The following is a 144,179-nucleotide window of genomic DNA, read 5'->3' as shown; positions in this document are numbered from 1 at the left end:
GATATATATATATATATATTGCGGTGGATCAAGTTTGTGTGTCGAATGTGGGGGTATTAGGTGATTTTGCGAGGAATAAATTAGTGAGAAAAGCAATCATCGAAGCGAGGTTTCGGCACATCTATCTGTTTTTAAATTCCCAGTTGGCTCACGTTAGCTACCAGCAGCAAACCTCTGCTTGTGTTTGTGCTACATTTTTCTTTTTTTTTTGACATTCAACTTTTATTTTCGGATGCTATTCACTTGAGCTGGGTTTTCATAGAAAACAATCTCAGGAGAGATCTATAACAGCCCATAATAAAACAGCACATGACTTGGAAAACTGTAAAGATTTGATTATGTGGTGCAAAAACTAACAAACAAACAAAAACTCAAGACAGGAAAGACAAAAGGAAGGCAGGCTTTGATAAGCACGGTCTTCAGGATTTTCCACTCTGCTTATCAGTAGTTTCAGCGTCTGGAAAAAGTATTGATAGCCCTTAAACTTCACATCTTCTAGCAATGACAAACCTCCTTACATGTCTATTTGTTAAACCAATGCAATGTTATTCATAACTTGGGAACGGGACAAAGATTTTTCTTTTTTTGAATAAATAAACGTCCCAAAGGAGTGTCATGCATTTGTATACAGAACCTCTGAGTCAAGTTTTTGCAAACCACCTTTTGCTGAAATCAAAAATCAAAGAAATAGAAAGAAAATCTATTAGGACTAATAAAATTGTAGAAAAAAAACAAAACATATATATATATATATATATATATATAAATTTAAAAAGTAACTCCACATTTCATTGATCTTATAAGGACTTAAACTCTAACCAGACACCTAAACAAAATTAATGTACAATTTGCAGTATTTATTGGGTTTATTCTCTTTGGATATTTATTCCATTGTACATTCGCTCTGTTTGGGAAGCTGCTCTTATTTAAAGGCTTTAAAAAGCTTAAGGGAATAAAAACAAATCTATTAAGTTCTTTACTGGAGTTCAGGTGAGTGTGACTCACAAATGAAAAATATTTAATCAAATATTTCAGTACTTATTTGTGACTGTTTGAAAAAGAAAAAGAGCAGCATTTTGAGACACCTACGATGAAAATGAGCATTTGCATAAAATTTGACATTGAAGACTGAACTCTCTGTGACTTCACCCTGAGGATGGCGTGGTTTGGGTGCTGTACACTGATTGTTCGCTGCTGCTCACTAAGAAAGGCCTTGAAAGCAGAGCTGCATTTATTCTAAGATTAAAATCAAATCAGCTGCTCTATATTTACTAATTAGGTGAGTTCTAATGGTAATAGCTGCACTCTTTTCTCCTGGATCCTTTAATAAGGGGCAGTTAATGCAGATGCAGGCCACACTGTGAAAAACAATGAGTCATTTTCCTTCTGCTTAACAGTTATGGTAAATAATTAGTTAGCAATTCATCATTTGTGTTTAAAAAAACAAACAAAAAACATATTTATTACTCATTTTACTCAGCATCTTCATGGCTGCACCATGAGCTATGCTGCTCAGTGGACTACCACGGATAAAGTCCTCGCTCCCAGTTAGGAATTATGAAAGCGGCTTTAACTAATCATTTCTGGTAACCCCACGTAAATGTCACCAGAGAACGGCTGTCTTTTAGTGGCAGCTGGATCCATATTGGGGTTAAATGTCAAGAAACATGCAACCGCGCCTGTGCACACGCGCCAAGAGTGGGTGTGCTTTGTAAGACAGTGACCTCCTGCATCCCGGAGCTGAAAGTGCCCCTTCAGCAGAACCCCAAGAATGCCACGAGAAGCCGAGTCTGCAGAAAGCTCATGGCTTCCACACACGTTCTGGCTCAAGATTTAGAGCACTAAATTATACCCCCCCCCCGCCCCCCACACACACACACACACACACCCGCGCGCAAACAAGTCTGCCTCCACGGAGACTCATGAGACACACACACACACACACTGGAGTAGGGGGGGCCGGGTTATGTGTTTTCTCAGCAACATTTATCTCTGCTTATTTCAGGTGATAAAGCCCCGCCCCGATATAACTCAAGAGGGGCAGGCTGGATGAGAGCATGTAAATGTAACCATGAAAAGGAAAAGTGGGCTCCTGCAGAATTTCAACTGCCCCCAGAAGAATCGAAGCACTCGTCTGCAAGGAGATATATAGCAAGAGCTTCCCTACGTCTGCCTCTGCCAGCTTGGTTATGCAAATGAAATGCAAATGGGAAATAGTTACAGGAGGCCCTTTAAAAGAGGGAGCGCTAAATGAGCATCAAACTGCTGCTGACTCGTTGTTTTGACTTTGATCATACTTAAACGGAGACCCGTTTGTCGTTAATGCCGACTAATCAGGATTTTTTTTTTGATTGTTTGTTTTTTTCCGTTAGCATAACAGCGAGCGGGGAACAGCCAGGGTTCCGGTGCAAACTGTGCTGTTCGTCAAGTTTGCCGGAAGGTTTTTCAGGACGGTGTGCTTGTATCCAGCAGCATATGTCACCTTGTCAGCCGGAAAATGTAAAATCATGCAGCCAATGAGCTCATAAAAATCCAGCTCCCACAGGTGTTCCGTAAAGTTGTTGTTGCAAAGGCTGAGTGTTTTATATTAGTTGGTAACCCTCCATCAAGATGCTAACAGCCCTACTGAGGTACTGCAAGGACAAGGAGGTCGCACGTTGAGCCAATAAACATCGTCTTTTTCTTCTTCTTTTTTTTGTTTTCATTCTTTTTGCAGGTGAATGCGCAAATAAAATCTGCTCGGCCGCAAAGATTTTGTGATTTCATGAGGTCGTGACCTGTGTGTTTATGCCTTTAATGCCATCCCTGACTGGTTATAGGCTTTTTATTTTTAAGCCACCCAATTATGTGGGCAGATTATGAGACGATTTGTTAATGCATATGCCTTTCTGTGACCTCCGGCTGTAAGATTTACTGAATCAACTACTTAGTCACATGATGACACAGCCCAATAAAGCTGATCAGGCGCGTTTAATGCGCGCAACATCAATAGGTTTCAATTGCAAATTCTCACCGTTTTAAAATCAAGTATTCTGTCTGTCAACATTACGTTGGAAATATTGGGGGGGGGGTAACAATTTAACAACCAGGAACCAGCTCAGTCATGTTTTTAGTGATTAAATTACATCATTAGCTTTATCACAATTATCTGTCAAAGTTGCTTAAAGTGTAGGTTTGGAAACAGTCACGTTGTTTATCTGCTGTGCTTCACATCTGTGAAAACGGAGCAATGTTGTGCTTTGAGAAGGACGGGTCAGAAGGTTCTGTCAAAAGGTTGGAAGCAGTTATTATCTTACCCACAGAAGATAACCTTCTTTGAGACGTTGTTTTGTATACACGCAGATTAGCTTGTCCTCGAGGCTCCATCGAACTGCAGGGCGAGAAGGACCATACACCAAACTATTTAACCGTGTCTGTCTTGTCTGTTGACTTCAGGAAGCATTCCTGATTATTTTTGCATACACTGAATTTGAAGAAGTTTGCTTCAAACCAATAGTTGGTAAATGTTTCTTTCCCTCTGCTTTTTGTGACAAACCTCTGTACTGTTAACAGTGAGAAAGGCGCTTAGAGCAGTTAAAAGATTGTGCTCAAGCAGGAGTAGCATTATTTCATTGTATTTTACTCAAGCAGAAGAAAAAGAGCGGCAGCATAAAACTGCTCCTAGAAGTATCTTTCTTTTTTTTTTTTAAGTCGCACAAGTGAACCAAACTCAGTAAATGTTAACTAATTACTGCCCACATCTGGAACAGCACAGTGGTTTTGGCTTGAAGAAGTTTGAGAAGCATTGAGCTACAACAAATAAAATACTACTAACTATGACTCCATTTGTCTTTGTAAAAACTGTGGTACACAAGTTGATCACCAGGTAAACCATACTGCCACAAATAGTTTTTTTTCATTATTATTTTTGAAATGTCAAAAAATTAGCATGTACAAATGTCGCAGCCTTCTGATGCCATGCATAAACCATGCATCTGTACCTCAGCTACAGATTCGACCCAAATGCAAGTTAAACACCAACGACCAATGGATAACAGGACTTTATCTCACAGAATGAGGTTTAGAGGCTGTAATTAATTAGATGTGAAATCAATCCCTTGCTGGATGTTGGATAAGAATGACTTGACCAGTTGAGGGCTGTCTTGGAGCATTAACGCTCTCTCATAACCCAACAGGACACTTTACCCCAGCTTCTGACCCATACCCTCTTCCCAAATTATAGCTTTGAGGACACATTCCCCACACCTAGCAGAGACCTAAAAATATCTGTATCCTTACTTTGGGATATGTAACATTAGGGCATTCAATTGCCTAACCGTCATGTTTTGTTTGTCTTTATTTTGACACAAAAGTGATACCCTACTCGCCTGTGAATGAAAATTTGCTGACACGGGGGAGGATCAGTCACCTGTAGAAAATTGCCTCATACTGTTTCATTCATTTGTCAGGCTAATTGACAGCCAAAATCGTAATGGATTAAAGATTTGTGTCCTGGTGCTATAACTATAACTATAAGTAGCGGTGTAGCCTAAAATCGCTGTCAAAATCTTAAAGCTTCTTTGCAAAGTAGTGTTTTATGTGCTTTCCATTTTTGTTGTTGTGTTTTTTTTTTTACATTTGAGATCAAAAAGGGGGGGAAATATTTGCTGCTTGAGAGGAACAGTTATTAAGCTTAATAACATTTAATGCAGTCTGAAGACAAATGGGCCTGACACCTTTCTATTCAGAAAATAAGAACTTTCTTTTGATTTCAAAAATGCCCATTGTACTGTAAAAACTTGTGGCAATTTGAATCTCTCAAAAAAACATCTAAGTGCCAAAATGACATGTTTTGTTTCCCTCGGCTGATGAGCCCTCCATCCAAGAGCTGCCATCTGCATTGTCTGACAATACGCAGCATGCAGACATATGCATGTGTACAAACACTCGCGCACACAAATTGCATTCTGAAAATTACATCACTTCCCCGCCGTTGTCTGAAAATTACATCTGTCCCCCACTGTTGCACCAATCACTCCATGGGTCTCCTTTATTTCCTTGCTTTTACCCCTACCCCTCTCTCTCTCTCTTTCTCGCTCTCTCTCTTTCTGGTCCTGCCTCACTATTTTAAGCTTTACCTTCCACTTTCACGTGGCCTTAAATTGCCGGGGCCTGGATTGTCCCTATGAGCAGCGTGGGGTTGGACGGGGCCAGCAGGAGATGTGTGTGAATGCACCAGTTACTGCGTTATCACCAACTCTTTTCATTTTCCTCTCCGAGTGATGCTGTCAGGAGCCAAACAAGATATCACTCTGAGCCACCGCTCCCTCCCTCCTGTCAGGAAGTTTGCTAAGAAAATGGAATAAAAGGATGAAAACAAAAGTAAACAAAATGCTTGTTTTCCAGACTCCGGGACCACTAGCGCAAACAGCCAATCCCGTGATTCTCTTTGTTCCCTAATCCCATCAGCCACCGGAGCCTGGCATGGCTCTCTGGGTGAAGATAATGGCACCACGCTGTGTGTCTTGATGAAGTTCAGGACCTTATTAAACACAATTTCCCTGCCTGATCCAGCAATTATATTCAATTTTGCAAGTGTAGACGGACAACACCAACAATACCCCTTTGCAAACTTTCGGAAAATTTAATAATCTGCCTTTTTGTTTCAAGATAACTTTTGAATAAAGCAATAAACTACTTTCAATAAGGCGTAGCACTTATTTATTGCTTTAATAAATTGCAAAGCAAAGATCATTGATCAGTGACCTTTACAGTGAAGAAGTGTTTAATCCCCTGTGTCATGTTGTAATAGGGGCCCCCTCAAAACAAAAAAGGGAACTTACATAAAAGGCACCACGGTCTTGCCCTTTAATAAGTCTAACAACAGTAAATCTAAAACCAAGCACAGTGCTACGAGGTGACTCTTTTTCAGTTACTGAGCCTGCAATCTTTCTTTGGTCTCATCTGTTGTGGGGGGAAACGGGATAATAAAAATACATGATTTAAGCCGAGTGTCACAACAATCAAGGTCGCGAAGACTCTGGGCTCGTAACAGCTGCTGTTCGGCATTAGGGTGCCTAAATGAGGTCATAATGATTTACTAGCAAGTTCACAAAGGAACTTTGGGCTTTCGAGGCGATGGGGGCAGAATAACATTTTGAGGCAGGACAAGGAATTTAGATGACCCGAAGATAATCCCTGAGTTTTTTCGTTTGGTCTCATAAACCTTCAAGGTTGTGCGATTATTTTTTCAGCATCTTTCCATAGAAAGACCCAGCAAGGAGCAGCTCTTAGCTGGTCAAACAGGACTTTTGTTTTTTACACGTTTGACAGCCACTAAGAGGTTACAAAAACATACAATTTGTAGTGATACGAATGGTCCTTAAGTGGAGAACTTCGATGTGCCAAATCAGAATTACTATCATTTGTTTGGCATGTCCGGGGTACTTGTGATAACCGCACATTCGCAAACATAACTTCATAAAGCATTCACCATCTGGAATTTTTCCAATTTGAAACTTTCATTTCCTGCCCCATTCATGGTCGCAAACTGGTTCCTGTCAGATGAAGGCCCTAGCTAAAATTCATAGCCTGTGACAGACCACTACTCCCACAACAATTGCATGGCTGTGCTTCATTGCCATAAAAAAAACATAGTTTATGATCCTTAAACCTTAGAACGTTAGATTGTTTGCCCCTATATCGACAAAAGCTGCAGAACACTCAACAATAATCAAGACCATTTCTGCAAGTAGGAAGCTTGTCAAACTAGGGCAGAATTTTCTGAGAAGGCTTATATAACTATAAAAAATGTCCAAAAACAAATACTTGTGGAATCATGCTATGTCATACCTAGCAAGGCTTCTAAAAAATTTTTGAGCGGTGAGGCCTATGGCGCATTTTTAACACTATAGATAAACTGAAATGTCATCGAAGCTGCATTTCTCCGAAGGCAAAGACGTTAAGTGATCTTTATGAAAGGCTTGACACAGTTGATACATTGCATCAGATACAGATATATTACCACAATACTTTGATCCTGCTGTCCAGCACTGGACACCACATCACAAAGAGAAAAGGTTTTAGGCTTCATACCAACTCCAACCAGATTTATTCCAGATTCACTAAATGAAGTGGTTGTCTTAAAACCGCATGGCCTTGAAGTCATTTTTCTAAAACGTCAAACAGGCACTACAGATACCTGCAGGAGAGGAGTTTGACATTCTGTCAAAGCAAAGAGGGAAACCTCTGAACATGAAAGAAAATGGTGCTGCACAGGGAACGCTGCTGTGGTTCCTCCCCGAATAGTAATTAAAAGATCCCTTCTTGCAAGACTTGTCACAGTTCAAAATTAATTGTGTATTTCGTTTTAATGGATTAAACGTGTAATCATGTTTGTACAATTATCTTGATTAACCTGCATGAAGACAACTTAATGTGACTAACAAGTATCATCTTTTCCATTGTTGACTTGCTAGGTTGTTAACTGATGCTACACATTTTCTTCGTAAGGTCCCTACAATTTAAAACCAGATTCTTACTTTTTTCACTTTTTGTGTAATGTGAATTTAAAAACAATTAGTCGGTGAAAGTGCTATTTTATCAGAGTCATACCGTATTTCCTGCATAATAAGGAAAAGATCCTGGAAATGTGAATTGTGAGCTTTGCATTCTCCTACTGGAACTACTGGGCAGACATACACGTAGCTTTCAACTTACAGAAAAAGGTGGGTGACTCATGATGCGCATCGCAGATCTGCACGTCACGTTTTCTCCGTTCTCGTTCTCATCTGCTGAGAAGCTTGAAGATCCAAGTTTTGTTTTGTTTTTTTCAATCAGGGAACAAAATTGTTTAATAATAGTTGAAATTATTAAAAGTGAAGCGAAGGAAGAGGGAAAAGATCATCTGTTTGTACCTATGAGACACAGCTGTTTCAAGAATCCGAAACTCAAGGGACCACTTCAAATAGTACTTTTTCAATGTCGGGGAAAACATATTCAGTCAGTGGAGCCCCACTTAATTGTCATTGTGAGGGGTTTGGAATAACATTATTGCAAGAGTTTAAACATTTTGTAGAGAAAAATCTAAATGTGAAACAAATAGATCACTTTGCTAAGAACCACAGGATCAGCAATAAATAAAAAAAATATGCATGTTTTTTGTTTGTTTTTAGCAGAATATGAGGTGCTCTTGTGTGGGAAATGAGAGATTGCGCCATAAAGCCAGTGATTTAAAAAAATGAGTGGCGTCATATAAAATACTGTAGTTCTCAACTTTTAAAATGTACTTTTCCCCTCCATTGCTCTCTCAATTAGTTTACCTTGACCGATGCTCCTACTAGGACTTGAGCGAGAGAACTTGATTTAAACAGTTTTCAGAATTCAACCTACATGTATTCATAGCCACAAATGATACATGTTGACTGCATATACGTATAAACACATGCATATATTCATACATTTAACTAGTATTTTGAGACACTGAAGTCGGTCTTGGTGAATTATTTTCAAAACCCTGATGTTGCAATGTGCATGTTTCTGTCGGAACGGTTTGATTTGAGAAGATTGACCACGCTCTTGCTCTGGCGTTTGGCAAAAATCGGACCAGTTCTAATTTTGACCATGGAGGTGCTGTGGAGACGCAGCTGTGCGCCACTGTGTGAACACTTTGTAAATAATCTCACTGACTATAATTGGTAATTGGCGGAGTCCATTCCATGGCGATGTGGAGATGCAAGAAGTGTAAATCAGGGTGGTCAGGAACACATGCGATCCACCGGCAAAGTGCGCAGCGCAGCAGAGACGCATGCAGTGTAATTTACACTACAGTATTTTGACATCACTCATCAAGCATTATTGCTGGCTTAAAAATAAAATGGCACAATCTCTATGAGCATTAAAAGTGTTCATAGAGATAAAACTGGCCATGTCTGAGCAAAGGAGGACCTGGCTCACGATCTGTCTTAATAAATAACAAAATAGTGAAACCTCTCAGTTATTTTCCTTAAAAAAAAATCACATTTAAACCCACAAACTAGGATACACCTGATTAATAGGAAGAGTTTTATAACTTCACTCATTAGTGCGCATAATGAGTGTCTAACAACCATCTTTATGTTTTTGTTCTTTTACTTAATTATCCAGTTTTTCTTAACTGCTTTGGGACTAGATCCTAATCTGTAATTGTAGTCATAACTATTTTGAATCTATTCCAACAAGGTGGCATATAAACTGCTCTCACAACCTGCAGCTAAAAGATGTCGATCATTGGTAACAACTGACTCAGGGTTAAGAAGCTCAGCTTGATAGCAAGTTTAACTTTAGCATCAGTGCATTCCCTAAATCTGGACACAAACTTAAATATATTATTTATGCTAAAACCTAATAAAAAAAATAAATAAAAAAAAAATATATATATATATATATATTATTTATGCTCTGTTCTCCAGGTGTTTATTAGAGATTGGGGAAAGTGTCTGGGTTTCTATTGATTCTCTGGGAACCAATAGTCATACTTAAATTGACATCCTCCCTGAGCAGATGACTAGTGATTGGTTTGGACGCAATGGAGAAGATAAGTGTAATATCAGCTGCAGTTCTGCTTATGAAGTGAAAAAATAACCAAAACCAGCTAATTCTGCTGTTGATACTGATATATTCTGCATTCCTAATAATTATCCCCGTCAGTCTCTTTCAGGACTGAGCCAAGTGCCCTCTTTTTGGAAATCAAAATATGGTCACGCTATCTAACTCAATGCATTCCCAGCTGCCTCTCAACATAGCTTGTCCAGTCCACCCAGTGGGACAAGATAATGTGTGTACATACATTGAGGCTGTCTGTTAGATGATGGGGCAATGGGTATCCTTACCAGTACCCAATGAAAGAGACAGAGAAAAGGATGGGAATAAAAAAAACACGAGAGAAAGTGAGACAGAGCTTTTTAAGGTAAACAGACTCCAGGCACCATTCAACTTCAGCATTTAAACTCATGCTCAAGGCTGTAATCCAATTATTCACCACCAAATGCTGCTTTCAACAAGCCATAACCCCATTTAAGGAGGTCCATTCACCCAAAGGACTCTGTTTAGGAAACAGCAGCAGACAAGTGTTGAACAAAAGGCAGCAAACCACTGCTTTGTGATTTCACTTTTAGCTGCTTAATTAATCAACTACTTTGGCTTTAATGACCTGAAGTTCTTCAAAGAAACTACTAGGAAAGTTAACGTAACAAAGCGAGGAGTAGTCTGGGAGGAGCTCTGCTATGTTGTGATACTTCAAAAAATAATCCCGAATCCAGTTCTTCCTACAGCTATGAAGAGAAAGTATGAACTGTATGAGGTGCAGGTACAAAACATAGATGGGGTAAACTTTTCCTGTTGAAAGTCATGCAGAAAAAACAAAATAGGCATAAAAGGTCAAACGACAGTTTAATAAACTGGATTAAAATGCCTCAACGTTAGTTATCTCTTCTTGAGAGTACCAAGAAGTAGTAAATATGAATAGTTCTTAGAAAGCCTTTCTTTAACTTTTGTGTCTCTTGCTTCAAAATCGCTTCCCCTGTTCTTTTTAGGCTTGGACCAGAGGCCAGTCATTATCTTGACATTGTCTGATGCAAGAACCGATAGGATTTTCACTACTGACATTGTAGGGGTCAATGAGTTAACCCTTTTTAAAGAAATGCAAAGGTAACTGCCGAGCTGAGTTCGGATATATTGACGACATTGACATATGTAGCAGACTGTGATTTGAATTTGCAAGTCCTCATTATAACTCGAATCCGTCTGAGGACACCATTATTAACACAGAGGGAGGCTCAGAGGCCCCCATGAATACTAAAGCCCTGTTTGCCGTTATCGGAGGATTTGCACCCCAAATCGATTATAAAAATATGTACTCTCCATCAGGATGAGAAATCAACATTACCATAGTCCAAGCTTTTTTCTTTTCTTTTTTTCCCCCAGCTACTCAGCACATTAAGAAAAATGCTAAACTCTGGGTTTGGGTTACTTAAACTGTCTCCCCCTTTCAGTTCATCTTCAGTTTTCTTCATCTGATCGGTCTACTTTAATCTCGGCATTCCCAGAGATCTCAATGTTTTACGGCAAATGATAATCTGGCAATAATGTGCAAAGTTTGAGTCAGCAAAGCTCTACTTATCATTGTTTAATTTAGAGGCATTCCATTATGCATGCACACGTACTGGTTCACAGAGATACACAACCCTGTGATTCCCTGCTATGGATTGCCCTTGCCTCTTTCACTGTTTGCAAACATAGCTGCGCTAGAAGCCTCTGGCTCGCCTCTTCACTGCTAATCAGGAGCTCCCACACACTAATGCTGCTGCTGCCACAAACACAAGGGCAACATTAAAACAGTCAACAAGTTCTTCAAAGTAAATTTCAAAATGCCTCTGGTCGATTGTCCCGTCAAGTCGTCAGCCAATCACATGGGAGGAACTCAATGTCCTCCTTCATTGGAGTTTGGTGAAAATGACTTGAGCATCAGAAATGCATCTCAAATGAGCATCAGAATGAGAAGGAAATGGGGTTTAAGTTACTTTATTGGTTATTTATGGTTATTGGTGCTGGGCAACTATTTTGAGTATTTCAGAAACAGGTTGTGTACTAGCATTTTTACACACAACCATCTTGGGAATGCAAAGAATGTTCTGAAAAAGATGTATGATTGGTGCTGGAAGCAAAGGAAAACACAGTAGACAGTTTGGAAATGATACACCCAGGACACACCCGGCTGGTAACGGGTGTATCCTGCACGCCCGTTACAAGCCGGGTGTGCAGGATACTGTGTCTGAACATGTAACATGTCTAGCCTTGAGGAAGACGGGCTACAATAGCAAAATTGGACAATAACATATTGGAAAACCTTGGATACGATGACTCCTCAGTATAGCTGCAAGATTCGAACATTAATGTCAGAACAAAGTAAAAGAAGGAATCATGTGTTTAATCGACAGATCAATCTGTTGGTGGTGTGGATGTGTGGGACAGCCTTTCTCAAAGTATGGGCCGCTGTTTGGAAATTTGACATGTAAAATTGGGGAATGTATAATTTGGTAGTTTGTGCATTTGGTATGGTAAACATCTAAAGATTCAAGTTCCATAACTTTTGTATGAAACGTGCAACTATTTTCTGACAACACTTAAAGATAAGTGGGATTTTTGCAGTTTTACAAATACATCAAATTTCAAATAAACGTGAAGTTATTTTTCTATTGAACTGCTGAAACTGATTACATGAACAATATGATTAGATAGTTTTTAAGATTAAAGACTGTGTTTTCTTTGCAATATATCTAATTAGGGGGGAAAAAATACACAAATCTTATGCATGTGCATTTCTCTTATGCTTCTGCATGTCATTAAAGGCAGACCTCAGTTGTTCCGATTTTGCCTGCTTCACTTTAATTTTTAGTTTATCTAAATGTCAGAAATTAGTGCCTCATATGTTTTGTTTATAAGATTTAATTGAATTATCAGCTGACTTAAATTTGATTAATTTATATTTTTACATCCCACAGTGTTCTTGACACTATCTCCAATGCAGCACCTTGTGGGATGTAGTGAAATGGGAGATATGAACTTCATGAATGTGCATTAAACAAAACCTGAACTAAAAAGGCATACCTATTAAAGGCATACCATACTGTTATGTGAAAAATGTAATAGCATATCAATAATGGCACAATAGAAAAGGTTTCATTTTGTGTGAATTTTTAAGTAATGCCTCAAAAGAGTTTGTGAAAGACTTTCAAACTTTTACTCAGGAACACTGGCTACTTTCGAACTCACTTTTAGTTTATTTCACCTTTTCTGAAGAATAGCACTTTGTTTATTGAGCCACTCAGCATTGACATTCAGGCAAGGCAGCAAAACTAAATAAATAAATTCTAGTTGTATTTATAAGCTTTGTTAGTTGCAGCTTGTCACAAAGGCAGACATTTGTTCAGATTTCTTTCATTACATCTCAAAGAAATCCAAGGATTTTACAGTTTGACAGTTGGATAAAGTAATTATTCATCTTCTAAGTCTTCGCAAAGGATCAGTTTGTCCAAAGTGACCTTTGAATTACAACCCAACATTTGGTCCGTTGTCTTCCAGTTGTCCAGACATCAGGTCAGGGAGTGACAGATCCAGGGTGGAAACCTCGACGCTTCACCGCATCGCTTTTCAGCTAATTGTGGGATCTACTGTCATTGAGGAAAAAAGAAGTCATAAGCAAATCCTCCTGTGAGTTAGGATATATTCGAAGAAAAACTTTGAAAAGGGACGCACTCATGAAGCATCCCGATCAGATGCCCCAAACACCTCAAGAGACTAACAAAATGTATGCAGTCATATTTTAAGAGCATAGCTGAGTGTCAGAACGCAGCACAGCAAATCATGAAGATTTTTGGCTCGGCCATTTCTTCAGTTCAGTGTAGTTGTGAACAAGACATCAATATGTTTGAATTACTCCACTTGAGAACTGACTCCCGATCTGGAGAGAGTAATGCTACTTTCATCAAAAGAGGTCCATGGCCTCAGACCTGGAGGAGTTGACTCTCATTTAGGCCATTTGACACTCAACTGGGAACTGCTCCAAGTCATACTGAAAAGGATGGCTGTAGGATTTAGAATAAAGCATATCATCCTCAAAGAGCAAGGAGGATCCCATGATGTTCTCACCCGAGGCGCTCGTTTTTTTCTTTAACACCTTGAGTTCTTCCATGATCTCCATAAATTTGCTTTTAATTGGTTTGGGCTCAATTTAACAACATTATCAAGATGCAGTTGGCAAATTTATTTGCACATTTTTGTTTTAAAAATTGAGGTTTTACTCCTGCTGGGGTTTTTTGTAGGTGCTGGCCATTTTGTACTTTCATTGCTTCTGAACCTTTGGTCATTTCGTACTCGACTTTTTTAATACTAAAAAAGGAGCCACATCTAGTGAGACATTCATACCAACTGGTTCAAAATGATTAAAACGAACTTTATTGCATGCCTTTAGGACATTTGGACAATCCTTAATTTTTAAAACAGAATGTAGAAGCTGTCACACTTTAGCTTCATACGTGGGTACAAAAGGGTATCTTTAGCCATTCTGTTGTGTTTTTGTTGCATAGACATCAAATATATCATTGCAACAAACACTGACTGGATAAACTACAAACTCACAAAAATGACCTCAAACATTCCACTTAGTATTTCATAAATTATATTTAAGTTGTCTTTAAGAAAAAGGGGTTGCTATTCTAAAAAATAAATATCTCTGAGATTAGTGAAAACGTTCTAATTTAGGCTGAGGATGACACGACACACGACATTATTCTAGTCACACATTTCCTACAGGAACTCATTTGGTGCCCACAGCATCCTAAAAACTGTGAGGGTCTTTTTTTTTTTTGTTCTAGTTGGACTCTGCAGGGTCAATGTTGATCTTAAAATGTTTTGACTGACTGATTTAAATATTTATGCTTTCCAGCAGAAAGAGTTTGGCATAACTCACACCATCAATTCATCATACATTCAGGGTTATGAAAGGCTGCGTTTATCTTTTTTTCCCCCCCCACCCCAACTGAGCCTTTGTAATTCCTAAAGTTAATCAAAGTAAGAACAAAAAAGCTTCCAAGGTAAAAACAAGTGAGGGGAAAAAAAAAAAGCTTTTTAGCTCTGATCCCAGCAGGAGGCCCAATGACTTGCTCCACCATTACCCCTCAAAAGTAAGTCTGTGTGTAGGCTGATAAGGCACGCTTTTGTGCAGGTTGCTGAAATGTTTACCGAGGAGCACTGAAATTATCTGTGATTTCAAGAAAGAAGGAACGAAAAAAATTGAAAGAACAAGGGAAGAGAGGAAATGAAAGGAAGACGTCATCAGCATAAATAGTTCTATCTAAACTTCATTTCATTGTGCACGTACGGTGTTAGCTTTACAGCTATGAAAAACATTGAAAAACGCATACACACTTTAAATTCACCGAGCCAAGTTATTGTAAAGTATGCCGTCAATCAAGCATAGTCTCAAATCCAAGTGGTTTTTTTTTTGGGGGGGGGGGTTGTCTGTTTTGCCCCGGAGTGTCTTACATTATCCCTATAAGATTTCTGCATCGTGAAACAAGTTTTCATGTCTGTTACTCAAAATGTATCAGCAGATTACTTTGTGAGTCTCTATTTTACCTAGAGAAAATCACAGTGAGAGAAACTGACAACAGTGTCTGAATTGATTTCTGTAAAATGGGAACTGTGACTCTTTGAGTCTACCTGAGGCGACGAGCTGAAGGAAAGTGGCAGTGAAGTATATGCTAAATTAAGTACTCGCGACTGATAGGTGCACACCAATCCGAGGACGTCATTTTCCTTTTCATGTCAGTATTTGCAAGTGCACTCTGCTGTGGGTCCTTCTATGATCTCTTACCCTCTGGGCTCTAATTAATTAAAACTGCAACAAGACCAAGATCGGGATTTTTCAGTGATTCTGCAGCCTGGCCGTTTTTTCATCCAGCTCTCAGCACTGATCCAAACCCGACGCGATTGCGCCTTATTTAATTCTTTATTTATTTATTTATTTTGTGCATCAAATGTGCATGCGAAGCTCATTAAGCCGCTTGTCAGACATGCATTCCACAACGTATGGGTTGCAGTACCCATGAACCAATCACAGAGGGCACAGAATTACTGCTGTTTAGAAGTGCAGGACGTAATTGAAAAAAGGGCATGACTCATTTCTAATGTGACTATTGCTATGTTTTAATTGGTACATGGTTTATTAATGGGACTTAAAGAAAAAAGAAAAAGAAACAGTCAGTTCTTTGCTTTCTGCTGTGTAGTTACCACCGGGAATGTCCTGACCACTGCAGCCTCTTGTCCTTGGCCACAGAGGATTATTTCTACTTGCCAGCTATTGAAATAGTTTCTTTTGATCCTACGTTTCCAAATTAGGATTCTAATTCACACCATGAAAATTTAATTACCATTTTTAAGGGTTTCAAAGAGAATGGTTATGATTGTATTCGTACATGGCCGGCATTAGATATGTTAAACGGCGGCTTTCTTTTCTGTCTTGGGGACATGTTGAAGTTTTTTGTTGCCCGATCAGAGCACCGGGTGTTGAATTAGTGATGGCCTTTCGTAAATGCGCCTCTTTAAAGAGGCTGTCTAAAATTCAGCGTGTTGGGTTACGAGGGCACCCTGTGCTGCAATTGCAAATTGCGCTTCGACAATTATTCAGCAATCAAACTCAAGGACTGGGTTCTTAAAAGATTTGTAGACAAGGCAAGTGTTGCTGTTCCACTTGACGAGGGGTTTATACATAAGAATGCACAGCGTGTTGTCAGCAACAAAAACACAGTCTCAGTGTCTGTCATAATATATTTTTTTCTTTGTGGAATAGGAGGGATAAACTCAGCGGTCCATGATACTTGCCAAATCTTGACATCTTTATATCATAACACCCTGACAAGGAGGGAAAGGAACAAATGTATAAAACCAGAGAAACTTAAAGTTTCTGACATGATGTGAAACTGGAAAAACACCAAATATTATTTTAATAAAACCACATGAACGTTGCTTACAGTGTCTTAAAACGTTTTTATATCACTCAAACTTTTACACCTTTTATCCCACTACAGACATAAAATATAGTATATTTTTGGCACATCTGAGGCTTTTATGTTGTAGACCATCACATAAAAAGGGCATAGTTATAATGTGGGAGGAAGATTATGCATGATTTTTATAAATACAAATATGGAAAGACTGTGTTATGTCAACCTTTTGTTGAACAACACTTTTGCCCATTCATCTTTGCACAATAGCTCAAGCTCAGCCAGACTGGATGGAGAGCTTCAGTGAACACTAATTTTAGCTCTCAAATGGATTTAGGTCTGGACTTCGGGATACTCTAACACATAAATTTACCTTGTACCTTGACCAAACAATTGTGTTGTCGCTTTGGTTTGTGTTTGTGGTTGTGAATCTCCACAAAATCTCAGTTCTTTTGCTGGTTTTCTTCTGGGATTGTCCTGTTCTCAACCCCAACCATCTTTCATATTTTTCTTTGACTAGTTTTCCCCCACTCCAGCTCGAGGCATGATTTTGCCAGGGCCACATCAACATGGAGACAATGTGTTAAGGGTGATCTGCATTGTCAGTTTGTTTTCCACACCAGGTTTTAATAAAACATAGTATTATGCTTCTGGGCCAAAAAGTTTTTAAGTCTTTTGTTGTTTTTTTATCCAGTCTGACAACAGGACCTTTTTCCACATTATCCCAGTATCCCATACATTACTTGATGCAAAAGCAGATGTTCATACGTTTATTGTAGCAATAGTTTCTTCTTCACACTCCCCCGCAAAAGCCATATTAGTGGAGCACTGATTAATTGTTGTCCAGGAAAACAGATCCCGTGGTCTCGGGCTGTGGATCTGTGCTCTGGATAGAACCACCAAAGTCCCAACTTCTCAGTTTTGGTGAACAGGCATGTCTTGGTGGATTGGCACTTGTACAATACTCTATTTTCAGATGACAGATCAATCACAGTGCTCTGTGATGTTCAGGTCTTAGTACATGGTTTAACCCCACTCTTCTTCACAACCCTTTTCCTAATGCGTCCTGATCCTTGGTCTTCGTGGGACTGTTTGTTCACTGAGGTTCTCTAACAAACATTTAATGTACAAATTAGGCCATTTCTGAAGGTTTGTTGTTTTGGGGTTATCAGGATAAGGGTGGCGACGTGTGAACATAGACACATCTTACTTTTCATATTGTAAACTATCACTTTCTAGGTTATGCTGTGGTACAATTAGCAGCTATATTGTCTTGCAACAAGAAGGTCCTGGCTTTGATTCTCAGGCCGAGGTCTGCTTGGAGTTTACACGCTCTCCCCATACAGGCATGGGTTCTCCCTGGGTACTCCATCTTCCCCCCACTGTCCAAAAACCTGCCTGTTCGGTTAAGTGGTTGCCTTTACTATGGTGTTTGCTCTGTTTGTCTCTGTAATGGGCAGGCAGCCTCTTACCTAATGACCACTGGAAATAGACACCATCTCCCCCTGATTCTACAAGGATAAGTGGGCATAAATGATGATGACTGGTGAGATATAAAATGTCCAATCCTCTTCATAAATTATGCTCTGCTTTGTGTTGGTCTATCACAGAGAATCCCATGGAAATTGGTGGTTGTAGCTTGAAAATGAATGTGAAAAAGCTTAAGCGGTAGGAATAATTTTGCAAGGGACTATAACCAACTGCTTAGTTGTCTTCCAAACAACCGCACGAAGAGGTTCTATAGTTTATGGCCATTGTCGTGTGCAGTGCTCATTTGAATGTTTTCATCTGATCTCAAAAGACCAAAGTTTTTCTCTGCTCTCGGGCTTTTGATCACTAGCTTGTGCCTTCACCCTTTGCTGCATCCTTCAAACAGCCACTCTTATTGTTCTCCCTAATTAATGATGTTTCATTCGCTATTTCATTTATATGACAAATGAAGTGTCTTTCTGTCTCAGCTGATTGCCAAGTGTTTAGCTTCTTTGTCTGTTTCAATAGGCGATATTTAGGTATGTAATTAATTTCTTTTGCTGGAAACACAATTGATTCATTAAAAAAAAGAGAGAGAGAGGATTCTCCTTATCATTTTCCCAGGAGGCTTGCACCCACAATTTCCTGTTCTATTTCGAGCACACAAACTGCTCATTCGAGACCAATCCCAATCAAGACACATTTAATGATAATGGTGGACTCTCACTTTAGCTATTCAGAGTTAGCTGACCTTACAAAATTAAAATGAAAGGAAATTAATTTTCACTGAAATTAACAGTGTGCTTAGCAACTACTGGCAATTTGAAAAAGCTTGAAAGTTTGTTCTTTTTTCCTTCCTTCTTCTATCACTTGATGTATGAATTATTAAATACTTATTCACTATGAAACATGCGTTGTTTTTGGGTGTGATTGTGGCGTGCTTTAGCTCACAACAAGAGAACGTCGCATATCCTCGTGTTTGAACATGTGAAGAACGAGAGATTCTTGTCTCTTACTTGATGCCACAACAGATATGGATTCCAGCTGCACCGTTGGAGTCCTACATGGTGATCCAGTTATCTGTTAATCAGTCTGCAGCCAGAGTTGGAGAGCAAAAACAGACAAGAGGCAATGCACCAAAGTCTGCACGGCATTTTTTAAGATAATTAATCAATGCTGGACCTGGGCAAAGGCCAAGAAAGCCTGCAGGAAAACTGCAGAAGTGCAACACTGCCACCTACTGTGCCTCCTATCCGGTTCATGAGGGGAAGCTTTGGCACCCAGAGTGGCATTAAGAGAAGACAGCAGGCTTTGCCAAACACTGTCATATTGCATTATCTGGTCAAAGTAGGCAACCACCACCGATTCAACTGAGGGAGATGAGCATATGGCCGTAGCGGCTGAAACAGGACTCGTCGAGGATGTTAATTATAATTTACAGATTTAATGGAGATAAAATGTCTGGCTCAGGCAGTCTTCAAGGTTAGTGTGTGATTTATGCAGGGTACATGGATTAAACCCTGCATGTAGTTCGGCAATCATTTGCCAGTAATCGTTGCAGCAATCTGTTAGTGGAATTAAAGAAAACACAAGGAAGGATTTTTTAGTTGGTTTTTTTTATTGTTTTTTTTTAAAACAGGAATTACATAAAAGGCAGTCTCAAAAAGCAATATGCAACTGATTTAGTATAAACCAAATTAAATTTTAACTCACAATTAAAATTAGAGAGCTTCTTGCTTGTGATGTTCCATCCCTTTGTAAGTTTTGAAACATTATTTGAAGCCACATATCTTTGCCGTATTGAGTGTTAATACTTTATTTTTTTCAGCCTCAAACATAAAAGATTGGGAGGGCAGGGAAAAAAAATTGTTCTGATGAAATGCTAAAGTGTATGTTCTACTTGGGTTCTTATTAATCTTCCCCGTTAAATATCAAATTAAAACCGATTCAAGAGTAATCAAACAAAGGCTCACTTTTAACTTCAGGGCACCTACTCAGTATTCCTCTGCATAATCGAGGAGGCTATACAGCTGGAAATCCCAATGAAGGAATCAGTCAAAGACTTCCACTTTCAAAGGTAAATATGTCAGACATTAAAAAGGCCTTTTGAAGTGAAATGAAACTGAATATTAATGCGGCACCAGCCTCCACCTACGTCTGCAGCTCATTGCACGATAAATTGATTAAAGATCAGTGGGAACTTTGTGCGCACCCCGTGTGCCTCATCAAGCTGGAGGGGGAAGAAACTTCAGCGTATGTCACACACTTTTATCAACAATGATGATGTGATTGCTTTCAAATCCTCAAAGTGTTTGTTGGTGTTTACAGCCCTGTGTCATCATAAAACCAGCAAACCACAAAATGTACATATATCTATATAAATAGTTATATATGTTTAGTTTATCCTGAGCCCTGGCATGAATTCATGCATCAGTGTCACAGAACAGAGGCAGCTGGAAGGGGTTTGTGTCCTACAGCACCCGGCAATGACAAACAGAAAGTCACTCTATTAATCAAAGAAATTTCATTTTCCCCTTGTGCCGATTAGATGCGTAGTTATCTCGAAACTCCAGTTTTCACTATATTGACATAGGGCTTTGCAGAGGCATTAATAGTTGTGCATTTTCACATCGTGGAATTGTAAACATTTTTCAGAAAACAAAAATGTGCCAAAACTACTGCTAACTGCCTTTTTTTTTTTTTTTTTTTGCTTAGTAACTAACTGCTTTTGATTCTCATAGTGGAGGAAAAAACGACAACAAACAAGTCACTTGTTTTAAACTAGCTAGAAGTTACAAGCTGGAGTACAGCAGCTACTTGTCCTCTTTGCTCTGACAGCAACGTCAGAACTTTTCCTGGAAGATTTCTCTTGTAGCGCAGTGACGGCTCCGTTATAAAAGTAATATCTGTCCCTCTTCCCTGTGGGTGAGACAGAATCCACCAAGACCGATCCCAGACAGATCTCCAGTGGCCCGTCCACCCCCTTCATTTCCTCTGACTCCAGGCACCAATGTGTACTGTAACTATGTCCTATCTAATAACTTTGCCCGACAGTGAGGTGAGGCTCCTCGGAGCAGAATACTGAGAGCGCTGCTGCCTGCTCCTTCATCGGCAGCTGAGCCGCATGCACAGAAAGTGGCTTTGCAAATCACGGCATGCTGTCGCACAGTACTTAGCAAGGAAGCACACCATCAGTTCCCAGTGGTAGCGCACCATTGTGTTTCAACAAGGGGTTAATTGACAAAATAGCATCCTTTTCAACTCTGCACAAAAATGATGAGTGATTTTTTTCTGTCTTGTTTTCATTCACAAACTATCATTTGTTGGGAGTGAAACTAAATTTAGAAATGGCACTAGACACTACTTGGAAGTGTCTTGTATGTTAGTGTTTTATTCATTAAATAGGGAGTATTATGCATTTTCTAGTTATATAGTGACATTTTATAGCACAGTCAAGTCAGTCATGTTACCTTAAGTTTTTATGAAAATACTGTATATATCAAAGATTACTTGAAGAAAATTTAACTTTGGGTAACACTTTAAAAATGATGTAGCTTTATGATATTAAAGCTAAAGTTTAATAGGTAATACTTTTATAACAAATTTATGTCAGATCATGATTTCTTGGTTAATGTCAAGTTATGTCAAGTCAAGTAACGAAGATATTTTGAATAATGTCAACTATGTACTAAAAGTGTCATGATTTACCAAATGACACTTTATGACAACAGTCATAAATATTCATGAAGATTTATTCATATTCATGACAGGTGTTATGTCATGTTTATGACGTTGTCATGACAGTCTTATTCACAACCCGTCAAATAAAGTGTTACCAAACTTTGCAAATAACGCCTTAAAATTAGGCCTGTGTCTCTTTAAGAAGCTCCTACTCTTTCCGACACTCCGTCTTCAGCACGTCAACACAACAATGTTTGTCCATTGAGCTTTTATCAACATTTTTACCAGCATTGCAATGAGAAGTAGTTCATATGATGAGCTCAACAGATGCATGGTTCCACTAGGTATTTGGAGCTCAGTGGGAAAGGAGCGGGGAGACTGCAGCTCTGAGGAGGAGCTGTGTGAGAAAGGCGGAGCTTGGTTACAGCAAACATTTAGGCACCCCCGAATGGTTGCCATGGGAGATTAAATGATTTCTCAAACATGCATGAAAGAATCAAGGCAACCCTCCAGGTACGTTTTTGATGAGGGACTAACATTATAACACAATGTAAAGCTCAAAACAGTCGATTTTGCATAATACTGGCCCCTTTAAAATGTACAAGAGGTAAAAAGATGGCAAGCAGCAACAAAGGGGTCAGTCCAGCATTATTTATGTTGAAGCATCTGTAAAATGGTGTGGCAGCTGTTCAGTTCAGGCTTTGAAAATATTCAGTCATCCTAAATTCAAACTGATTGGCTTTTTTCTGTGAACAAGGCCGGAAAGTGTTCTGGATTTCGTTTTCATTGTGGCTCATTTCAAAGAATGGTCCGGGACTCAGAGCAGAAGGCCTTCTCTGTGTTGTAGAGATCGAAAGGTCCATTATAATTTGGGTCAATAGACTGTTGACCTTCTGTCATCTCGAGTTTGAAAGACCTCAGACATGCCTATCTGCAGAAAGGACATAAAGTACAACGGCAGACGGGCGAACAGACGGACAGATGGATGGATGTCTAAAATAAATCTACGCCTATATGCTTTGTTTTAGAAATTGCATGTATTCATTAACTCTCCCCAAAACACACACAAAATAATATAAGCAAACCATGAACATTCAATGTAGTCTGTGTTTGCTTATTTCTTGTTGCATGTCAACTTGCATGTTACAAGCCTGTTAACTACAAACCAAGCTAGTTGAGTCATAAATTAAGCTCAGGATTTGCCCAGTTTCCACAACCTGCTGTTGTTTGTGCGTCTGAGTTCCGTGTGAGTTTGTTTATATGTTATTATCAGGGCCACAAGCTGACAGGAAACTAACTTTTGAGGACCTCCTGTGTTTGTGTTGCCGTTATAGAAAAATGTGTATGTGCTTCTCTGTTTTCCTCTTGTGCACTGAGGTGTAATGAATTGGATTCTGTTTTGAGACGGTCTGTTTATGAGTTTCTGGGTTGACACTGGGGAAATGTGGGAACTTATTTATTTATTTAAAGTCTGTGTATTTCAAACATTATTAAATAACACAAAAGGACTATGGCCGTACAAAAACATAATGAAATTAAAATGATAATGCAGAAAGCGTCAGAAAGTAATTCACGGCGAGCAGGATCTACTCAAAACAGACCAGGATGATTTATTTTTCTTTTCTCTTTCCCTACATCAAGTGATTAAAGTCTTACAGCACAATAATTGTAATAACATCAGAGCACAGGAAGAGCACCTGCACAATTTTATTTATGCAATTTTTTACATCATTTTGCTTCATTCCTTTGTCAGTTCTGTTCCATGCATTGAAATGAACGTATGTGTGGCTCAAGCATGATGATGTTTCAGTTTTATCTCCTCTCTCCCTCTCATCTCTACATTATCCCTCTTTCTTCCTGTGAAAAGTCATTTACTATTTACAGGCACATTTGCTTTATTTGCTCTATGCATAATTAGTTCTGTCCTAAATCTGATTCAGTATATTCTGTTTCAATTTCAATGTTTGTAGTTTTAAGAACAGGCTATTTGGTTTTGTACTGCAGCACAGTAAGTTGGACATGGTTAGAGAAACGATTTTTGTAGAAATGGCTTTGGAACATAATATAAATAACAAATGACAAGATGTAGGCCAAAAACTGGGATGTGATGTTGAAGGTACAACAAACTCACATGTGAATACATTGGCACTCTAAGCACAAGGAGATTCCTCAGTATGTTAGTTTGATTCAGTGCGGTGTTTTCTATATATACTGTGTGTATTCGCACACATTCAACTTTTTTATATTTTGTACTACGTTCAAACATTAGTGTTTTCTATTAGGAAGCCATGCAATATATTGAAGAAAAGTAATGAGAGAAACGATCACCTCAACCGATGCTTTTGCTATGGTAGTTTGTGCTTTAAGTGATGGGAAATTCTGCATGGGTTTTGAATTTGTTTACATTTTTACAAAGTTCTGAATTTTAGCTGAGCGATCCCACCAACTGAGGCAGCATCTAGAAAAAACGGTAACACTCCTTTTGAAGGGATGTGCATAACACTTGTTATGAACATGAAGGAGTCTTCATGAATGTTTATGTTGTCATGAAATAGCATCTGTTAAATAATGAGACTTTTAATGCAAAGTTGACATTTTTAGTAAACTTTTAACGGAAGTCTTAGTACAACCTTGCTTTAGAAGTATTATTTACTGAATGACACTTCATGACAACAGTCATAAACATTCATGAATGATCCTTCATGTTCATAAGTGGTGTCATGTCATGTTTATGACAGTATTATGCCAGTCCTATGCTCACCCCCTTCAAATAAAATGTTACCAAAAAAACATACTAATCTAAACAAACCTCAAAAAGAAAAGTTGGCTTGAATAACACCAAATTTTAGTCACTTATAGATTTCCTTGAATCTTGTGAAAGTATTCAAAATGGGATTTTTCAAAGAAAATGTCAGTAAATATTTTCATACTTATCCTCATTTGCATCTGCTTTTGGTGCTTTCCTTGCTATTCCTTTTTTCTTCTTCTTCTTTTCTTTTCCCAGCCGCCACGCTTAAAATTCCAACCAGGTATTTTTCTTATATAAATCATGCCTGCTGGATGTGAAAAGCCAAAAACAGCAAACAGAGATCAAGTTCCCCTCTGATTTATCATTGACACACACCTTTATTTTACAAACGCAAGGAGACAATCAGATTTTACACCTTTTGCACCCCCTTAACCGACTCTGCATGATGATATATAAACGCAAGACCCTGATCCTCAGCTTGACGCAACCTTAGCCGGCTCTTGGCGTGTGTCTTTACCCCTTCGACACATTCTCGAGGCCTATAAATCAAATTGGTTCTCACTCAGGCGGGGGCAAAAACAATGTCATCTGAAACAGCAAGTGCCTCTTCATTGAATCATGGCTTTTAGACAGATAAACTCACCCGGGTTTCTGCCCCCAGCTGAGCAAGGTCAACGCTCTCGCAGTCTCTTTGGTGGCACACGTCTTTAATCAAAATAAATATTTCAAAGCTCTTGTCTGTGAATATTTTATTTCGTGGTAAATTCAGAGGGAAAGGCTCTTCATTAAGTATATATGTTTTGTCAAAACTGTCAGTCATTCTTTTAATTGCTTTTCATACGTCACGCTCAAACAGTTGTACGCCCACATGCCGCGCCACCCACAGCGAAACGTTCATGCTGACAAAATGTCCCGAAACATCTGCTTCATGTCATGTTTGTCAGATCGCTGCGTTGATGAAGAAAACAATATTCTTACACAAAAACCGTTCACCTTACGTTTGCGATGTGTTACACGCACAGAGGATGTCACAGTTAATACAATAGGTGTTCTTGCTGGGTTTAATCTGAAGTTGGCTCCATTTGTCTTCCCGTCAACTGACAAGCTTCCTTATTCCTGCTGAAGAAAAACAGCATATACACAGTCTGATGCTGCCACCGCCATATTTAAATGTGGAATGATCATCGGAGATCATCATGTAGAGGGAAAATTGCTTCAAAAGCTAAAGTCTTGTGAAAAGCATTTTTTTCATATTTTCTTGATTAAAACTTCTGCACATGCTTTCTGTCAAATAAATGAAATAAACTAGATTTTATGGTAGTTTGCTGAAACTAGTTTTCTGCCACATATTGTGTTTTGCGTGTGATTTTTTTTTTTTTTTTATCAAGCTTTGATTGTAAGATCCTTTTTGCAACCTTCCGAAGAAGTTAGATCAACTTCTTCCTGGCAAGACGCAAAAGTTTTCGACCTTGAACGCCATGGGAAATTAAAAAAAAAAAAATTTCAACTACAATCATCCGTGTCTGACTCTTGTCGCTTTGCGCTCCTGAACTCACGCTCGCTCCTCTTGATATGTTCATCATGAAAACCTGATGTATATTCATATGTTACATAAACATTTTATTAGCAGCCTCAAGCTGTGCGGAAAGATGTTAGGAGGCAGAAAAGACGACATATAGCGTGAGTGTTAATATCGTAAAAAGAAATTGTAAAAAAAATTTAAAAAGCGGTGTGAACTCTTCAGCATGTGGGTCAAAAGAAATGGAAAGACGAGGAGAGGAGCGAAATTCACCGGGATGACAGTGACAGATGAGAGCCAAAGCTGACAGAGCGCTCAGTGATGGTGCTTTCTAAGCATCTGGTCTGCAGGGTCGCTTCAGCTTCTGGTTTCCTTTTCTTTAACTGTCTCCATCTTACTGCCTCCCATATCTCCTGACCCCACTTCCTCTCTATTCCTCCCACTGTCAGAAAGTGACAGCTCTGACAGAGAACCAGAATGTGCTGAAAATGCCCTTCCCGTTCTCTTTCTTTTCATTCTCCCACACATAGCATTTGTTTTGACAAATCCACACTGCGGCCCGTAGTGTGAATTCGAGTTCAAAACAACGAAAAGTTTTTCTCCTTTGAGTGACGTTACATCAGCATCAAAAACTTTGTGTAGATGTCATCAGAAAATGGGTTCAAGTCTGACGCAACCACATAAAGTCAAGTGCAGTAATTATGTCGTAGTTTTTACACAACATCCTTTGTTATGTTAGCCTATGTTCTACATTTTGCTTCATGCAGAGGGAGATGAGAATTGAGCAGAATTGCATAGGAAGGCAATGCTCAGGCTATCATTCAAAAGTTTATTTTTGATGCAAAAATTAATTTTATATCTTTGATGATTTTCTCTACAATTTGACTCACTTGGTCATTACCCTGTGCTTTTGGGAGGGGATTTTGCCCTTTTCAAGACGTCTTACAGCTGAATTAGTCTTTCTTTTACATCAATTAAATCTCTGGACAAATATGAACTTGGTCACATACTTTTGGAGTATGTTTTCAGTCCAAGTTTTTCTTTGCGGCGATCTTGATCTAAAGTCGGACAGAAGCTAAATCCCAATTCCAGTTATCTGAGAGAGGAATTTCTCAAGAGCCTCCCGAGTCTTCAGACCCCTCTTGTGCTCTTTTCTCTTTAGCTCACTCCACGCGTTTTCCACAGGACTCAGATCTGAGAACCGTAACGACCGAAGAAGAAGGTTGATGTTTTTTCCTGGTCAACCAATTTAGCTTGGCAAAATGCTTTAGCTCAGTATCCTGCCAAAAGATTAATCAGCAACTGTTTCTGTTCTGATGTTGTAAAGAGCTTATGATGCTATGCTTTCCAAACACATTCAAATATTCATCCTTTTTGTTTTGTGCCAAACCCATCTGACATCTTACATCTGTTAGACCAGAACACAGACTCAGGTTAAAGTCAAAGTAGTTAGCAAACTCCACATGTGTAACTAAGGGACAGAAAATGCTCTTTCCTGACATGATAGCATATAATAGTTGTTTTTGGAAACTTGGTTCTACTATGGCTCACTGCAGTTCAGTGAGCCATACTGACAAGATAAATACGGCTACTCTTCTGGCCTAATAGCCAGTAGATAAATACAAATGGGTGAATGTTACACTTGTGAACTCGTGTGCTCTATTATGTGCAACACTTTATAAAATTCTACATTGTCCATATAGTCATTCATATAGCATCACTTCATGCTTTATAGAGTTACTCATCTTTAAGATCCAGAGGATTTCACTCAATCCAGAGCAGGAATTACAACAAACTTGGAATCCAGAGAAACTTGTATTAGTTTATCTATTACCTAGACCTAGACTAGAGGTCAATAGCCAACTAGCCAATAGCCAAGAGGTCAACTACTCAATACCTTAGATCAACATTATCAGAACAGGAATCAAGAGAAACCCCTACTAGTTTAGAAATCACAGACTACTTATTCTTAAACACGGGGTTATACTTTTGTGTTTTCTTTTTTCTTCTTTCCCTCTTTCCTTCGGTTTGTTGTTTTGTTTGTATTTCCTTCTAATTCATGTAAAGCACTTTGAATTGCCTTGTTGCTGAAAAGGTGCTATATAGATAAAATGACCTTACCTTCTGTTAATACTGCTGATTCTTAAATATGTTTCTAATCAGTTTAAGCAACTACATTTGTACCTTAATGTATATTCATTTATAATTGGTGAACTATTAAAATAGTTTTTTAAGGGGATGTTTGGGTATTTCATCTGTATCCTCTATTAAACTTTAGATGTTTGGGAGTTCCTGCTGCTGCACCTTCCCCACAGTACAGCTCTGATCCTGCAGCCAGGCTTACAAATGGTTTGTCGGCAGGAAAGTTTTAGTCGTCGCAGGCATGACTACAGCCTTAATTTGTTTGCATAGTTTTTAACTCTACTCTTAACACCGCCTGCCTGAGCATCACCCTTACCAGCCACTCTAATGTAACTCTGTGCTGTGTGAGCTCTGCTGTGCAGAAACTGACACTGAAACGCAGTTACTGCAGAACCTTTGCCATTTGAACACTGGGTGTGTCACACGGTGCTTGCAATATTGATGGGAGCCTACTTAATTTGGCACTTTAATGTAGGATCCATTATATATTTAATCCCTCCCCCCCCTGCGTATCGTGTAGCCAGCTTGGTCTGGACTTCGCTCACAGCCCTCGCAGTGCCTTCGAGGACACAGCTAGTCACCGATTAAGGCACAGAAATGCCCCCAACGGTCAGACAGCCATCAATAACCTCAACAATAGATCAACCAAAGACTTCATTGCTTTTGCCACTAACATATTTAACACACCAGTCTCGATGTGCAAGGTTAGGGGGCTGGGGAGGGATTTGTGGAAATAACTTCTAGCTGATTAAATGTGATCTATTAAGGTAAGTTACAACTTTGCTGCAAAAGGAGAGGAAAAAGTCAGGGTTCACACCGCATGTGTTCGACATCTTAATTGAGCCAATGATTATTCCTCCACATTGCGCTTTTCCATGCTCATATTTATCGTTGTGTCCGATTTTCATTACGGCCTTCATTAAGTAGCATAAATAACCTGTGTAAATGTGACGGCACACCACAACACATCCCGCAACGCTGCCAAGAGATATCCATCTTGTCCCCCAGGGGATTCGAAGCTACCTGGCTGAGTTATGTCTATTAGCTTCAGGTTGGCCCCTCCTCCTCCATCAGGACAGCAGTCTGAAGATGACAGCATTAACTTTTAAGCCTTTATGGCATCTTCTTTAACCAACACATACCATTAATCCACTTAATGGCCACCATGACCCCTTTCATCGTGTTTCATAAAATAAAAATATGAATAAAGCCCATTAAAATCACTATTGTAGAGAGTCTCGGTGATAAATTAGAGTGGCTCTATTAGAAGAATTGCCTCTGTCACAAATCAGGTAAGCCATGGTAAATCATCAGTGCTATTTGCTACATAAAAGCTCCTTTTTTATGTTTGATGTGCGATATTGGAAAAGTTTCACTTTCCACATGTTGTGAGTCACTAGTTTGGTCATTTCAGTGTTTGTGTGCAGACATCTAACTAATCGATAACCTGGTCTCCAGGTTTTACCTGATTTATTCCGAGGAACTTTTTAAATCAAACACTGTAACAGCACAAGGATTTTTCCAGTGTTCATGAAAATTAACTTTCTTAGTGCTCTCTTTTCCAAGGTATGCTCACAAAAACACAGATATGTAGTGTCACATGCAGCAAGGGGATGAAAATCCTGAACAACTATGAAAGGAAAGAAACTAATACCCGGACCTGATCTAGTTTGATCTACATCACCTTTCAAAAGCATTACATCTCTACCTTCCTATAAGAAAAAGAATAGATGATTTTTCAAAAACATATCATGCAAATAGAAGTATGGAAATCATGAAACATGATGGTATTATTATCATGTGTGGTAATTTTCTTCAGCAGAGACAGGGAAGCTGATCAGAGTTGACAGTAAGATAAAATGACCTGAAATCAGGATAATCGTTAAAAGAAGTTAAAAGCTGCAAAACACAACAACAAAAAACTTAAGACTAATGCAGAACAAGAACCTAACATGTACTAAACCCAAAGCCTGCCATGTTCACCTAGTCTGAAGCCATGTGGTCGAATTTGGTAAATTCAGTCAGTCCTTCAGCAGTACAGGATTACCTTTCAGCATTATTTTGTTTTTCCCTTTGTATATGAAATACCGTACCTACCGCACCGCATCATGCACCAATGCAATCGCAGCCAAAGTGTATTTAAGTCAAAAAATATTTCGTTGAATTATTTCACCTCTTTTCCTTGCTTCAGTATTTTTGTTTGGGCAAGAAAACAGGCTAGTTTTCGCCTTAGTTTTTCATGGAGGGAGTTTTTCTGTCGTCTGTCAATCAGAGCAACAGTGTGAAACCACTGAGTGTGTCTTTATCACTCCACCCATATGTGAGGTAATAATATCCTGTATGCGTGTATGAGACAAATTAAACATGAACTCATTCCAAAAGTACATGTCTCTGTTTACATGGGAGCAAGGTTTGGTTATTGTTTGCTCAAAAGGAAAGTAAATGACATGACAATCTTTTTCTTTGAAAGCCAGGCTGAACAGTTTTATCTCTACAAAACCGTGAACTGTTGCCTTGTTACTCAGAGACCCATCAACTGCGAAATAAAGGAGTAAAGGAAGCCCTTTTAACCTCATCTAGAGGCGAAAGTGCCAAACTGTATTAGCCGTCTCCACACTTTGTTACGTTTTCATGTTAAATAAAGATCAAGATGCACAATCGGCATTCAAGACGCTTCACATCTCAAGGCAGCTATCTTCCAAGCAGGGGCAAAGGCCAAGAACAGAGTATCCAAGGTGATTGAGCATGTGTGCTTGTGTGTATAGTAGAGAAGTCGTGCGGAAGAGAAGCTCGGGTCCAGATACTGCTGAATTATGGAGCAACCCTTGCCGGGAAAGAAAAATTAAGCATTCCAGCACTGCTTCAACAAAAACCTCTGAGTCTTTCTGTTTTCACCTTTATCCTTTATCCCAAACTTCTGTTCCCCGAATTTCGCCGTTGTGGCTACTCGGAGGGAAATCTCTTCAAAGAATTGTGTCTCTCTGAGTTTCCTCTGACACCCGGTAACACTCTACCGCTCATGAATCGGTAACACGTCTGATCGAGCATCACGTACGATTTGTTGTGAACGGAAGGTAAACCGGTTTGTGAGAGAAAAAAATAATGACATTTGGAGTTATGCACAATAAGAACAGTATTAAGCAGCTCCACTGCCAAAGCCTTTCAATAAAGTCCCAACTACAAACACACCACTGCTTTTGAATATTAAGAAGAAAGGAATTAATTTCTCTTACCAATTACCGTGACTTGCATAAATACTCATAACCCGTCAACTTTTTTTACTTTCTATCACAACGCTACCACTCATTTTAACGGATTTTATTGTGTTTTTTGTTACATACTATCATAAAGTAGTGACGTATTCAGAAGTGGAAGAAAAAAACTAAACGGTTGAAAAAAAAAATCTGAAAAAAGTGGTACTGACCAGACCTACGATCTTGCCTTAAAGCTGTGTCCCAAATTGAGACAAGTTTCCACATTCCAGTTTATTGAATGAAAAGTGAAACTGCATCACAGTAAATCTGAATACAATTAACCATTTAATGACAAACCAAAACAACAATCCCTAATCTCAAGAGCAGAAAATATGACGCTCTATGCCATACGCTGCCATGTCATACGTTAAATCAAGACTGTTCAACTACTTAAAAGTAGTTTGAAAAGGCGTAAAGAAAGTTTGCTTATTTGGTGTGAGACCACGGGTGCTATACTGCTTTTGGAGGGCAATATTTCACAACCTGAAAAGACAACCTTCTGGTCATTTTTACTTTTCTTTTTTATTGTTTTGCCCAAGAAAAAGGCTGTAAACCCACCTGAAAATGGCTCTGGGACCCAATTTTGGGTTCTGATCCACCTGTCGCGAAGAACTTGTTTAAATCAAATTAGCAAACGGTGACATTTGCTCTCAAACCAGTCAGTTACCGAGATTTAGCGTTTCTGTAATGAACAGCAGGAAATTGGTCTGGATGTGTAAAGATGGTAGACATATTAGCTAAAATACTGTAATAGCATCTTCTGGTGGTTCCACAGAAGTTTACCTGAAGTATGATGTTCATTCCAGTATGTACTATATTGTGTTAATCTAAAATACTAATAAAAACTGTGGTTGTGATATGACAAAATTCAACAAATCTGAATGGCACTCATGTAAACTTCAAAACTTTGCAATGCTGCTGTTGAGGAAAAGGCACGTATTTTTGTGAGGCACATAGAGAACACCTGAAAGGTTCTCATCAACACATCAAAGCTAATACTTCCCGTTCAACAGTCACAGGTGTCAGACTCCAGGCTTAAGAGCCGCTGTCCTGCAGTTTTTAGATGTGCCACAGGTACAAAACACTGGAATGAAATGGCTTAATTACCTCCTCCTTGTGTAGATCAGTTCTCCAGAGTCTTAATGACCTAATTATTCTTTTCAGGTGTGGTGCAGCAGAGGCACATCTAAAAGTTGCAGGACGCCGGCCCTTGAGGACTGGAGTTTGACACCCCTGCTTAAGTGAACCGGGCGGCTTCCAGTTTAGGCGACATGCAGCCCGTTTCTGCAGCCACACACTGAAGAAACACACCGGCACTCTGACAGCTCCCGCAGGAAGTGGACATTTAACGATCAAGATAACTTTCAGGTGTCACATATACAAGCACACCCGCGCACACACACACACACCAATATACAAACCAGAGCACATTTGGCATTCTGCTCCATGAGCACAAGCACTTCTCTCTCTCTTTATCTCTCTCTCTCTCGCCTCACATAAACACCCACACTATGGAGGAAGAAATAGAGCAGAGAGGAGAGAAATGAACAACTCTGGCTCAGTAACATCAACTCAGAGCTCTCTGAAAGCATAGATACTGTAGCAAAATAGCTCCTCTCCAGCCTTAGACCCTTGTCAACATGCATCTAATCCACCAGTTTGGAGACTGTTACATGGAGTCAATATGCAATTTGAGGAAGGCAGATAGATAGCACCGGATTGATTGATTTTGACCTTTTCCTCGACAGTACCTGCTGTACACCTACTCCACAAAATAATGAAAAGTGTTGGGATCCTTATATCTTTAGCTTCTGCCTCTTTTCTTCTCCCAAATAAGTGCTGGTTGTTAATCCCACTCATACGTCTGGCTGTAGGTCTGCTCCCTGTGCTTTATCTCCCGGAGCAGGGGGAGGCAGACTCAGTGAGGTGATACCGGTCATATCGATTTGTGCAAACATACTCACACAACACATTTAGTTGCGGCGGTCCAACTGAAGCTGCAGCCCTCAAGTCTGAAGCCCAGTCATCCCACACCAAAGCTACTTGTTGATTTGTTGTAAATGAGGTTTGTTATAAATGCATAGATGTTTTTTGTGTGTGTTATTTTCTGATTGATGCTCTCCCTTCCTCCACCCTTTCCAGTTTAGGTGGCTGGATTTAGGAGGTCGACTTTTAGGTTGCTGCTTAGGCAATTTGCAGTTACATTAAACAAATGCTACAACGAAGGAATTTAAAAGAAAAAAAGAAGCAATTTTACAAAAAGAGAAGAAAATAGAGGCATTCAAAGAAATATTTAAGACAGAAAAAAAAATAATTATGGAACGGTTTCTATTGTTAAGCTCCAACAAAAACACAAAAGGGAAAAAAAAAGTAGCAGAACTCTGTCAGTTCAAAGCAGCTAATTATCCTCAGGTGAAGAATATTAAATCTTCCAGTGCACAACAGCTCCGCATAAAGGCTAGACAAACCTGTAGCTTTAGCACTAAATGCATTTTATTAATACATAAGTTTCATAAGACTTCATACAACATTATGTAATGACGATCATGAGAGAGTCTGATGTACATGACGCATGGTGACTGCCTCACATCACCTTGTTCAAGAAAAACACATGAAAACTTTCAAAAGTAACATTAGCAAGGTCATGCAGATATAGAAGAGCAGCCACATGAGATGTAGATGACTTAAATGATCTTTTTAAAAAAGGACCATTTGTGTTTTTATAGATATTTGACGTTGTAACAACAAGTCTAAATATGACTTATTGTGCTTTTTATGACATAAACCAACACAAAGAAAGGTCAAATTGGGTAGTGGAGGGAAAGGGAGAAAATGTTCTCCGAATTTTTGGATGTAAAATTCAGAAAAATAAAAAAGGAAGCTGCACTTGCTGTTAACTCCTAAATAAAAGGCTGTGCAACAAATTACCGTTATATCTAATGAGTTTAACCTCAGACATTTGTTAGAGGAAAATAATGAACAAACAGAATGATGAAAACCAAGGAACACATTGAAGAGTTCAGCGAGAAAGTTGGCAAAGCATATTAAAGCAAGGCTGGGTTATAAAATAATATCCAATCCTAGAGAGCTCTGTTCGATCCATCATCCAGAAATGGAAATAACTCAAAATAGAAAGCCCACTGAGACATGGTTGTCCACTTAGGCTGACAGGGCAGTTAAGGAGGATTTTATTAGAGAAGCAGCCAACAGCATGGAGATGGAATATTCCAACAGGACAAACTAAACATTACAATCCTCAACATATTGGCATTAATTGGCATCATTAATTACTTTAATTTTTTTTTTTTTATTGAAACGCTTCTGCCTGAGTTGTCAACTGTATGACGAAGAAAAGCTGTCATTTGTGCACTTTTTGAGTTTATCATGATGAAAAGAAAAATAAGGAATTAAGATTTTATTATTTTCGTGAAACGTGGACAGTCCAACAGAAGCAAACATCTGTTGGTTAGTTAGTAGTTGCAAATCAAATATATAAATTGTGCAACAACAGTAAATGACTTGAGTATCTCAACATAAGAAATCCAAACTATATAGCTCCTTAGTGAAATAATTTAGGAGCTACACTGACCTGCAAACATCTTTTGGCATGAAGCAGGTTTTGCTTTCAAAACTGCGGCAAATGGTTTCCTCAGTTGCCAAACCCGTACATGGAGTCGTAACGTAAAATAAGTGTAGGAACGAAGTGGGGGAGCATTCAAGATTCAGGAATCAATTTAATTATCAATATGCAGCCCGAGATTCAGTCAGTAATTATAGATGTGGTTCCTTTATTCTCGTCAGATGGAAGTTATATATGAATTAGTAAAAGAACAAGTGTGAAAAATAGATATGTTGTCAAGGAAAAGGCCGGAAGATGGTGTCATTCTCACTGCCTGAGGGAAAAAAGTTGCTCTGAAGTGTGGTGGCCAAAAATATGGGGGAACAAACTCTGGACTGGGCGTGCAGCATCAAAGATATTATTTTTTTGTTCTTTTTTTTTTTTTTTGTAAAATAAACTGCTTTTCATTTACTTGAATCTCATCTTTGTCATTAATTCACCTCCATTCGGTTTGGCAATTCATCTGTAGTCACAAAAACCTGAAAGTGGAACACCAGTGCTAGTCACTGTGCCTATATTTTAATGAAACACTACAATGAATTAAAACAGCATTATAGTTGTAATAATAATAGTAAAATTCTGCTGTTTTAATACGGTGACATAATTTACACATATACATTCCAATTCATGTCCTGTTTTGGTGTTTCAGAAAGAAGATGTAAAACTGAATAGCAAACAAAAAATCAATAAATTGAACTCTTGTTTTTTTTGACCCGGGTATTGATTTGAGTATGTATCTCTCCCAGTTCTTCAAAAATACTTAATAATAACAGAAATAACTTGATGTGTGGCCACTAAGTGGAGGTGTTACTTGGCAGCGGTGAATTTGGCAGTGGTGAGCCTGCGCCACATGTTGTTTTGTATTGATGTACACTTATTTCAGACCTCCACTGATTCTGTTCATCCAGCTTCACACAGATCCAGACACTTTGTCTTTGGACCGATAAAGCTTAAAAAAAACCCCAACAGATTTTAAACGCTGTCGCCGTCAACAAGATAAAGATTTCATCCCATCAGTCCCAAAGCCGGGGGTGAACGCCCAGTTTTGGTGAGGAATGGGAGAGCTCAACCGCATTTTAAGCTCACGCTACGTCTTATTGGTACGTTCAAGGTTAACAATTGAATTTAGTTTCCCTTTTTTTTTCTGTCTCTTCAGATGGGGCGTTGAGGGGAAAAAAACAACAAAACAAATCCCTTTAGCGAGAAAGCAAGATGCTCTTGGATCAATCAATCACGCTAAAAACTAGAGAAATGGCACTTTTAAATGAAATTCTCTTGTCTTGGCCAGAGCTCAGCTTGAAAAGGCTGGTCGCATGAGGGTTTAAATGGAAATCTATTTTCTGGGCTGAAAATCAAACTGGCTATCATTCTGTCCTTCCTCACCTCTCTCTTGGGAACGTGTCAGATATATAACACTCAGTCATTTTCTCAGCTGTCAAATAATGCTCTCACCAAGCTCTGTCCCCGTACCCATGCAGTCAGCTTCAAATCCCAATCTGCTAAGATGGCCCTGTGTGTACAGTTTCAAAAAAAAAAGAAAAAAAGACGTGTTTGGGATTCTAAAGAGATTCGTTTCGTTTTATTTATTATTAATAAGTATGTGCGCTCCATAAGGGTCGGGATTGAGGCACCATAGCAAAGTAGGTCATGACAGAGGTTAGTACTGCATTAGCGACTGTCACTGCGGGGACAGAGGAGAGCAGACAACAGGGCAGTCCACTCCTCCTCACTCACAGTCACACACGCCCACACACCCCCACACCCCCCGCCACACACAACACATGCAGACCAACAAATTCTGAAAGTCCAAGGCGTTCTGTCACGGATATGAGCCAGCAGGCCGTGACATACATGGAGGGCAGCGTCTGGAACAGGAGGACACGTCCAGTCTGTCTTTTGTGCTTATGCGCACAGATGCATGGCATAGTGTTTATATATGACAGGGGCGTTTGACCTGCCAGATTTCATATTGTTTGCCCTTGCCAAAGATTAGCATAAAGAAATAAATCTCCGACTTGGTTTGTTTTGGGTTTTTTTGATACTCTTTTATGATGATTTCTCTTCTTCTTTTAGGCCAGCAATCATTCCGCATGCATAGATTTTCCCAGTCTAAGGAACAGATGAATCCTCTCTGAGTCTTTGTATCAGCATCTGCTTCTCGGAGTTGGCTTATGGAAATCAGTCTCATTACTTCTGCCTTCCTACAGTTCAAACTCTCACATGAAAACATAATGACCCGGGCTGTTTCTGTTGCATGCACTGTCAGTCAATGATTTCTTTTTTTTTCTTTTTTGATGTTCTAAGTCTCTTCAGTTTCTAGCCTCGGAAAGTCTTGGATAATTACAAGGGTAAAAAGGCCCTCTATCAGTGCAGATTAACACCACCTCTGCAGACTGAACTCCGCACTCTCTTTTATCTCCTCGACTGCAGTTGGAAGAGGAGTTACGTAACTCTCACCTTAGGGACCCATCCGACTTTCCACCCAACGCCTGTCTGTCTCGGCGTGACTAGGGTGGCTGCCTGTTCTGTGCTATTTGATGTGCATGTTTGAAGCAGCCACGTGACCCAGCCTGAAAGGATGTGCCTGTTGTTCGCATCTCTCGCCGCTTTGCCCCAATTCCCTAAGAAATGTGTTTAAAAGCACAGCAAAGTTGGGCTTTTTCTCTTTTTTCTTTTCTGGTTCTACATTTAACACCTTCTGAAATCAGAGTGTCAAGATGGTGGTGGTGGTGGTGGTTAGCCTCCTCTTTCCCACCTACTTCTTTCATTTTTTCCTCTGAGGATGCTATGTCATTAGCTGGTTCTGATAGACCTCTCTGCCTCCCGCTGTCGTTTACCTGCTGCAGGATAGACAAACCGCTTCACCTGCCTTCTGCGGTGAGCTAAAGCTTCTTTATGGAGTCCAAACTTTAATGTTCTGATTTGCATTCTCACTTTCAGATTAATGTTTCACTTTGCCACGAACTTAAGCAATTCTTGCAGACCAATCACAGTCCCTAACTGAGCTGTACCCACAGGACAGCAATGGCCAACATAAAAGGTTTTAGAGATTATGGCTTAAGGAATGCTAGAGAGTCTTAAATGTTCAAAATGACTTTTTCACCCTAATTATAAATTCAGCCTACAGAGGAAGCTCTATTTTAACCACATTTATTCTTTTTCCAAAAATCACCTGAGAACTATAGCCTAGCAGCAAGAAGGTCCTGGGTTCAAATACTGGCTTGGGCCTTTTACATTTTGTCTTGATGCATGCTGAGGTTTCTTCAGGCACTCCAGCCTCCTCTCACAGTACAAAACCTAATCATTAAGTCAACTGGCGAATCAAAATTATGCATATGACTGTATCATGCATGAACAGCCGCCATGTGTCTCCCTGTTGTCCTGTGATAAACTGGTGATTGTAATGTAATTCTTTGTTGCGTCCAGAACTTTCATTCTTCAGTTTTCAACAGTCACTTTGTGCATGTAGGATTGAGTCAGTTGCAAAGTGTACCCCCGGACAGCTAACTATGGTTTGCTGTTAGTTTCTTTGTGGTAATTGGAATTGTAGTGTTTAAAAGGGGTTTTCTGCAATGGATGTTTGGTCTAACTTTTAAGAAAGTACAATTTAGTTAGCCAAAAGCACTTGAAGACCATAGCGGCCATAGCTCTGGGAGTCAGCTGAGGTACTTCGAGTGTTTGAATAGGATGCCTTCCAGGCAACCTAAATGCCAAACCCTGAGGATGCCCCTTGTGAAGACCAGGATTTTTTTTTTTTCCTTGTAGAATGACCCTGAGAACAGCTGGAGTATAAGTGTCTGGGGAAAGAGCGAGCACTGTTTTTCCACCGACCTCCCCCCAATATTCCATGGAAAAAAATAAAAAATGTCAAAAATGACAGAAAGAATGTAAGAGAGGCTATTTTATCGAGAGCAAATGAGATTCAAATGTCTCAACAGGGGAAAATTTGCTTGGAGCATACTTATCCAGCTGAATAGTAGAACAAACAAAATTCAAGAAAATCATGCAAGTCACATTATTCTAAAAAAAGAACCCAACAACACAGGCAGGCGGGAGCAGTTAGATTTCAGTACTGAGAATACAAGACGGGGCCTGACATAATTTTCCTATCGAGTCTTGACAACATTTGTATGGACTGAAGGGAATTGTTGTCACTCACTCCAGCCACCGTCATTGTTTAATTCACCAGATGGTCCAGCAGAGACTACAGGGTCACTGTTAGCAAAGTAAGCAGAATTTTCTATGAAGGAAATTGAACTCGGCCTTTAGCATAGCCTATTGGACTGCTTGAAAAAGCTAAAGGAGGTGTATCGTTTTTAGCCAGTCTATATAACAACAGGAGTGTAACAAGATCTCGTGGCTCAAGATTTTGCAATATTAAGCACAATTTGTTTTGGAAAAGTACAGTCTGTCTCACGAAACAACATCTCTAGTTACTGCCAGCCTTTCACTTTGTCTGATGGAGTGTGAGCTATCATGATTTCCTGACATAAAAGTGTTTGAAGACCCTATATTTGTCTTCTATACTCATATTTTTCAGTAGTTCTTAAGTGTTCCTATTGTGTTGACAGACTAGACCAATAAAGACTTCCTGTTTGGCAGTCGGGCAACATTTAATTTTAGCCTCTACCACTCTTACTTTTTCTGTACTACCCATTAGCTGCTAATGAGCTAAAGTTAGCGACTCACAAAAATCGATAGTGTTGTTTCACAGGTTTTTAATGTACCTGGATTGTCTTTATTCACCTCTTGCTCCAGATCTGAAATACGTTGAGTCTTTAAAATGCTGTTTGAGATGTATTTATTGTTTTGTTTATGAATTGATAAAATGAGAGGGCTCCTTTATGTTTTTGTCTTGTGTTTTTTTTTTCTTCATTACAACCAACTTAGAATTAGACAAGCATAAAACCTAAAATATATAGACTTGTCAAACCTGGGCTGGAATATTCCACACTGATTAAATAAAAAAAAAAAACATTGTCCAGATCAATATTAAGAATCTTTATTTAATCAATTATCCTTCGGTATAATATAATAACAGGAAAATGAGTATCAAAAGACAACATGGCTAAACTAATGGGCATAGATAAAAGAAAATAAAGCTAAGAACAATAAAAAAAACTAAGTGCAAATAAACAGTTGTTTTGCAATGTTACAGATTTAGTTGTTTCGGATGAGTTGTAGTGTTCACTCTCACTGCCTTAGGCCATAAAGCGCATCCCTGAGACAACTTGTCCATTTGTCTCATTGATTAAGAAAGTAGTTTCCTGCTGACTTGTGATTTTTTTTTTTTAAATGCAAACTTTTCAATATTAACTCTGCTTTTTTAATTATACAAATAAACACAATTCTGTTTCCGGAGTGCCCTCCAGGTTCTGTTCTCAAAAAAGTTCCACTAAAAGTCAAAGGCAAAGAAATATTGGTACAATGCAGTGCTGCAGCGCCTTACCTCAGGGATTGACTCATCATTTGCAAGAAATTATACAGTATGTCAACTTTCATCTAAATCTGGCTCACCCACCAGGAGATGCCCTGAAATTATCAAGAGCAGCTGCTGCCTGGAAGCTGAGTTAAAAAGATACGCAATTAAGAACTCCATTTTTTTTCTTCTGTAGTGTTCCTGTTGCATGTTAAATCCAGGCTCTCTATGGTCAGTGCTCGCAGCTCTGAGGGATGCATCAGACATTATCTGAAGGGAAAATGTGCTATATAATGATTATCATATAGCACATCATTACAGCCCACACTGACAATTATGTAATGCCTTCCTCAAAGCAGCCCGTTGCATTGAAGAAACCATTTAGTCCCCCAGGTCACTTGATAATGTTGTCGGGTTCTAGCTTAAAAACACAAAAAAATAATGTCCTCCTCTGGGGCCACCCTAGAATTTCTAAAACATTTTTTTTTTTCATGAGGGGTAGTATTGTGCTAAAATTAAAGTTTATTTTCTTAATGCCCAAAATGACTTATATGAATGGTCATACGTTGGTAATGTAGAAATCCTGAAAGTATTGAAAATAACTGACCATCTAAATTTTAAATATGGATTAATTAAAAAGGAAAAAAAAATATTATGGGCTAGTTTTTTTTATTCGACAGAATGGTTGCATGTTTAAAACTTTGAATGTAAAAACATATCCCTAGGGATGAGATAGTAGACTGGCTACCATAATAGTGTAATATAATTAATTTTCCTAATTTGACATGTCTCTCACGTTACTCCAAGTCCACCTTAGTTTTTTTGACCAGCCACTCGTCATGACTCCTCGCGTTGTGCGCTATATCCATAAAAACTTCCTTTAAAGCTTGTGAAAGATTTTTTTTTTCTATACAGCTTGGGATTTGTGTGTGTCACTTTGTGACTTTCTATTTTCACAACAAGACTTGCATTGGAATGTTGTTCCAATGCAAGTCTTGTTGTCTCAAAGTTTACACTTGACGTGGAAAAACTGGATGGTTTATGGTTAAAATTTAGTAGAGCTCAGAGATGGTACTGTGAGAAACGAGCACATGAAATGATCCAGTTAGTTCAGTGAGCGGGAAAACTGATCTTGTGAGCCAGGCTTTGTTTCCCCCTCCGTTCTATGAAGTGGTTCTAGTGTCAAAAGTTAAAGGACCAAAGGTGGAAGAAACTTTGAATTTTTCTCCTTTCTTTGTTAAACTTATCAAATTAATGTTTGAATGTTAATCTGGCAGTAGAACTCAGACTTACTGTGTTAAACCCTGTAATCTGCAGGGAGGCTATTAAACTTTTAATAAATGTTAGATTTTTAATTAGTGTTTTAAGAGTTCAAATCACTAGTCATTAATTTTCTCCTTTTAGCCTGTGGTTATAGTTCTAGGTGGCATCGCCATCTCTGTTTCTATCTTGCTTTATTCAAAATGTGTTTTTCTATGTACAAGTAACTAAACTATAGTCATTTCAGCAGTGGTCATTGTAAAATGTTAATCATGATAACTTAAAAAAAAAAGAAAAAAAAAAACTTCAACGTATGATAAAGATCACTGTGACTGATTTTGACAGATTATAATACCGGTGAGTTAACAATGTTGAAATTGTTCACCACAGCTTGATCCCCCCTACGAAACATAAGGAAAACAAAATAAATTGACTGATTAAACACAACACCGCTGATCAATGATAAGCTTCAAAGTCTTCTAATCTACTCTGTGTGATCACAGTGTGACATATGGTGTTTGTGAGCTTTTGAACAGTGCCAGTGAGGCCACTACGCAGCAGGGGATGTGAGATGGGTATCATTCTGTGTGGCTGGGTTCTCGAAGTGATCCAGTTGGTCCGCAAGTCAATTAAATGACGTGGTGCCAGAGCAGAGCAGAGCAGATCAAGAGTGCTTACAGGTCAAGGTGTTAATGAGACGACCTTTGACTTTTTGCTGTGGTTAGCAAAGGCCAGGTGGAGGTGGAGCGTTAAAAAGGGGGAAGGTGGCCAAGTAGAGATGTTCTCTGCACCTTGCAATCCAGGCCCTTTTCATCCGTGACCACCAGCTGCTCTACCGCCTCCTACAACACAGGTAAGAGAGCTTTCCCTCTGTTCCCTCAAGATTTTAGCTGTCAAGATTTATACTTATAATAACCAGGATGAACATAAAAGCGGAGCATGGACGGGATCTATAATTCAACCAATCTGCTGTGCCAAGGAGAATGGCGCGCAGCCAAAAGGAATAGAGGAGTGGCGGACCTGATAAAGTGCTCCGCCAATTTTCTAATGCCTGGCACAAGTACATTGTTAAAGACACTAAAATTGATTCATTTTACATCCAATAATCTGCAGCATACTACAAGATGTCCACAAAAGGTCTATATAGTTTCTAAATGACTGCTGGATACGGTTTTCACCTTGAAAAAGGAGCCGAACTTTAAACCTGTGAGACAAATCAATCACACGTGGCATTTAACTAAGAACTTCAATTGCATTTTTGTGGATTTTTTGACAAACCATTTCAACTAATGACCACTAAAACAGCCAGACGGCACTGAGGGTACCAACCTTAAGAAACAAATGAGACATGGAGAATTTTGATGATGTTATGTTTTTTTTTATTTTTTTTTTTAGATGTTAATAAAAGTGATCTAAGTGGCATGAAAAAGAAAGAAAAACCAAGCAAGTAAAAGAAAGAAAGGTAGAGAAAAAAAGATGATTTTTTTATGTGACTTTAATAGTCTTTTTTGGCAATTTAATAAATTCTTTTCTTGACGCAAAAAATTCCCTATTCAAAGACATTACATGGTTCTTAGGTGTTTCCAGACTCAAATTTCTTAATCTTTTTTAATTATATATATTTCTTTGTATCAATATGACATCTCCTAGCACATTTTTTGGACATCTGACTTCAAAACTATCAAAAATCCACACCGTCAATATGACTATGGACATTCACAAAATTGAGATTTCTTTCTCGCACATTTTCAAAAATCTTTAGATGAAGTTTCAACATTCCACGTGTGGAAAATATTTGTCTTGACCACAGACCTCCAAATCTCAAAATGACTTCTCTAATTCATAGTCCTCTTTAGATAACTGCCCACACTTTTCTGTTACCCAAACATGAAGTCACTCTTTAGCTAAGACGTGTGCTCAGATTCACTGCGATGCTGGAAAAATAAAATCATTCTAAATTTAAAAGTCTGGAGTCATTCAGAATACTTTATTTTCTCCTTTTTTATATATCGAAAGTGAAAATTCCATTTTTCCCCCAGGTGATTTATATTTAGTACCGTTTCCATTTATGACAATACTCATAAAAAGCAGGTGTGCCTAAAATGCTGCTTTTGTCTGAACTTTTGAAGATCTTCCATTAGCATGCACCATAAGATTTTTGACTAATGCGATGCAATAGCTGGTCTCTAAGATCTCATTAAAGCATTCCTTTGATATCAGCTAACAAAAACTATGCTTACATTGTTGTCTGCACGCTTTGAAGTGTGGTATTTGCATTGGCATGCCATTCTGTTTTCAGTGTGCTATTATGCTCTGCTAGAAGCCTGGTTAACCTGAAAGAATGTGACAGACTCCTGGCAAAATATTTTTCAGTTTCGCGAGGAATAAAGTGAGTGAAAAAAATTATAATTAGGTTTAATCAACACTTTATTTTCTCTTCAGTCCATGAATTATAAGTGGATATGTGGATTCACTATTGCACTGTTGAAACCTAATTTCTATTGTTTTATTTCCTTTTGGTTCTCTGTCCAAGTGGTCCCCCCTCCTCTATGGCCAGGATACCATGGATATTCTCTATGCTGTTTCTGCTTGTGCTCCACTCTCCAGGGGCCTCGTTGGCCCCAAACCAGCACCTGTGTGGCTCTCACCTGGTCGACGCCCTCTACTTCATTTGTGGGGAGCGAGGATTTTACTACAGTCCAAACCGAGCCCACAAGCGGGACCTGGAAAATCTGCTTGGTACGGACGCATCTAAGAGGTGGTTTGGTTATAGTGAGGTTCGGTTATGTAATAGTTAGTTCCAATGTAAAGTTCCCTTATGTGCAGCAGAAAGATGTCATGTTGCTGTAAGTTTCTTCATTTAAACATTTAAAATTTAAATGATAATTTTTACTCCAAGAGCAGCTTTTGTACGTATTTAACTTTATAATAAACTTTGTATTTTGAGAAAACACAAAATAAAACATAAACAAAGATCGGCATTTTAAAAGGATGCAATTTTTAAAATGCTATACAAGTATAAATCTGAAAGGTGTGGCATGTAAGGTCAATACCTTCACCAGGGAAGTTACCTGTTCACAGAATCTCACTTGAAAATTACCCCTCAACTCTGGGAAGTTTTCTTTGTTTTTTTTTTTCTTTTTTAAAGTATTACTTCTGATTTGCAGAAAGTAAGTTTGTGTGCTTCCTTTCGTGGCGGGAGTTCGGAAATTAACAGCACGACTTTGCCTTACGACCCCCCAGTCTGGCTTTGTTCACCCACACTGTATTGAAAAGCTGAAGCTTAATAGTAAGAAAGGGCCACATTTGATGGCTGGAGGAAAGATGTTTCTTTATTTTTATTTTATTTTTTTGAAGGCGACAACATGCAGAAAACTTCACTGAACTGAATGTAACCAATGGCCCAGGCCATCATTAAGTCATTCTGCAGCTTCTTTTATAAAGACATGCAATTGGTTTAGGATCGCTTTAAACTTCTGTTATGTGACAAATCCATTCATCACAAATCCTGTGAAATCCCAACATTCCTCATTAAGCTATTCCCTAAACACATTATTTAGATCTTCCACCTCAAACGTTCTGCTGATGCTTTGAAGCTAACATCAGGGTGCATCAGTTATGCTATGCTTCTGCTGGTGCGTCATCGTTTTTTCTCATACGCCCTCCCTCCCCCCTCACTGTTGAGGCAGAAACTAACAAGGCTAAATGGATTGCTGCAATCAATATTTTTCTACATGTCGACTTTCCATGAGAGTCTTAACAGTAATAGTGTTTTCAGCTTCTTTCTTTCTTTCTTTTTTTGGCTCGAGCGCAGCGGGATTTTAATGCGGATGTATGGGAACTTTCTCTACTTCAAAGGGTTCCTGGCGAAAAGGGCCAAAGTGGAGGAGCGGCTGTGGAGGGTTCTGTCTGCCCGTGACGAGCCCAAGGTGAAGAGAGGCATCGTGGAGCAGTGCTGTCACAAGCCGTGCAGCATTCACCACCTGGAGGACTACTGCAACTGACCACTCCGCAACTAGCACTACTCATAGCTTGTAAAGAGGTCCGGAAGTCAATTTCTGTCCCCGACTCTCGCTGGCTATGTCTTATCAAGTGAAGGAAATAAAGCGTCATGACCCATAACCCGAGGCTCCTCTCTGCAATGATGGAATTTGTGTTCTTTGTCAGCTGGTGTCGGTGAAAAGTGGGCTGCAGCCGGGCGGCTGCGGTCCTGGAGTGCCCTCTACTGGCTGAGGAGCGACATGGCGAAGATGAGGCAAGCAAAAACCCTGAAGTGAATGAATCACAAATACATTGGTGCGAAGGATTAAAAAAAAAAAAAATCTTTATTTACAAAGTAAACATTTACAGCCACCATATTTAAAGAGAACCCTGCTGCAATAAAAACTACAAATGTACATAAAAAGATGCATTTTATGTTTGGAGCTCTGTTATCCAATTCAGACGCATCTTGCATCCACTTGAACAAAAAACCTGTTGGAACTATGATTACATTTTAAGAACATCGCAGAGAAACAAAAACTAGTAACATGTCTTTCCTTTTCGCTTTCCATTCTTCAACTCCACTATTCTTTGTGGTTTCCTAAGTCGAAACAAAAAATAAATAATTAGGATCAGAAACCAGCAGTCACGGCAAAACAAAAACCGAGCGAGTAGAGAGCAGCTTGGAGCTCACCTTCTCCAAGAGGATCATTTGCTTCAGTCTGAATGTTTTCCTTGTTGTTCTGGAAGGCCTTGCTGGGATCAAACCTGCGACGACGAGCGCCGGGCAGCTTTGCTCTCAGCTGGTCCAAATCGCTCTTCTGGCGGCTCACAAGGGAACGAAGCTTGGAAACTTCCTACAAAACAGGAGAGGCATGTAGATGCGGCTCGATGTGTCAAAATACCATTGAAAAGTTGATTCCCATCATTTCAAATCAAAAGAGAACTCTCTTAAAGCAACTCATTAAATAAGAGTAATACATTTTAAGCATACACTACTTTAGATTTTTATGATTTATGGATTCTAGCTAATAAACGGAGTTTCTCAGAAATTTATACACCAGTGACGTGCGGTGAGGCACTGACTTAATCATAATTAGATATACAAATGTGGACCACCTGCATGTAAACATGTTATCGTTTACATAAGGAAAGTTCGCGCCTGCGGACAACAGCTGGAGGGCAAAAAGCTTACGTCATGGATAGCCGCGCGGCCGCCGTACAATAATTCTGTTAACTCAATGAAACTTGGAAATGTAGGTATTATTAATTTTGCGCTGTACAACTCAAAGTTAAAGTACAACTCAAAACCACGTCTTTCTAATCCTTTGCATTGGCCAGGCTACACGCAGACTCGTTGCCATAGCAACAACGCTCCTAAAAAAATAAACGCTGAAATATCTTCCATACAAAGAGCAGAACATTCAGTCTGTTGCAGTAACGTGGTTTTAGGCTTAATGTTTATTTTTGCGATTATTAATAAGTGTCTGCTGTGGTATGAGAAGAAAACTATAAATATATCGCTGCACTTGACTTTACTGTACGGCTAGCTCGCCGTTACTGCCTCTTACTCTGCAGTTGTGGAGTCACGATGTCGGTGATCATGAGCGCCCCCTGCCATGAGGCAAGAGAACTGCCTGCCTCACCTCGAATCTGTTCTCTGCCGTTTCTGATCGCTCCTCAGCACACGATACACGGTATACACACAGTTAGTGACAAAAAACACTGTACATTATATACATAAGCTAAATTATGGAAAATCAGTTCATATATTAAATGTTTTTAACCACTTTATTGGCGACGTACAGACAGGAGGAACATGCTTTCATATAATGGCAGTTGCTCAATCCCAGGTGAGGCTCAGCTCGCTGCTGCGCTTCCGAGCATTTGAATGGAAAATTAAGAAAATTCAACAATTTTGAAGAAAGAATAATCAAAATTGGTTAATCTAAATAAAAAGAATACTTTACAGCACAAACTACAGGGTGAAAATAACAACATAAATTATCATTTTTCCATTATGACAAGTGAGGCTCTGCCTCACTTGCCACCCTTGACCTCACCAATTGGTGACAGGATGTTATCACCAATAGGAGGGTAAGCCAGATATGGCAAGATTACAATGTGCTGTATCCAAGAACATTAATTGAAAGTTGAGTGGAAGAAAAATCTGATACACCAGCACATCTGCAGGGACAGATGCATTCATTCTATGGGTCACAGCTGTTGATTTCACTGAATTAACCATTCCCGAATAAAAATTAGTGATGCCATCCAAACCAAAACTTGAGTATATCGCAGATATACAAAGTTTCCTCTATGAAACAAATGTATAAATCAGGAGAAATAAACACTTACCCCCAGATATAGCCTTTGAATCGATCAATGTAACAAGAGTTTAAGCTCTTAAGTTGAACGATAAGCTTTTCAGCAATATTCTGAATTTTTAAATGCCCCTTTATGATCAAAAAACAGACCAAAGGGAATAAAAAATGCCCTTTTTGGGAGAGGCAGCGCTGCTCTACCATTTTACCTGTTTCAGAGAGATATTTTCATCTTTGAGCTTCATCACATGTTTGATCTTCTGCTTCTGGTTCTGGTGCCCCAGGAGGGAAGCGTAAGCGTCGGCTAATTTGTTTAATTCTTCCTGGTTCGCTCCGTTCTCATTAAGCAGCGCATCTCGCTCCGCTGCAAATGCGTTAAGCTGCTCCTGTGGGAACGCGCCAACACAAGTATTATTTAGTTTGACAAATTAACATCTGCAGATACAAAAACTGACGAGGAGTAACCCCCGTGCCACGAAAACGGCAAGTTTTTCTTGTCTGTTTTTGCGTTCGTCCAGAACGGTTCTTCTGCTAAATGAAAAAATTATATATTAAAAAAAAAAATCAGCTGACCTGGAAGGGCTTGACTTTGACGAACAGTTCCTCATATTGTTTCCTCCAGCGCTCCATCTCGGAGCGCGGGGAGCTTCAAAGATAGGCGTGATTAGCTACAAAACTGCAGATTTAAAAAAAAAAAAAAAAGAAAAAAAAACAGGAAAAAAAAGCTCCACATCAGAGAGAAATATTCATTACCGCTCACCTCTTCTCCTGCGCTTCGGCTAATTGTCTTTGGAGTTCCTGTCGCTGCTCCTCCATTTCCCACTGCAGAGTGACCTTCTCCTGAGTCAGTACCTCCAGCTGCTCCCTCAGAGCGCCGCCGTCCTGCTGCTGCTGCTGCTGCTGCTTGTCCAACTCGTGCTCCAGAGCCGCCGCTTTCTCCCGCGAGCGGTCTAATTGGGCCCGCAGGCCGGCGTTTTCTCGTTCGACGTCGTCCAGGCGAGACTGAAACTGATCTCTGTCCCGCTCAGCGGCGCTCAGCCGATTCTCGAGCGCATGGCTGAAGTCCTTTTTAAGTTCCACTTCCGACAGCAGAGTCCTCCTTTCCTGGTCTAGCATCTCCAAGTCAGCTTGTAGTTTAAGCACCTCTGACCTGACCTGCTCGTGGTTGTTCCGCTCAGCCTCAAACGCTAGTTTTTCCTCCTGAAGGGCCACGTGGATTTTTAATTTCTCTTCTCTTTCCTTTTGGAGTTGCTGAGACATTGCTTCTTTTTGCCAAATAACGTCTTCCAACAGTTTCTGGGACTTCTCCCTCTCAGAAAAACTCAGTCTCTGTTCCTCTAAAAGTCTCAGCGCGTCTTCCTTTGCGCTTATCTGCGCCTGTAGCTCCTTCTGAAGCAGGTCGAGTTGAGCTGCATGGCTTGCCTGCGCGGCCTTCACCTCCTCTTCTTTTTGAGCAAGGCAAGTTTGAAGCTCATGCAACACCCTAAAAGATGAAACAAATCAAGTAAAAAAGAAAAAAGAAAAAAAGAGAGTTGTAGGGCTGGGCGATAAATTGATTTTGTCAATCAAATTTTTGAAGGCAATTTTTTTTTCTCCCAATGACATCACTCTGAACTATGGAAATTCTTAGGTTTCCATAGTTCAGAGTGATGTCAGACGCCATCTTGTTTGACAGCTTCTATTATTATTATTTTTATTAGAATAGTCGTAATATTAGGAGGATGAAGTAGTAATTTTAGGAGAACTCCAACATAAAGAAATCAAAATGAAGTCACAGTTTGGTAATAGTTTACAGACAAGGAAATATGTCATCTTTTAACGAGTCAAATTATTATCAGTAGTAGTATGTTGAAATGATTGTACAAACGACTGAGTCTATTTTGAAGAAAAACAGCTCAGTTCATGTGAATCTGTGTCACATTTTAATAATTCCAGAAGCTTTTTCCCCCCCCACTAATCAAAACAAGATTTTTCTTGCAATTTTAAGACGTTCTTCTGGCGAAACTGCATCTTTATTCTGTTCATATATATTCTCATAATTACAAATTCTTGTAGTCTGGCCCCCAAGACTGAGTCGTACAACTCACAGAAGGGATGACTGAAATAAAAGCCACTTTTTGAAAGCATTTGTCTCTTCGAACTTTTAGAAAGGAAAGCAAAAATATATATATCTGGTAGGAAAAGAAAATCGGAGATTTTATTTTTACGCAATGTTGCCAAGCCGTAGTTTTGAGTATACCTTAAACTCTCTTCCTTTGATTTTGCTTCAGCCTGCAGTCTCTCCTGTTGCTCGTCCGTCCACCCCCTCACTCTATTGATCTCTTCCTCTTTCTGTTCAACCATTTTGTCCATCGCCTCCTTCAGCTGGCAGGTCACTCTCCCCACCTCCGCTTCCAGTTCTCTCTGTCTTCCTTTAGCTTCCTTTAGAGCCTCTCTGGTGCTGAAAAGGAAGACAAGCACTCTGTGAAGCCGGGATGCCGACAGAACTTAAAGTTTAAAGGCAACATAAATCAAAGTGACTTTAAAGCAAAGGAACACCAGGAAATGCCGACACTCGGGAGGAGCTCACCTTTCCAGCTCCGTGACAAAATCCTCGATCTTTCTCTGTGAGTTGTTACATGCCTCTTGGAGTTCACTCACTGCTGCAAGATGCATCGCTTTCATCGCTGCCACATCACTGCTCCTAGCAAAGGCAGAGGGGAATAGATTGTTAAGGAGTAAATCTTAATCAAGCCAGAGTGCAGGAAAAACCCAAGAAAGTATGAAACTAAATCGCAATCAAAAATTTCCAACAGTTTCAAAGCGGCAGAGCAGATAAAAACGCACTTTTATGATAAGACTTTTTAAGCCTCGACTCTCTAAAACAGAAATGAACGCCCATATGTGGACGACATGCTGCGTCGAACCGCGAAACAGATTTATTTCTTGGCACAAAAAAACAAAACGCCCTTTTACAGAGGATAAATAGAATGGATATGTGGATGATTATTGGCAAAACAGAAAGGGAAGTTACCACATTTTCTGATTGATAAGTTGCACTTTTTTCATATTTTGTTTGATCCTGCGACTTATTTTTGTTCTCTCCATGCGACTAATGCTCTGGAAACTATGAAAATGATCGGCTTAAAAATTGCTGCAGTTAGTGGAAATAGCCTCAGGTACCCTTTGCTCAACCCTACTTTTGATTTTCAAACTTTTTATGTCTAACCTGTGCTACAGATCTTTGGCTTGTATCATAGCATCGTCTCTGGCTGTTGTTCACTCACCCTTCCAGAAGGGCTTCTACATCCCTCAGCTGATTCGCCAGCTCCTCTTTGTCCCGCTGCAGGCTCTGAAGGGCCTCCTGACTCTTCTGGGCCCCCTCCAGCCGTATCTGCTCCTGCTCCTCCATCACAGCCAGCTCCCCCAGCACCTCCTCCATTTCCTCTTTTAGCTGTCTCATTTGCTCTTCGGTCTCTTCCCTTTCCTTCTCCACGAGCACAGTCAGAGAGTCCACCAGAGCCTGCAGATGTCAACAGAACAGACGTTTACTACAGAGCTAGCAGTCATTCGGTGTATGATCTATATAAGAGGTTAATGTTTATATAACCTTTTCTTTGGCCAGCTCCTCTGTGAGTGCTGTGTGTTCTTGCTCAAGCTGGATCTGTCTCTTCCTTTCATCTCGTTTAGCTTGCTGTAAGACGATCAGCTCGTTCTTCAGCTGCTCTACTTTCCTGAACCCTTCCTCCTGAGCCTTACCTGAAACCAAATAAGATATTCCTCTCACACAAACTGCGAAGCTTTGTATAACCCTACGAGACATTGGGCATTAGGAGGAGATGAACGTACTTCTCTCTTCATCAGAGAGCAGACACTTCTGTTCAAGATGCGCTACCCTCTCGTCGAGTTCCCTCTCCGTCCTCCTGAGCACCTCCCTCAGCCGGGTAAGCTCGGCCTCTTGCTGACGGACGGTCGTCTGAGAGTCCTCAACTTCTTGGCGGGCCAACTTCATTTGCTTCTCCATGTCAATGACCGACTTTTGTGCAGATTGGAGCTCCAGATTTTGGTACTCCAACATCTTTTCCACATCCCACAAAGCATCCTTGGATGCCTGCAGCTCCTGCTGGAATTTGTTAGCCTCCTCCTCCTTTTGCTTCAGCAAATCTTGCGTGGTTTGAAGCGCTCCTGTTCTCTGCTCCAGTTCCGTCTCTAGATGCCTGTGGGGGACAAGTGCCACGAAGAGGCTTGTCAAGAGCAATTTTGCTGGACGATAAATTGTCCCAGGAATTATTGAGGCAATGATAATACTATCATTTTAAGACTATTTTCATTTAACACTGGAACTGCAAACCATTTTACATAAGCAACAGAAATAAAACGACAACAATTAAAATAGATTATGAAGTCTTCTTAACTAAAATGGCATTTCAGAAAATAATCATTTGTCTCGGGGAAAACAAGCAAAATTGACAGGCAGTGGAAGCCAACTACTTTGTGTTGGGTGTCAATTGTTTGCAGCGTTTCTCAAAAAGCTGGCTTTTCAATGACATTAAAGGGGAGCATCTCCTTAACAACTGTTGTCCAACTGGAAATTATCGCGCTTTTAGTTTATCATGCGATTAAATGATTTATTGTGGTTAAAAAATATATACATATTGTTTGTTTTTTTTAACCACAGGCCTAGTAAGGAATGTGCTGTTGAAGTCTTACAATATAGATTTTTTTAAAAAAGAGAAAATGAAAGGAATTTTTAATTACTTAAGTTTCTCTCCTTTGGAACCAACGACATCATCTTCTTGTGTCTTCTCTTGTATCTGCAAACGGAGGTCCTGCAAACACATGAACATTGTCTTCATGCCTTTTACAACACAGATGTGATGAAGTCAGACTTCCTCATGTAGCTATAGATCAAACCTGAATCTGGTCATTAGCTGCATCCAAGTACTCCTGGAGTACCCTGACCTCCTCTCTCAGCTCCTGAATCTCACCTGAAAAACAAAGTTAGTGCTTACAGAGTTTGCACAGAAAACTCTGAACAAAATAGTGCATGCAGCTTATGTTATCTTTGCAACTAAAGTGTTAATATGCATCTTAAACCGCCCTGCATTGTTGACAAAATGATTTTTTTTTTTTCCCCAGATGGAGGGACACTTACCATTTAACCTCTCCTTTTCATTCTCAAGCTCCACGTTCCGGCTTTTTGTCACTTCATGCAGATCCTCTATTTAAAAAAAAAGAAAAGAAAACATTTAACCAAAAAATGTTGGAAATTCCAGCAACACTTAGGGATGTAGAAAGAACCTGAATGCTAGCCTTGCTAACCAAACAGATTGCTAGACGCTAAAGCTAAGTAAAGTCGTCAACTCCACAATCATATTGTTCACATCATATGTCTCTCAGACATGTGGTGTGATTCCTAATATGAGTAATTAATAGCAGGAAAAAAGAAAATTTACGCATTTTTAGGCATTCTCATAATATTGTACTTAAAAGGAAAATGAAAGAGGCAAAAATGTTCATCAACAGGTCAAAGCTTTGCAAAAACCAGCTATCAGAAAGTGGCTTCTGATTGATGCATCTGTCTCCATGGTAATAGATCTTACCCAGATCTTTATTCCTATCCTGCAAAGTAGAGACTGTAGTCCTAGCAGCTTGGAGGTCAGTTTCCATCACCTTCAGCTGGCCTTCAGTGTTAACTTGTAGAAGACTTAACTCCTGGATGAAACCAAAATAAAAAAAAATGTATCAGTGCACCTACATGCAGTCAAAAAAAAAAAAAAAAACATCCAGCAGCTTTTACTGCCATTAAAACCAGTATAGAACGTGGCAATACTTGATTTTTAACATCCAGGTTGTTCCTAGCTTCCATCAGCTCCATTGTGAGGGAATTTATTCTCTTTTTAGTGGCATCAGCGGAAACCTAAATAAAGATGAGATGACATCTTTCATGCAGCAGTGTTTAAAAATTCCTCACAACTTGAGGAGTTACAAGTGCCGAGGCAAAAACCGCACCTTGTTTTTCAGGAACTCGTTGACTTTCTTGAGCTCGGCTCGTTGTCTTGCCAGCGTGACGACGCTGGCAGAGAGCCCCGTCTTCTCTCTAACCGCAGCAAGCAGCTTGGCCTCAGACTTCTTCAGGTCATCTTCCAGGGCCAACAAACGGCGGTCCTGCTCTCCTCGCTGCTGAACCAGCGAGCGGATCTGTAAACAGATTTGTCTAAAGTTTTGATTTGGACAGTACTGATGGTTTGCTAGAGGCCAAAAAAAAAAAAAAAAAAACAAAAAAGAAAAACCACTGAAACACTTTTACATTCATTTAGAAATGCTTAGTTCATAAAGCGTACCTCTTTTTCCAACAGTTTCAGCTGCTTCTTCTCGAATGTCAGGCTATTCCCCTCTCTTTTGTCACTTGATCCTGTAGTCTGTGTAACAAATTAGAAAAGAGCACGAAATTATATTCTAAAGACAGTAAAGATCCCTCTCAGTTTCAGTAGAAGAAGTTCAAGTAACTAAACGTACAAGTCCATCGACTGACAAAGTCCTGCGGACAGGAGAGATGAAGACGCCTCTGGAAGGCGATGGAGGCAGTAGATCAGCTCCAGCAGCTGGACACAAATGAAGAAAATAAGTGTCACAAAATAACCTTTCAGCTTTAGATACACCATTTATGGTCAAAGTGTGTGCACGAGATCAACATACCTGCCCTGGTGGCTCTGAATCTGTCAGATCTGTTAAAGGAAGCAGCTCCTCTCACATCCTCCGACTTAATATCATAGGACCCCGGTGGAGGGGCGCACCCTACAAACAACATTACAGTTTAGCTGCTGTAAGCCTTGAATCGGAGTTTCGTTTTAATTCAACAATTAACGTAACAAGACAGCACGCATACCCGGATCATTTTAATATTTGATTAGCCCTACTACCCTAACGCTAACCCTTAGCTACGTGTTTCAGCTAAGCTACTTAGCATTAAACAACCTAAGTGGATAATTCCACCACCAGCCGCTGCTAGCACTGTGAGGTTTTCTTTTAAGTCACTTACCTATGTGCTCGTTGAATCTCTTCAAAGGGGCTCTTGAAAATGACATGTTTTTATTCCACTTTGTGTTAGAGCTTAGAAAATTCAAACAGCTCTCGGAAAAGCAACGCAGAGCAGCTCCGACAGCGGCAAAAATAAACAACAGACGCCACAGCTCCGCCGCTGAATTTTCAAACCGACGTCGGACGTAAGCCTCCGCCTGCGTGTCCAATAGGAATTAAACTACTGGATGACGCACGTTGCCAACAGCCAATCGGTCTCAAATCCTCGGAAGGAAAAACTGGCTCAACGAACAGAACAACTCGAAACAAAACAGAACCAACTGGCATTTTAAATATACCGTAATAAATTAAATATAGTAGAAAACATTATAGATTCACTGAGTGTTTTTAGTATCTCTGTCGTTTTAGAACTTTGAAATCAGCTACACTGTGACATAAAGTATGTCATAGTAACATAACACAGCAGTTGACTGATCCCAGGTGATTTTTTATTGATTGATTTTTCTATTAGAAAGTGGTGCAAGCATTTTCAGCTGAAACCAAACTTGCACAATTAAACCGGTCCTAATGTATTCCTTTTTACTTTATCTACGCAGTGTTAAAAAGCCAGAATGTTCAGCTGTTAAATAAAATAGTTGATATATGTCCTTTGTTTTTTTTTAAACCACAAATTAAATTTGTCTGAACACTTTTCCAACGCAAAGACAAATGTCAGTGTCATATTTTCTGACATGTAAAGCCGTACAGAACAATAAAGCACACTTAAAGATTTTTTTAAGTTAAACATTTTTATTTCATGGAAATACAACATAAGTTCAAATCCTTTTGCAGGACCATTGTTGTACACTTTATATTCCTTTATCCATTTTTTTGTTGTTGTTTTACTTCAAAACATTTTCACTTGTACAACCATATCATAAACAAAGCCTCATGTCACAAATGGAGCCACCGATGACAATAAATTACATCTGCCATGCTGAAGTTTAGACATGATACATTGGTACCTTAATTTTTAACTAGATTAACCTTTAAATGAACAATAAGTTGAATAAATAGAATAAAAAGACACTGGGTTTTACAAAAGAAACTTTCTTCTGTCAAAACGGAGCAGAAACAGATCACATGGCTGTTTGAGAAGTGGTCATTCTGAATCATTTGTCTTTTTCCTTTGTATGAAACAAAAGTGGGAGTTTGCATATTTTAATAACACTGCTAAGGTAAACCAAAAGTTCAACAATAGTAAATACTGACTCTATATAGAAGACTGCCCTTTAATTCAGTTTTAGTTAAGATTTTATTTTTCCTTTATTGTAACAGTGTTTTTAATGCGTCTGCTCATCCACTCACACTTAAAACAGGTTGATCTTCATACAGCCTAGAGGTATTTGTCTGGTCTTGTTTCTTCAGTATTTTTTCATTAAAAAACGCAAACCTTTTTTTTTTTTTTTTCCAGATGAATGTCTCTTTTCAAAATTGTAAATAATATCACCAAGTTCATTTACAGAATATAAAAAATCTTTCCAACTAACAAAGGAAGGGGTTAAAATAACAATTGAGGTTTCCAGTCAATAGCAGATAGGCAAGTATTATACCAAGAATGTGTCAACTAAAAGTATTAATAACAGTTTAAAACAAGGACAATTACAACACTCAACACTTCACTTGTCTTTTTCTTCTTTTTTTTTTCTCCAAACAGTGAAATTTTACAGTGGAACTTGCAGCAAACAAAGCTGGATTGTTAGGAGGCAAAGGTGAATACTGCAAATCAAAGAAGGCAGGCAAAGTGTGAAAGGAGTAATGATTGGGTCGATCAGAAGAATCCCGGTAGACCCCGTGAGATGGACGCAGACAGATCAGTGAATGGATTCAGACCGGTTTAGTTTAGCAATCTAGTTTGAATAAGCACTGCGTTTAAATTTCATTGCAGATTTTTTCGTTTCAGATTCAGGTTTTTTTTGTTTTGTTTTTTTACTTTAATCCATCCAATACGTCGGTGGTCCAATGCAAAACTCAGCAGCTAAAATAATAGAAGGCATGCATGAATCCGAGAGTGAGAGCCACACGAAAAATAATCTAAAATAAAATAAAAAAAAAAAAAAGATGTGAATGTACAGTTCAACCTCTGCTCTGGTCCACTTCACCTCAGCATGTAAAGAGAGTCGCATTTTAAATGAATTTGTCAGTGGATTCTGAAAGCTGCTGTGGTGAGGCAGAGTTTAGCATCACAGCTGAAGGAGGGAATGTATGCATGTACGTATGTGCGTATGGGAGAGAGTATGTTTTTAGAGTATGTCTATCTTTTCAAGGCTCTTCCTTTTCAACAGGTGGTAGCTAGGGACTGGTGTATAGGGGGCTGGAAACAGCGAACGTGCTCCACAGTGGAACTGTCTGTCTCCACCGCCTTCATGTACTTATTGAGGATGGCGAATATCTCATTGTTGAGGATCTGGTACTTTCTGATGCGGTCTGCCATCTTCTTCAGTGGCTGCGGAGGAAAACAATAAAGCACAGGTGGTGGTCTTGAGTATTAAAGCATTTATATCCTTTGGAACTTTTTTGCTTTTTGTCACTAATAATGGGAGAAAATTGTATTATTTATTTTACAATCCAAGAAGTCTCAAAGTTAAATGTTTTTGAGAATTAGCAAGGTGTTTAAATATGAAGTCAGAGGAAACACAGAGATGAAATACGTTTTTTAAAAGTAAACTATATTTTCTAAGACATGTCAAGCTATAAGTCAGGCTTCGAGAGGGTGAGAGAGAGCAACACTTTGATCAAATAACAGGAAGGCTGTAAAGTTGCTCTTTTTTATGTTCTGAGCAGGTCAGGCTGGATTTGGAAATTCTGGCAGCCTTGGAAACAAAATTAAGATAAGTATCTATAGACACGTGGAGACTGACGGTGATGTAATGCTAGCAGTGCTAATCGCTAATGTAAGATACTAAAGCTAATGTGAAAGAAGAAGTTAAGAACATTTGCCTAAGTATTAATAAGATGCTGTTTTCCAGCTACTGCTCTCTTGCACATCGTCTCTGCTGTTATTATAAAAAAGCTGAAGGTTCCCAACATAAAGACAAGAAAAAAAAAACACATTCTCACTGTTTTTCTTTTTTAATACAGCATAATACATAATACAGTTATTAAGTAGGAATTCCAAGCAGCTAAAATCACTGTTTGGTAGTTTAATAATTTGCAAACCCTAAAGATAGATAGATACAAGGTGGGCAATTTTATTTTATGTTTGAAATTTTATGTGATACATCACAACTATGTGGAGAATAATAGTGAAGAGGATGGTAAAGGATACATGATTTAAAAAAATATCTAACAAATAAAATCTGAAGAATACAGTGTGCATTTACAGTTGTGTTCGAAATAATAGCAGTGCCTTTAGAAAAATGAGTAAATGTCAAAATTCTTCAAAGAAATTGTACTTTAATGAACACAGATACATTGGGGACACAGTACATTCTATTCCAAAGCAAAACAATTGCGCAAAGTCATCAAAACTTAAATGATAATAATAATATTTCAAATAAAGTAAGAAATGGCATGTTCAAAAGAATAGCAGTGTTGCCATCTTTCCTTGGAAACTCAAAAATGTACTGTACAAACAAAGAAATTCTTGATAAGTGAACCTAGCTGAGTATCCTAAACTAATATTCTGTTGCAAAACCACGGTTTCCGATGACTGCTACACATCTGTGGTGCATGGAGTCAACCAACTTCTGGCATCGTTCCACAGGTATTGCAGCCCAGGATAATTGCACTGTATTCCACAATTCCTCAGCGTTTCTTGGTTTTGCCTCATGCACTGCACTTTTTATGTCAGCCCACAAGTTTTCGATGGGATTAAGGTCCGGGGATTGTGCTGGCCACTCCATCAGTTGAATCTTGTTCATCTGGAACCATGCTTTTGCTCGCTTGCTGGTGTGTTTGGGGTCATTACCCTGTTGAAAGGTCCACCTCAAAGGCATTTCCTCCTCAGCATATGGCAGCATGACCTCTTCCAGGATCCTGATGTACTGGAACTGATCCATGATCCCTTGTATGCGGTGAATCGGACCAACACCATAGTATGAAAAACATCCCCATATCATGATGCTTGCACCACCATGCTTAATGGTCTTCAGTGAGTACTGTGGCTTGAATTCTGTGTTTGCAGGGCGTCTGACATACTGCCTGTGACCCTTAGACCCAAAAAGAACAATCTTGCTTTCATCTGTCCACAAGATATTATGCCATTTCTTTTCAGGCCAGTCAATGTGCTCTTTGGCAAATTGTAAACGCTTCTGCACATGTCTTTTTCTCAGCAGTGGGACTTTGCGGGGGCTTCTTGCTGGAAGGTTAACCTCAGTAAGACGTCTTCTGATTGTCACAGTACTCACTGTCAACTGAAGGTCTTGCTTGATCCTCTTGGATCCCATCATTGGCTGAGTCTTCGCCAGTTTGGCTATTCTTCTGTCCATTCGAGGGGTTGTCTTTCTTTTTCTTCCTCGTTTTTCAGTTTTTTGCTCCCATTTCAGGGCATTTGAGATCATTTTAGCTGAACAGCCAATGATTTTCTGCACCTCTTTGTATGTTTTCCCTTCTTTAATCAATTTTTTTATTAGGAAACGCTCATCTTCAGAACAGTGTCTGGAACGACCCATTTTCATTGTTTTTTCAGGAGAAATGCACAGCCAGCATGCCCGTTGTCTTGATCCTTAAATACGGATCACCTGTTAACACCCTTTTTTCCCAGAATACCCTCCCTAATTGATGCCCTCTCTAATTGGACTCACCACTGCTATTTTTTTTGAACACACCCTTTTCAGTTAATCATTCAATTTCACAGAATCCACAGTATGCATGGCTGTCCTGTTGGGTTTGTTGGTTTTCTATACCTTTATTTTACCCCCCAGAAACTTATCTGGGGTATAGAGTTTGAAATGTTAATAAAACCAGTGATTTTCTTGCTGCTGTTGAGGCACTGCTATTATTTCGAACACAACTGTACAAGCCCCCTCTAAAGCCGTGGATGGCGTGCACTCACCACATTCTTGATGATCTCGTCTTTGCCGTCCTGCCTTTGGACTTTGAGCAGGTGGTAGCAAAAGTCGAAGAGGTCGAAGCGGCGCTGTTGTCCGAGCAGCACGATGATGGCGCAGCCCGCCCAGTTCAGCCCATCCCCGAAGCATTGCCTGGAAGAAAAGGTGCACACAAAACACAAGATGAGTTTCTGCAAACTAATGCGACCCCGAGTGCGTACAAACTGTGTTCACAACGTCTCGCCTCTGAGCCTGACAGTTGCCTATGAATAAAAATATTTTGCCAGCCTTTCTGCATTGACCGGTTTGAATGGATTTTTGAAGGCCTGTTTGAACACATCCGCTCGCCTCGGGCTGATCCGCTCTCTGATGCACATCAGTCAGTACTTTACTTTCTCTGTTTCATGAAATAGACCAAAGAAAGCACATAACTGAAGGAAGGAAGGAGGGAAAATGCATCAAAAACAAAAGTGGCTCTAAAAACATTCATTCTCAGCACAGCCTGAGACCCGTCTTCCTAACCTGGCACACCAGATGGTTTGTTACAGTTCACCCTCTGGGGAGTTAGAGCTCTTTGTACAAGGACAGACATTTTAAACGCAGTAGTTAAGGACGTCTGGTATCATTTAGATTACAGAGCAACATAACAGTGCTTAGACTATTAGGCAAGTCCTCTGAGTTAACCAGTGCCATGCAGAAAGCTTCTTTGGACTACCTCAGTTTTATAAAGCTAAGCAAAAAGTGTTACATTCTTAGTCATATAGCAGATGCATGTTCTCTCAACATACAGCAACACACTGCTTCACAGCTAACAGAGTTGGATTTAAAAGTTCCAGGTTAACTTATTATAAATTATTATTATTATTTTTTACATCTTTAAAAAAATACAGCTACAAGCGTGCTTTTTTTTTTAAGAGACAAGATGTTCTTGTAACTGTCACAGGATTTGGCAGAGCAAGAAGACAGCTTGTTAAAAGAAATCCCACTTCTGGAGCAATAAAGATATCCAGCTAAATCTAACTCTGAACAATTATACAAAGACATATCATGGGGAAAAAAATAAAATCTTTACATGGACATTGTAACTTTTAAAAAAAGCTATGCAGATTTTAAACAATTTATGTAAATACTATTATCAGAGCATTTTCTTCCAAACAGAAGGTACTATGGAGCTAGTTAAATCAATCTATTTTCTCAGCTTTTAGCTGTGCTCTCTTGTTTAGTAATGTAATCTAATGATGCGAGATTGCACTATATTAAAATGCCATGATTTTGAAGCTTAAGTGAGTGTTTGCGAAAACAGAATAAAGAGACTTTAGAATTTATTTATTTTTTTGCATTCGCAACATGTTTACTGCAGCATTCACGCTGGAAGCCACCCTTACAAAATAATCTTTCATCTAAATCTAATTTCTAGCTGTTAATGCAGATAATTTGATTGCTCAGAATAAACTTTGCCTTAGATTTTCCCCCTAATACAATCTGACAACAATCTGTCATTTTTGACTGACTCTTCCAATTGTCTGGACCTCTGCTCCTACTTTGCGCGCACACAGCAGGCCGACTGCTATGTCAGCGTGAAAAACCGCGCCCTTGATCTTTATGCAACAACTTCTACCGTTAAAGTTCCTTCACATTATCACAATTAGCAGCTCATGTTCCTGACAGCTCCCACCTGGAAGCAAAACTCTTCAAAGTGCTGCGCAGATGTCGGCCAGATGCTACTCACTCCGCTGTGAACTCGTGTGTGCCGACGGGGATGCAGTAGACAAACTGCATGGCGCTCCACAGGCGATGGAACTCCATGCACTCGTCCACGTGCATCACGCCGTTGGTGGGCGGGGGTCCGCGCCATACGGCGTCCTGCAGGAAGCTGCGAATGCGCGTCAGAATGACCTCGAACATGGAGAGGCCGCAGCAGAGGCGCTCTTTGGTCAGCAGGTCCCCCTCCCTCGCGATGGCTATTTGCTAGAGTTTAAAGAGAAGAAAAAGAACTTTCTTTTTTAAAAAATGGATGGAAATACACACATTTGTAGAAAAAAAAAATTAGTTTCAGCCCAGCCAAAAAGGGATTACACTGACCTGAGGAGTCCCCAGCCTCTCGATGAGAGGCACAAGGTGGAGAGGGGCGTACTTTGCTTCCAGCCTCTTCATCCTCACCTCCAGTCGCTCCCCCTCTGCGTGTCACAGAGCACCGAAAGTTACAGAAGAAGTAGAGCTCTGAGTGGCCATCCACACACTGCAGGAGTAATCTCCCCAAATTTGGAAAACCGTGAGTCATCTGAAATTTCAGTCTACCTTTGATGTAGACTCTAGGAAGAATGTTCTGGAAGGGGGCAGCATGAAGCAGGTCACACACTTCCTCCTGGGACTAAGGGTCAAGCAAAATGTAATAGGAAATTTTAAGCCACAAATTAAACTCACTTTGCTTCTCTGACAGCCTTACCCTGGATCCAGACAGCCAACGTTTTTAAAATGTATTTTAGTTTAACTAAATTATTAACATATACTACATGTGGACGTTTTTTTTCCCCCCAATAACTCATGTACAACTGCAGTCAGGTTATTTGATAATGTGTATGCTTTCTTTTTAGAGAATTATGAGTTTGTATCTCTATGTAGTGATAGATGTAATGCCAAAATGACTGATTATTTTCTTAAAATACTTTTTATTGTCACTTATTGAAAACATGCAGATAGTATTGCAAATCCAAATTGCTTTTCTCTACTTTTATCCTTGTGAAAGGCCATAAGAGACTACGGGTGTTTTCATACCCGGTAATCGGGCAGACTCGCTTTGATTGGGGTCCAACATTGAAACACATATTATACTTACATTTGGTGCAATTCGCTTTCTACCTTTTCTCCATCTCGCCTGTGGTAGCGCTACAAGAACTACTGAAAAACGACACGTAAACCTCTAAAGAAGACATGACACTTCCCTCTTCACAAGATGGTAACAAAAATGTAGTGGCGTCATATTTTAGAGTTTTTAGGATTTCTTTGTAGTCTTTAGGAAAAGATCACAACCTATGATTTCTGCTAGCGCCAGACTCTTGCGTTTATTTTGGTTATATTTGCCCATAATACCCTGTGCTATTGTCCACTTTCTGCTTATGTTAGTTTCCAGTTCCAGAGGTCACTTCAACCAAGCCGAGACCAAGGTTTGTAGGCAGACCAGAGTTTGCTTTTCTGGTCTGCATCAGAGTTTGATTACTCAGTCACAAATCCCCAAACCAGCCGGGCTTTCCAGGCAAACAAACTGGAGTTTGATTCAACTGGACTTAACATCCTAAGTACTGCCTTGTTGGCAAAAGTAGATTTGTACACATTCGATAGCAGGGGTGCCAATATTTGTGACACAGGTCATTTTGTAAAAATAATTATTTTTGGTGTTGTGCTCAGTGTCTTGCACAGAGGTTTTTATGTTGCTGTTTTTCTTCCAGTGGTTCTTGGGGCAGCGCCACTACAGGCGAGAGGGTGAACAGGTTTTTCAATTGGTTCAGCTCGTTTGACATGGTGCAGTGTGAAACCGAACCGCACCAGCTGAAAAAAATGTAACAGCTGTTTGCAATTTTGTTCCTCAGTCAAACAGAGTCTACCGAAAACACCCTAAAAAGCTGTAATTTTTAACCACTAAATGAATATACAATGATTTATCGGAATACTCAATGTGAGGTTACAACAATACGCAAGACAACACTAAAGTGAAGGTGACTGTTAGTGACGGCAATTAAACTAAATGCGACAAAGTGACATCTTGTAGTGGATGAGAAGAGAGTCATGCAACGATGAAAATCAGACACCCACACAAACAAACCAACTCACTCAGATACCATCCAAAGCAAGACACACACACACACACACACCGAGTCAGTGCGGTCACACAGAAGGGGTGAAATCATACTGAGAAAAACATGAGTAACAAGGCATGAAAGGACTCAAAAACCAAAGAATTAAAACACAAGAAGAAACAACCAACCAGAAGAATGGAGTCACCTCCTCCATGGAAGACAAAGACATTGAGATTTTAAGCCTTGTGATTATAAGCCCGTTTACAAGGACAAACAAGGTCATGATGCATGCCCTAAACATTTTCACTTTGTTGTAGATTATGAAAATCTCAGTCCTTTTTTTTCCATGGCTGATTGGAAATGAAGTTATATGTGCAATAAAATGAATCAAATTAATTAATATGTTAAAAAAAATAATAAGTGATTAATAAATTAAACAAAAATGGTCTCTGTGTTATTTTAATATCAACAAAATCTAAATCCTTACCACCTGTGGTAGTTGCCAGCGTGTAATGAAAAATAGAGTTGTTTCAGACAAAAACCCCCATCAAAGATCAAACAGCAAACACACCCAGAAGCCTGACAGTTTTCGATCGCATCATTTGATTTACACGGAGACAGTCGACGTTATAAACAGAGCAGAAACCTCCAGGCACCCGGCACAGGTAATCACAAGAAGAGTTGGGGAGAGCACACGAGGAAGTCATTACAGCAGATTAGCTAGAGGGAGGTGGAGGCAAGCAACGGAAATGCCTTACCAGAGCTTGCTCGATGAGCAGGCAGAAGAGGATGGCGTTTCCGACCTCCCTTAAGCTCTGGAAGACATCCGTCTTCAGCTCGGCGTATTCAATGATGTCCTTGAGCTGGTGGTGGAAGAACTCCAGGATGCCTGAAATGGCAGGAAGGAGAAAGTACATTCACGAAACTTCTGTTAACTTCTGCATTAACAGAAGTTTTTCCCCTCTTACATTTTTTTTCTGTCTTTGCCTTATTGTCATGCCGACATTTTTTTTAGATAAGTTTATCAAATATGTTAATATCAGACAGAAAACTGCAAAATCAAAAAATAATCGCTATATTTATTACAAACGAAAGAAATTACCTAAAAAAACCTCATACCTGGTCATGCCACACTTGGCGGTAACAACTGACGTAAAGGATTTGCAACACCTAGCAAAGAGTCTTTCACATCGTTGTGAAGGATTTCTAGCCAGCTATTTAAATTGTCTCACCAACTCTGATTCCATCCCACAGATGGCCATTTTGTTCAGTTCTTTTTCCTAATGCCAAATCATGAACACTGACCTTAACAGAGACGTTGTTCCGGGTTCTTTCGGGACATCCTTGATGAGTTACCAATGTGCTCGTGGGACAATTTTGGAAGTACTGAGACAGCTTTTTTGTCCAACTTGTGGATTATGTGCACTTTGGTGTGTTGAACACCCAGAACCTGGTTTGCCAGTCACCAGAACCTCATTATTCACGCGAAGAGTTCATATGTCCTTTACAAACCTGTTTAAACATTGATTGTATCTGTCTATGGATTTCAGGTTGCAAAGCTCCTCCATGGTGTACAGTACACACTCTTTGTGTTGACTTGGTAGTTAACTATATTGAAGAAGAGATCGGAGGAAGCTTGTCTGACATATTGTCCTTCTCGGTCTAATCATACGGGTCGATCCCGACAGCAGCTATTTTGTTTATGTATTCTTCCACATTGGTCAAGAGTGTCCACATATTTTCCTTTTATTGGTCAAGGAACCATGGGCCCACTATTCTTTGCACATACGCTTGCCTGCTAAAATGGTGCCAATCACTTCCTGTTCAGAAGGAACTATGTATTGACCCTTAGCACGTGACGTCTGGCTCTTCAGAAATCTGCCCGCTCCGCCATGATGAACATCAAAACAACCAATGCACTCCTTTAAAGCCCGTCAAAAAACAACCTGTCTAAAATCGCTTCTATTTAGTTGATTTCAATTTAAAAATGGTCATGGGATGCTGCGTGGTTGGCTGCATAAACAAACAAGGATAGAAACCAAACTTGTCATTTTATTGCTAATTTTTAATGAGGAAAGATACAGGCGATGGATATCAGCCGTCAACCACAATGACTGTCAAACCTTGAAGGATCTTAGCTTCCTCCAGTCTGCTCTGTCCATTCTTATAGACGCTTCACTGTTGCGTCTCGGTCCAGTCTGTTGTCCAGATGAACACTGAGGTGTTTATATTCTTCAACCACCTCCACTTCTCCCATGATGGAAATTGGGTTTGATTTAATCCTGTTCCTCCTAAAATCAACAATCATCTCCTTTGTTCTCTGGTGCTCCGGCTTCCTGGCCACTGTCTGAATTCATATGACTGTTAGGTCAAATGGTCTCTAAATTATCCTAAGTGTCAATTTTTTATTGACACTTAGGATTTCATGAATAAAATATCAAAAATAAAACATCAGGGCTGGTGCCTTGCAGCAACAAAGTCTTGGGTTCAAAATTTTGAACCCAAAATTGCTTCAAAACTTCTTCCAAAATAATATATACTTCAATTACTTTGTTATTCACCTGTTGCTGATTTTGTTTTTGTATCAAGTTGTAGAAAATTGATTTTCTTTTTAGGTCTTTTTGCCTACTTCATGTTGTAGGCTGGCTCTTCTTAACAGATGTACTGATTCTGCAGATCTCGGAATAATTAGTGAAACCGAATCAAAAAGTAAGACTAATTAAAGATAATTCCAGGTTTTGTTTGAAGACTTTTTTCTCTTAACTGAGATGATCACTGAAACACTGCGTTTTGTATTTGGTCCATTTATCTCTGTCTCCATTATTTATTTTCATCTGAAATATTGTAGTAGGACTAAAAGAGAAAAGGAGTAGAAATATCTAAGAGGCCAAATATGTTTTGTTGCAGCACCGTATATTACTCAACACTATAAGGTATTTCTAATCATGATGTGTCTAGTGTAACCTCACGAGCTGCCTGTTAATCAGGTATTTCCGGGTTAAATCGGGATGATGTCAACCGGTTCGTACGGCTGTTCTGACCCACATTTAGAGAGAGCATCAGAGGCAAAAGGATCATTAACAAATGGCAATAACATCATAAGCTGTGAGGTAAGTTCAGGAGCTCGAGGTGAGGAACATCAGTAATCTACAGATTACTAAATCCTTATACGGATAATCCATCTGACTGACATCTGCACTAGAAGTCTAGATAAAGACATGGAAGCAGGTCAGGAATAATACTAAGATGTAACACCAGGAGATGTTGAATAACACATTCTGAGTAAGCATATGCATATGGTTTTGTGCTGAACAAAAAAGACTAAATTATTTTTTACTTCAATGGATATTATGTTTGTCAAAGTAACGACCTAATCTCATAAGAGTATCGCCTAAGTAGCAAATTCTGTCATACTTTGGGGCCAAATCCTTAGATTTAGATTTGATCACAATCAACCTTTTCTGCTTGTAAAAGCAGGTTTCAAAGTGAACTCATCTGACAGAAAAGAACTTCAGAGGCAGGCCTCGGGTCTTTACAAAAGTAGCACAATCATATGTGTAGTGATGATGGATCAAAAATATAAATACAGTCACTGGGAGGGCAGCTAGCTCTCGAGAAGTCAGCAGTCAAACCATCAAGGTAGATGTGGATGTTGGTTATGCAAAAGTAGGTAGCCGAGACAATGAGATAACATGAGTGAAAAAGAGAGTTTGACGGCAGCAGGAGTATTTGACCTATTACCTATTTACCTACCTATCATCCGCTACATGTTTGCACATGTAGCGGATGATAATAAGTTGGAGTGAGACGACAATACAGCCTTATAGAGTTCAAGTAGCATGTGTCTTTGGAATAAACATTTGACAACTACAATATTACAATTATGCAATTAAACTCTCAACAGTAAACCACCTGAATTTATTATATATATATATATATATAAAATAGAGACTTTCAGCTGCTTCCATTCACTGTCCGCACGTTTCACAAAAAACCGGGCACTTGCTTCATAAAGCTTCAAAACGTCTTGTTTTCATTGCTTATTTTAAGTTTGTTTACCTCTTTGACACTTGGGAATACTTGCAGGTTTGCAAAGTAAACCCGCAAGTACTTTGCAGGTTTAAAGTACGGTGTAAGCAGGTTTAAAAAAGCAGTAACAACTGCTTTTTTATGTAGTTGTTACATAACTACATAAAAAACTTAGTTATGTAACAAATTATCCAATTATGCTCCAGAAAGAAACTCTAAGGATAAAGCTTTTTTTTTTCAATTTTTATAAAAACAGTCTGTTTAAGAAAGTTTTCATAAAACTGAAGTTGTGTCTGACCATATTTTTTGTGACAACACAGAGTCCCACTCCCTGTTGACTGAACACTCAAGTACACACGCCTCCCCCGGATGGGGTGGCGCCCTGGACGGCGAGCCATATTGCCCTCATCAAAAACCACCACTGGCTACAGCTAATTCAGCTCACCTGGGGAGCCATACTCATGGCGTGGCAGACGGCAGATCTTGGGCATGACTTCTATCAAAGTTTTTACATACTGCAGAATGGTGCCCTGTAACTGCAAAGTGACAAGAGGAGATTTATAGACGACAGCAGGAAAAAGAATACAGAGAGTGCACAGAAAGAAGAAAAAGTAATAAGTTTTAGAATCCAGAACATTGAGGGGGAAGAGATGCGTTTGTAGGCGTGGAGAAAAAACAAAGAAGATAAAATACCAGGCTTTTGACAATCTTGAGTAGCTCCTCCATCACTACAGCGATGCCTTGGTAACCGAGGAGGCGGCAGATGGTCTTAAAATGAGGCGGGCCGACAAAGTTTCTGTAGGAGCTGTATATGTGGGAGTAGGCAATGTTCAGAGGCTGAGAAGAAAAGCAAAGAGAGAGAGACAAAAGACAATGTAAGTCTGAGCTACTTTCTTCGGAACACAGCCAAAACAAAACGGAACGTCAACCTACCTTGGACCCATACAGGTAATAAGGCTGCACATTGGCTGGTTTGTCTCTTTGAGGCTCCTGGGTGAAGGGAATAGCTGTGCGTACAAAGCTGAGAAGAGAGGGGGGGGAAAAAAAAAGTTAAACACAGAGAGGTGGAAGCCAATGAGAAATCTGAAGAGATGTGCGAGTAAACCGACCGATTCGTGGATCCGTTGTAGCAGTAGTTCGGGAGGAAATCAAAGTTGAGCTCCCAGAAGACGTGGAGCGTGATTCGTCCATAGGGGGCCGAAACGTTGTGGTTGGCCTCGCGGAACATGGCGTCGAAGCTGTCCAGGGTCATGTGCTTGGACAGCAGCCGGTGGGTCAGCCTGTTGATCTCCAGCAGCCATTCCAACTCCTGGCCAGATGTTAAGGGAGTGGCGTGAGAAGGCATGATGCAAGAGCAACGAGCAAACTTCTCTCAGCTTTCTTACCACTATGGACGTGAGGTCCTCACTCTCAAAGCGGCTGATGGCATGGTCTAACGACTTGTACATGGCGGCTGAGATCCTCTGGGTGATCAGGCGGTTCAGATCAATTGATCGGCCCAAAAGCTGAAAGATGCACAGTCAAACTGGTAAATCAGGCTCAAAATGAACAATTGCCGTTCGATGTAAGAGCAACACATCTTCGATTTTCAAGTACCTGTACGTGTCTCTGCTTGAGCAGTGTCTCGTAGCGGTTCGACGGCGGGTACGGAATGATGACGCCGTAGTTTTTACACTCCGCTCTGAAGCGCTTGTCTAGGAGGACACTGTAGAGAAGACCTAAATGTAATTAGGGGAAGCTTACATAGATTGTCGGATCTTTATGAAGTGCTGTTAATAATACCTTCCGGCCATTGCTTTGTAGTAGGCAAATATCTGGTCTGCCAACTTGTACACAAACTGATCAAAGCAGAGGTTTACCTAAGAAGAGGCAAAAGTCAATGAAGGTTTGGAGTCTTTACCGACTTGTCTGGATTTAGATCTGTTGCCGTTGCCCCTTACCTCGGCTTCGATTTCGTCGTACAGGAACTGCTTCTTGAACTTGGTCAGAGCGTAATAGCCACTGTCGTTGTACAAGTCTAGAGGATACAGAACGTATCTAGAAGAGGAAGGGGTGAAAGTTGTTATTACCGGCTTATTTCCAAAGGACAGGCTGAAGCTGAGTGCAACAGTGAGCTCGTCTTACTCCATCATGGAGGGCTCCTTGGTCTCCAGGATGTGGTCGGTTAGGATCCAGGGCATGGACATCTCGATGGGGAACTGGATTCTGCGGCCCATGGTGAGCTCCAGGAAGAACTCCCTGAACCACAGCTGGGACAGGTCACAGCACTGCTGCAGGGCCTCTGTTCAGCAGAAGGAGAAGACGACAGAACAGAGAGGGGTTACTAAATGTTGGCCGAAAAAAACCTTTGGTGGAAACTTTTGTCAAAAATATAAAAGAGTAAAGATATATGTCCTAAAATAATGGCCTATTTAAAGTCTACACTGTGCTTTCAACTCACCACTGAAGTTAAGCAGGTGTGTGAAGAAGAAGGAATGCTTGTGGAAGTCCTCTATGGCCACCACTATGGGTCCATCAAGGCTGCTGCGAAGAGTTTTCTTAGATCCACTCTTGTCAGCTATTAATGACTCCAGCATGGTGCGTACCATGTAGAGCTGCAGAAAAACAACAAATAAACACACATTTTAAAAAAAATCTGTCCAACTACGTGTTTTTTTTTCCTCTTGATTCAGACAAAAAAGCTTGTCTTGCCTTCTGCTATGCACACGGCACTGCAGTTCTTAGAGCTTTGAGGAATTCCCAAATTGGGCCAAGAATGATCTAGCAAGTGACATCCTACATCCTACTGATCTTCTGAGAATACTGTATTTTATCGCAGGGTAGGGCCAGCAGATAAAGACGTTCCAAAAAAATAATAGAGACGAATCTTCTTCACCTGTGTACTGGAGGGTCCCACTGCTCGACGAGGCACCTTGATGTCAAACCCACCCTTCGGGTCTTTCTCTCCCCTCAGGCAGGGGTCGTTTGGCGGCTCTCTTCCTCCCTCCCAGTCACAGACAGTCTTTCGAATGGCCTGCAGGACACTACGGAAAAAAAGGAGTTGGTGCAGATAGAACAGTTTCTTTGCTGAATTATTGTTCGGTGTAGTTAGAAGAGGTATTGATTTTGTCGTTTCAGGAACCTGATGAGAACATTCTTCTTCTTGCGTACGGCTTGGCGCAGCGGCTCCCGGAGGGTAACCTGAGCGAAGTCCTGCAGCGCCGCGTAGATCGTGTTCCTGATGGCCTGATTGAAGACGGACTCCATGCGACCCATCAGAACCTGCACAGTACAAGACACAGAATCATATTGCCGCTGAAGACTCCTGACCCCAAACTCAGCTTGTTTGATCTGTTTTGGCTTGTTGTCATAACAACCACAAATTTTGGAGTATTTTTCTGGGATTTTCTGAGCAAAGTAATGCATGATTATGAAATGGAGTAAAAGATATACGTTTTTTTTTTTAAATTAAGAATCAAACTGAAATATGCAGAATATTGGCTGTTTGTGTGTGAAATTAGCTTGTATGTGAAAGCTGGTTTTACAAATTATCTACTCAGAGAGGATAAACAAAAATGCTTATTTAGTCATATTTTTATTTGTATGTCTTGAAAGACAGTGCATCACAAAAGCACCCAGCAAAACAGGTTGCTTTGTGGATGCAACTTGACAAAATGTAACAACATTCAATGGGGATGAATAGTTTTGCAAGGCACTTTTTATAGCAGGGATCTGGATCCTTAACAATCCAAGGAGTCATTTTTGCCCTCAGTCCAGCTAAATAAACCGATTTTAGAGCTGCAAATATTACCGAATCTTTTAGAAAAAAAATGTTTTATGGTTTTTGATAAATATCTACTTCAGGAAATCTGATGTAAACTTTAAACAGCAACAATTTTATTCACAAGCTTAGTTTTTCATAAAGAATAACATAAAGCTTTCTCAAAAAGATGATGGCTACATTTTCTTATATGGGTTGTTGATAATTGCATAGTTCCCAGCCTGGCAACAAGAAAAATAGGGCTAAAGAAAAATGACTGGTGTTTATAGTTCCATGGAAATAAATAGCAAAAATATGCATGTGTTATTAGATCTATTTTTTTAAGCTTTTCTTCATCATTTTTAGTCAAAGTTTTTAAGTTCTAAGCTGCAGAAGGTCCAAAGAGTCAGTTGTGTCTCCTGAACTGCAGGTTGCAGACCCCTGGCTTACAGATATGATTTCCAAACATTTACCTGCAGCCCTTTGATCATGGCAATAACCTCAACCAGGGCAAACTTCTCCTCACTGGTGTAATTGTAGCGTGTGGCTCGCTCGTACTCCTCCGCCGTGCCAGGACAGTCCTTGTTGCAGAACTTGTCTGTGGGGTGCACCAGCTTCCAGGAGTACTGCGGGAGACAAAACCATGTTTTTGTCAAAGCCGGAAAGGTCAATGGTAAAAAACCCCCGCACCAAAACGAAGCTAATGTCTCAAAATACACACATATCGACATTTGGGTAGAAAAAAGCAATTCTCTCTGCCCGCGGTGGAACACGCCATCGATTCCCCCCACCCCCCACCCCCCGGTTCTTCACTCACGACTTCCATGACGTGCGTGCTCCACTTGGACAGCAGCTGCAGGCCCCTCAGAGCCAGGTCGAACAGCTCCCTGTACTCCTCGTCCGACTTCTGGCTGTCCAGGCCCGAGCCCGTCACCACCTCGCTGTTGCTGTAGCGCGCGAGCTCCGAGATGAAGCGGATGTGGTCGTCCCTGATCTGCACCATCTGCTCGCACAGGTTGTACTGCGGCGAGATGCTGCTCTGGGTGCACGTCCACCTGGGCACGGAGGAAAAGGAAAAGCTGGGATTTTTGAACAAGGCCAACGGGAAGCTGTAACTTTTGTCTCGTTTCGTTGGCGGTACGGTCTTGCCTGGACTTGTTTTCTTCGTAGTGAGCGCTCGTCTCTATGTAGCGTGACAACTCGATCTGCATGTCTCCAAATAGAGGCACGACTTGAAGCTGAGTAAACACATCAAGTGAACATCTTACCCTCTGCCACACAGACATTTGGACATGTTTCTGCATCTGAGCTAAAAAAAAACAAAAAAAAAAAAAACAGCAAAAACACCAAACATTCTTACTTTGAAGAACTTGTCGATCTTGCTCAGGTTGATCCTCTTTTTGGCGTCTAGTTTGTAGATATTACTGACATTCCCGTCCATCAGGTAGAGGCCAAAACCCATAACCTGGCAAACATTAGGAAGAGACGAGTTCAAAATGCAAAGGAAAAAAAAAAAGCCTCAGAAGGCTTGAGATTAGACGGTTTCATGATGTTTGTTACAGGCTTGAAACAGGGCCGAAACAGTTCATCGAATCAATCGATTATTGAAATAATCGTCAACTAATTTAGTAATAGATAAATGATTTACTGGAGTCTGTAGACTCAAAAAAGGCTGTTTTGTGAAAGAACACACTCAGAGCAGTAATTAAGCATCCGGTGCAGGTCCACCAGGTTCCGAAACAGCTTTTTCCCACTTGCCATCAGACTGCTGAACTCTTAACTGGACTGCACTTAAAATCTGGTATCCACTTTATACCTTGCACATGTACAGAGCTAAGTAACTTCCTTTTTACTGTCAGTCCTGCACTTTATATTCTATATTTATATTTATATTCATATTTTATACTGTATTTCATTTTATTCTGGAGTAACCTCACAACATTGAAAGCTCAAAACATTGTCCTGAGCCGTATGCAACGAAATTTCGTTCTGTATACACCCTGTGCATGCAAAATGACAATAAAGTCAGTCTAAGTCTAAGTCTAAGTTAAGTCAAAACTGCGCTAAACATATATCTTGCATTTAAAATAATAATAATAATAATAATGTTGTCTGTAAATTAAAAAAAAGAATTAAAATAAAATAGAATAAAAAGAAATCCTCATGTGGCAGTTTTAGCTGCAACTGATTCAAATCCAGTAAAAACAAATCTTCCATTAAGCATCTTGTGCTATCCAATTATTTAAAAAATAACAATAATCAAAAAATAATCAGATCAGCTCTGCGCTGTATTGATGTCTAGTCAAGCAGGAAGGGCTGAGCTGAAAAATCTGCCGTGTTTTCTTTTTATCCGATTAATCATCAGAATAACTGAAAGAATAATCGATAGAATAATCAATGGCTATAATAATGGTAAGTCGCAGCCGTAGTTGGAAGCAGATGAAGAAGTACCTTTAGCAGCATGTGTTTCTCACTGGGCGTCAAATACATTTTGTTTTCGTAATAGTCCACGCAGATGTTGACGATGTCGGCCAGAAGCTCCTCGTAACCTGGAATCACCTCCAGCTGTTGGTGCAGGCACTATGGGGAAAAAAAAAAAAAAAACAGCAGAAAAGGCTTCAGATGCTAACCAGAAAGAACACAGGCTAATTCCCAGAAAAATTAGCCTGTATTTATTTTCTTGTGCAGAAGAATTTTATTGATCTCAAAGGGAAATGAAATGAATGCACAAAACGTTGATGCGTTTCTCATTTCGAGGAACCTTTAAACTCACTAATCGACTTCTGTGACGTCACTGCATCGTTTCGCAAGTCCTGCTGTTTTAGAGGTCAGTCCACAGTCAAATATGTATATAATGGCACCAGTGGATGGAATGAAAAACAGTTCATACATATGAACCGCTTAGCGAATGATATCATTTTTTGTTTTAGGTAAAGTTGAGATCTAAAATACATTTTGTGTTTCCTTACAGAAGGTGGTTGTTTTTAAACTTTCAGAAATCGATCTATTCTTCGCTCACCTAGTCACAGATTTCCCCTTTCCCAAAATGGCAATACAACCAGAAACCTTCTTTTGCTGTTTTGACATTTATCAAACTCTGAACGTTTTTAGGGACCCATGTTTGTTCACGTCTTGGTACCTGGGGGCCCTATGTACCACTTGTCATGGCTTCTCGAATGATTTGAAGTTTCTGAATCTGCATTTCCAGCAAACTATAAAATATCTGCCCTTTTGCTACTTATACTCAACCTCGTTCATCCTATCATTAAACTCAAAGATGACCTGACACAGTCGTTACTATGCTATAGCGCTTCACCAAAATTTCTACACATTCCTCCAAGTTTTATTCATTCATCCGATGCTTAAGGTTGTTGAATTAAGATATTATTATTCCAAATCCCAAATATTGTTCAACAGACACTACTTATTTCCACTCTTGTACAGCTGAGAATGGTTGGAGGGAAAGTAAAAACTAATTTAACATATATTTATTTTTCAGACCTGAACTTTTCAAATTAAATAATAAACTTCTGGAGTGAGGACCTGAAGACCTTTTCTCTGCTTTCTTCTAGTTTTTAGGCAGAGGATAACTTGATTTGCGGAGCGCTGTTTAATTTTCAGACCTGCTATAGTGCAGAGCACCAATATGAGGTCTTCCTTTATCTGCTTTCTAATGCCAGTGGGTTTCGACATTATTAAATTTAAGTTTTAGCAGGTCAGATGGTTTATTATTAGGACAGATTTAAATAAAGATTGTTTTTTCTCCATTTGGAGTACGCTCTAGGCCAAATGTTGCTGCAAAAACACAAAGTCTCTGCCAGTGGATCTAAAACTTTTTCATTGATATTAAATAATTCTTGACTTAAAACAAGTTCCAATATTTTGTTGAAAAATGTCTTGCAAGTTAAGTTTTGGATTTTTTTTTTTTAAAGTATAGTGATATATTTCCACTAGAAACTAGGCCAAAACTACTTGGTGAGATTTTATGTTCTTGTAGTATTGAACAACAGCATTTCTTTTGCACCAAAACCCCAGTTGTATTTTTTAAATTGACACCCAGAAGATGATGAATAAAGGCCGCTCACTAACCTGAGTGATCCTGTTGTGGTTGGCTAAAAACATGGAGAGATTCTGGGACTCCTGGATGGACTGAGGGTCGGCCATCTTCCTCAAGAACTGAGCTGCCCTTAAGTGGCAGCAAAAGAGTACAACGTCGTTTTTTTTTTTTCACTGAAAGAAAAACCACTCTAAAAAAAAACAGACGGCTAACATAAAGACAGTTATACGTCAGACGGTACCGTTTGTAGGCAGAGTGATCATTCTTCACGCTACACTTCATGTTCTTGAGTTCGTCCAGCACCGCAAACATGTTGATAAATTTCCCCAGCGTGAGCAGGTAGGCCTCTGACACGAAGTCTTTCCTCCGCTCAGCGTGGCACAGACGCTTCACCTCGCTGCAGAAGCGCTCTATGGCTTTCCGCTGCGAAAACACAGAACATCAGCCTGCGTCCCGAAGGGGAGTGTTGAACTTAAACATGCATTCAGTTTTAATTCTGCACACAAAACTGGAAAACAGCGCTTTTATTTTGAAACGGCAGCAGCAGCTTGGACAGCTCCATTAGCATTTTGTGTGTTCAGCAATGCAGGCTGATGCTAAAAAGAGCCACTGAGAGAGTATATTGACTTTTAAGAATATATTGAACTCTAAATAAAGACTGCACAATGCAGCATAATCAAAATATCAGTCTGAGGAACAATTATACTGCCACGAACTGTTTGGAAAGCAATATCTGTCATTTATTGACAATGCTCCTGAATGCACACTTTATATGCTAATCACTGCAGTAGAGTCCAACACAGACAATCATCCCAGAGAGGCTGAAAAGTCACAGAGAGTATGGGATGCAATATTATGACAATCCAGTTTTCATTACTGTGCTCTGTTTGTGTAGAACAGATTGCATTTCTGGTATGCCGCATTTTATTGTTCGGCGGCAACGACTAATGCCACCAGCAGTTGATAAAAACCTATTTGGATGTGCAACTGTTTACACTTCTGTGCTGCTTTTTGAAAATCTGCAAAAAGGTGAGGCCACCCCTGACCTGGACCATTCTGTAAAAACATCCGCTCAAAAGAACTCTCTTTTATTACTATTTTGATACATTTGGGAGACAGTTTCCCTTTAAATTATTAACAACAACACTATCTACACTGTTCTATATTGGTTCATGTGAACATCTGACCGGAGCCTCTAACTCACCTGGAAGTACATGAACTTCATGAGTTTGGTCACTTCAGGCTCCAGCACCTCCACCGTTTTCTCATAGATCTCCACTCTGTTGGGCTGCTCGTTGCATTTCACCTAACAAACACAAGATGGCGCCATTATTCAAGCTTGGCTTCAGAGTTCAGGTAAGCAGCTTCCTTTAAATCTAAAAAGAAAAGAAGAAAAAAGCTAAACTATTCTCTAGTAAACATTAGTTAAACATTTATGGGGGGGGTTTCTGTGATTAGAATACAATTATGTTCATATTTAATAATGTCTTTCAAGTATCCGTAAACTGCGATGAGGAAAGTGTTTTCTTTCCAAAAGCCAATACACCGGTTTTCAACACTGGTGTGATGTCCCAAAATATGTTAAGGCCAATCCTGAGCTCACAGCTGGCAACTAAGTTTCTGATTCAGCCACCAAATGGTACAAAGTGTGAAAGGTGAATGCTCATGTTACGACATGATTTAATAATGTTTTGAGTGCCCAAGAAGCCCAGCAACACGTGCTTTGTTTTTATTTTTGCAGACCAAATGTGGTTCTGGAGGTTCATCGTGTGAAGTGAGCTCACTTTCTTTTTTTTTTTACCTGAGGAATGGCTCTGGAGCAGCTTCTCCAGGTGTAAAGCATCACCGCATATTCATGCCCTTCCTCCAGCATCTCATTCTGCACAAACAGAGGAAAAAGAAAGAAAACAGTAAATTTAATTTAATACAAAGCAACCACACCGTCACTTCTGATTAAATAAGTGACGGCGCAAGGCTGTTTACACTGCCTTGCAAAAATGTCCATATTCTTATTTATTTATCTAAATAGAAATCTGAAGTTTTCCCATTTGCTTTGCAATTATAAACCACATTCCGTTGGCGTATCACATAAAGTCCCGATAGAATGTGTTGTTTTTTGTGATTCTACTTTTAACCATTTGTCTACAAAGCTACCAAACAACTTGGCATTATGTCAAACCCATCAGCTGAGTCACTTGTTCCCATTCGTAATGAATATTTTAACAAGGTTAGATCGCTTCCTCTCTTAAAAGTACGTGGGTTTTCACATCCTGACAGTCTTCAACCTCATTTCCACTTCCTGATCAAGTAAGTAAAGTTAAATAAAGCTCCACTTCTCTCCTCATTGCTAGTCAAATCACATTCTCCATTCATTCTGCAATTGGGGCGGGGGGAGAGCCTTAGAGGTCCGTTGCACTACTAATTCACCAACTTGTGAGTGGGAAGTGTGTCTTTGTGAGCGTCTGTGTGTTTTGTGCATGTGTGTTCTGCCACAGGAGGACAAACGTGCCAAATGATGCTCAGTTCAAGTAAACCAAGGCTCCCTTTGCGAGTGTGAGGCTGTTTCCCACAGAGGGCTTTGTGTTCATGAAAACAGGAACAGAAACTATTAAATCTGAAGCACAGTTATTTCAATATTTTTTAAAAAAGAAATAAGGCTGCCAGCAGGTCAGAACCTGTTTCTGTTATTACAGGGTATCTGCAGGGTTCAACAAATAAAACTTAAGACTTTTTAATGCCACTTTCAATTTAAGACAGAAAAAAACTGTCAATTTGGAGATAGTTGGGGGAACTTGCTGCATTACGATCAAGCATAACAAAAGCTGTGAACCCAGCTTTGAACCCCAAGATTGAGGCAAAAAAACTAGCTAGCTGGGGTACATTAGCAGCTGGTTGCAGTTAGCCTCAACCGCTTCGAGCGACAGAAAGATGTTTGCGTGCAGCTCAAACTTTTGCCTGACAGAGAAGTCCCACAAAAAAATTTTTTTTAAATCCTACATTAAACAAATAGTCCTGCCACAACAAAATTTAGGAACTGTGATTAACAAATTTAAGGCCAACATGCATTTTCCTAACGAATTTAAGACGTTTTAAGACCTAAACGTTAGACACACAAATGTCAGACTTTGTAAGGCAGTGTGGACACCCTAAATTATTTTTTGAAGCAGAACACTTAAACTCACCATGCTGGAGTGGACTGTGGCTTGCTCTATGTAACGGGCTATGCCGGTCACAAAGGCATTCCTGTCTTCAAAGTTGGTGTCAAAGTTAGCCTGCAGAAAAGAAGACAACGGAGTCGAGTTAGACACGGTGTGAAGTAGCAGGAGGATCATAGCGAGAAACAGTCGAGGGAGTACCTGGTACATGATGGAGGAGGGGGGCGGCTCGATGCATGGCTGCTGGTCCGGCAGAGGCAGCTCCTCCAGCAGGTCCACGTTGGACAGAGCATCCTCCAACGTCACGTGAGTTGTCATGGTAACAAGGCGTCACTCAAACAACACCTAGGTCTGAGAGGGAAACACTGAAGTAGGTATGTGAGCGGACTGCAAAGACGCATTGGGGAAGCAGATGTACTTTAAAGCAAGTGTGTAAAGTCAAGCTAGCTTCAGAAGGAACATCGTGTCGCAGTCGGCTTTTCCACTCGTTGTCCATTTTTGTTGTAAATTGTAATTTAATCTGGATAACATCCACCCTCCAGAAAGCAAACTTCCACACTCTCAAACCTCTGGCGGCTTTATTATCAAAAAGTAAGAGTCTGCATTTGCTAGGAAAAACACAGAGAGGTGATTTTGTAATGCTACCCGCACCAATCAGTTTCCAATACAAGATTCTCCAGCCAATTTAACATGGCATTTCGCATCTGCTGGTCTTCAATTTAACATTTGAGTAAAACAGATTTTAACAGCAACTACTCTCTCACACGACATGCAGCAAGCTCCAAATGTAAAAAAAATAAAATAATGATGGCTCATCTGAAGAAGGGTAGGAAAGTAGAGTTTGATTAATCAGACTAATCGAAAAAATCAAGTCGAATCAATTTTTGAAATATTCGCCCACAAAGTTGCAAATAAATATATACATTTTACATTCAAGATAGAATTAGATTCAAATGGTTCAAATTCAGCATTTTTCGCAATTTGGTTATTAATTGGTTAATCCAAAAAAACAATCAAAGGATTAAACTGTCTGAACAGTACTGATGTTAAGTCAAGCAGAAAGGGTTGAGGTGTTCACACGCTGATGTCAGAAGTGCTTTTTTAGCTGCATACTCTCCTACAAATCCAAAGAAATGCTATGCGGTTGCAATTTAGACAGTAGAATGTTTATTTTCTTATTTAAAAGAAAACTGAACTGCTTATTTGCATCGTTTGATGTCTTTCTAATATCATATAAAGGAGGATTATGTGGCTAAATGACAAATCAGCAGAATGTGCCCATTTCTTAAAATCAGATTAATCAATTAATCATCAAACTTAGACTTATTATATTGTAATTGCACAAAGACACATAAGTGAAATTGGCAATGAAATGTCATCGCTTGGCCACCGGAGCACACACGGCCAAAAAAACCAAACTGATAGGTTGATTGCTAAAATAATTGATAGGTCTAGTAAACGGTGGAGATCAGAAACTACTGGCCATTCTGATCAGTCTGTCTCTATTTAGAATCCATATCAAAATTAGTCAAAAGTCTCTCATCCACCACAATGTTTACTGATTAGCTCACTTCCTGCGTCTCATCTCCCTTCTGATAAGGAAGGGGAAAATTGTAGGTTATATTTGGAAGACTATCAAAAGCGCAAATGATTAAAAATCAAAATTAAGAGCAACCCTCTTAATCTTTACTTCACAACCAAACCCTCAAGGGTTTGGTTATGAAGCGGTTCCAAGTATTGCTTTATAAACACACAAAGTTAAAAACACACATCCGCTGTTCAAACTGTTTAAAACAAGACTGGAAGCATTTGATTGACGGATCAAAAGGACAACATTATTCCCGTTCTGAAGATATGCAGAGACGACGCTTCTCAGTCACACAAGATTTCCCCCTGACATGTCTAGACGGCTTCATTTCCGTTTTGTGAGACGTTCACGCACTGCGGAGGCCTCCAGCTCTGTCTGTTCATCCTGCACCTGCACCCCTTCCTCCCTGACTTTATGGCAACACCAGACAAACAAGCCAGGGCAGCAAGAAAAGGGGAAGAGGCCCCTCGCCGTATCCTTTTTTGCCTACCCGTTGGGCTTGTGTGGTTAAAGAAAGTCCTTCTTGAAATGCCAGAACCTGGAAATGTCAATAATCTGACAGAGGCGAGGAAGGCTCTGACAACGAATGACATTTGAACGCACCCATCGCACAAAGCTCTTCGGACCCGCTGACAAATGTGGGGTTTTTTTCTTTTGTTTGAAACCCTTAGCAAGCTGCGTTTCTGTCACCTACAGTAAATATTGAGTGTTATATAAATATGGAGACATAACCATGTCTTCACACAGCTATAGTTAACTTTTAGCATCTACAAAACCAAGTACAACAAAAGAAACAAATGATCATTCTGGCAATCATCCCACATTTATCACATGTCACTGTGGTTTTTTTTTTTTTTTTTTTTTGCCTGACCGAGCAGACAGTGCTGATAATCAGCTTAATATTCAAGGCCGGGGACGGCCCAAAGAGAGCCAGAGGGTCAGGAGGTAAACCACAAAGAAAAGAAAAAGAGGAAGGGCAAAAAAAAAAAAAGATCAAAGTCAGCTGACAAGCAACTTTACAGGACCCAGAAAATATTCAAGAAGGTCTTTTGATGTGTTTCTCAACGAGAATATTACAACACACTGTGGCCAACGTTGTTGTCGGCCGCGCCCTTATGCGCATGTCTACGAATGATCGGCAAGCGAAGCTAATGGGAGGTAGGTGGAGTTTCCTGTCAAGTCAAACTGTCAAACCTCACAAACACAAAGGGTAAAACGCCAAAGTAAACCACGTGGTTCAGAGCCGAAAACCAGATGACTGAGTCATTCAAGTACCAGTGGGAGAGATGCGCTCATTTGCATAAAGATTAGGCCCAACATTACAGGGATGGGAGTAGATTGTGATGTAAGCTAACGTCTATGTCTTCGTTTTATCTTTTGAATCACACACACCCAAAAATATAAATGTCTGTGTGTGAATTTTAAAGGAGCACAGTTGATGTTGGGGTTATCGCCAACAAGCTTATTCTGCTTGATTCTTTTGGTCTGTAGATTATTGGTTCGGACGACTAAAGTCTGAATGAGCAAATTAACAGTTTATCCATTTAACAAACAATTGCCTTTGCGGCCTGTTGGAGATCTGCACAGACCATCAATAGCTTGGGATGATCTTCTCCTCATGCTGGTCACCAGCTTGGTCGCACACTGCTGTGGGATGACATCCAAATCAATCAACACTTGTTCAGTGGGGGTCAGGGCAGGAGTGGGGGCAGGCCATTCCACCCTCCCACATTTTGAAGGCAGTCTCTAATCTCACTGTAGGAGTGAGAATTGAGGATGGAGTGACTATCAAATATCACTTAAGAGACATTTAGATTTGTAATTTAACGCCTTGAAATTGGGCCTCCGTCTCTTTAAAAAAACTCCGCCTTCAGGAAGTATCAAAACATTGCTCCTCCATGAGCCCTTTGACAGCCCGTTTTAGCTGTAAGTAGCTCGTATGATGAGCTCAGCTGATGCACAGTTCCACCTGGTGTTTGCTAATTGCTGCTGGCTAGTCTGTAGGAGCCGAGTGTGGGAATCGCAGGGGAGGGCTGTTCGTGAGGTGGACACTCTGTAGAATGAAAACTGCAGCTCCGAGGAGGAGCTTTGACCTCGAAGCCGCCGCTTGGCCCACCCAGGCGTTTTGCACAGCTGAATGGTTCCGACGGGAGATTAAAGGATTTCTCACACATGACATGAAAGAATCAAGGCAACACTCCAGGTATATTTTTGAGGAGGGAATACCAATACAACATGAAGTAAAGTTCAAAAAGGTTGTTTTTACAAAATACTCCTCCTTTAACGCAAACTAAAAGAGACTGTCAGTGTCTTTTAAGACTTTACATAGTTATATTTGACTATCCACAGATTACACAAAGTAAAGCATGTATCATGCAGCTAGCTCCAGGCACTATTTGTCCAGCTGACAAACACCCTCAGTGATACCAAAGTCCCATCTGTGCTTGGGGATACAGACACAGCCTAAACCCTGGCTTGGCTGAATAAACTTTCCCACCCTATACCAGACTGTGCTCAATAGTTAGTGTCTGTGCATCTCAGTGTGCATGTACATCCCTATAAAAGAAGAAGGGCCCCTTCATTCCCCTCCAGGCTCTTGGTAACAAAACTCAGCCTGCATCACGCAGGAACAGCTAAAGCAGGCAACGGAAAGAGCGAGTTTCTAACCAGAAATCTCACCGCCTAGATTGACGTTTAAAATGGTGTAAAAGTAACACCATTTCTTCAACCACAGACAAGCTGACGCTGTGACTACGGTTATATCAATATCTTGTGTAAGGTAACAGTAACACACACACAAAAAAAAGAGCGAGAGACTGAATACGAGTCGGGGTGGGAAAGGAACTCCGCTGTATGTTCTGGTTGACTATTTGACAGTCATCTGCTTTGCTGGGAAAAAGTATGTCAGTGCCAGCAGTGTCACTCCCCTTAATGGGATACCCCGCTCGCCTCAAGGCTAGCTCTGCATATACACGCAGTCATGCACTAAACAGAGCATGACCCCATCGTCCTGAAAGGAAGTGAGTATTTAAGAAAAAACAGCAGATGATTCCTCATATCACATCAACATCTGAGTGGTGTGCAGAGTGGAAGCAGGTACAGGACTCTGGTCTGCCCCAGATGTTTCACATGCCCCACTGTCATGGGAAAGACAAGCTGCGCCCCCAGGTTGTCATGATCTGCCATTTTCCGATCGATGAACATCACTTGAGTAACCGGGATAAGCTCAGCCTCCGTGACGGTCCGCTTCGTAAAACTGGTACGGTGACATTAAAACATCTGATCCTCACAGTCATTTTGCAGAAGTTTTTTAATTTGTTCCACTTGCTCTATTTACAGTAGCAGGAACAGGAACAACTACAACCGATGATATATATATATATATATATATATATACACGTCTCCTTCCCTTTTATTTTGGATAGTTTTCATATCAATGACATATCACTTATCCATTTTGCCTCTCAATTTACCTAAAATCACTAATACTAATTATTGTCAGTAATGCATGATAATTTTGAGTAGAAACGTGATAATGTGATTGTAGTCTTACAAAGGTTAAAGATAAAAATATCTAAGTCACATTGATTTTGATTTTAATCAAAAACCAGAAATTAGCCCCATTGCTGCTAAAATAACATTTGGACTGAGAGGTAAATTTATTTTATAATTAAATTAATACATGGACTTGGATGGAGATCAGCCAAATATACGACCAGCATAAGCACTGAGGTAGATTGTGACATTTAAATAATTGTTAATGGTACAAAGTCCCCTAAAATATGGCAGAAAAAATATCCTTTGCACCATTATAGTACAGATACAAGGAACGAGGAATCCATGCGTTCATGTTTTTAACACCAAATTCTGGTATCGTAGGGTGACGGGTTAACAATCATCACACGTTTAAAGTCACTTCAATCTCCATTCTTTGACATTCCTATGCTCGGTTTGAACCTCAGAAAGTTAACGCCATCACATCTGTGCAGCCAAATTGAATGGGCTGTTGCAATCTAACTGGTTGTTTGACCAGCTATTATAAATTTTGTTAATTATTCTTACTACCACTAGAGTTTTCATTATTATTAATATGATAAATATCATCATAGCATTGCTGACAGTTAGCCATTTTACCAACAAAAGAGTAATTTTACATGCAATGTCAATTACACTGAGCTGTTCTCAGTATTGTGTTTTACTACTTTCCTCGTTATTTTACCTGTTTGTGTTGCCATGGCGATTAAATTTCCCCACTGGAATCAATAAGAAAAGCTCATGAGTGTTTGGTTTTTTTTTTGCATGTACCACAATAAGCCTAGAAGCATTTGCAGCTCCTCTCTCTTTACACAGTGCTTGTTTACAGCTCGGAGGGTTTGCATAAGAGGCAGATTCACAGGCAGTAGGATGACAAAAAAAAAAATAAAGTAAAAAGCAGCAGCCGAGTTCATGTACGCGTTTATATGAAACGGAAGTAGGCCAGGTGAACCTTGTCTGTTCACAGGCCCGAACACCGGGTGTGATGGCCCTGAAAGCATCTGCATTGCACGGCCTGGTGGTTGAAGAGATCAGCCGGAGGAGGAGGAGGAGGGTGGAGGGAACAAGCCAGAGGGACAATTGCATGTAATATTCATGAAATGATATCAAATTTAAAAGGTGATCGAGAGTAGAGAATGCGTAATCGAGACATCCGGAGGACTCCATAACGCTTCGAGCTGTTTCCAGCTCCGGAGGGTGTCGTTTAGCCTTTACGTGCTCCATCATTCATGAGCGCACTTGCTGCACGGGAACCCTCTCCTCACCCCACCCATCTCAGCGTGAGAGCTACGATGCCGATGTAGGCTAACGGAGAGAGAGGAGAGAGTGTGTGTGTGTGTGTGGGGGGGGGGGGATCCCGTTCATGTAACCGTAAAAATCCGCGCCTCTATCTCCGGCTGCGGGTCGGTCTATGTTTTCCCTCCGCGCACGGAGCGGCGAGGAAGAAGCAGAAAGCAAACACGGAGTGAGGGGTTGGTGGTGGTGGGGGGTGTTGAAAAACAGCCACTCCAGTCTCCAGCCATCATCACTACCCAGCGCACATCCCCAGCCCCCGTTCATCTTCCTCTGCATCCATCGCTCCGTTTCTCACGTACCTGAAAATTGCATGTCCGTCTGGCCGACGAACAGGCGGGCGAGCGGGCGGGCGGTGTCGCGGTCTGCGACGGCAAGCCGACGATTCCTGGGTTTGCGATTCTGTTCCTGCTCCTCCGTTTTCTGTGCCGATTGATGCTCTAGTTTCGCTCAGTACCAGCCCCAGTGCTAATCCACCCCACACAAAGAGCAGAAAATGGCTGCAAGTGCATATTCTTAAAGGGACAGTCACAGTGGGGCGATGGATGATGAGGGGCCCCAGACACGCTGATCTCGCGTTCTCACTCTCGTTTGTGGGAACATTTAGTTTTCAACGCATTAAAAAATATAAAGTTTGACTGTTTGAACATTTGTTAAAGAGGAAATGAAGACACGTTCCCTCCCCCCACACTGGTTCACATTCTTCTCTAGTTGTTTTTGGCTTGTGGTTACCTTCAATCTAGAAGTAGATATAACACTAACGGTTTTATGGTGTTGCTGATGTCCGAAGCTGACTCAACATTGTATAGAACCTGGAGCAGAATCTGACTGACATTTATTTATGACTGTTAACTCATATCTAACGCCCTCTTACCCTCTTCTGCTAAATGCAATTAAATTGGGGTTAACTTACACCTTCTGTCGGCTACGAAAATTAGAAATATCTGATGATTGCGGTAAAAACAAACCACCAAAAAAAAATAAACATGCAAACCCAACAAAGTTCCCAAACAAACCAGGCCTCTCCTCTTTCAAAGAAAAAATAGGATTAAGATAGCTTTCTACATCCAAAGTGCATTTTTCTCTCACACACACACACACACACACACACACACACACACACACACACACACACACACACGCACCCACACACACACATATATATATATATATATATATATATATATATAAAGCTTGGTATACATTTCGATAACAATCATTTGTTAGGTAATGATATATTTATTGTAATGTTGATTATGTATATAGTGTCATTATAATGTATATTGCTGCAGTTTAGTGATTGTGTATCAATATACATTGTATATTAGGATTTTCTTTATGCAGAACCATATAATGCACAGATGATTTATAGGGTAAGGGGAGCTGAGTTAATAACTTTAAACTTCTTCCTGCTCCTTTTTGAATTGATTCTGGTACATCTTGTTTTCTCTTTTACTTGTTTTTATTTCTTCTATCTTTTTTTTATTTTGTTGACCGAAATTTTGTTAGAAGTAAACAAAAATCCTTTGATAGATATTTTTTGTCTCTAAGGTGCTGCAATATCACTTAAGTCCTTTGTGTTGCTTTGCTTACTCCCGTGTTTTGTTCCTTGCACGTTTCAGTTTCCAACCTTTTGCCCCTTTGAGTCTCAGCCTCAGCTTCCCTGCTTTCATTCTGCCACAGCTGTTCCACATTTCCTCTGATTACTTCATCTGGTTCCTTTGTCTTTTTTTTTTTTTTTTTTTTTGTTTTTGTTTTTTTGCTCCTGCTTCAGTTTTTAAGCTCTTGGTTTTTAATTATTATTTTTTTCTTTTTTGCTGAATGCCAGGGCCACATTATCGCTGCGTGCAATTCACAGGACAGAACCAGCTTTGACCGCGAACACTGTAGAGAGGTGAGTGGGTTAGAAGTGAGTAATTTCCTGCCTGACATGACGAATGAAACTGAATATTCAGTGGCAATCTATATCCTCTTTTCTTGTTGTTTATTTAGACTTGTCACTGTTTCTCCATATAGGAACAGACAAAGCTGAATTGAACTAGCCTTTTGTGGTTACAGATGCAGAGCTGATGTAAAAAAGGTCATGTGGTGAAGAAATAGCTCAAGAGTCTCCTTTAATGGAGTCATCTGATCGCGACGGCAGAAAATGTCCATTTCTGGTCATGTCCCATTGGGAGGAGAGACCCTGGAGCGATTTCTGTAAGGATCAGGTATTCCTTCTGGCCATAGAGTGCCTTGTGTAAAATTTACCCACAAAATAATGGAAACAAAGGCAATGTTAGGCAGTGAACTCACAAATGTTTTATCAAAATGATCCTGCCTGTTCAGTAACCACAGAGTAAATATTATGTTTATCTTTATCGGTCAACTTTATTAGACTTCTCAGAGTGGTTTGCAGAGTTAAAATGAAAATAAAGTGCAAAATCTACAAAAGTAAATTTTTGATTCATAATTACATTTACGTCACAAACCTTTTCGCAACCCAGGACAAAATAAATAAATAAATAAATAAAACAAATGTGTTTAAACATATTTTCAAATCTTCACTTGGTTCAGAGGTCAGACAAGGCAGCCAGTTCATGCAGGAGAACAGCAAAGGACGGACGATCTTCTGGTTTCTGAGAAACACAAACGATTACCAATGAGAGCTCTGAACTTGTACGGTTTGTGTGATTTGGCAGTTGTTTTACTGGACTCATTCCTACCTCCTTCCAGCACCACTCCATCAGCGAATAGACAGCGTTTGGGGCCAGACGAGGCTTCAGGAGCCTCAAGCCTGCATTTAGGGACTCCACGACCTCTGCGTTCGTCCGGTTCTCGTAGGGAAGACGTCCTTCGTTGTAAATCTCCCACATGAGTACACCTGTTAACGGTTTAACAGCCACGGTCAAGTTGTCTTCTGACATGAAAACCTGTAAAATCAATTTGATTCAAAGCAACAACAAAAACCCAACTCTATCATCGAGTAATAAAATACTGTAATCTTCTTGCTGCAGTCTAACAGTATTTCTACAAACAATTGGGGTTTTTAAACCAGTCATTCTCGAGTGATCTATTCAGCACAAACTAAAGTTACTCATATTTGCCACATATCCCCTAACTAATACAATTATAACACAAAGTTCGTGTACAGTTGGGACATTTGGTTCACAAGATATCCTTATATGCTGATGATGTGGTTGTCTATCTTCCTGTCTTCCTAATTTAGTCCATCCCAATTATTATTGCTATTATTTTTTTGGATAATTTCAATTCTATTAGAGAAGTTGTCAGTTCTTGATTATATAGCAGAAAATGGCAAAATCCTAAATGAACGGTGGAAAGGAGAGATTGCATTCTGTGTTGCGTTGGAAACACTGAGCTACATGACTAGAGGAGAAGCGTATGTTACAAATGGTGACTCATTGGCAATCTTCTACCCACTTCGCATCAGTTTGTCGCAATGACATCAGAGCACTTAATATTTTCTTTTTCTGACACAACCCCTGTTAGCACTTAAGGACAGGCATCTTCAAATCCAGGCCTTTTTCAAACTTTTACATGTGTCTCTGCTTCAACACACCTAAGTCATTAACGATGTCATTAATAGGAGTTTGGAAAACTTGACTGCATATGAGGAGGTAATTCAACCATTTGATTTAAGTGCGTAGAATCAGGGACACACTTAAACCAAATGGCTAAATTTGAAGACCCCTGTTTTAGGACATCTTTGTTCTTTTTCTGAGGCATTGTAAAGGGCTAGGATATGTCATATAGTAGCTCTTAACAAACACCATAACAAGAACAATTACAGGCACTCAGGCTTGTTCTTGCAAAAACCGTGAAAATATATATTTTTAAAAAAAACTTCCCCCAGAAGCTCTATATTTTCCCTACTTGTGTTTTGCCAAACACTAGTCATGATTCTCTTTCAACATTGGGGACATCTTATGCCTTCTATTTTGAAACAAACTTTCATTAATAAAAAAATAAACAAAACAAAAAAAACATGCTCGATGTTCCAAATATTTTGTACAATGATCTTGAAAAATCGCATATGTCTGTGTGAACATTTGTCCAATAATCCTCATTATGCCGGAGTCAGGCTGTTCTAATAGGAGCTATTGCATATTCTTTTTTTCATCCATGCTGATCCAGAGTTGTGTTGGTCTGCATGACAAGTAAAGTCCTAATAGTTTTACCGCTGATTCCACAAAATCTGCTGACATTGCACAAGACTTTCATCTTTTTAATTTGCATGTTAGGAAATGTGAGTTCATATAGAAGACTTCCCTTTTTTAAAGAATAACAGCCGTATTCTGTGGCAAACAGAATACAGCTGTTTACCACAAATAATTCCAAGCTTTGACTAAATGAACCACCAGACCTGGAGAAAAAGTCTGAATTAATCTGTTTTCCTTTAGTAGAGTTTCAGTTAAATTAAAATTAATGGTTTATAGAATTGGTAAAAACGCTCTCGTTCCCAAAGTGATTCTATGATTTCTTAACTTTTTAGCAGGATAAATGCCAAATTGCTAACAATATTAAGACTATTTGTATTTCAGAAATAAATGTACTTTCTATTGTTTTATTGACTCACCTTTTCTTATGGACCTTCGAAGGAAATATATCTTGTGTCCTATTTAACTTGCAGTTTGGTCTTACATTGAATTCAACACCAGTAAAATATGTGCAACCAGTAAAAAAAAAAAAAAAGATGTTAATTTATTCTACAGTCAAATAACCTGCAAAACTGCTTTGAAGGCTGCAAAAAGTGGTAGAAGAGACGTTCTGACGCTTAAAAATAGTCAGCCTAAAGAAACAAGAACAAAACTGAAAGGTTGAGCAATAGACCACACACCAAATGACCAGATGTCAGACTTGCTGCTGAACTTTGAGTATTTGATGACCTCTGGAGCTGACCACTTGACAGGGAACTTGGAGCCTTGGGAGCTTGTGTATTGATCATCAAGAACAAACCTTCAACGCACAATAGGTGGACAAAAAAAAGAAAAAAGACAGCATTATACACACACTGTACAATGATACAGCAAAGGAGTTTTAGCAACTATGACGGCAGCCCACCTGGTCATGCCAAAATCAGACACTTTCACCTCATTGTTTTTTGTGACAAGACAGTTCCTTGCAGCCTGTAAAAGCAAAGACATAAGAAATTCTTGACACGCCAATGGGATACGAAAAAGCCAGAAAACTCGATTTTTCCTTTGGCGCACCAGATCTCTGTGGATGAAGTTGGAGCTCTCCAGGTAAGCCATCCCCTCGCTGACATCCAGGCACATTCCCAGCATCAGATCCTGAGACAAACGGCCTTTCTTCTCCCGCAAATAAGCTGACAAACAGCCGCTCTCCATGTATTCGAACACCAGACACATGGGGGAGCGTTGGGTGCACACGCCGTACAGCTGCACGAGCTTACAGTGAGACAACCTCCTGTTGAAGCACACACACACACAGGCCCACACGCACGCCCGCACACACACACACGCACACAGGTCAGATAACTACTTTAATGGCACACCCAAGTCAAGCAAAGGTTATACTTACATCATAACCTTTGCCTCTTCTTTAAAGTCCTCGTCAGTCATGCAGTCCTCTCTAACCATCTTCACCGCCACTTTCCTGTCCTTCCATTTCCCCTCCAACACCAGTCCAAACTGGCCACTGCCGATCTCCTGACCCAGGTTCAGCTCCTCCGGGTCTATCTCCCATTGATCTGTTGAGATCACCAAACAGGTGATGAAGAACTGCACTAATGATGCTGTTCACGTACGTAATGCATAACTCCATGTATGTTTACAAAAATCTTGTTTCTAGTCATTAGACGACAATTAAATTTAGTTTTTTTTTTTTTTTTCGCTTTTCATTTTTGTCAGGCTTTTCTTTAACAGTGTGATCTTGTAAAGTGATTAAAGGTCAATGTTTCTTTCTTTGGGGTTGTTTTTTTTTCTTCTAATTTTATAAAGTGAAGCAGGGGAAATACATATTACTTAGTGTCCTTTACGAGGACAGAAATCACGAGGCCCTAGAAATGTATTTTTTCATTCCAGGTGCAAAGAACAAGAACACATTCTGGCTACAACATTTTATACGTCACAAGACCTCAGGTGAAGAACTCCTGAGAAATCCACTTCCACCGCAGAATTTGCCGGTGTATTAAGTACACTAATTTTAAAACACATTTGTGGAACATGTCACAAGAAGAAAGCTTTTGCCCAGAGAATTTTTTAAGAGCAAGTTGCATGTACTCCTAAACCAAGGCTGGACAGATTATGTTTTTGTCTGAGTTCGTCTTTATGTGTAAAAGCCCACTTTCAAGTCTTACAAAAAAAAAGCAAGACTTCAAAAATGATAGCAAATGACTAAACTATGCAAAGTTTATATAGGTGAGACATTATAAAGCCTGCTCACAAGTAAAAAAAAAAAGTCATGAGTTACCCAGCTGTCTAGTTAAATGGTAACATAGTTTTACACAAAAACATTATGAAGAAAATGTGTTTTGGTCATTTCAGTCCTTCACCTTTCTGCAAAAAAAATTGTTTTAACTGCAGTTTTTTACATACAAGGTAAAAATGTGGTAAATATGTTGGAATAATATGATAGATAAACTGTGACAAAATTGTGTTTTTATAGTCAAGAAATGGTGGTACAAAGATGACAAATTGGCCAGAAAGGCAAATGGCTGAATTAAGCTCTAAATATGATTTGATTCTAGTGTTTTAGATCTTAAATTTAGTAGGAGAACATGTAAAAAACCATGTAAAAAATTATTTCTATTTAGAAGTCACAACAAAGCCAGACTTCAACTCTGGTTCCAAAGGCTCACAGCCCTGCATGTTTTAAACGTCTCCCTGCTTCAACAAACCCGGTTCAGATGAATGTAGTTCAGCAAAATCCTGTTGAATTTTATTTCTATTCAGATCTTATGAGTTGAAAATTTTGGAAATCTCAAACAGAGTTTTTGTCATTTTCCCTCCACAAGTACCTCATTGTTTTATACGTGTTCACGCATATTTAGGTGAACAAGCTTTCATTTTGTCAGAATGAAATAATAGGAAAGAGCAGACAAATAAAATCTGGTAGAGAACACGAAAGACCACTTTGCTCCAGCATGACTGCAAATCTAGCAAAACCCAAGCACAGATCAACTGTTGGAGTGCCGTCCTTTGAATAAACCACAAGAGGTCAGCAAAATCCACACATTTTGTCAGTAGAGGACGGTCACTGAGTTCAGGTTAAGTTTATGCAACGGCACATCATCCAACCTGTTAAGTGGCCAGCAGTTTCCTGTGAGCTGTGCTCTCCTTTAGAGACGGCGTGTCTCAGTCTTGTTATCAGACCTGCCAGGGAAACGATTTGCACCCATCAGAGTTACGCAACAACAATTTTGAGAGGCATGTACATTTTACCCTGAGTCATAGATTTTTGCCCCGCTATCTTATGTAATGATAAATTCCTCCTTGTATGTCAGCAACAAATATCAGAGCAGATGCTTACCAGCAGCATTGTGTTGGTGGTAATTGATCAGCTCAGGAATGGTGCTGAACAGGTACTTCTCTGCCAAGTAAAACGCTTTCTTCTCCGTGTCTGTCCGTCTTATTTGGTAATGTTTCACTCTGGGGTTCTTCTCTCCATTAGACCTAAGCATGACAAACGTTTCAACACAAACGACAGTATACATCTACCATGCTTTCTGCATAGTGCCATGAAAAAGTAGTTGCCCCTTCACAAATTCCTTGCATTACTGGATTTGTTTTTGCCACAAAAATTGTTTTAGATCATCAAACAAATCTTATTGTCATACAGTGACAACTTGAGAACAAAAAGTAGTGCTTACATTATGATTTCATTCATTTCCTGATCTCAACACCAGAACATCCTAAATTACAATGATCCACCAACAGTTGAGGACTTTAAGAATCAAGTCGACCTCTGACTGGTTTAAAAATAGGAAGGTTTGAGACTGGCCTAATCAAAGTCTGGACTTACATCTATTTGAGATGCAACAGTTTCACCTTGAACAACAACAAAACAATATTTAATGATCTGAAACATTTGAGCAAAACCAAAAAAAAACCCCAAGTCTGACAACTAAGGAGGCAGATATATTTTAAAGCACTTCAATGAACAAATTGCCATATTTGGAAACTACAGTAAAATGAATAAATAATAACAAGAGAGTTAACTTACCCAGGAGCTTTTGTGAAAACTGACACCGTGTAGACCCCCACCTGTCTTGAGTCACGCACCATGAACGCGCCTTCTTTTCCCTGAGCCCAAAACATCAAAATCACATGAAAGTTCACACCATGCCCAACCCAAAACGGTCCAAATCGTGCTTTTTAAATTCTGTCTCCAGCTCGGATGACACTTCCAGTTCTTTGAGAAGCAGATGTTGAAGCTGGAGATGGACAGTTTTTTGTTGTTTTTTTTTGTTCCCCCCTTCCGCTTGCAAAGCACAGCAAAGCAATCGACGGCAGGAAATTCAACATTGGAGGAAACACTGTGGTTGTGAGAATTTTTTCATGTCCCACTGTCTTGTCAGACTGTCAGTTTGCAGGTGCGTTAATTTTGCAAAAGCAAAATCGCTGTAGGTGGCACAGTCACAACAAAAGTGCATTCCCCCCTTCCCCCCCAAACCCAGCAGGAGCAACTTGTTGCTTATCGAGATTAGGTATTATTTAGAAAACGAGTGACTTTTTTTTTCTGATGTCAAATTTGTCAACTTTTCACCTCTTTCAACAGCAATTCCTCTGCCTCCCATCTGCTGATGTGTTTATTGTACCATCTGCAGAAAAGGACAGGATGATATGACCCAAACTGGTTATACAAAGAGCAAACGAGGACTTACACAGACATATTTTGCGGCCAAAGTGGGCAGAGGGAGGAAAAGTGAACTCACTCAAATCGCTCAAAGTTCTTGCCGTTTTTCTCAGCTACAAACGTGCTTGGCACAAACCCCGCGTTTCTGTTTCAGGGGTCAAGGAAACAAAAAGAAGTCCATGAAAATTGAGTTTAAAGAACAAACACACGCACAAGACGGCTGTGGCGTCATGATGAAGCCCTACCCCCTGTCATCCTGCACAGTCCACCAGTCTGAGTGGGAGCTGTTGATCAGCCGATACTCCTGGTCTTTCTGAAGAGGCAAATCATCGTCTCTCTGCGGTGCGTAGTCTTGCAGAGCGATGACCATCTGATCTCCTGAATCATTCAGCCCCATCTGCCCAAGAGAAGACGAGCTAAGCGTCAGCGCGGTGCCGTCGAATCAAAAGAAAATTCTGGTAAAATGAGCGAGAATTTATCAAACAGTTCGAAGTGAAAGAAGGTTTTTTTAGCTACTGATTCGCTACCGCTGAGGTGAACTTTAGATCTGTACATACGGGAAAAAGCCCAGCAATCACATAATGCGAGCAATAAAAGATAACTCACTGAGTAACATGCACACGTAAACGTCATTGCAGAGCGTGCCCTCCTATCATTGATTAGATGAGAAATAGCTGGATTATAAACAACTAATGTGAACTGACAAACTAGAGTTAACAGAAACAAACGGAAAAAAAACTCAACAAGTTCTGCACTATTTTTTTTTTTGACTCGACACCCTTTTGAACAATATTCGGAGCACAGGTAAGCTTTAGAGAGTGATACCTCTGGATCCGGTAGCTGAGGAAGAGGCTTTTTAGAAGCTGTGGGGACACAAGACATCTTACATCAGCTGAAAATTCAAAACAGGACTTTCTGGAAAGGAAATATGTAAGCAAGAAAGATCAAATTAATGGAATTTTTGTTGAGGAAGTTTTCATAATTACTTTGTCACATTTTAACCACATACTTCTGCTAATTTTAATTTACATTTTATTCATGACAAAGGAACACAAAGTGGCAGATAATTATTTTATTTTATTTTTTAAAGATCACAGTCCAAATTCTAAACCCTAATGCGTCGACGCTACACTCAGGCTCCCACAGCTGCTCTTCAAGAAATGTACTTAAGTAAGAGTGACACTAGTTCGACATATATTATTCATCTAAACGTTAAAAGAAGTCATTTGAGAAATTACTCCGATTAAGAGTATAAAGTATCTGGTTAAATGCCTACTCAAAAACTAAGCAACTGATCAGAACGTTTGATTCAATATTGAAAAAATATGTAATTAGACATACAAAAAGAAAAAGTTATGTTTAAATTCAGTTATTTTTAAAGATTAAACTAAAAGAATAAAAATAATTGATGTGATTACAAGTTAACTATTTCAGGCAAAAGAAACAGTTTTTCCAATATATATATTTTATCTAAAACCTATGAAACTAAGTAATGTATACATGTTAAAACAAGGTATTGGTGCTGCAATACGACCCACGTATTGAGGCTCCCGTCCTCGTGGGGGTGGTCGCAGGTTCGATTCCCCGCCTGGCAACATTTGCCGCATCTCTTCCCCCTCTCTCATTACCCTGTTTCCTGTCAAACTACTTTCAAATAAAGGCCACTAGAGCCAATAAAACCTTAAAAAACAAAAACAAGGTAAAGTACTTCCAGGGAGAATATGTAATGATTGCTGTCTCTTCACTTCACCTCCAACAGACTCAGCAGATAGGAAATGACAATATAACAATTTGGTAACACTTTGACGGGTTGTGAATAAGACTGTCATGACAACGTCATAAGCATGACATGAACATGTAACATGTACTGTAAGTCTTCATGAATATTTATGACTGTTGTCATAAAGTGTCATTCAATAAATCATCACACTTTTAGTACAAAGTTGACATTATTCAAACTGTCTTTGTCATGACAACTTGACATTAACCAAGAAATCATGATCTGACATAAATTTTGTTATAAAAGTATTACTGATTAAACTTTAAAAACTATGTAGCTTTATGTTATTAAAGGTAAAGTTTAATCAGTAATACTTTTCTAAACAAATTTATGTCAGATCATAAATTTGACATTATTCAAAGTTGACATTTTGAATAATATCAACTTTGTACTAAAAGTGTCATGATTTACCGAATGACACTTTATGACAACAGTCATAAATATTCATGAAGACTTACGTGACAGGCGTTATGTTATGTTTGTGACGGTGTCACGACAGTCTTATTCACAACCCGTCAAAGCGTTACCAACAATTAACCTTTTATGCAAATGACAAATCTCACTTAAACTATCTGCAACCTGATGCTTTTTTTTTGTTAAAAGCAAGCTTGTTCTTCATTCAGTGAAGTTGTCACAGTGGGTTGAGGAGCCAGAACTGTAATTAATATTATAATACTGTAATATTATGATACTATTACACATGTGCAGAACAACTACTCCTAAAAGTTTTCATTTATTTATTTGTATTATTCTACTGATAAACTAACCAGCTATCCAGTCTGTGCTGGAACAAATGAACTTTCCCTATAGCATCCTGCTCCAACCTCCATTTTTTATTTATTTATTTATTTTTTTTACAGAATAAATATAGAGCTTAGGGCACTAAGTCCAGCAAATGTTGTACAGGAAATAAACATGTCACATTTTGCAAGCTAGATATGATTACGGGTGCAATGATTGCAGTTTCCTGGAGATTGTGATCTGCCTGATCAATGTTGGCTGATACCCATTTTTTTATCTTAAAAGTTGCCAAATATATCAACAAAGTCGATAAGTTGGCAGCGCTTAGGTGATTATTGAAAAACATGTACGTGCAGATGTGACCAGTAAATGAAAACAATGAATCCAGATTTGGACTCTGAAAAGCAGGACGATTCAAAAACTCATGCCTGGGCAAAAGAGCACAAAAACCAGACCTTGGCTAGAGCAGCCTCTATAATGCAAAATTTTACAAAAACATTTTTGACACTGCTTTTACATTTGCCATAAGTCACCTTTGATTGGAGAGAGAGCTAAATCAGGGGTTGATATATTCGTCGCAGAGTGACCAGAGACCACCAATTCGAGTTCATGACAAATTATTTTCCTTCACGATTATGGATAATGTCTAAGATGGGGCATAATCAGACATTGCAAACCAGCTTAAGTTTTCCGACATGCATTACGTTGTGCATGTCAACCAAAAAAAGTATTTCTGATCTCATGGGACCAAATGTTTTGCTGATTCACCTACATCACCTGAGGCAAACTGCAAACGTGACTTCCCATGGCCTTTTTTCAACAGCGACTTTCTACTTTCCTCATTTCTATAAAGCCTACATACTGTGTAGCCATAAATGTCCTGGAGACAGAATGTCAGAAGCTCTTTGCATCATCGATTACTGCTTATTTTGATCTTCAGATAGGTTTCACGCACGGCCAAATCTTCTAATGTTGAGGTTTGTTGTTGTAATGGGACAAAATGTAGAGAAAAGTTCAAGCCACTGCATTTAATCACACATTCAAAAGCTCACAGAAAATTGTTGTTATTATTTTTTCTGAAGCTTATTATTTATTATCTGTTTATGTGTCTGTGTTTAAAACAGTTATGTAACGCCTTGTCGAAAACGTGCATTTAACAAGGAGGCGAAGAAGAAACAAAAACGAACCGTAACCCTCAGGGTCGTAGAGTTGACAGCCCGACGCCAGTTTCTCATTTTGTTGGCAGCACCTCCATTTTCCTTCCATCCAGAAGTTTGGGTGGAACTTTGGAACCAAGCTGTTGTGTTTCGTCTCTGCATTAAGTAGGAAAAAACAAAACCCATTGCAAGCAGCTGTCAAGTACCAAATTTGAATGAATTTGTGCCATTCTAATTTGTGACTATTTGTCAGTGAAGAAACAAATTACCCTCTTTAAGAGCTCGGACCCATCGCTGACGGCAGTCGTTGTCTGGCGCAAATATGTAGAGGTAATAATTGTCATGAAAAACCTGCAAAGACATCGGGGTGTTTTTTTGTTTTTTTTGTAACTTTTGCATATAATACACGCAGTGTATATTTGTGAAATTACCGCGTTTACCTGAAAGGGGTACTTGTAATTGCATGGTATAGGGGCGTCACTCAACACGATCTCCACACACTTAATCCTGGACAGTTCGATGCAACCTTTCAGCATGGGTTTTTTCTGAAAGAACATTGCTCTCCGCGTTATGCGCAGCATACATCGTCTGGGGCAAGCCATTGAAATCGCGACTGGCATTCAAAATACTACATTTCCACACCAAGCCCCCTTGATGTCAATGTGAAAATGAAGTCAAGTGAGGACTTACCCCGGGACGACGTTCAGAATACTTCAGGTCTTGAGTATCTAGCACAAAGAACCTCTCTTTGTAGTTACTCGGTGACGTTCTTTTCTTTTGTTGAGATTTTTTAATCATAGTTCCCTTCAAAATCACCCTGGGGAACATTTTAACAGCTTCGAAGAACGCAGCGCGCAGCACTGGATGGTTTTGTCATGGGTTCGAGTTTCAGTGTGCCTCGCAGCGACAGGAAAAAAAAAAAAAGTTGTGGATGATAACTTTCTAGATGCGTGGAGCTTCCGGCATGAAGCTGCAGCACACAGTCAACCACATCCTTGCGGCATCAAATAGATTGTACAAAATGACACACAACACACATATGCATGCACTTTTACTTAAATGTGTTGAAAGGAAATATTTTCTGAAATGCTAAACCGAAAACTAACTCTTTAAATGTATTTAGGGAATAATCACCACCAAAAAACAAGCATGTTAATGATGATATTTCTTAAGCAGGGCAGAAATAGTTTGTCTGTGTAAATTACATGTTACACAACTATTTGTGTGTGTTTGTGTCCGTGTTTGTCAGGGTGTAAAAATTATAACAATTGGACATGGATATTTTAATATCAGTTTCAGCAAAAATAGTTGTAAATAAATCACTTTAAAACTAACAAAAAATTATATAAATCAATAACACTTCCTGCAAAGTAGGAAAAAAGAGGCATATCACATCATTGGGACAGTGCTGCTCTGCAAGTGTTTTAGAAATATGAGTCATTCATGTTGCATTCTTATTGCTAAGCACAGACTTAAAAAAATGTCTAAAGCACTATATAAAATAACCGACACCGCAAAAATCTGAGAAATTATGTATTTCTTTAGGTAGCTCAAATGTACAAAACTTTTATGTTTTGAATGTTTTGGTTTACAGATTAATTTCCTAAACTATTAGACACCTTTATTTTACTACTATATGGCATCGTTGGTTTGTTGTGGAGAATATAAAAGTAAAGTCAATTGGACACTGAAATGATTTTTGCATTTTGATTTTAAGACAATACTAAGAATTTTTGTGGCCCATGAGTGCTTTCAACTTTACAATGACAATCATGGCAAAAAAAAAATAAAAAATTGGATGCATCTGAGATACAAGTTTGTAAATAAAAGTGCCAGGACTTTTTGAATAACGTCCTTCGGAATGATGAGTGTAAAACTGAATTATCTGGACATAGTGTGCTTGGTATAAACTTGATGCAGCGTTCCAGGAAAGCTATCTTATGCCAACTGTGAAGCATGGAGGTGGACGTGTCATGGTTTGGGGATGCTTTACTGGAGCATGTCAAAAAGTGATGAGTGGGGCAAACTTTCCTCAGAATAAAAGGACAGACTGATAGTTACAATAAGCTGCATTCTGAATATGTTTCAGAGCATAGAAGAGTCTAGGGTGTCTGAACCCTCACTTTGAAATCCTTAGAATCCACATCTTTGTTGATTTCCTTTGTTTAATAAGAGGCCAAAGTTAACATTATGCAATTATTTTTGAGCTCTCTTTTATTCAGAGACAAATCACAGATAAAAAATATATATTTGAACATTTCTTTACTCTTTAGTCTTAAATTATGCCTCTGGAATTAAACGTGATTTATAAAATGCTTTTTACACTTTTTGCAAGGGTACCACTGTGGCTGGTGTTGTTGCACTGGCTAAAAATAAACAATATTTGCATTTATTCTCTGGAGTTAGAAACACACATTATTAAGGAAGTTATATAAAACACACTATGGACGTTTGTGTTATGTGAGCAAGAAAGGAGGTTTTAAGGTAAATATCATACATTGTATTTTTTTAATTAATTAAGAAAAGAGACTGTAGTGAAACGTACGCTTTTAGTGCACTCAACTAATAAAAATTATATATAGTATTAGTTGTTTTTTAAATTATTATTCCTAATCATGGTCTAAAAATACATTTCTCAGTACTTTTTATTCTTCCTCGGAAGGAGGTTTCCTCATAACTTTATTTAAAAGTCAAATAAGCTTCATAAATACATGACAACACACGGCTTGCACTGCAGTAATGGATTCTGATTCACAAACCATCCAAATCAACGTTCATTTCTCCCTTCCTGCAGCCACTGTCCAATCCGCGCTCTGGAAACTGTCACGAGCTCAGTTCAGCCAATAGAGTGCGAATCGAAACGGCCGTTGTGCTCTGCTAGGAGCTAGGCAGCTTAGCTAGCTCAGGGCTAATGGTTGAAAGATATTTTAGGTCGTTTAAAATCTGTATTCAACTCTCACACGACTGAGGAGTCGCTGGTAAGGTGTGTAGAAACACATTTTTACTTACCTTTGTAAGTAGTTCGCTTTATTTTTACTTAAAGGATATAGCTATTTAGCCGAAGCTAGTTGTGACTGTACCGTTTGATGGGTTTCAGTCAAAAGTTTTAGCGTCTAATGTTAGCATCCTCTCGGAGAGGTCGCAATGATATTCTACAACCAAGTTTCTTTTAATGTATAAACAACAGTATGGCTTTGTAGACTCTTGTTAAAACGTGTAGATCGTGTGGCTTGCTTCAGTTATCGAAGATATGGCAGTTTTGTGTAATTCTAATATTAAACCGCCGACGGGTAATGCAAGTAATTTGAAATTTTGTACATTATACTATTATGTACTATGTGAAAAGCTGCAATTGCACCTCTAAACTAGAAAGCATTTCTTACTTGGCAATATGGATTAGTTAGTGTGAGACTGCTGCTGTACTTTTATTTAGCATCTTTTTTTTTTTTTTTTTAGAAATTCAGAGATGTGGGAAATTAGAATGGTTCATGTTTTGCAACCACAATATGTGTTCATAAAATTTTTTAACAGCCACTTGAAAAACTACTACTATCCATTGAGTTGCAAAAACACCACCTGTGCAAACTATTAACTGTAAAAATATACTCCTTATATGTGCTTTAATTTTGTGTAAATATTATGTTTGTGTTTCATGAAAACTCAAAGGAAAAACTGTTAAAACTAGATTTAAAAAAATAAAATAAAATATTGAATGCTTAATTAATGGCTGAGCAGATTAAAAGGGAAAAAAAACAACTCCCATTTACTTGGAAAAAAACAACATGGTACTTGGTGCAAAAAGTTTATATATATATGTGTGTAGAAGACTCTGTATTTTTTTAGCTCGACTTAATTATGTGGTACTTTATATATGTTACATAAAACCACAGTAAAGTGCAATCAACGTCATGTTCTTTGTAACAAACATTCATGTTAGTAATAGAACAGCTTGTGAAATTGTTGCAGTGATGGCTTTCTTTGCGGATTAATTTAATAGAATGCATTAGAAAAGCATTTTAAACACATCCATGTTAAATGGGGACAAAAAGACAAAAATATCCATTGGTACTTTCAAGTGAAGCTGCTCACACAAAATGGAAGGAATGTCTGAAATAAGCCTTTCGAATCAACACGTGTCGTCTTTGTGGCTTTGTTGTTCAGGTTGACATCATGGGTGAACCGCAGCAGGTCAGCGCCCTGCCTCCGCCGCCGACGCAGTACATCAAAGAGTACACAGATGAAAACATCCGCAAAGGCCTGGCCCCCAAGCCACCGCCGCCCATCAGAGACCATTACATGATGTTTGGCAACCAGTTCCAGTGCGACGACCTCATCATCCGTCCCCTGGAGAGCCAGGGCATCGAGAGGCTTCACCCTATGCAGTTTGACCACAAGCGGGAGCTCAAGAAGCTGAACATGTCCATTCTTGTGAACTTCCTGGACTTGCTGGACATCCTCATAAAAAGCCCGGGCAGCATAAAGCGGGAGGAGAAGCTGGAAGACATAAAGCTTCTGTTTGTCCATATGCACCACCTGATTAACGAGTACCGGCCCCACCAAGCCAGGGAGACGCTAAGGGTGATGATGGAGGTGCAGAAGAGGCAGAGGCTGGAGACGGCCGAAAGGTTCCAGAAACATCTGGAAAGAGTGGTGGAGATGATCCAGGGGTGCCTCGCCTCCCTACCTGACGACTTGCCCCAGTCGGAGGGTCTGGATGTCTCTTGTGGCGGGACTAAGAGTTCGTCTGCGGGGCCCAGTTTTGGTTGTTCTTCTGGACAGGCCCCCATGCTGAAAAGCGAACCAATGGACGTGGAGGAAACGGGTTCCAGCTGCATGGCAGCCGGCATGCTGGACAAAAACACTACTAGTTTAAAAAGGGACAAAACATGGGACAAGGACGCCGCCATGTGTAGTATAATCGATGAAATAGCTTAAAATAGACAGTTTTAAGTTTTCTTGTTTCTTTTTGTACTTTTGAATCATGTCTTTACTTCTGTGAGATATTTCTTGCTTTCTCTAGCTTTTATTTGCAAAGATTATGTTCACTTAGAGAATTTGAATCTGTAGATAGTTAATGTTCTCAGTTTCAAGGTTTATTTTCCTGTGAGACTCAATAAATTCCCAACTGCTGTTCACTCCTGTCACAACAGTTTGATACAGCGACCTACATAAAGGTGTATTATCTCTCTTACCATGACTTGCATGTCATGTAATTCAGTGAAGTCACCTTAAGGTCAGTTCCTGCACGCCTATTGCGTGCAACTCGCTTTTCTTGCTGCCTATGTGGCCCGGCGTTTATTGCACACCGCCGCTGTTGAGAGAAATGCTCGTTTTTATGGAAAAACGACTGCAAGTTTTGTTCATGTGTTATGAAAGGTTGCTTGCACTCATCACACCGTGCACATGGCAGCACGGGAGAAAGATCTCAGAGGATGAATCTGCATGGTGAGTCATAACGGGTCTGAATCTGTGGAGAATAAAAACGCAAAGCTTTGCAATCGTGCAAATACGTTGCATTGTGACCGAGGAGGTTTTCTGGTGCTCTTTTGCAAATATGAAGGGAAAATAAATCTGGGGGAGAGGTTAGAAATCTGCTTTTGACTTTCGCATTTAAAGCTTCAATGACCCTGACCGGTGACACCAAAAAAAAATTGATGTTTATCAACTCAGAGATTTTGTAGCCCTGTAGTTTCTACAAGAAAATCCAAATAGGACAAAATCTGGATCCAGGTGAAACGATACAAAGATCAGAAATTAGTCACATTAAAAGATTAAAAAATCTATTTTTATTCATTATCGAATGAAGACTAAAATATGCAATAGAAAAAAAGAACATACACGTGATATGATTAATCATAGATATTTGTGCTTTCTCCTGTCTACTGAGTGTTTAGAAAATCAAGGAGCAAACAAGTAGGTTGATGTCATGATCAGGCAGGATGTCGTTATCTTCTGCTGGGATTCCCTTCACTATGTCAAGTTAATGTAGCAATTCTGAGCTTTTTTTGAATCATGAAACTCCACAGTGGCTTTAAACGCGACATGGCGCTTCTATAAAGCAGAAGTTTATAGTATTTCGAATTAGAAAAAAAAAAAAAAAGGACTTTAGTCGCAAAAAACGGGTTATGAAACACGGGATCCTTGGGTTTCACAACAGGGCTGAAAGCGGTGCTCTCCTCCAATCGCGAAGCCTGCTGCGGCGTCACGTGACTTTTATTTATGTAACGTAATGGGGTTACACAGTAACTGAGCTTCGTGGCTGTGGATACGTTGCTCCAGAGGTTAAAAACGGACAGAGACACCTGAGTAAGGGAAGGAAACAGTAAATGTGCGCGTTTATTGACCCAGCTGTTCGGTCCGGTCGGCCCGGTGCTGTTTGGAGTTTGGAGCGTCGAGGCGAGCGGTGCGTCGCACTGGGAGTTGCGGTGTCCATTTAAACTGTCTGAGAAAGGGAAGATGCTGCTCGAGCCGAACCAAAGACTCGCCAAATGTTCGAAAAGACAATGTCAGTGAATAGCTTCGGTTTGAAAAGTGAATCTAAAAGGTGAGCTCTTGAGGAGGGGGGACTCACAAACCAGTCTGTTCGCTGGTCGTCGGTATGTTACTTGAAAGCACTGTGCAATATTGACCCCCTCCTTGGTCTCCCGCCCCCTTTGGGTTTGCTTTGACGGACAAAGCTTGAAACTCTCCCCGCGCTGCATCGTTCAGAAACGCAGGTTTGACTCATGGATCTGCTGGAGTGCCCGCACTGCCTCTTCCCAATGTGCGAGCCGGTGACCGTTCCGTGCGGCCACACGTTCTGCCGGAGGTGCGTGGGGGGCTACCTCCCCTCCAAATGCCCGCTGTGCAAAGAGAGGCTGAAACAAAAGGAGGCGAGGAGCACCAAGAACAACGTTCTGCTCATCGGGGTCATCGAAAAGTGCTGGCCCGAAGAGACGAGAGTGAAGTGCCAAATCCAGGAGAAGCTCAAAGCGAACGAGTTCCCGGAAGCTTTACGCATGGCCAATGAGGGGCTGCACTTAGGTAAGGGAACGCATAGAGACTGGTCTGCGCGTTGTTTTTTTGTTTTTTGTTTTTATAGATCACTGCTGCATAACGTACATGTCAAGTGTCTGAATGTGGACCACAGAGATAGACTTTTAGCTACATAACGAGCCGGCCTCAAATATAAACAAAATAAGTCATTGCTTGTGGACTCCGAGCCAGTAGAGGGCCCTCAAGAGCGCTTGGCTTTCTGTGCAAAATTGTATTTGTTGCTATAGGCATTGAAGATTGGTTTCATTAACACAATTTTGTTTTATTTTTTTATAGACTTTAAGCATTCATATCCAGTATTTAGACAGAAAACAGGCAGAGGAACACAACCCGCATGTTGAGGACTAGCGGCCTCTGTATATGGGGTGCCTACACCTCTAATCCAACATATACTGCTGCTTTTAAAATGTATTTATTTATTTTTTTACTTTACACGCTCATGTGCCGACAAATAGGAAGTGGGGCTCTAAATCAAATTAGGCTTGGAGTCTTTTGCAAGCTGAGGCTGAATGTATAATAATTTAACGGTGTACAGGTCAAAGACTATTAATGTAGGAAATAAGCACATTAAAAAAACTCTTAACTTTTAGTCTAGCTCAAGTGTTGATGCGGCAGTCACATTTAACATTTTTCCCTTCCCATCTGTCCTTGTCAGTCGCACACGCTGTGACAAATGCTGTCAGAAGCGAAGAGAGCAGATGACTTGCAATCACAACATTTGGCACAAGTTGAGGAGGCATATCTGTTCCCATTTTCCTCCATCAAAACCAAAAACTAACAAAAAAACAATCCAACGTCGACATTTTTCTACAGGATGTGGAATATTTTTTGCTAAAACCTGCACCATCCTGCGTACACTTGCTCATCCTCTGCTGTTGACCTGATTTGGTGCATGAGACTACGTGAAATCTAAAAGAGACAACTTCTGCCCCAGATATGTTCTTTCTGTCGGGCACCCAGGGATTGGAGAGCAATAGTTTGTGGCAAGGTCTACATGCCACTGTGCCATGCAGACCCTGCCAGGCCTATTAAATACATCTCCCACACATGGTCCACTATCATGTAATGTTATGCAATGATGCCTGTTCACATTCATGCATCGTTTTCCATCGTTTCTTGAAGGCTTATGGTTGAACCTGTTTCTCTCTCTTTGTTTTTAAAAGCAATGGCATTTCCATGCGCTGAGTCAGTGTTTGTGACACTCTGCTCCATATAAACAGCACTTGTGTAACAGTTTTAGGTAACAGACACTCTACAAATTGGTGTAACATGTGTATTAAAGCTACTATGCAGTAGTCAGTCAGTTTTTCTATTTGTTTTGCTGCTTTATTAATTATTTTTTAACAAACTTAAAAACCTCCCCTCCCAAAATTATGCTTGGGAGGGGAGAGATCATGTAGAGAGATCACACAAGGCTCCGGAGCAGAGGTCATTCTGACACGTCCATTTGTACTCATATTTTTTTATGTGAATATTTTTATCTTAACTCCTCATTCAAAGGCAGTTACTTGTATTTTGGATGGCTGCAACAAAAATGTATAAGCTGCAACAGTCAGAAATATTTGTTGAAGAAAATGGAAATGGTCAGATTTCATTATTTGATCTACAGAGAAATGAGCTCTAGTGATTATTTCAAGCAAAGTTATTCAGTTATTGAGGTTCAGCATGTTTGATTACAATTTCCATGTGTTATTGATGTTTTCTTCCTCTCCTGGTATCTAACTCTATTCCTAAAAATGATCTCCATGTTTAAAAGCCAAATTTATTATTATAGCACCGTTCATACACAAGGCAATCCAATATTTTTTCAAATAGGAAATCGAACAAAGACAATAAAAACATTGCATTTTATTTTAAAAAAAAGATCTTTACATGTCAAACAAATAACAGCTTTGCATTTTTTTTAAAGCCAAACCTAAATTCAAATGTAATTTTAAATTTATGGTAAATGCCAATCTAATAATTTTCTTCCTTCAATCACTTGTCAATTATCAAGCAAGCATCTCATTGGTCGGATTCTGTGATCGGTTGCTGCAAAAACCAAAAATGTTTTGAATCCTGAATGAAATGAACCGAAGGGTTACATTATGTAAGTGAAAAGTCTGTTCAGTAACTTGCAAAACGTGTGATATTTGTGAAGAAGCTAATCTAATGTACGATTGTCTAGAAGTATAACTCTGAACAAGCAACAGAATAAATTCTATCAAAAGCAAACTTCTGATAATCAGCCAACGACACCAGATAGCAGAAGTCTTCCTACCTAAAACAACTAAAACACACCGGTATAGAATGAAATAGTAACAGCTACAAAAAAAGAAAAAAGACATCAGAAGGACTTGGATTCTGTTGAAACCACACCACCAAATAACCTCTCTGGATTTATCTGATAGCGAGGCGCTCAGCGAACTCTTTCAGATTTACGTTCGCACATTCTGAGTCAGCAAACAGGACTTCAGGTCCTTCTTATACAATGAATAAATAAATCTTAGGAATATTTATCCAGAGCAGCTTTAGAATGATGTAAACCACAGCAATGTTCATAACTGATTATCAGCAACAACAACAACAACAAAAAACAAAACAAGAAAAGAAAGATAGCAGTTGATGAACAGAAACAACTTCCCCTCGACTGTCTTCACCGTCATCGACTTTATCACCAAAGCAATTCAGAACTTTCCTGCAGTTTCTGTAGCACGGGCAAAATTTCCAGTGGCCCAAAGACATTTAATTCAAATATGCTGATCGGCTGAATATTTATTACTTTCCTAGAGCAACCAGAAGTAATTGGCTATTTAGCTCTATAAATAATGAATGAGAGTCACTTGGTGGAAATTACTGGGTAAATAAGGAGAACTGACCTTGGTAGTGCTTTTGTTTTTTAAAAAGTATATACATTATTAGATTTTTTTTTTCTCTCCACATTTGAGAGGGCCTTAGCGCCCCCTGTGGACCAACTACCGCTGAATATAATTAATCTAAAATTAGACTACCTGTACTGGGAATTAGAATAATGCCATTTATGACTGAATTCATAGGGCCATCGGAGTGTCTTTGGAGTCATACACAATACGTAAGGTTGTTCTAATGCAGCTTCAATGCTTCAGAAGCTATATGCAAATGTGCCAGTTATTCAGATTACTCTGAGCTTCTTTTCTTAGTCTGCTTTATGTATCATTTGAAATATTTCAGTGTAACTCCACGATTCACTGCCTGCCTGGGTTTTTATTGACAGTGTAGATTTGTTCAAAGAAAAATAGATCACTGTGAAAATCCACAGCTGGATAACAGATTTAATCCTTAAAAAAAATTCCTCCTACTAATAGAGCTTAAATTGACCTGCTTACAAATCACATCTGGCAGTCTAATTTAAGAACTGTGCAGATGTTGCCGCATGACTCATTTTGCTAGTATCTGTTGCCACTTGTTCCGACTGATGCATGCTCCTGTCTGCTTTTTCCCCGCTCCCTCCTAGTCCCGGACAATCAGAGTTTGAAGTTGTTCAGAGCTGAAGCTAACCTGGGCCTGCTGCGGTTCTCCGATGCTCTGACGGACCTCGACTACCTCTGCTGCCTTCAACCCAACTGGACAGAAGTGAGAAACAAGCCCTCTTTCTCCACGCACTATCATTAGATGTTTTCAGTTTCGTCTATGTAACGAAATAGTAGCCAGACAGCTGGTTATTGTGGCTTAACCAGAGTGCGAGTGTAAAGAGCATTCTCATATCTGACTATGTTGTGTTACGCTGAGTTCAGTTCCCCTGCTGTCAATTAGTAGCTGTCAGTTAAAATATTTAACTGGCAGCATTTTGATTATATTCTCGTAACTTAATGTGCATGCACAGCAGGAAGTCACACTTCCACACTAAGCGCCTAACAACACTAATTTGATCATAATAGTTAATGTTTTAACAGCTTACAATAGATTCCTCTATGAAATTTCGTCTCATTTGTATGTAGCCATCCATGATAAAATTGCCACAGCAATTCAGCGAGTGTGTTTCCTGAATGTAACCCAAAACATTTGGTTTTGTAACATAAATGCAATGACACGTAACCAGAAAAGTGCGCATTCCCTCTTCTCTTTTTACCCCAGAGCTCTAAGCAATTCCATTGAGAGCCATTTTTTTCATTTATTTTTTTGCTGCTTTTATTAAGGTTACATCACACTCAGTGTTATGCAAACAGCTACTTGTGTCATAACTTAATAATTCCGTGCTGGTGTGCAGAATCACTGAAAACTACGTACGCGGTATAAAACACGTTTGGTTTTATTTGTTATGTCACATTAGATTTCACATCATCAGCAGTTCAACTGACAGCGTCGGGCAATGCAGATCAGACAGGACTTATGATCAGGAAGAAAAGCATTTTACCATAAACTTGAATAATGTGCATTTATCTGGGGCATTATAACACATACCGATAGAAAGAAAAAATGTTAGTAGTCATGGTTACGATGCACAAATATGCTTAAAATAACATTTACTTCTTTGTAGTAACATGAAAATCCAGCCTTTAATTTAAGTGCATTTGCACTGTGGGACAAAAGAATGCATTTATTTAAGAAATAATTGTAACACAGGTAAAAATGTTGGTGTTCAACCTTTTTTTTTATTTTTTTTATTGCAATTTATACTTTATGTTAAAGTGAATCTGAGTTTGTCGGAACTTCAGATGTTTAACCCACGACTTCCTGTTTTTCTAGTGGATAATTAGGACAAGGATCACTTCTTTTAACTCCTGTATCACTATGGTTGCGTGAGGACACATATTTATTTCTTTACAACATTAATGACATTAATCTGTTCTACCATAGCAACTCTACTGGGACTTATCTCATGCTTACTGTAAAGTAAGCGCCGTGGGAGCTGAACTCATACAAATACAAGGACATTTTTAAAAAAAAAAACCAACAAAAAAACAAGTGGATTCCTCCAGAACACTGATTGCGCTGATTGTTCTGTTCTGCTCTGTTTGCGCAGGGCTTTTTTCGTAAAGGAAATGTACTGCTGGAAATGGGTCAGCAGAAGGAAGCCCTGATCCAGTTCCACCGTTGCCTAAAACTCCAAGCTGACTTTGTTCCTGCAAAGAGCCAGATCAAGAAGGTTCGGTTGCATTTCAAGTTAGATTTTCCATAAGGAACTAAAGACGTGAAATCTCTAAGCTACTGCAGTGCTATAGAAATGCATCCCTGTTTTTACTATTTAACCCAAAAGGTTCTGCAGGTAGAGGGGATAGCCGTGCCGGAGGAGGTGCCGTGCATTCTGCAGCTGGTTTCCGAGTTCTTGACAGATCCCTGCCCCATCACCACCCTCAGTGGCTCTCAGGCGCCGACACAAGGAGAAGCCAAGCACCCAAACGTAGACAGGAGAGAAGCACACAAGGTGAAGGCGATATTTCGCTGTTGAGGCGAAATAAATGTTAAAATCAACCCTGGCCTAATGAGCGTGCGTGTCGTTTCTGGCTCCAAGATGAAGCATGACGCAGGTACCGAGTGCTGCCTCAGCCTCTGCCAAGCTGTTTCCTTCCTGCCTGCTGCCGAGGAAGACGAGGAAATGATGATGAGGAAGGACGAATGCCAAGGTAGAGGTAAGCTGAGGCACAGCCAGAGACGTATGATGATTTTCACTAGACCTCTTGTCAGTGTTGGTTTGAAATAACTGTGGAACTAGTTTTTCATCCTTAAAATTAACTTCTTACAACTTTCTGTCGGCCTTAGGTGAAAGTCAAGCGCACAGAGAGGAAACGCTGGCTGTGCTCACCGTGTCAGACTTTGAGTGCCCTCTATGCATAAGGTCAGTGTCCTCCTAAGCTACCTGTAATCCATAATGCATCTCTGCGTGTAGTTTGTCTCTCCTGGAGACCTACCTCCGGCTGATTCCATTCTCACTCTCCCTGGTTAATGTTTGGCTACCTCACAGTCTGTAAACAAACGTAAAAGCAATAGTATTAGTAGCACAACCCTTCGTCCGCTGCTGAGCTGTATTTAACTAGGTCTTGTATCCGCCACTCTGTCATTTGCAGGCTGTTTTTTGAGCCTGTCACAACACCCTGTGGTCACACTTTCTGCAAAAACTGCATCGAGAGGAGTCTGGACCACAACGTACGGTGTCCACTCTGCAAACAGCCGCTGCAAGAGGTAACCAATGAACGGAAAATGTTTTTTATTTTTTATTTTTCTTCTTGCAATTAAGTCCAAATGGTGTTTATATCCTGTTTGTGCACCTCATAAAGATCTCTACTTTATGAGATTTCCTCATGGTTTTTGCCTCACTCTGTACTTTACTCGTAAAAATCACACAATCGCTTGAAAACACAATCACATAAAAAGCCAGAAAATTGTAAAATCCAGAAAATGTATACTCTCTCCTGCTTGGATGCCTTTTCAACATTTGTCTTTTCATGAAACAGACCTTTAAATGTGTTAATAATTTCGTCCCAGAGGGAATTTTGAAGCAAATCCGTAAATAGATCATAGATGCTGTAAGAAACATCTACAACATTTGGACAGTCTTTTTTTTTCCCTCCAGGGGGTCTTTTGTGGGCTCTACTGTCCCTTATATGAAAGTAGGCTGACAGGAAAGGGGAAGACATGCGGCAAATGTTGCCGGGTGTGGGAATCGAACCCGCGTCGAGGACTCAAGGCCTCCAAACGTGGGTCGCGCTATCCCCTAGGCCACCACAGCACGCCCATTTGGACAGTCTTTTAAAAGAAACCCAAATTCAAACATGTGAACAATGAAACTTGCAAAACTCACATTGCTCAGCTATTTATAGAGGTTGTTAACTTCATTAATTTTATGGGATTTTTCTTTTATCAGTCTTAAAACAGGTTCTTTGTGTTAAAAGTTTAAAAGTTAACTTCTATACCCTACAGACTGGGCCTGTGGACTAGCTTTTAGCCTAAGGACTTTTTGAATGTCATATTGTTTTGTCTTGTCCCTGATCAAATATATATATATATATAAAATAGATACATAATATATTCAATTTAGATAGACAGATGAAGAATTTACATGAATATTCTTTCAACATTTGTCATTTGCGTGCTACAAATTACTGGTTTCTAACAGATGGAAAATAACTTAGTCCACCTTTGATTGACGCCATGCAGAGCTCAAGTTTTTTCTCACCTAAAATAAATTTGAAGTTCAACATGGCATACTGCCACCTAGTGGGAATATGACGAAAGTTACCACGCATAATCCTAACCCTAAGTCTAGAATTGCCTTTATTTTTCTTTAAATAAGTAACAGCTCAGTGTCATTGTGAATGTAGCAATAAAGTCACTATTTTCCAAGTCACAAAAAGGTTAATGTGAACCAAAAAGGTCAACTGAATTCAATTCAAAAGTAATTGCTCACTGTTAAACATGATGAGAATGATTTATTGTACCTATTAAAGCTAGAAAAACAAAGAAAAAAAGATTATTGTAATAGTTTTATGGTATTATTGCAGTTTTATCAACAATAACTGTGTCTCTTTTTCTCTCTCTCCATAGTACTTAAAAAACCGAAAGTACAACCCCACAACACTTCTGCAGGAGATCATGGAGCAACTTTTCCCCTCTCAGTTGGCTGAAAGGAAAACGGTTCACGATGCAGAGATGGCTGAACTTTCCAAGTAGGCAACTGGCTAAGATTGTTTGATTAAATTACTACATTGTTGCCATAAAAACCACTCCCACTTGTAATTTGACATATTCTGTTATTCAACTGAAAAATATCCAAAATCTATTTTTACATTTAAAAAAAAAGAAAGTAAAAATAAAATGTTGTGACGATCTGGTAGCTCTACTTATTGGCTCTTTGTTGAAGCATCTTCTTGTGTACACGCCTACCATTAAGACTACTGAATCTGATTTACCAGAAAGAAGTTTCAGCTTTCCTTGTGGCATCTCCTTCAACCTTTAGTTGTTTACATCATTTAGCTAAAGCCGTAGTTTGCCGAAACATTCAAACAATCATACTGAGCTTGTTGCACAAACAACAAGCTCAGGAATACCAAAACTGCACAGAAAGTCCTAGCAAGAGTGCAGAACTAAATGTAACAGAAAACACGTGGAGCCATGAGATGTACACACAAATTGATAGCTTTGAATGACTTTTGTAATATAGAGTACGTTGTCAACTCAAGATGAGAGATGCTTTTAGATGATTTCATCTGAAAAAGGATAAGTTAGGATTTTCAATCATGAAGTGGATTAAGAAAGTATTAGCATTAGGTTACGATTGTGCTTACTTCTGCAAACAGGTTGGTGCATTTTCAATGTTTCTTTTTCATTCAAATATTACAGAATATTTGTCCAATTAAATGCATGACAAGTTTTTCAATGATTGTCATTTGTAAAATCTGACGTTTTATTAGGGGCTTGGGTCTATTCTTTCGAGAGAGCACGTACTCAGAATTTTCAATAAGTTTCCCCTCCCACTTTTCTCTCTTGTAGCCTTACCAAGGACATCCCCATATTTGTCTGTACGGTGGCCTTCCCTGGAGTGCCGTGCCCACTGCACATCTTTGAGCCTCGTTACCGGCTGATGATGCGCCGCTGCATGGAGACCGGCACCAAGAAGTTTGGGATGTGCAGCTATGAGCATGGCAAAGGGTATCACAGCACACGCTATCATAGTTCAGCCGCATTAAAATATGGCTACCTTCACTAGCCTACTTGTAAGTCACCACTTCAAACTGTAATCTGATGAAATGGTGAAGAAAACTCAAAAATAGTTCACTTTTCCATGAATCTAGTTAAATATAAATTATAACCGGGCAACAACCCCCACCATCAATACAATGAGGGACAAGAAAACCATTGAAAGAAGCAGTCATTTAGATTGGAATGTACAGTACGTATATTACATGTATTGCATCATAGTTTACTATTACATTTTGAGTAAGTTGAAAAAGAATAAATCACATTTTGTCAATAAATATTAAATCTTATCTAGTTTTTATGTATCCAGTCTTAGATTAGATATGCAGTGTGAGATAGAAACATGTATTTTATTTTAAAGCTGCACATGTTCCTCAGTTTCGCCGACTACGGCTGTATGCTGGAGATCCTCGACATGGAGCGGCTGCCTGACGGGCGATCTTACGTTGAAACCGTGGGCGGCAGCAGATTCAGAGTGCTCAAAAGAGGTCAGAGGGACGGCTATCACACGGCCGACATCGAGTACCTGGAGGACGTCAAGGTCAGGAAATTCTCCCGGACATACAAGTGAATTCAAACACTGAGAACCGGATTTCTGTCTCAGCTCCTGCTGAATATCTTCGGTGTTCTCTGTGTGCGTCAGGTGGACGGTAGCGAGCTGGAGCTTTTGCAGCGTCTTCATGACAGTGTGTACCAGCAGGCCCAGGACTGGTATCAGCGCGTGGGCAGCCGCAGCCGCGAGCACATCAACAGACAGCATGGCAGCATGCCAGATAAGGAGGCAGACATTCAGGTTTGTGCCATAACACAGCTCTAAAACATCAATCCACCTGCTGCTGGTGGGTATAGAAAAACCCCACTAAGAGCAAGAATTTAAAAATTTCTCACGCCGGCAGTGACACACCTCAAACATCAAGTGAAGAGATGATGACGCTAAAATATACAGGAGGTAGAAGTGATAGACTTTTGATTACCTTCTGACGAGGACGATAGATGTGCAACTGCTACTCAAATATTGCAGCAAATGCGCAAGGTGCATGGCAAGGCGCACAAAGATTCATTCAATGCCATGCGTGAAACTGGAAAGAAAAACTTCACTTAAATTCAAAAATAATTTGTCTAATATTTATCTGAACATTTGTAGACTCTTAAGAGCATTGAATAGTTATTTCTGGCTGATCAGTTGATCCTTAAATATGTAAAAAAAAAAAATAAAATGAGACATTGAGGCCACAGTCAAAGCAATATCCTCCATCCTGACACTGTGAATTCCACACCCTTGTTCCTCAAACACACGCACTATTTAAAAACACGGATTGCTTTTAAAGTGAAATATTGAAGACATGTCAGAACTTTATGATGAACAAAATCCACTTTTTTCACCCATTTTGAGATTTGGGGAAAATATTTTTTTACATACAGCATAAAATATTTCTCTAGCCTTTCTCAAGACTTTAAACTATGTGTTTGTGAGAAAGAGAAGTCATAATATTTTTAAACTGACTCTAATCATGAAGTTCCAATATCAGCGATTATCTCAACTAGAATTAGTAACCATGAACAATAGTTTCTATGTTTGCATCTGAGAGATTGTAGATCCTGACTGTGTAATATTTATAAAATCAGCATATTTAGTTATTCAAACAGAAGAACTTTGCTGTTATACATTTAGCCTTCCTGTTTTCCACTTATGTTTGGTTCTTTATGAACAGCTGACATATCTACAGAAAGTCTCTTCGTTTTGAATAGCTTCTTAAAATCTTTACTTTTCTTCTGACTTCATTAACACTTTTCCAATTGTGAGAGGTTTTTTTTCTTCAACAATATCTTCTACGGTGAATAGCTAGCATGACGTGTTGCCATTTAGGAATGATGAGCTTGACAACAAAGTTTGCTTGACTTGTCGTCGTCGAGATCGGTTAAGAGTGAATTGTACAGTTCTGGTCACCAGCGAACGTTTTGGTGCATCTCTACTATTTATTTCATTCCACAACTATCATGCTTGGAAACATCTTTTTTTTAACGTTATCATCTTTGTTTAGGTCTCGACTAACGGTCCGGCCTGGTGCTGGTGGCTCCTGTCGGTGCTTCAGCTGGACCCCGCCTATCAAACCACCTTCCTGTCACTGACCTCTCTCAAGGACCGCCTGGGACACCTCCGCCTCGTCCTGGAGTACTTTTCTCAGAGCTAGAACCCGGAGCACAACCGCAGCCTACCTAGGGTTCAACATGACGCGCACGTAAAGTGAAACCAGCGCATTCACGCAGAAGTACACAACTCACCACGGGGTTCGGGATTGACCTAAACAAGCGGACGGTTTTAAAGTCCAACCTGGCCATAAGGAGAAACCTAAGGATTTGACTAGAGAACTCATTGCAGACTTGGAATTTCTGCTGTTTGATTTTGCAAATAGATCTTTAAATACTTTTGTATCAGTAAGAACTTTGGGGTTCACCAAAGACAACTCTTTTTTTCGGGTCATTAAAGGTTGTTATACATGGGGAGTTTAAACCAGGTCACGTTTCCAAATGTGCTACAGATGGAGACTGGGTGAGTTTTCTCTCTCCTCACTACAAAAACAAAGAATCTAAAAAAAAGCCTGTTTAGCCTGTTAGGAGAAGACTCTTTGCATCAACTTAGCTACATGTGGAGATAACAAACATTTATGGCACACATTATCTGGAGAGGATTTCTTTGAGGGCCATGATGATCGTTTTTGATAACTCAATATCATTCTTTGAAACAAGCAATACTTGTCTGATCTATTGACCTTGGTAGTCATTGAACATGGCTAATTTTATACAAAGAAAGAGTTTAAAAAGACCTATTTGCATGAAAATATCTCAATAACAACGGATTCTCTTACACAACAGCAGGTGGACGATTTTGTTTCCTAATCCACAAAAACTGCGGCTGCTCAGCATTTTACCATAGGCAACCTTTTTTATTTACTAATGTGTAGATTGGATCGGCAAATAAAAAGTGTAACAAGCGTGTTTTTTTTAGTGTGAGAACGGTCGACAAGAAAATAGCCTTGTGTGTGTTTGCATTAGGTGTAAATATGTGTTTTTTTTGTCCCCCGCTCTTTGTTCTTAAGTCATCATACCGTGTTGTCAGCACTGATATCAGCTACGGTTATAGCACACAAAACTGTGCCAACACATCTTGCGCAGGGACAGTCGTCAAGCAGTTTGGATAAAATGCTCCGTTTGAAGTCCGTCTTGGTCCGCGTCCCCAACGACGAGGGGACACCTACGACGGACGCGGCGCCTACCTCTGGCCCTTTGCTCCAACCTCTGCGTTGGTCCGGCTCATCCTCCACCACCAGCTGTGGTACCTTTGAGTTCCACGTTATCAGGAGACCTGGATGAAGCCTTGGGGGGGGGGTCTACAATACTTAAGAGGTGAACTGTTTGGTATTTTCTGTTCGCTCTAGTGCTACATTCCATGGAATGTTAAAGCTGTTAAGTTAATTTACTAACAACTACGGGCATAACTGGGTTTTATTCTTATTTTTTCACTTTCATATACGTGCCATAGAAATTTCTGTGTTGAATGCTTCGAAGTTGTTATTGTGTCATGGACTCATGTAAAGATGCCTTTTCGCATGGTGGGGCAGTGAATGACGGCAGACATATCACTTGAAGCAGTCCGGCAAAGTCCAGCTAACTTTCTTATTGATGGCAGTTTCTTCAATTGACGGATGCGCTAAGCTTGTATGGTAATGTATTTATAGCTGTGGATAAAAGGGGGTTCTTTGCTGCTTGAAATGTTCCTCAGGAGAATAAACTGATGGATATGGAGCCCACCAGTGGTGACTCGGGTAACAGTCTCATCTCTAATGTCTGTGTTAGGAAATCTTCCAGATAAATGCTAATCTAATGCAAAAAGGGACAGATAATTCAAATATTCAGAATGATAAACAAGTCCTTTTTTGTGTCTCCTCCACTTGTATTCTGATGTTTCACTAAACAGGTGCATCTTAGTTTGTTAGAATATCTTCAAAATATAAATTTATTTCAGTACTTCAGTTCAGTACTCCAATTGATGATACACACATATTGTGAAAACATCATATGGACCTCAGCATGGACCTGTGCAGCTTTACCGGCCACACTTTTTCTTTCCACTCAACTTTTCATTGGGATGCTTGGATACCGGACTCTGTGCACAACCTCTTCTTTAGCGATAACCTTTTGTGGCTTACCCTTCTTATAGAGGGTGATGATGACTAATTACTGGCTAAGTGACAACAGTCTTCCTGAAGACTGACTAGGCCATATCATAGTGATATTCTAATATTTCTCTATAAAAAAAATCTTTTTACTTGGTCTCACATCATGTAATTTTCTTCGAAACTGAATTTAGTACCTTTAAGTCATAATCCCTACCAAGAAAATCAATAAATACTTGAAAGTTATTCTGTATAACGGATCTATTGAGTGTAATTCATGGCTTTCGGATTCTGAATTAAATTACTGGAATATATCATCTTTTCAAAGATATTCTAATTTTTTAAGATGCACGTGCAATGCTGTATTTAGTTTATTGCCCACACAGGCCATATCTTTCTTTGTTAAATGCTAATTTATTTCGGTCTGCCATCGGTCTCCTAACCAATTTTTGCACTACGGTGTTATTTACTTCACAATAAAATTGAAGTCTCATTGTTTTCTCATCCCATGTTTTCTCTTTGGTCATCTTTACAATGAATTTCTTGGTGGAGGTTTAATAGGTTTTCCTGCTCAGGCACCACAGTGCCGTGCAGGACTCTTTAGTTCATTTTAGACTGCTGCTTCAACAACCCTGCAGATGTCTATTAACTTTAGGTACTGTGTTATTGGCTTTTTCAGAGAATGCCCTGCAACACCTGTAAAACAATTTACACACGGCCCACATCGTCTCCCCGCAAGAGAACACTAAGCATTTGAAGTTAGCCGCTCTTGGCGACGATCCGCAAGTAAGGGGAGGTCGCGGAGAGCCCCCGTAATAATGTGGGCGCAGGTATATGAGCTGCATCTCTTCAGGAAAGGCTGAGTGCTGTGGTTTGATGATCAGTGGTCTATGTTGCACTACACAGTTTTTCCCTGCATCCCTGAAAGTGTTGCACTATTGCCAGGCAAAGAGCAGTAATTCTGCTGATAGTGTCCTAGCTTTCCCCCCATTTGTTGACTTTTTGAAGGGCTGTTGTAAACAAAGGTTTTCAAGGCAAATTCTTTTTGATTACTGGTTAGCGTGTTTGTCTTGTAGCAGACGACTCAAATGGATGATTTTTGAATAAGAACTTGGCTGCAGCGAGCGCGATTGCAGAATGTTACGGGAGCAAAACTTGTAAAGGGAAGGACATTGAAAGCATCAGTGACAGATTTGTGGATAAAAATATGTCGCATAACTTTTTTTCCTTCTAGAAATATAATTGATAAGAGTTAGAAAAAAATGTAATGTTGCTAATTAAACATAAAATGATAATAATGATATGCATATTAATACAGTCATTAACAAAATCAATATTCCAAAATATTTACATCAAGAAATTTGAGAATAGCATAAGAGGATTTTTTTTATTTCATCACTGTAGTCTAGCTCCAATCAGAATGCTGTATGCTCGATGACACTTTTAGTCATTTAAGAATCAGCTGATTCTAATAGAGTCCCAGTACAACATCTTTGTAATACCGTGTACCGTTGATTTACATAAACTGTAACATACTATTGTTTCTTTTTGCCATTTTCTGACATTTACATAAGAATTTTAACTGTTTCCTGTCAATGTGGAGAAGCAGACACCCTGCAGAGGGAATTCACTTCAGCCCCTTAAATCTTGCACTGTTAGGGGTTTTTTTAAATAGTGGAATCTGCTTCTTGATATAACTTGCTTGTAATTCACCTTGAAAAATGTTTTAGTGTGGTAGTTAATTGTGCATCAAAAAAACTCGGAGAACAATTTGGAGCTGGGTTTTAAGCCGGGATCCTGACACCGATTATTTAAAAATGCCTTGATTAGGATCCCTAAGAAATAAAAGTGTTCCCAAAACTGATCTCTGGGGGACACATTTTGGCAGCAAAACAGAAACAACAGGAAATGCCTTTTGGCTTTCACAAACTTCTGTTGAATACAATGACATACTACGACAACACAAAATGCAGAGTCCTTGCTTTAATAATATATGATCAAAAGTCTCAAAATCCTCAAAGAACGTAATAAAAGGGATGCCTAGTGTAATTCTTAAATGAAATAGTTTATTACTTTTAATGGCACAAATTTTTTTCTGTGTCCATCATGAGTGGTGAATTTCAAAAAGAGAATTTTAATTATAAGCCTGGATGTTGCTTAGATGTATAAAAGAACATGTTCCCTTTGGATAAGGGATGAACAAGGCAGATTTTCAAAAGGAAGGAAACTGAAATGAACTTTGAACATGATTAATAAATAAAACGCACGGTGTGAACTAGCAAGGTTTGGATGCAAAACCTGATCAAAATAAACTATAGCCTACAATTACATGCTCATTCCACCAGGGGGCAGTCTGTAGCTGTCAAGGGACAGCAACACCTACGCACAAGCAGAGATTTTGTGTTGCTAATATGTTTAAGCTAAAAATGATCACAATAAAGTTTCAAAACTGGGTTAAAGCTTGTACATAGCTGCAAAATAAAATACATTTTGAGAGAAAATAAAAGTGAACGATTTCCACGGGCTGCCTCGCTGCAGAACTGTACAGAACAACTTCCTCTGCATAGGAAGGAGGCAGATAAAAAAAAAAAAAGGTTTCGGTGGCTTCGGCGGAGTTCTGTAATGCAGCTCAGCGTCGACATCAAAGCCCATTACATTTGAAAAATGCCACGGCTTTTTGCGCTAAATTGATCCACTGCTTCCCGGTTGTGTATGAGTGAGGATGACAGGCGTTTTGTAGGAGTTATTGCAAAGGAAGGAGGATCGGTGGGGGCCACCGGCTGTGGCTCAGTGTTTCTCTCTCTCTCTTTTCTGCGGTCTTCATGAGGGATTAAAAGAAATATGAACAAAATCCTCCACATAATGAATATCTGGGTTAGTTTGGAGAGATTTCAGGTTTGAGTTGAAAGTTGGAATTTGTGTCAGCTGGACATTTGTCCAAGGAAGAGTAAAAAAACAAAGATGACTTGTTGATTTCTAAAAAAGCATGTTATTATATTCCAGTGTAAACATGTAATAGTTATCCACAATAATTATGGAGTAAGTCACAGGGGCCTCCAATAAAATGGACTATCTTGTTCTCTGTGAAATATAGAACGAGAGGTGGGGGGGCTGCAGAGAGCATCTGAGGACAGATGCAGCCCTGTTGTTATAGTGACAGAGAGAGAGAGAGAGAGAGAGAGAGAGAATAGGATTATCAATTACAAAATGGAGAAACTTTGTCTTTGAAGAGCAAAGCACTTTGTTTATGCTACGCAGCTTTAAAGACATCAGAAGAGAAAAGCTCCCCCCTGCCCCATGCAGATATAAGACGGCTGAAAGGAACCAAAGTTTTTCAGGGTGAGTCAAAATGTTTCGGTCTGTGTGTGTATGCGCTGGAAGACAGCAGATAAACTTGGCTTATCTGCTGTCTAAACCAAACCAGACTTTGGTTTAAGTCTGGCCTTAACGAGCCAACATGATAAACCCATGAGCATGCTCCTGTGTGTGCCTCTGAGAGCCAAAGTAAACACATCGGGCCACCCGCCGTCAGCTGCGCCACAGGACCCGTCAGAATCACTTCAATCAAAAGAAACCAGGCAGATCCCAAAAATAACAGAGAGACCTTAACAGGGAACAGCATTACTAGTCAATTTTTCCCACTAAAGACATTCACTTGATGATTCCAACACTATATGTGCAAATCTGTAATGTGACAGTGTAAATACCTCAGAGGTCACCTGGAGGTGCAACAGTGAGCATTTACAGGAACGGACAGAGCTGACTGTTGTTCTCGAGGAATATTAGGACATTCGGTGTTTGTAACAAGATGCTGCAGATCTTCTAGACGTCTGATGTGAAGAGCGTAATCTCTTCTGCCGTCATCTTTTTAGGCAGCAGAATCAGAAACCGGGACTTTATAAAGGGGATGAAGAAGGCAGGTTGTGTTCTGGGGAAAGCTCTGGAACGTCTGCAGACGACGGTGCATGAAAGGATTCTTCATGAGATGAAGACCATTACGGAGATCCCTTAGCATTCAATTCAGAGTGTCTTCAGTCAGAGGCTTCTTCAGAACTCGCTGTGTAAGCAGACTGCTGCAGGAGGTCCTGCTGCCAGCATCGTCTCTACGACAACTCTTTGAAGAAACTTGAGTAATATGAGTTACAGAAGTATTCAATTTTAACTTTGGAATCAATAAAGTATTTTTAATCAACTTAATTTGAATTGATAAACATAAGAATTATTATTATTATTTTTTGTAAAGGCCAGAAAATTAAATGTGCAGAATTACGTGTTGCCCCAAACTAATACCACACAATAATGTCCAATGGGTAAGACGTAGTGGTGGCTACGTCATCAGACATCAGCATGCTGTTTGTACTATTCATGCAGCATGGGAAATGAAGTTGAAGGAAATAGTGACTTAGGGACAGATGTAAACACAAAGCAAAGCTGGAATGAAATCTGTTGCAGGCTACCAAAAAAAGAAAAAAAAAGTCTCATGGTGGTTCTAAAATGACACTGACACAGCCAGAGCTACAACAAAGCTATAGCTCAAAGAATATTCATGTGTTAAAATGGCCCTGTTAAAGTACAGACCTAAATCCAATTGAGAATTCCTGGCAAGACTTCAAAATTGATGCTCACATACATTCTCATTCTAATCTGACGACTATTTTTGAAAATACAAACGGTCTCAAGTTGTGCAAAGTTGTTGCAGCCAGGTGTGTCTCCCACTAACTTAAACTTTGGTTGGTCCATGGCCAAATATGAACAAGTTCAAGGGCTTTAAATATTCCTTGGGGATTTCTAAGCTCACACAGATATCTTTGAGGCTGCACTGGTTGACTGTATCAAAGCAAGAGAGCTATGACTTTTCATGCTGGTGATTCCCTGTAGGAAAAAAAAAATACAGAAACAAAGGAAGCATATTTTGATCACCTGCTGGCATATGAAGGACAGCAGAAGCAGGAAGCACAGAAACACCGCAGGAGATGCGAAGCAGCGCAACTGGCTCACCGATTCTCACAGTCGCCGCCTGCAGAGATGCACACCTGGCTGCGTCTGAGGTGATCTCAGAAAGTTCTGTAGAAGGTTATGCAAGTAAAGAGCTAAGGTTATTTGTAATGTAAAAATGTGCTGTCACAAATTCCCAAATCGATGGCAGCTAGAATAGTTCACTTCTTATTTCTTGAATGCTTGTTCTGAGTTATTGAAAATTACAATTGGATAAATAAACAATTGTAATTGTAATAAATAAGCAAAATATTAGCAAAATTTGAGACCAATTCACTTACTAGTCATGTTTCTGGATTGTGGGAGGATGTCAGAGTGCCCAGAGAGAAGCCAAACACATACAGAGAGAACATGCAAACCAACACAGAACATAGTGTGTGTGTGTGTGTGTGTGTGTGTGTTTCAGCATTTTTCTTACCTAATAAGGCCCATTTTTCCAATAAATACTATATTGTGGGGACCCACTTCTCCATATGGGATCCAAATTACAGGCTCAATAATAAGAAGTGCTGTTATGGACTACAGTGTGAATTGGATTTAGATTAGGTTTAGGGTAAAACATGACTTTGTGTGTGTGCTTGTGTGTTTGTTTGTGATACCTTGTGGCTACCCACTGTCCTTACTACGTTGTGGGGACCCACTGCTCCTTGTGTGGACCAAAGCTGGTCCCCACTAGGGGAAGCTCTGTTTTTGGGTCAGGGGTTAGATTTAGGACTAAGGTGTGAATTGAGTTTTGATTAGGGTTAAGGTTAAGTATGTAATAGATAGGATTAGGGTTAGGATAAGGGTAAGGTTTAGGCTGTAGAAATGAATGGGAGTCAATGGAAAGTCCCCACAAAGATAGCCACTCAAAGGCGTGGGTATCTGTGTTTGCGTGTCCTTTGATGGAGGGATATACTACTCCACCTTTTGGCCAATGACTGCTGGATGTAGGCAGCAGTCGTTGCAGCGTCACTCACCTGCCACGCTGCGAGGCTTAATGGGTGTAGCGGATGGATGGATGATTACATATAACACATGTGTTAAATCTTAAACACATTAAACTAATCAACAAAAAGTAAGTGTAAAACAAAATTCTCCACAAACATCCTATTTTGAATACAGTTTGTAGTTATGCAACTATAAAGCTGCATATGCAATTTTTATTTGCTCAAACTGTCGACATGTCATGACATAGGTAATCTGTGAAAGATGGAGCTCCTCCACCTCATCCAAGAGCTGCTACTGCCATCTGCAGAAACGCTCCGGGTCAAAAACGCGTTCACACGTTCAGAATAAAGTCGACTCACCCTTGGTCAGGTTGCTCCTTCACTAATTTACATCCCCATTTAACACCCATGCATTACAGTTTTGATCCACCTTTACTCCCGTTTTGGAACATGAAACAAACGCTACTGTTCCCTTGCAGTTAAATCAATCCTTATCAGCTTATTGTTCTTCATGGTTACACATTTTCAACAGTTATGGAAATAAGTCATGAAAATGCTCAAATTTCATGTGTCATTAATTCTAGTTGTAATTTATTTTCCAAAAAGTTTGGAACACACATTATTTCGACTTATTTCATGTTTGTTCCAGTTGACTTATTAAATAGGAGAAATTGTGACGCACAAGCACAAGCAGCACAAGCAATTTTTTATTGCTTGTGCTGCTTATGTTGCTATTTATTTGCAGCAAAAGCAATTTTGAACTTACACTAAGGAAATCAATTACATAGACAAACAGCTATCTATGAGCAACAGCTGCTCTTTAGCTATTATATCTTCAGCAGAAGTTATTATTCTGTACACTTGAAACAATAAATACAGAAGCAAATTGGAAAATCTAAAAAAGAAAACAAAACCTTTAGAGTGAGGATAAGAATCTTTTTTTCTAGGCATGACAACAAGGACAGATGATCCATATCTGCTACTGAGCGACAGAGTAAACCTGCAGATGTAAAGCCAAAAAAGTATATAAGTAGCTAAAACAATGCCGTCAATTTCTTTCTCTAGTTTAATGTTTCTACAATATGCACATTTAGGCCTCTTCAGTCACACAGACATTAGTGAATAGCCTTGTGAGAGTAATTCAACAGAAGCCTTTTCCAGGATATTCAAGTTTGAATCAAGCTAATATTTGAGCTTGAATCAGGTTTTCATCTTGGTTTGAGGCTCTAAAGTGTCATTTATTTACCTTCTGTTTTGAAAAGACACCTCTTGGCTGCCTATGTTTGGCACCAACAGCATTACTAAGGCTTAGAGAAAAGAAAAAAAGGTGTGAAGTGCAACCTTCCAAAAGGTTTGAAGAATGCTATTGTACTTATCTTTTTTTTTTTTACCTGAGACTACCCTGACTTTTTGCATTCTCACTAGAGAACTATTCAAAGCAATCTGAATCCTTAGATTCAAGGAGCCGTCTAACTCTGTATGTTTCAGACTTGTAAAAGGAACTCATGCCAAATATATGAACTGTAAGTGTGTTACCATGCTACAACCAGAAATGAAAAGAAATAATTGAAAAACAATACCTGTAATTAACAGTGTTCATGATTAGAATAAGGAAGAAATGGATAAATATGAACAAACTGAGTGGGTGTGGATTCAGAAAGTGAAACTGAAAAGATGAGCTACTGAAAAAAAAAAAAAAAAGAATAGCTCCATTTCCCTGCTATCAGTTCGTTTGATTGCATCCGCAAGCAGCGGAGCTTTCTCCAGCACAAAGTCACGCACCGCGGTAGAAAAGGCATGCCTCACCCCTGCTGAATCTGGGATTTATATTTGTTGGGAAGCGCAGATATGAGTCTTACAGATAAGACGACGTCTGAATAGGAACAATGGAGATCAAAGCTGTCAGTCAAGATGGTATTTATTGCTCTGGGTGTTACTATTACTGCCATTTAACAGAGGAACAGGCAGAGATGAAACCTGAGAGAGAGAGGAAGAAGGGAAGAGGAAAAGAAACCCCTTCAGAGATGAGAAAGTGTTTCAGTACTGGACCTTGGCATCAACGAGGTGCCATGAGGACAGTGACTAACTGCTCTCATATGAAGCCTCACAGCGTCACCACCAAGCAGGGGGAATTTCTCACATTTTGATTGTTTTGGTTGTCATGGAAGCGGCCGGCTGTGGTTAGCGATACAGAGACCTGCTCTTCTGGACGTTTCTTAATGGCTTCGTCACGTTGGTGTTTAATACACATTCATCTACTAGCCAAAGACTCCACACCACTGTGGTAGTCAGAACTGCTTTTGCAAGAACAAGCACGAGGTAGAAAAAGTTTGTGTGGTCGTCTAACTATGACAGGATGAAGCATGATCCTCTCTAATGCTAAGTGACAGAGGCCTGCATCTCAGGCCACTTTTTTGTGTATTTGTCGCAGACTGAGCAGTGTGGTACCACTCACAACGCAGCAGGCATAAACCCAGAGCTCTGCATACACTTGACTTGATCTGCGCCCGCTGACAGGGGACCACAGTGCACCCAGCGTGAAGATTTATTGGAGAAAGTGAAGTGCATCTTTTAATTCTGTCTCTTAAGAGAGAAGAAAACTGATTTTTGAGATTCTCTCCCCACACCAGAGACAAGAGAGAGAGAGGTAAAGCTGCAAAGCTAATCTAGATGAGCCACAGGAACTGAAACACTGCAGCTCATTTGAGTCTGAATATTCAACCCCACCCCCCCTCGCCCCTACAGTGCTCAGCATAAAGGAATGCATGCAGAGACATAAGGTAGCATTCTCACAGTGCAAAATCTCTCTCCCTCTATTGAATGACTGCAAGAGGAGATGTTTATGTCCACATTTCAAGACAAACACGATCGCCACATCTTGTGGGAGGGCACACACACATACACACACGCGCACACCCACCCCAGTGCAAGCAGGGAGACACACAGGAGCATGTGCCGCCATAGCTTTGCGAGGCACCGTCCGCATCCTTTCAGTGAGGGATTTGCAGAAGACAGCAGCGAACGTGGTGCAGGATTTCTGTCATCATCGAACACATGGGGAGAGGAGTCTGCCTAGACAGCAGCATTGACAGATTGCATGAATAATTTAGGAACAAAGTGAGAGGCCTCGCGGACCTCTGAATCACTACCGACGACAGCTGCCTTCTCTGACTTTGGTTCCCCTCTCATCTTTTTTTAATGCATATTATTTCCATAAATACTTCTCCCTAACATCTCGGAGTTGCGTCCAAACACGGAAGGGACGCAGCACCGGGTGTCTGATGTGGAAACGAGGGCTGTGGCCTCAGCGGCGACGCAGCGCGACTCGTAGAAACCAAACAACATCTTCATTCACGTCAAGCCGGGGTTTCAGACATGAAAACAATCCCTGACAGGAAGGCTCTGACATAGTTAAAGGCCAAATGTCATATTACAGAACAAGAAAACAAATAAACAAAATCTACATACATTGTTTTGTTCAAAGTAATGAGGCAAGCAAAGTAAAATAGATGAGTTTTATGATAGTAAGCATTTGAAAGGAATGATTTTCAAAACCCTAAAATTTAAATTAGCTGGAAACTTTGCAATCACTAGCTTTTTTTTTGGCTAACAATTATGTCATTCCTATAGGTTTTGTCTTCCATATATATCACCGTTTTTTGACAAGTTTTAACTACGCTCTAGACGTGCCTTTTTTTTGTTTCACACTTTTTCTGACTTTCAGAGATGGATATGAATATACCTGTCAGGAGCTGGCAGCATGGTGATACTCCCTTAAATATGTAAAAAAAAAAAAAAAAAAGAGGATTAGAAAACCAGGTGGCTGACAATAGACATAAAAGCTGATGCGTTACATGGACAGGTGAGCTTAGAAAATGAGCTACACATGACAGGTACAGTGCTTTTACAGGGATGGACAAAATGGGAATATACAATGAGGCTGTATAACAAATAACCAGTACTTGTAATATGATGTATTCGACAAGAATTTGCCAGAAACCCGTAATAAAACTCACTCAGCAAGATTTGTAGGAGTACATTTTGAAAGTGTATGCTCTCCAAATCTTTTGTCTGTAAACACCAGTTTGAGTCCTAATGAATTGTCTGTTGTACTCTTTGGTCAGTACAACAACAAAGCTCCATCACAAGTGCTTTATTTACATAATCATCGCATGGAAGACAATGGCTTTGTTATTTTACGCTGTTATTCAGCCAGCAGACACAATTTACGAGACGCAGCGGCACTGAGAGAAAACTTCCTCGTACTTTGATCTGCTTTATTTTCTGGAGATTACATTCAGCCAAAGTCCTAATTGCAGTACTTTGTGTGCATCCGGCACTAACCTAATTTAGGGTCCTTTTGAAAATAATGACATGAAGTTTGTTTTTTTTCTGGTTAATTAGCATTAAAGTGAGGTAAACAAAACAACAATTCAAGCTGAATGATTCACTTGTTCTTTACGGAGATTTGCATATTTAACTTTCCACATGTAACCCTATGCTTAATCTGTTGTGTCTGGTCATGTGACAGCATATATCACACAATATAATAAACCAGAGTACAAACATCAGACATCTCAAAAACATTTGCATAATAATGTTTTCAGTGGATCCCAAAACATAGGTCTCATTATTTTGTGGTGATTAGTGAGTAAACCTACTTAGTAAAAATAGAAATCAAAGTTAGAATAATTAGGTTTTAGCATCAGGTGATGGTTTGTGTAGCCGCTAAAAGAAATATATGTTGTCTGGCAGAGGGAAAAAAATATTTTAAAATGTCTGAAGTTGCCTTGTCAATATTTAAAAATACAGTTTCCATATTTTCAAAGACAAATTACATCATTTGACAGACCGGTTTATATAATTTGTCTGTATTTAAAAATTGTAAACAGCCTGACCCAAGCAAGGACAGAAACCAGAAACCATCGTGGCACGCGTTCACAATGGCATTTTTGATTTATTTTGGCAAAAACTACATTTTACTTAAAATACTTTTAATACATTTGAGGTGCAACATCTCAAACGAAAAACAAGTACCGTTCTGCAATATCAGCACATATTTATTTTGCAACTCATCAGAAAAATGAAGAACTTAAAAAGCATTTTTCAGTTTGGTGTTTGATCTTGTTTATCTGAAGAACTGTCAACTATTTTGCATTATAACGTTTAAATGATTGTACAATGATTGAACCTGAGTTTCACAAGTTTACATATTGTAGCTCCGTTACTTTTTGTTGATCTAATGTGAATCTTGTGCCAAAAAAATAAAAAAAAAGCATTCAAATGAGTAGTTTTGTGTTTTCACAAGTAGTGCAAGGGTTTCAATAACCTCACACTGACGTAACTGGTGGTTGTTCAACAGAGTAGTGAAAAAGCTTCTACATTCTTAACTAGATTTGATCGAAACAAGTCCACATTCGTTGAAAATAAACATTCTTTTAATTGGCCCTCTATTAAAGTGCCAAACCTGTAGCTTGACCTCATACCGACTTCAATGTCATTGCCTAGCTTTGTTCTTACATTGTGCAAACATAGGGTGGATACCCACTTCAGGTTTTCTTTACATGCATATAGCAAGAAAAAACATATTCAAAGCAAAAATGTCCACTAATTATTATTATTTTTTTCCCGAAGAGCTACTTGCCACAAGCCAAAGCTAATTTCTATTTTATGTCATGAAACAAACTCAGAACTTTCTTTTACTGCCATTATTTACAAGCTGTGAACACAATAAAACCATCCAGTAAAAATACGTGCACTTCTCTTTGCAGTTTGAAAGTGGATAGGCCTTTTTGTCTGACTAAATACTGAGAGAATACAGGCTGGTGGTTTTTCTTTGATCAGATTTCAGCTAACATTTAGGTGCTCTTTGATCACCGTCAGTACACATTTCTCTCTCTGAACACATCATTTCCTCAGAAGAGCAGGCTCACCACAACTCAAAATAAGATTTGAGGGAATGAAGCCAAAACGTTGACAACATTTTCACACAGTTGCATCAGTTAAGACGAGGCAATCAGGTTAAGCCAACATATTGTTTTTGGGTATTTTAGGTTAGCGTTTTTCTTTTTTTTTTTTTTTTTTTTAAATCAGATACAACCTGGCAAACACATAAACTCAGCTCAATTACGACACATTTCAGTGGGAAGAAACTGGAGTGTTTGGAAAGAACGTGCAGATTCTACAGAAAGACCCCAAACCTCAGTCTGGAGACTGAATTCAAATATCTGTCACGCTTCATTTATCAAATATCTGTCACAGTGAAAACGATTTGTTCTTTTCCAATTATGTGGTACTTTGTACTGGTTGTGGATTATTTGTTGCTATGTGACAAAATGTCACAAAAAACGTCAAGCAGTACTAAATGTTCTTGGGTCAGACAATTTCAAAGTAGTAAGATCAGATTTTTGAGAAGCGGACGTCCATTAGGAGCTTTTGGTCAGCACATGTCTTTGCTGTTATGGTTATCTGCAGCTTCTTCGTTTTAATCAGACAAAAATCTGTTTTCAGCTTATATCTATAGATTCTAATAGAAATCAGATGTAATCCCTCAACAGAACCCCTCCGTAAATGTTTTTTACTCCTTTAGATTAAAGTTGTTGTATTTTTAGAAAACCTCTGTTAAATTTAACTATTTTAAGATAAAGAAACAGCTGAAATATGCAGATTGTGATTAAGCATGCATGTCATTATCAGCATGGTATCGGCCAATATAAGCTGTAAAGTTTAATATTGGACATCACCCATTCAGTCAAAATAACTCACCAGACTTATCATAGCTTTGTATGACAAGTCAGAGATGTTGATGCCTGCAGCACAGCACAACATCAAATTTGCAGTTTGTGTGTTGTCATTGTTTTAGAAAGAGCAGATGTCATGAATAAATTTGACATTAGACATAATGCAAGTTAAAAGTGTTACATCATTTTCAGCCTCCTTTTTAGCATTTGCATTTGGTAGCAAGCTAAATTAGCAAAAATAATGCAGCATTTTAATTCCACAGTGCAGAAAGCCATATAGTTTCGGTAAACAGGTATAGGAAATTAATATCTGTATTAGTATCGGTTGTCGCCAAATGAGTTTTAGTATACTGGCATATCGGATATCAACCAAAAATCCAACATTGTGATGCTTTTGGGACTTGATGACTTCTTTGGTAAAGTTTTTTAGTACATCCAAACTCCTCAACACAATGTGCTGACAGCTTTAAAAGATCAAATTAGACCTAGTTTGGTCAATTCCCTGATGTATTATTCAGTTAATGCAATGATTGCTTAATGAAAGGCAAAGTTTAAATCAGATGAACAACTCTAGTAATGCTGTATATGAAAATACCCTGACTAGATATATATGCAAATGTTAAAAGTTATAAAGCTGCTGACAAACCGCCGTGCCTCGCTGCATCGAATTTGAATTCGAGCCAAGCTGCGGGGGTTGATGTATTCACTTGAGCTGATGATTAAAGAGGGTTTAAAACCCTTTCTTGGGGGAGCTCGTTTGTGTATGTGTGTCACTGAAAGGCAGGGTGGGATGTGGAAGTCAAAAAAATAAATAAACAGGAAAAAAAATAAAATAAAATAAAAAGAAACAATGCAGCATCTGTGCCTGCAAGTGTTTGGCTTCATGTTAACTTTTGACCACTCGCCTCAGGAGCAGCATGCTCAGAAGTGTCTTCCAGGTCTGCAGCAACCAGAAACAATCAAGGTACACAAGGGCCAAATCCCGCTAGGCACGCTGCAATCTTCTCAGCTTTTATTAAAGAGTGACATTTTTCAGTTTGGATTTATATATATATATATATATATATATATATATATATATATATATATATATATATATATATATATATATATATACACACACAAAAAAATCATACAATCCTGTGATTTTTTTAAATGGCTTTTTCCCCCCTTTTTGCACTAGAAGTGATTGGGAGCAGAACTCCTATTCCCCTTGTCACATACAGAAGGACCGGCGGTCAGACCTGTGGTAATCTAAATTTTCCCCCAACCCACCCTGCCTCCCTCTCCCCACTACCTCTTTCATAGACAAAGTTGAGGGTTTATTAGAGTTGGTGGCCTGTGATTATGTTTTAATGAGAGAATGACTGTGGAGAGCAGATAAGGCACCCGGTTCAGGCTGAGAGGTCCTCGGTGGGATTAGAATAATCGTCAAAAAAAACCGCCATGTCCTTAAAAAAAAAACGTAACCACAATAGAATAAGACTGCCCCTGTCTTTCACCACTCCTCCACCTATTCATCCCTCCATCCACCGCTCTCCCCGACTTCTACACGCCCGTCGCTTAATTGACATTCCTGTGTGTGACGGGCCAGCCCTGGCACTGGAACGTGACATTCCCTCCTCTCGTCGCCGCCTGCGCCGAGGCAAATGTGGGTTTTTACAGATCAGAGAGTCGCAGTGAGAAAACGTGGGTTAGTGTGGTGAGAAGATGCGAGAGATGTGAGAGAGTGAGGGGGCATAAATGGAGAAAGAGTGAAAAAGAGCCACTGTAGTAGATGCTAAGTCATGATAATGAGGAAGCCTGCAGATGCAAGCTGCGTCACTTGCCGCTGCAGTTCTTTTTCTCTCTGTGCAAACTGTGTTGTTCTTCCAAGAAAATTTCTTATGGAGGCCAAACATTTTAGTGCGTGCATTACATTGTTTTGTCGGTCGTGCTGTCATCTAAATAATTGCCACTCAACTATTTAAATGACTTAGTTGTAACATAGCTGCGCGGTTGGTAGCACTGTTGCCTTGCAGCAAGAAGGTCCTGGGTTCGATTCCCGGCTGGGGTCTTTCTGCATGGAGTTTGCATGTTCTCCCTGTGCATGCGTGGGTTCTCTCCGGGTACTCCGGCTTCCTCGCACAGTCCAAAAACATGACTGTCAGGTTAATTGTTTGTAACATAAAAGTAGTCCACCAGTAATCATGACAGACTGGCTTGAAATACAAATGATTTTTATTCATGTATACTTCATACTTCAACCTCAACAAAACCTTACAGAGATTTGAATATTTTTATTTTTTTTGTGTGGAGGATAACTACTCAATCCTAAGATATAGTGGTCAATACTACAGCAGGCAGCTATTCAAAAGTTGATTTCTTGTTTGAGAGCAGGTAAGCGAGCCAGGTTTAGAGCATCACCCTGTACACTGCCATCTACTGGTATGTCAGTGCAAATAATAAAAATCCTTTAAATCCAAGTGGCCAACAGACATTGCTTTTGCAAGTCATAGTTAGGTTTCATTCTCAAGTCTTTCCTCCCAAGTATCTGGACAAGACCAGATACTTGAAAGTATCTGGTCTTGTCCAGATACATGAAAGGGCAAAGTTGAGTCCAAAGTCAAGACATGCAAGTCTCAAATGTAGGCAAGCGTTAAATGTCGAGGCATGAGCAAATGACCAAATTTGTAGTTTAAATATGGAATTAAATCAGAGTCAGAGAATTTTGAGATTTTAAATGATTTTACATGGTTTTGTTTGACAGAACAAGAGGACATGAACTTCAAAATTACTTGGAAATGAGGACTGATCTTGATTTTTGCAGTAACTGTAAACACAAATAACAATAAAAAAAGCATCTAATAAATTTAGAAAATAATGAGCAAACTGTAAAATAACTGTTTTTTTCTATTAGTAAAAATAGGTTCTTATTTATTACTAAGGAACAGCCATTATATTTGAACTCACAATAAGCTGTTCAAATTTACTGATTGTATAAATGACAATATCACAGTGAGTTGATGCATTAGTATTTTGGAAACACTTTTTTTTTTTACAGTAAACACCTACATTTATGTTGAGCGCATATGTATTTATTTCATGTAATACATAATACATTTGAGGAGTAAGATGCTAAGTAAAGCTTTTCGGGAAGTTGCTTACTTGAACACAAAACAGACGGAGCGGCGACGTTAAGCATCTGGAGCATTGTTATTGACCGCCCAATAAATCTAAGTCCAATATTTACCCACCCTTCTGCTGCGTCGCGATTCCAGTGGAGAAAACGTGTTTGTTACGAGCCCCAGTCAAAGCGGCGGTGGCTGAGACATTGGGGTTCCGTGGAGGACGGCGTGTAACTTTCATTCTAATTATCAAACTGGAGAGAACCGAAGCGTGATAAGGTGACAAACCCCCTCCCGCAGGGATGGGGAATGTGAACTCAGCTCAACTGGAACTCGCCCTTATTTACTTCTCTTTAAATGCTTTTTAAATCGCACCAGCTAATCAGAAAGGCTTTACCAGTGTTGATATATGTGTACACACTGTGTGACAGAGAGCGGAGGCAAGGGAGAGACAGAGAGAGAGAGAGAGAGGTGGTGTTGGTTTTAAGGCCTCTCTCTACAGGGAGAGGGGATTATGTTTCTCTGCTGTCATGTGTTCTGACATTCAGAATGTTATTAAACTTCAATAGGCTGAGCTCAGGGTTCACTGATTACTCTTACTGGGGCTGAATCCATTATTCAAGGTTTACTTCACAGCCTGTGTTCACCAAAATCACCATCACGCCTGCACACTTCAAGAACGGACGCATATCCACTCCTGTAGCCGCGCATACGTGCGTACATCGCATTCATCTGAGCGAACGCACTGGAATAAACCTTCGTAATGACGCTCCTTTTAGGCCGAGTAAGAGTTTTTCTAATCATTCTAAATGCGTATTTGGCCAGCGGGAATGAGCGGGGTGACACGTAGAGTTAGTCTTGTGCCTTTCAAGTGAACCTTTGACATTGAGAATCAAAGGAGCCCCACACAGGCTGCTACGATGAAAAATGTATCCCATTTCAAAGAACAGTTGAAAAGCACTAGAAGTATTACTTTGCAGAAAAGAGACCTTAAAAAAGGAATTTTAGACTATAGAGTGAAATATTTCATTAAAACGGCTTGGTGTTTTCCCCCGTTGCTCAGTTTTAACCCCAACTACCAAGCCGATGGGCTCGGATTAAGCTAGGTTTCAAGAGGGAGGCTTCAGAACTTTGATCACTGGGGGAAGTAGCCCCGCTGCAGACTCTGCTCATCTGTCATTCTGTCTGAGGCGATGTGGGGGACCATACATCTCTCCCTTCACCCCCTCGCTTCAGCGGCCCAGCAACCCTCCTTGTCCAACTCCTGTTTACCACCTCCATCCATCTTCACCAAAAGACGGTTGCTGCCTTCGCCCACAGAGACGGACGGTTAGGAAACAAAGGACGAGAGATGAGTCTCAGGGCCTTCGGGTTCCCTCAAACCTCAGAAGGGCCTGGCAGCGGCAGCGGCCTCATCTCCGTTCCCTAAACATCGAGCGAAGCACATCTCTCACGAAAGGGCTGCTGAATCTCGATAGCATTGGACTAATGGGCTCTGAATCATGATTTACAGTCCCTTTCAGCCCAGGCCCAGAGTGACCCTCAACACCACAGAGACGTGCAGGGAACAATAAAGCAGCAACTGAATCATAACTCATTATAACTTCATACGTTTTCATTTACAGAGCATTATAACTGCATTACCCCTCGTAAATCACAAGCTAATGGGATAAGTGAAGGCTTAAAATGTGAGCCTTGATTTGTCTACTGACCGCTGGAGTGGTTAAAGAATATTTAACACTCTCCTCTCCTCTGCAGTTTCTGTCTCTGTCGGTACAATGAGCTCAGAGTTGACTTTGCTTGTTGTTAACGTGCTGGCTTTGAAGGGAAGCCTAGCTCTTCAAATAATGGATGTGACAATGTTTGGGGCTTTGCAGTCACCATCTGTAATCAGGCCTGAAATATATACATTGGACTTTTTCTTAGTCAGCATGAACTTCAGTGGTGTTGCAAGCCCAACCAATTTATAGATGGCAGTGAAAGTCTTCATGAAATCGTCTTTGCAACGTCCACTTTTCAGTCACTTTCACACTGTGTTTTACGCAGATGGCATGTCTGTTCAGTAAAATGAGAAATTTTTTTATGAAAACAAAAAGCCTTTCAAAAGTTGAAACTTATACAAAAGTAGAAACAAAAGTAGAAAAGCGCAGGATGGGTCTGCTGTCGATTTATACGACTTAGTACTACTTTTTGAATGACATTTTTGTCACAAATAATGTTTTAATGGATAACTATGTATAAAGTGGCTAAGCTGCTAAGAATAAACAGCTTTTGATATTATCAGAACTCTGTGCCCAACCCAGTAGTGCTTATTTTATGATAGGAGTTTGTGCAAACTTCACTTTACAAGATCTTTCAACACCGAAATGCTACAATGTTTCCTGCCAAAAGAAAGTATGTCTCACAAAACGCCTTTTCTATTTGCTGAAACAATTTAAGCGATTGCTATGAGCTGCGAAAATTAAGGTAAGTGTTTTAGGCTTGATATCTTGATCTCTTGTTGAGGGTCAACTGCACAAATCTGCTCCATGGATTTGCCAGCAGCACTTGGTCTACCGCTCATAAACTGTTAGCGTGGAAGCATAATGGGTTCCTAACAGGACAAAGATGTTAGGAGTTTCAAACAAGAAACATCAACCACAGTGAGAAACCGTTGGCCACTAACTGTGCCACTGTTAGCGTCTCCGCTAATGCTTCTTATAAACCCAATAAGGTCGGAGAGTATCACACACCGACTAATGACTGAACCTTTAACCTGATAACTTATTTCAACTTTTCACGACATGTGCGTTTAGCAGGAAATAGAAAATAGACATCCCGTGTACACACTGTGATATGTGTGATCAAGGGAGCACTAAGACTGTCCCGAGGCATTTTTTGTTTCTTGACAGTGTGTCAGATGCCTTCCTTAGATTTCAAGCTGCCATGAGTGTCAGTCACTCAGGCTGCAACAACCGGCCTGAGGGTGGGATGGATGAGAGACAAGAGATGCTCCATGCTATAACAGGGATTTAGTCTTGCAGCATCCTTGGAAGCGCAGCATGTGTTCCTGCGCCCCGTGCCCGTGTCTGCCTTTCAGGATCTCTTTACGTGAGCAGAAGATGTCTCCCACGCACGCAAACGGCTGCAGACACCACCCGCAGTTGCTGGTGGGAGTCGGCGTGGAGAAACAATGGGTAACTACGCGAGGGAACAAAAAAAAAGAGATGCAGGTGAATTACAAGTGAGCTGACACAGAAATAATGAGGAAGCGTTGACGTCAGGGAAGCCGCGTGTGAGGGACACTGGCCTTTTATCAGAGATTAAAGCAGTTAATTCAAGCTGTTCGAAAGAGGAAATAAGCTTTTCCTCCCTGATGGCTGTGAGACTTTGCTCTATCTCATCAACACAAGCTGACAGCAGCTTCTTCACTGCTATTGATTTTCTCTCCTTCTCATTTTGGGGAAACATGCGTTACATGCCAGGTGGATATGCTTCGTTGGAGCTGGATTACCCCATCCCATAACAACGTCACTTAAATACAAAGGAAGAGGATGATTGACTTTAGGAATAGAGTTGATTTTAAAAAAGGAGCACTCCTTTTCTCCACTCAAACATAGTTTTTGACTTTAAAAGATGACCTCATTGACAAATATTCTCTAATAGCCATAATCCCAAGACCCTAACCAACAAAGAACACAAAAAGGAATCTGCAAATGGGCAGCTTTGGGAATTGCTAATATTTAGTTTGACTCCTTCCCCAAACACAGATGAGTTGATCAAACAGCAACAAATAAACCCTTTGAAAGTTCGTTTGAGAAAACTGGTTTGTCTACAGCAGCATATTATATGTGACCGAACTATGTTGTCAGCATGTGTGGGTGTGCAGACATATCACCCTCTCTAGGTGTCTTGGAAACTGGCCTCACTGTTATTCAACTGTCCTTATTAGAGAAAATGTGAATATGTTTATTAGCCAGTGTATGTAGAGAATGTATGTATGTGTGGACACTGTCGCTGCTGGGTCATTTTTCTTCAACAGACCTTTAATGAGGGACCGCGAGTGCCAGAATTCACTTGTAATGACTGCCGAGACCAGAGTGAAAATGCTCTTCATGTATTTTTCATTTTATTGCTCCTACATTCTAAATAGTCTTTGGTTATTATTTGCTTTACAATTTCTAAAAAATACACCACCTTTGCGGAGGTACTCATTAGTTAGCTGCACCTGAAGCAGGTACAGGTAGAAGATATTTAGAAAGTTCCAGCCTGCTGGAAACCAGAGTAAAACCCTCACAATGACTGAAGCAATTACGAGTATTTCTATACAGTGGAACTCTTGTATTTGTGTGGTTAGGGACCACAAATACAAATACAATAGCAAATGCTATTTGCATATCAGCATTTGCAAATAGCTGATATGTGTAAATACTTGACATCGTTTCTAAATGCTTATTTTAATAATTCACACACCAAACATACCTTAATATGTGCTAAGACGCTCAGTGGAATCCATCTTGGCAAGCTAACGTCAATGATCTTTCTTATCTCTGCTCTTGTTGGTACAGCCAATCAGTGCCACGGAAAAATAGATGGTGTTCCTGGATTGGCTGCTTTGCAAACGCCAAACAATAGCATGTCAAGAAGCATCGGTATCCCTGTTATTGATCCATGAAAAATCAACAAACAGACAAAGATTTTCAGCAAATAACTTGCCTTAGTGTTCCCCAATAGAACCCACAACTAGATGAATCTGTGAACACTTAACCCCCGAATAGGAGGGGGTCGACGTTGTATCTGAATTGCACTTTTTGTACATGCTACGCACAGGAAGTTGTGTGTACGTATTCAGAACAAGTCCTCCAATAAGGTTACGAAAACAGAAAAGTAAAAAAAAAAAGTTTGAGCGCAGCAGCCCCATTGAATAGGTAAACGTGGCGTTTGGAAAAGTGAAAATGAGGGACAGAAAGAGGGACATGTTAATTACACAGTAGACCTCAGGCTGTCAGAATGAAGAAGCTGGTGTCACTAATCACAGAGCGGGGTGACACAGCATGACATCCCGCTATCTCCAATGTAGCACACATTCGTGCGCGCACAGTTGCATACGGTGATAAGCAACGCCGGCTCACCGTGACACTTTCTATATTTGTATTCTCATTATAATAATAATCATAAATCCTGCTTCTGGGCTGAACAATGATATGAGAGAGAACTGTTGCATGAAATGTTTCTTCTAGGTAATGAAAGCTATTTTTCGTGTTGTTCGCCCCCACTCCACCCCCAACCTTTGAGCTCATGGGGGATTTGGATGCGTGAACGTATGCTGAGATGTGGATGGGGAGGCAGACTTTATTTTTACTCATCAGACAATGAGGATTTGTTGTTTTGCAGCACCCGCTTCACTCTCTCTTGCCGCAGATGAGTTCGGTTCGGAACCACAGAGCTGCACTGAATTGATGTTCGAGTACAAAAGTCGAATGAACATTTTGAGCAGGCAGACGACGTGTTGGATTTGCAAAAGGGTGATTTTTTTTTTTTTTTTTTGATGAATGGCGACAGGTGTTGACGAGTGTAGAATTGGTCAAGGTGAAACGCCTGTAATGCTCCTTTTGTTATTGGCTTTAATCTCCACGAATGTATACAAGAAATTTGGGAATTCTAAATAAATTCAAGAGATGCCTGGATAGCAATATAAAAACACATTGCTCACACATCGTCTCAGCATCAGAAAAGTTTTCAAACTAATGTCTGTGATCAAAAAAAGAGCTATCTGTGAACTCATGTCACACTGAAGGGAAGCTTGGAAATCACAATTTATCCTGTAACTCTGCTGCACCACACCTGAATAGAATAATTAGGTCATTAAGGCTCTGGAGAACTGATCTACACAAGAAGGAGGTAATTAAGCCGTTTCATTCCAGTGTTTTGTACCTGTGGCACATCTAAAAACTGCAGGACAGCGGCCCTTGAGGACTGGAGTTTGAGACTCCTGCTCTAAGGCTTTCACATAACAGCTGTATATACACACACCCTGAGAATCTGTTACACTAAGTTGAACTGTTTTCATTAACTAGGTGACCTCTAGAGGCAGCGAGTTGTTCTGGACTTTATTTATGTTCATTTGATTGAAAAAGGCAAAATATGCCAAATACATGCCGAATTACTAAATACTGCAAGTCTGTCTCTACCGGCAGCCCTGGAAAAACTTAAGAGGCCACTTAAAATGATCCGTTTTTTCTGATCTTACTTCTTATAGATACAGTATATGTTTGAGTAAAATGAACATTGTTCTTTTATTCTATGAAGTACTGACAACATGTCTCTCAAATTCCAAGCAAAAATTGCAGAAAATGAAAAATGGTCAAACTAACAAAACAGTTGCAGTGCTTTCAGACCTCAAATAATGCAAAGAAAACAAGTACATATTTATTTAGGAACAACAACACTAATATTTTAACTCAGGAAGAGTTCAGAAATCAACATTTGGTGGAATAACCATGAGGTTTTCAGTGCAGTGGTCTCGCAGGGTGTATTCACACCAGCCCTGTTTAGTCCACTTTAATCACATTCTAATTGGGTTGGAAGGCAGTGTGAATGGAAGCGGATCGGAGCCTGTTCCAAAAGCAGAAGCTAACTACAGCGCAGGACATTCTGGTCGGTATATTTCCCCAACTCTGCTTCGCGGGTTAAAGGAGATGTTGTGAATTTTTTCCGGCGCTTTATGTTCACAACTGAGATTCTAATTTGAAATGGTTTAAATTTATGTGGATCCTGCTAAAGTAAATGTTATTTTCTAGGACTTGGATGTGGAGCAACAAGTCAACAGAAACAAACTCTATCTAATTATCTGGCAGTTCATGTCAAGTCATTGATTCAAATAGTTTATTTTTGGATCACTGCTTGTAACATGGAAACTCAAATTTCATTTGCTCAAGCCTCACTCGGTATGTGTGATCACTAAGTAAGTAAACAACTAGACAAACATCCGTAGTTATTCCTTTATTCAGTTACAAAAGCATGATGACTTTGTTCCAGGACACTTTGGTTAGAAAAAATGTTTATTTCTCAAAAATCTGACCCATGATAGTTCTATTCTCTTATACATATATTTTAAACTATTTACCAAGTTATTCACCACTGTTTTAAATAAGCTCAGTGAAAACTTTTCAAAGTTTAAAAACAAAACAAAGCGAAAAAATAAAAATAACAAAAAAACCTAAAATAATTCCATGTCTGGTGAACAAACTGTAGATTCCAGTAGTAAAATACTGTAAAAATGACTAAAACAAACACAAAAAGAAATATCCACATCGTTACATTTAAAGCACTTAAAATACCGCCAGGAAGTGCCTTTTTGAAAACAGAAAAAAAAAAAAAAAAATCAAAATCAACCAGAAACCTGGATTTAAACATCATTAGCATCTACAGATTATTCAACAGCAGTGTGTGTGTGTATGATTCTTTTTAAAATACTTTTCAAAGTGCCACTTTGCTAGTATCCCAACGCCTTTACAGTAAAAACAGAGTCTGTTTTTGATCACGTTTCACTTTTTTCTTCTTTTTTTTAGAAATCTTTTTTCGTGGTTTATAAAACATATTGCCTCTTCTGAAGAGAGCTGTGCTGTGTACCGTTAACAACCTAAAAGACAGACGAAGGAGGAAAGAAAAAAAGGTACTCGCACTGCTGTAAACTATGACGCCGACGTATGACTTCAGAGAGAACAAACATTTTTCACTAGTAAAAGAGAAAAATCCTTTTATATACAGAACACTAGGAGACATGTATGACTTGGGTAAACTCCGACTGCCTCGTTATCTAAACCAGAGTAAGTCATACATTAGATTTTGGTACCATGTTGTTTTCTTTTTTTTTTTTTTGTTCAGCAAAAACTGTGAAAATGAAACACACTCACTCACACACACTCAAGGAGCGCTGCCTTCATACAGGCGCCTGGCCTTTGAAATGAGAGGTCAATTCGAATGTGCGGTTCATAAACTAAGGCTCACCTGGGGTTTCCAGCAGCAGAAAAACTCCCATTCCAAGTAACCTTTCAGTCACCTCAGAGGAATAGAAATCACACATTTCTCACTTTTAAGCTCGTAGATACCAAGTCTGAGTGATGATGGCGCAATTTAATCGATCTATTCCCCCCGCATTCGCTTCTTTAAGAATTTCCTCATACTTTTTTAATATCTAAATACAGAGCAGATAAATAAAGTTGCAGTAAGCTGAACAGAGAAAAAATGAACAAAAGATGAAGGATGTAAATGCAGAGATAAAGCTCATATTATTCCTCCAGCTTTTGTGTAGAGTGTATTGTGCAGAGAAACTTATTTGTAGTCTTACTTTTTTGATAAAAGTAAACTTTCAAACGATTTTGAAGTGAGTATCTATATTTATAAGCTATGAGTAGCGTCCTTGCTTAGAAGACGGCTTCTACCCAAGCAGATGGCCAACCTAACTAACTAGCTAACTTCAACTTTTTGCATCACTCTATATCAGAACTGTAATAATTAAAATGTTAGCAAAAGTAGAAATTGTTGCTCTGTGGTCTTAAATAATCTTACATTGCCCAATATCTTATTGATGGTAGCACTGACTAAAATAATCTCATTTAAGATCCCCAAATATTTGTTTTTGTCCAGGTTTGTACAAAAATATCACTTGCTTTTTCAAGTGGATTCTCCTCATTATTTATGACCAGGAAGTAAACCTAATGAGGCATAAAAATGCTATGTTACATACAGAGATTTACCTGGGAGACCATGCTTGGGGCATCGTTGTAATTTATGAGCTGTTAAGACACTCTTGCACCGTGAGAGGATGAATATGCGAAAATCCATCAAAACTTACCTAGAGACAAATGCAAAAAAACCCAAAAAAAACCATTGCTGCTCTTTATATTTAAAGACATATTTATGAAAGCTGTATCCATGTCTGTTTTTTTTTAATTTGACTGACAGTGATCTAAAGGGAAACGGCTCAACGACTGTCAGCGCATTTCAGATGAGATGTTGCCCCAAGAAAAGCTGTGATCACACCTTCTACTCTGCCCACTGCCAATAATAGAAGAGAAAAAAAGTGCAGACATCTAAAAGGATCAGATCATTCAAGCACAGCTAGCAAAACATAATCCTCATTAATATCTGACTTTTTCTCGGGTGCTCAGTGTGAGCAAATGAGAATATTATTAAAATGTTGCTTTTGTATTGAGCATTTGATGCAAAAACAACAACAACAACAAAAATCTAAACCTTGAAACTATTTAAAAAGATTCAGTGCACACAAAGTGACCTAACTCAAGCGTTGGAAGTTGAATTTTGAATGAGGTTTTCGGGATCTGTAATCCTTACTCATAAAAGCTAACAGAAACCCTTGAAATATGTCATTCCGCATGTAAACGCGTTGAACCGAATTTGTGAAGTGCAGCAATCTTGGCCTGATTTTGGACTGTGGGAATAAACTGTAAGGCCCAGAGAAAAACCAGGCGATGATACAAACACAAAGTGGTCTGTACAGCTGAGAACAGAATGAGAGCATTTTAGTTTGGTACGATATGTATTGATAATTTAACATTGAGTGTATTAAGCTAAACCAACAAGTGCAAAAATATATAACAAAGACTCAAGGTTCAAAGTATTGATTTTCCTGTAACTTCCCCAGCCTCAGATGCCTTTGTTTACACTGCCATCCTCTAATGTAGATTCATGTTTCTTTTCTCCACACAGTGATTCCAAAATGCTTTACCTCTCCCCCCCATAGAAACACAGTCAGTCAGTCATTCAAACTGTGTCAGTTCCGCCTCTTTCCACCATTAGCTACCGACAGCAAGACAGATGAGGCCAACCTTCCTTTTATAGGCCACGCACAATCTGCAGGGGATATGCCCGTCTCAATAAACCGTGCATGCTGCCAATTTCATTAAAACTGCAGACAGCTGAAAATACACCGGGAGTGGCTGAACAATGAGGCCACAATAATACGAGGAAGATGTTCTCAGTCCGCTTTATACAGGATATGCTATGAATTTTACAATAGAATACAGTGTAAGGTCCCTCTGTGCTAGACGTAGCCGAACACTAATTTTTTTCTTCAAGATAGATGTCTCTGAATTTAACCATAAACCGCCGAAACAACGACCAAGAAGCGACAGGAGTGGAGTTTACAGTCCCTTGCGAAAGTATTCACCGCTCTTGGCATTTTTTTGTGTGTGTGTTTTGTTACATTACAACCTGTATTTAAATGTTTTTATGTGAATCTTAAAACATATTTTCTTTAAATAAAAACCGATAATTAGCTTGTGCACATCTATTCACTCCTTTTGCTATGAAGCCTCTAAAAGGTGCAACCAGTTCAGAAGTTACATTCGTGATGAATTTAAGTCTGACTGCCACCAACAGGCAAGGTGGGTGAAGTGTCTTGCCCAAGGATACAAAAGCTGAGGCAATCAGAGCACAGATTCGGACCAGCAACCCACAGATTACAAGATGAACTCCTCCCACTGCCGCCACTTTAAGTTCAGCAAAAGGCATGTGGGAGACTCTCTGACTGTATAGAAGAAGGTGCATTGGTCAGATGAGACCAAAATTTAACTTTTCAGTAACCAAGGAAACCACTATCTCTGGCACAAAATTAAGGTTCACCTTCCAACAGGACAGTGACCGAAAGCATACTACTAAAACAACAGTAGTCTTAAATGTTTTACACATTTAAGAGGAAATGTGTAAATGTATTGGAATGGCCTAGTCAAAGCCTCAACCTAAATCCAATTGAGAACTATCTAAGTTGAAGGAGCTGGAGCAAATTTGCCTTGAGGAATGGGCAAACATCCCAGTGGGAAGATGTTCAAAGTTGTAGGCATGGCATGTAAACAAAATGATGCATTCCT

The 144,179-nt window shown here is 39.6% G+C and overlaps 6 protein-coding genes across 10 annotated transcripts; 3 read left to right on the top strand and 3 right to left on the bottom strand.

Annotated features, from left to right (window-relative positions):
• Positions 1–42,400: 42,400 nt before the first annotated feature.
• On the top strand, positions 42,401–45,867 carry LOC102229304 (insulin-like). Of its 2 annotated transcripts, XM_005795536.2 has the most exons (4): positions 42,401–42,486; positions 44,167–44,372; positions 45,492–45,675; positions 45,801–45,867. In XM_005795536.2, the coding sequence occupies exons 2-3, from the start codon at positions 44,183–44,185 to the stop codon at positions 45,635–45,637; spliced, it is 336 nt and encodes a 111-aa protein (XP_005795593.1). In that variant the 5' UTR covers positions 42,401–42,486; positions 44,167–44,182; the 3' UTR covers positions 45,638–45,675; positions 45,801–45,867. The 2 variants fall into 2 exon arrangements, with proteins under 2 accessions (XP_005795593.1, XP_023184301.1); XM_023328533.1 differs by lacking the exon at positions 45,801–45,867 and having other exon boundaries at positions 45,492–45,761.
• A 64-nt stretch (positions 45,868–45,931) lies between these two features.
• hmmr (hyaluronan mediated motility receptor) lies at positions 45,932–55,112 on the bottom strand. Its single transcript, XM_014470064.2, has 20 exons — positions 54,960–55,112; positions 54,617–54,715; positions 54,437–54,522; positions 54,262–54,339; positions 53,930–54,118; positions 53,751–53,837; positions 53,521–53,632; positions 53,073–53,138; positions 52,832–52,905; positions 52,676–52,746; positions 51,767–52,134; positions 51,528–51,676; positions 51,205–51,440; positions 50,508–50,621; positions 50,178–50,378; positions 48,699–49,421; positions 48,512–48,584; positions 48,148–48,324; positions 46,309–46,471; positions 45,932–46,215 (listed from the first exon to the last, which is right to left on the bottom strand). The coding sequence occupies exons 1-20, from the start codon at positions 55,003–55,005 to the stop codon at positions 46,199–46,201; spliced, it is 3,129 nt and encodes a 1,042-aa protein (XP_014325550.1). The 5' UTR covers positions 55,006–55,112; the 3' UTR covers positions 45,932–46,198.
• Positions 55,113–56,367: 1,255 nt separating this feature from the next.
• Positions 56,368–85,675, bottom strand: cyfip2 (cytoplasmic FMR1 interacting protein 2). Of its 2 annotated transcripts, XM_023328531.1 has the most exons (30): positions 85,480–85,675; positions 78,964–79,113; positions 78,790–78,879; positions 77,409–77,486; positions 76,812–76,913; positions 75,849–76,030; positions 75,640–75,736; positions 74,002–74,130; positions 72,911–73,015; positions 72,700–72,788; positions 72,368–72,605; positions 72,024–72,176; positions 70,933–71,072; positions 70,687–70,834; positions 70,252–70,405; positions 69,936–70,092; positions 69,752–69,848; positions 69,594–69,670; positions 69,408–69,516; positions 69,197–69,316; positions 68,921–69,120; positions 68,745–68,832; positions 68,505–68,648; positions 68,257–68,347; positions 64,541–64,671; positions 62,287–62,359; positions 62,071–62,165; positions 61,718–61,956; positions 59,994–60,141; positions 56,368–57,443 (listed from the first exon to the last, which is right to left on the bottom strand). In XM_023328531.1, exons 2-30 carry the CDS (start codon positions 79,078–79,080, stop codon positions 57,276–57,278), a joined length of 3,759 nt encoding a protein of 1,252 aa, XP_023184299.1. In that variant the 5' UTR covers positions 79,081–79,113; positions 85,480–85,675; the 3' UTR covers positions 56,368–57,275. The 2 variants fall into 2 exon arrangements, with proteins under 2 accessions (XP_023184299.1, XP_023184300.1); XM_023328532.1 differs by lacking the exons at positions 56,368–57,443; positions 59,994–60,141; positions 61,718–61,956; positions 62,071–62,165; positions 62,287–62,359 and adding an exon at positions 62,374–64,272.
• Positions 85,676–87,527: 1,852 nt separating this feature from the next.
• On the bottom strand, positions 87,528–98,573 carry itk (IL2 inducible T cell kinase). Its single transcript, XM_023329119.1, has 17 exons — positions 98,366–98,573; positions 98,116–98,220; positions 97,945–98,026; positions 97,706–97,831; positions 94,823–94,860; positions 94,243–94,394; positions 94,077–94,142; positions 93,908–93,962; positions 93,365–93,444; positions 92,672–92,814; positions 92,440–92,514; positions 90,722–90,890; positions 90,391–90,607; positions 90,242–90,306; positions 90,018–90,136; positions 87,883–88,040; positions 87,528–87,795 (listed from the first exon to the last, which is right to left on the bottom strand). The coding sequence occupies exons 1-17, from the start codon at positions 98,501–98,503 to the stop codon at positions 87,730–87,732; spliced, it is 1,854 nt and encodes a 617-aa protein (XP_023184887.1). The 5' UTR covers positions 98,504–98,573; the 3' UTR covers positions 87,528–87,729.
• A 1,960-nt stretch (positions 98,574–100,533) lies between these two features.
• On the top strand, positions 100,534–102,810 carry med7 (mediator complex subunit 7). 3 transcript variants are annotated; one of them, XM_023328309.1, is made up of 2 exons: positions 100,534–100,653; positions 101,837–102,810. In XM_023328309.1, exon 2 carries the CDS (start codon positions 101,846–101,848, stop codon positions 102,608–102,610), a length of 765 nt encoding a protein of 254 aa, XP_023184077.1. In that variant the 5' UTR covers positions 100,534–100,653; positions 101,837–101,845; the 3' UTR covers positions 102,611–102,810. The 3 variants fall into 3 exon arrangements, with proteins under 3 accessions (XP_023184077.1, XP_005795486.1, XP_023184076.1); XM_005795429.3 differs by having other exon boundaries at positions 100,534–100,658; XM_023328308.1 differs by having other exon boundaries at positions 100,534–100,688.
• Positions 102,811–103,779: 969 nt separating this feature from the next.
• LOC102228777 (LON peptidase N-terminal domain and RING finger protein 1-like) lies at positions 103,780–118,041 on the top strand. Its single transcript, XM_005795534.3, has 12 exons — positions 103,780–104,698; positions 108,183–108,301; positions 109,692–109,814; positions 109,926–110,093; positions 110,181–110,298; positions 110,429–110,504; positions 110,734–110,848; positions 112,211–112,332; positions 113,156–113,314; positions 113,741–113,903; positions 114,006–114,155; positions 115,405–118,041. The coding sequence occupies exons 1-12, from the start codon at positions 104,401–104,403 to the stop codon at positions 115,552–115,554; spliced, it is 1,761 nt and encodes a 586-aa protein (XP_005795591.1). The 5' UTR covers positions 103,780–104,400; the 3' UTR covers positions 115,555–118,041.
• Positions 118,042–144,179: the final 26,138 nt, after the last annotated feature.

Source organism: Xiphophorus maculatus, chromosome 23 (genome assembly GCF_002775205.1).
Source record: "Xiphophorus maculatus strain JP 163 A chromosome 23, X_maculatus-5.0-male, whole genome shotgun sequence".
NCBI lineage: Eukaryota > Metazoa > Chordata > Actinopteri > Cyprinodontiformes > Poeciliidae > Xiphophorus > Xiphophorus maculatus.
Note: the sequence above shows the minus strand (reverse complement) of the source record. Positions and strands in the feature narration are given on the sequence as shown.

Coding starts and splice junctions, on each gene's coding strand:
- LOC102229304 (XM_005795536.2), top strand. CDS start 44,183: ATGGCCAGGATACCATGGATATTCTCTATGCTGTTTCTGCTTGTGCTC. Junction 44,373..45,491: donor GGACCTGGAAAATCTGCTTG/GTACGGACGCAT, acceptor TCTACTTCAAAG/GGTTCCTGGCGAAAAGGGCC.
- hmmr (XM_014470064.2), bottom strand. CDS start 55,005: ATGTCATTTTCAAGAGCCCCTTTGAAGAGATTCAACGAGCACATAG. Junction 54,340..54,436: donor CTTTGTCAGTCGATGGACTT/GTACGTTTAGTT, acceptor TTTGTTACACAG/ACTACAGGATCAAGTGACAA. Junction 50,379..50,507: donor TTTGTCACGGAGCTGGAAAG/GTGAGCTCCTCC, acceptor CTTCCTTTTCAG/CACCAGAGAGGCTCTAAAGG.
- cyfip2 (XM_023328531.1), bottom strand. CDS start 79,080: ATGACAACTCACGTGACGTTGGAGGATGCTCTGTCCAACGTGGACCTG. Junction 76,031..76,811: donor TGAAGTTCATGTACTTCCAG/GTGAGTTAGAGG, acceptor GTGTTTTCGCAG/CGGAAAGCCATAGAGCGCTT. Junction 73,016..74,001: donor AGAAACACATGCTGCTAAAG/GTACTTCTTCAT, acceptor AATGTTTGCCAG/GTTATGGGTTTTGGCCTCTA.
- itk (XM_023329119.1), bottom strand. CDS start 98,503: ATGTTCCCCAGGGTGATTTTGAAGGGAACTATGATTAAAAAATCTCAA. Junction 93,963..94,076: donor AAGAACTTTGAGCGATTTGA/GTGAGTTCACTT, acceptor CCTTTTCTGCAG/ATGGTACAATAAACACATCA. Junction 90,307..90,390: donor ACTTCATCCACAGAGATCTG/GTGCGCCAAAGG, acceptor TTGCTTTTACAG/GCTGCAAGGAACTGTCTTGT.
- med7 (XM_023328309.1), top strand. CDS start 101,846: ATGGGTGAACCGCAGCAGGTCAGCGCCCTGCCTCCGCCGCCGACGCAG.
- LOC102228777 (XM_005795534.3), top strand. CDS start 104,401: ATGGATCTGCTGGAGTGCCCGCACTGCCTCTTCCCAATGTGCGAGCCG. Junction 108,302..109,691: donor TTCAACCCAACTGGACAGAA/GTGAGAAACAAG, acceptor CTGTTTGCGCAG/GGCTTTTTTCGTAAAGGAAA. Junction 113,315..113,740: donor AGCTATGAGCATGGCAAAGG/GTATCACAGCAC, acceptor CATGTTCCTCAG/TTTCGCCGACTACGGCTGTA.